The following is a 144,179-nucleotide window of genomic DNA, read 5'->3' on the forward strand; positions in this document are numbered from 1 at the left end:
TACATGGTATCGGAGCCCCTTCAATAAATTTTTTTTCCGGCGGTCTCCTGTCGTCACCGCCCACTCAGAAAGGTCCGCCGGCGTCCGGCGACCACATCTGCAGCGTTTCCCGGTGTTCTGCCCTGCGCGTGGGCCTCACGCGCCACCACCACCACCGCCTCCTCCGTCACGCGCCGGCGCGTGCGGCTGCTCCGGTGACCGGAAACTTCTCCGGTCAGGTCTACCAGGGTCGCCTAAGTCCTGCCGTCTCAGTTCCGGACTTAGTTTGGACCATTGCCACTTCGGTTCTAAGGTTAGGTTGTTTCGTACCCCTTAGGCTCACTTTTTGGCGTAGTTTCTGATCTGTTTGGGCTCAAGTTTTGGTGGGTATGGCTGATAATAAATCTGTTGTTGTCACTGATATTGTTCCTGTGACTTCTAAGATCACGGACTGTAAGCTTAATGACTCTAATTACTTGGAATGGACTCAAGTCATTACTCTTTATCTCACTAGTTTGGATAAGACAGATCACCTAACATCATCTTTGGCTGACCAAGAGCCTACTTGGGTGCGGGATGATGCACGTTTATTTCTGCAGATTCGTAATTCTATTGATGAGAGTATTGTTGGTTTCATTAGTCATTGTGGTTCTGTTAAGGAATTGATGGAGTATTTGGATTATTTGTACTCTGGGAAAGGGAATATTACTCGTATTTATGATGTTTGCAAGTCTTTTTGTCGTGCTGAGAAACGAGATTTATCTCTTATGGCATACTTTATGGAATTTAAGAAAACATATGAGGCGCTTAATAAGCTTATGCCTTTCACTACTGACATTAAAACACAGCAACAACAACGTGAACAATTGGCTGTTATGAGTTTTTTGGCAGGTCTCCCTTCTGAGTTTGATACAGCTAGGTCTGCCATTCTGAGTACCTCAGACGTCCCTACTCTGGCTGCTGTATTCCCACGTTTGATTCGTTCGGAGCAATTGCAACCGAGTCTTTCCGGTGTAACCATCCCACCAAGCAGTGCTCTCGTTGGCCGCCATCCTCGTAGTGGGAACTCCCAGGCGCAATCATCCAATCCGCCTCATAGTGGGAATAGTAGAAATTCTCAGGGGTACAGTTCTGGTGGTATTGTATGTCATTATTGCCATAAGCCTGGGCATATAAAAAGGGATTGTAGGAAGTGGTTGAGGGAGCGGGGAAATTCTGCTGCTAATATTGCATATACACCTGAGGCATCTTCCAAAACGGTCATGGTCTCTGCGGATGAGTTTGCCAAGTTCTCTCAGTACCAAGAATCCTTGAAACATTCATCCTCTTCGGTCACTGCTATTGCTGACTCAGGTAATACAACCACATGCCTTCTCTCATCCTCATCCAAATGGGTTATAGATTCGGGTGCTACAGATCATATGACAGGTAACTCTAGTTTATTTTCCACGCTCTCTTCCCATCCACATAGTTCCCCTGTCACCTTAGCGGATGGATCCTCCTCTCGTGTACTTGGGTCTGGGTCCATTACGCCAATCCCCACGCTTCCTTTGTCATCTGTCTTGCACCTACCTAATTTTTCGTTCAATTTAATTTCAGTCAGCCGTCTTACTCGTGTTTTGAATTGCTCCGTTACGTTTTTCCCTGATCATTGTGTGTTTCAGGATCTTATGACGAAGAGGGTTATTGGTAAGGGGCGCGAGTCTGGAGGTCTCTATGTTCTTGACACAGCGAGGCCGGAGTCTGTTGCGTGTTCTGGTGCTGTCACTCCAGTTGAAGCACATTGTCGTTTGGGGCATCCTTCCCTTCCCTTGTTGAAGAAATTGTGTCCGCAGTTTTCTAGTTTGTCTTTTTTACATTGTGAGTCGTGTGAGTTTTCTAAGCACCATCGTGTGCATTTGAGTCCTAGAGTTCACAAACGAGCGTCTGCTCCTTTTGAGTTAGTACATTCTGATGTTTGGGGTCCATGTTCTGTGACATCTAAACTCGGTTATAAGTATTTTGTTACTTTTGTTGATGATTTTTCCCGCATGACATGGTTATACCTACTGCAGTCTCGTTCTCAATTGTTTGATGTGTTTTGTGGGTTCTGTTCTGAAATTGAAACTCAATTTGGTATTCCTGTCAAAATTTTACGTAGTGACAATGCTAGAGAATATTTTTCACATCCTTTTGCCTCTTATATGCGTGGGAAAGGTATGATACATCAGTCCTCTTGTGTTGACACACCTTCCCAAAACGGGGTGGCTGAGCGGAAAAATCGGCATCTGCTTGAAACTGCGAGGGCCTTGATGTTTCAGAGGGGGGTTCCCAAGCAGTTCTGGGCTGATGCTGTTTCCACAGCCTGTTTCTTGATCAATCGTATGCCCTCTGCGGTTTTGGATGGGAAAATACCTTGTCATACTCTGTATCCTTCGAAACCTTTGTTTCATATTGACCCACGGATATTTGGTTGCGTGTGTTTTGTTCGGGATGTCCGTCCCAATGTCTCCAAGTTAGATCCAAAGTCTTTGAAGTGTGTATTTCTTGGTTATTCTCGTGTGCAAAAGGGTTACAAATGTTACTCTCCTGAGCTTGGTAGGTACCTTGTTTCCATTGATGTCACCTTTCATGAGGATGTTCCTTTCTTTCCTGCATCTCCTGATGTTCTCCGTGAGGGGGAGAGAGATGATATCTTGATGTATACGGTCACGTCCTCTGTTCCTATCTCTGTTCCTACTCCTCCTGTCTTACAGGTGTATTCTCGTAGACCTCGGCCTACTGCACCCGTTCCGGCACCACCTCCTGCTTCCCTTCCGGATCCAGTACCAGCTCAATGCCCTGAAACCACCTCTGTGTCATTTGATCCAGTCTTGGATGATGATCTTCCGATTGCTCAACGGAAAGGTAAACGTAGTTGTACTTATCCTATTTCCTCTTTTGCGAAATATGATCGGCTGTCATCTGCCTCGTGTTCTTTTATTGCTTCCCTTGATTCTATTCTAATCCCTAAAACTGTTACGGAAGCCTTATCCCATCCTGGGTGGCGTAATGCCATGATTGAAGAGATGACTGCTTTGGATCACAATGGTACTTGGGAGTTGGTCACTAAGCCTGCAAATAAGAAGCCTATTGGTTGTAAATGGGTGTTTACCGTCAAAGTTAATTCTGATGGGTCTGTGGCTCGTTTGAAAGCCCGCCTTGTGGCTAAGGGATATGCCCAAACTTATGGGGTTGATTATTCTGACACTTTTTCTCCTGTGGCTAAGCTTACTTCTGTCAGATTACTCATTTCAATGGCTGCCATCAATGATTGGCCTTTACATCAGCTTGATATCAAGAATGCTTTTCTGCATGGGGATCTTCTTGAAGAGGTATATATGGAGCAACCTCCTGGGTTTGTTGCTCAGGGGGAGTCTGGAAAGGTATGCCGACTTCGGCGATCGTTGTATGGGTTGAAACAAAGCCCACGTGCATGGTTTGGAAAATTTAGTCAAGCTGTTGAGAGCTTTGGGATGGTGAAAGGGAAATCGGATCACTCCATGTTTTACAAGTGGTCCAAAACAGGTATCATCTGGTTGGTAGTCTACGTAGATGACATTGTCATTACAGGGAGTGACACCGAAGGGATTTCATCTCTCAAGTCATTTCTTCATAGTCAATTTCAAACTAAAGATTTGGGACCACTGAAGTACTTCCTGGGTATTGAAGTTATGAGAAACAAAACAGGTATATTACTATCTCAACGGAAGTATGTACTTGACTTACTCTCTGAAACAGGAAAATTAGGTACTAAACCATGTAATACTCCCATGACACCGAACTTGCAATTGTCAAAGGAGGGGGAGTTGTTTGAAGATCCTGAGAGGTATAGAAGACTAGTTGGGAAGCTAAACTACTTGACAGTAACTCGTCCAGATATTGCATACCCAGTTAGTGTTTTGAGTCAGTACATGGCATCCCCAACTATTGATCACTGGGCAGCTGTAGAGCACATTTTGAGTTACTTAAAGGGAGCCCCAGGACATGGAATCTTGTATAAGAATCATGGTCACACTAGGATTGAGTGTTTTACTGATGCTGATTGGGCAGGGTCCAAAGAGGATCGTAGATCAACAACTGGATATTGTGTGTTCTTTGGAGGTAATCTGGTTTCCTGGAAGAGCAAGAAGCAGAATGTAGTCTCTCGTTCGAGTGCAGAGTCTGAATATAGAGCGATGGCACAATCAACGAGTGAAGTGATGTGGATACACAACCTTTTGTATGAGTCTGGTTTCAAAGCTCCAATTCCTGCAAAGCTATGGTGTGATAACCAAGCTGCTCTTCATATTGCATCAAACCCGGTGTTCCATGAACGAACTAAGCACATAGAGATTGACTGTCATTTTGTACGTGAAAAGATACAACAAGGGTTAATCTCCACAGGATTTGTGAAGACAGGAGAACAACTCGGGGACTTATTCACGAAGGCCCTTACTGGAACCCGAGTCAGTTATTTGTGTAACAAGTTGGGCATGATCAATATCTTTGCTCCAACTTGAGGGGGAGTGTTATAGAATATTCTGTGATATTGAGAATCCTATATATTAGGAAATCAAGAAATTAGAGTTTGAGGTATATGGAAACTTCCATATCAGTTGTCCTCTAGCCCTGCATTTATAGAGAGCTGAAATCCTCCCTAAAGGTGTGAGAGACAGTGAGAGAGAGCTGCTCAAGAGGTATAGCACTCTAAACCTAATTACACTGTTAATATGAAGATTGAACTATATATAAATTGCTGACGCAGCATTAAAAGAAGTTCTCATCTCACCTGAGTCCTGTTAAATTTGCTGGATGTAGAATTTGGTTTGCCTTTGTTCTTCTGCAGTGCTGGTACCTGTGTCCCTTCCACCAAGACACTTCCTTTCTGGATGACCGCATATGGACCAACTGCACATTTTTTACCAATTCTGATTGCCTGGAAACTCAGGATTCCATGCTTTACTTCATGGCTCTGAACTAATGCTCCTTCTGCTAACACAGCTCCATCTCCAATGGATACAAGAGCTGGGTCAGTAATATCAATGGTATCAAGCAAAACGGAGGATCCTATTCTGGTGCCAAACATCTGAAACCAGTAATTTAAAAATACTGTTCCCCTCAGATGCACTGCCATCACTTTTGATGAGACTTCTTGAGCCTTGTAAAGTGCCCACCATTTGATAAAATCCATTGAGTGGATGGAAACTTCTGGGGTTAAGGCATAGTTTGGTTGGAGGAATGAACTTCCAAAGAAAGCAATGCTTAAGCAGGTGGTAAATATGCAGAGGATCCAGGCAAAAGGAGCAAGTACCAGAGAGATCAGATAACCGGCCCAGGGAATAGTGCCAGTTAATTCATGGCTGGTAGAAATGATATTCTTGGAAACAGAAATAGAGAAATATGCAGGAAGGGCTAACATGAAAGCAACATAAGTGAGTGCAAGGATTTGTGTTAACAAGAAACCAAATTGACCTGAGGTAGAAACTTCAGTCATGAACTCATTGGTAATAGTTTCAGATTCTGGAACAATGGAAGTAGTTGTCATCTGATGAGGTTGAGACTTCTTGACTAGATCCTCTGAGAAGCTAGCTAATTCCTCAATGCAGGTTGCAGTGAAAATGTCGATTGCTCCAACTGGCACACCAAGAAAATCTGAAAGCTTTTGAGCTGCCCTCACCACACCAATAGAGTCAATCCCATAAGAAACCAAGTTCTCAGTTGCAGAGATCTTGTTGACAGCAATTCCTGTTTGCTCTGAAACAAGTTGTTTCAAAAACTCCCCAATTTCTTTGTTAGTCATTCTTGGAGTCGGTGAAGGTATATTCATCTTCAGTTGAGACCTTGGTGTGTTCCCCTCCTTGCATGTGCCTGTGGTGAAAGAACGAAGCAACTTTCGTTTGGACAATATTGGATCCGGAACTAAAGTAAGTGTTCCATCAGTATATTGCTGGAGGCATTCAAATCTTTTGATTTTCCCAGATGTTGTTTTACTGATAGTCCTCGGCTTGATGAGTTTAACAGAAGCCAAAGTTACTCCATGTTCTTGTGCAACACGGGCCTGAATTTCCTCTATAATGTCTTTACTAACCGGTTTACCATCTCTAACTTCTGCAATCACAACTAAGCCAACCTGATCAGAATGGTCAGGCACTGGTATCCCTTTCGTGGATAAGACTTCCTCCGGGACTCCAATGACAGCACAGCAACCAGGGCGTAGTAGTTCAGATGAGCTCTCAATAGTCTTTTCAACATCTGCTGGATAGATATTCCTCCCAGCTACTATGATGAGATCCTTGATTCTACCGGTGATAAACAAATTCCCATCAATAGTCCTTCCTAAGTCTCCTGTTCTTGTGTAAACCTTGCCAGGGTAATTCTGAAGCTTATTGCTGAAAGTTCTTTGACTCAATTCCTCTCTACCCCAATATCCAATTCCAGCACTCGGACTGCTAATCCATATCTCTCCCTCCTTTCCAGGCTCAGTATGCACTTCACCGCTTTCAGGATCAACAATTTTGATGTCAACATCTGCATCGTTTGAGTTCACATACCCACAACACACTCTTCCCTGCCAATCTACCAAGATTGGTTTCCCTTCTCCATATGCACAACTGACAAAGACACAATTTTCTGCCAACCCATATCCAGGAGCCATCACTCTTTGTGAAAGTCCAAAAGGCCTTGTGAGCTCAAGAAATCTTTTAAGAGTTTTCTGCCTTACTGGCTCAGCTGCAATCATCAGAAAAATCAAGGATGAAAGGTCATACTTCCAAGCCTTGTCCTTGCTGGCTTCTAGTTTTCGAACCATAAGTTCAAAGGCAAAATTCGGGCCAGCACTGTGAGTGGCCCTGTACTTGCTCATGACCTCGAGCCATAGGAGGGGATTTCTGATGAATGTCATGGGCGAAAATAGAATTGCAGACCCCCCACTTACAAGAGCTGTGAAAAGCCCACCAATAAGTCCCATGTCATGGTACTGAGGAAGCCAGCTGACTAATACAGTGTTTGATGTGCTTCTGTATGTTTGCCGCATTAGCTTCACATTATGGATCAGCCCACCATGAGTTATCATGACTCCTTTGGCATCACCAGTTGACCCCGAGGTAAACTGCAGAAAGCACAGATCATCAGCCTGTGGTTCAAAATTGTGATTCATGTCCTCTTGAGGCGGCATATCTTTGGATTTCCTTATCCATGTATCTGTATGTATCCATGGAAGATTAGGCCAGCGAGCTGAGCATCTCCCCTTTGTTCGAGATAGTGATAACAAGTTCTTCACAGAACCTGCTCTGACAGCAGTGTGATAACTGACAGTTGATAAAATTGCCACAGCATTGCAGGATTTAGCAATGTTTTCAATCTTCAATAGTGCCTGTCCTCCTCTTTGCATTGGATCCGGTGGAAGTGCTGGGACAGGTAACACTCCTGCCCTTAAACACCCAAAGAAGGCATCTACAAAATCCAGGCCTGGAATATGAACCAGGAGGACCCTATCTCCAGGCTTGATAACTGGCTTCCGGCTGGTCAAGAGCCCTTGAGCAATGCAAGAAGCATTTTTATTCAATTCTTCATAAGTCCTCTGGCTTGCCGTATCTCCCCCTTCATTTATCCAATTGTAAAGCATCTTTTTCTGGATGCTTTTATGAGTACCCCAGTGCTTCAAATAACCATCAAGGCTGGACAAATCAGGAAATACCACTTTCTGGGACTCCTTGAGGTCTTTAGGATTCTTGTCTAAGGAGTCAGAAAGTAGCGGAAATAGTCTCTGCAATGAGAATCTTTAAATGAGTAAACTACTTGCTTCTTTTTTCTCTTCAACTAGTTTTTTTTTTTTTTTTTTTTTCCTCTTTCTGTTGCAATCAGTGAAGTATAGAATATGCATTCACAATTACCTTCACATATGGAAATCTTGGTAATGAGTCATTATTTGCAAAGTGTTTGCAAACTAAAGCCATTGAATAGGATGAGTTCCTCTCTGTCAGCTCAAAAGCCATTAGTCCTCCTACATAGTAAGTGTTCTGCTGACCTTGAAGTTTACTCTCTATTTTCTCATAGAATCCATCCTTCATATCTGCATTCAAATAAAACAATGATAAACTAGTACCAGGATCTTTTAGTATTTTACAGAAAACAAGAGGAAAGTTCAGTCTCTACCTTGGCTTTCAACATGAGGAAAATACTTGAATCGTCGCTGTAGGACCATTTTTTGAACTTCTCCACCCATTCTTTTAACTGCATCAATGGCGAGCTGTGTGACAGCTGGCCCTTGAATATCAGCAGAGTTTCCATAAGACCAGAACAGGAAAATGTCAGTATCAGAATAAAATCTCTGCATGGCTACCGGGTTTCCTATAGTTCCAGGATCTTCCATGAATTCTCTGAAGTAATAAAATCCAACTGGCAGATGTTCTAGTCCTTTAATCTTCAAAACGGTTGTGTAGTAATCAATGGTTTGTACTTTGCCAAACAGCTCCTTTTCCAGTTCACTCAGATCAATTGCTTCATTTTCAGGAACTGCATGGATAGAACATGGATTAGTTTCTGGTGTAGTACACTGAAGAATTTACAAGGAAGATATCAGATTTCACAAACCAGGTGAATTGATAGATGGTGATCTATATGTTCTTCCATTTCTGAAAGGAAAAGCGCCTGATATTATGATCTTATCGAATTCCAGTGCTTCATAGTCTTCATTGCTATTTCTGACATTAACTCTGATGCCTAATTGGTTGCGACTGATTGACAGTACTTCTGTTTTGCACAGGACTTTTGCTGGCAAAGAATCGCTGATGTTCTGCCACAGACTTGTATATCCACCTTTAAAACGTCTAATTTTCCCAGCCATGGAAGTTCTGGTGAATTCATGAATGTAAGCGTAAGGCATGTCTTGAGGGAATCCATAGCCAGAAGCTGTGTAACCATAAGCAACAGACTTAGGAAGGCCTTTGAATCCACGACCTTCAAGAAATGTGGTGGTTGAATCAGCAGCCAAGTCACTCACAGCATGAACTCCAATTCGGCCTGATTCTTTTGCTTTATCCTGCGAAGGAAAGCAATACAGTTCAAGTAAGTAACCGTTAGGATCAAGCGTTTACCACTACGCCAAAAGCTATAGTTAATAGCTATTTCGAGAGGCAGGGTGCACTTGGCCCTTTATTGGCCTCCTCCCAACAATCTCCTTAACCACCAATTGATGAACTTGGCCTTGGCCTCGGCCCAACCATTCCCCTCCCGGCACCTGTCAATCTTAACTGTCTGGTTCTTATACTACTTGTTAGGATCAAACGTTTACCACTACGCTAAAAGCTATAGCTAGTAGTGAAGGTGCAACTTTATTTCCTTATAGAACGCATCACATTTTCGAGATGCACGGTGCTGGGCTTAGCCCTTTACCAGCCTCCGCCCAATAATCACCTAATCGCCAATTGATGGACTTGACCCTTTACAGGCCTCTGTCCAACAGTAACTTAGTTTGAATACTAAATGAATATATATATATATATATATATATATATATATATATATATATATATATATATATATAGGTGTTTGTGTGTATGTATGTAAATAATTCAGAAACTGACCTGGAGTTCTAAGGTCAGAGATATTACAGATACATAATCATCTGCAACTTGATTGTCTTGATATTTTCCTGTAAAGCTATCCATCAATGCAAGTTTATGACCGTCCATTTCCACCATTTCAGAACCCACTTCTCTTGCCAAATGGAAAATCGTGGGAGCACTATTAGCGGCGAGAACTTGCCCTCCTAGATCATAAATCTTCCCTGAAACATTTTCAAATGTTCTTATCATCTGGGACAGAAAGAACTGGTGCAGAAATCAACAATTTTGCGTACCTTCAATATCAACTGACTCGCACATGCCAGCAACCGAATGATGTTTCTCCAGCACGGTCACATTGTTGTACCCAAGCATACAGAGAGCATAAGCTGCAGACAAGCCACTAGGACCAGCCCCTACAATCCCGATTCTTGTATCCACAGGTAAGCATGGATGCAGCTTCAAAAACTGATCTTCTATTGCTTTTCGGGTATCCATTTTTGTTTAGCCCAGCCTGGCCCTGACAGATCAATTATTTCAGCCTTCAATTTCCATCTCCCCTCACAATCCAGAATTCTAAGGAAACACAAAGGAGTAAACAGAGAATGCAACCTTAATACTAATTATTCTATGTACTATAGGACAGAATTATATTCTATGATCTGTTAGTTTATCAGACCAGACAAAAGAACTACACTTTCACCAGATGCTTCTTCAACGATTAAAACTATGCTCCTATATGGGATACATTTTTTTGTCAATAATGTCTTTCCTTCTTCCCCAACAAAGGGAGGGATATTGTTGGGCAGAGGCTAGTAAAGAACTAAGTTCAGCACTTGCCTCTTGAAAATGTGATGGCGGTCTATAAAGAAATAAAGTAAGCGCTTGATCCTAATAGATATTCCCTCCGTACCATTTTATATGCTTGATTCGGTTAATGAGGCTTGACTGAAGTTATTTTTAATTTACTTTTTCGTAATATTAAGTTTAGTATTATTATACAAAATTTATATATTTAGAAACTACACTAAAAGTATTGTTAAACACAAAATTAAATTTAAAAATAATACTAAAGAAAATAAACAAAGAAGAAAAAGTTGTTTGACCAATGAAATAGTAAGTAGGATAGATAAAATGGGACAGGAGTATAATGCATGTGAAAATGGAATGAAATAAACTAACACAATACTAATTAACTAGAAACTAACCTTACTCCATCTGTACCATTTACTTTCTATCTTTGCATGCAGAGAGATTATTTCTTGTTTTTTTTTTTTTTTTTTTCGTGCAATAATACATGTGCTAGCTAGCTTGGAGAAACCATTCAACTTTTAACGATGAAATATCATAGTACTACATATGATACAACAATAATCATGCATCAAGAAAGTGAGGCAGCAGGCCAAGAAAAATATATTCAAGTGACTAACCTGAAAATGAAAGCTGATACAAGCAAAGAAAAAAAGAAACTATATGGTGTTTGAACTTTCAAGAACTGATATTTGCTGCGCCAAATGGCATTGGAAACAAGAATTTCTGTGACGAAAAGCCTCCGACCAAGAGGCAAGAGGGGATGACTGGTATACATGACGAGAATCAGAGATGACAGCAGCATTTAAATACAGGAGATTCTTCCCAAGTCCAAACGTTACCCGACAAGACGTAGTTATGAAGTGTTACAGTGTTACCCACTGCGAATTCCTTGGTAAATCCGAAGGGACTTGAATGTGGTAATATTCTGGTTAGATGCCCTGTGACGTCTGCGCTTGTGCTTGTGAAATCCGTGAATTTCACTTTGTGCATTATAATTACTTTGTTATTTACTTTTTTTTTTTATTATTATAATTATTAAATAAAAATTTAACCTTTTATATATATATATATATATATATATATATATATATATATATATATATATATATATATATATATATATATATATATATATATATAACGGATCATGTGAAAAGCATTCCTCAGGTGAAAAATAGGGTTTAATCCCATCCATTGATTCAGTCTAGATCAAGGGTCCAGAATAGAGATATCTTTTTAAAAAAAAAATGCGGTGACATGGTAGTTTTGTATAAGTTAATTTTTTTTTTTTTTTTTTTTTTTTTTTTTTTTTTTTTTTGGAGTTTACCTAAAATAGTCTTCAACTATAGTGGTTTTTCTCAATTTCATCCTAAACGACTTTGGTAACATAATGTAGTCCCAGACTTTTGTGTTTTTGCCAACTATTTGTCAATTACAAAAGATAGTATTGAAAAGTAAAAAGAAGACAATATTGAAATTACAAAATTACCCTCTATTTTTTGTCAATTAGTGCATTTTTTTTCCTTCTTGCAGAACACAATGTTGTACCCTCCAGAGCAGACTGATGTGCCTTCCAGAGCAGACTGATGTGCCTTCCAAAGCACATTGTTGAGCCTTATAGAGCATATTGTTGAGCCTTCTAGAACACATTGTTGTGCCTTCGAAGTACATATTGTTTTGCCTTGGAGTGCACATTGTTGAGCCTTCTAGAGCAAATTGTTGTCTTCCAGTACATTTTTTAAGATTGTAGGTGGCGAACTTTTTTTTTTTTTAAATCAGTTAATCTTGATCACTAATAATTACTAATTTGAGCTGAATTTTGTTTGCTCGTTCATTATTTATGACCGTTTATGATTTGTGTAGAAGATCGTATATTAAATTTAGTTTTTACAATAATTGCTTCACATCTTTGTGCCTTCCCGTGCGCATTTTTGTCTTCCAGTGCATATTGTTGTGCCTTCCGATGCACATTTTTGAAGATAGTAAGTGGAGAATTTTTTTTAAAGAGCAATTGATCTAAGGCTGAGATTTATCCGCATGTTTTACCTGAAACCTTCTTGGCGATCAGGTGCGGGAATAGCTTCCCGTGGGGTTGTGCGGTTGGACGCACATTAAGCATTAAACTGGCGCACTTTAAGTACACAACACACACACATTAAGCACAAAAACAAAACACCTGAAGAACACAAGTCACGCACCTTAAGACCACCAACCACGCACCTTAAGCACATAACAAAGCACTTTAAGAACACAAATCATGCACCTAAGGTTTTAAAAATGGTTCACTTTAAGTTTCACATAACTGACACACCTTAAGCATACAAATCACGCATCTTAAGATGAAAACAACGCACATTAAGAAGGAAAGTCACACACCTAAGTTTCAGCAACTACTCACATTAAGCACAAACTCACGCACCTTAAGCACAAAACTTACGCACCTTAAGCACAAAACTTACGCACCTTAAGCACAAACCTCACGCACCTTAAGCACAAACCTCACGCACCTTAAGCACAAAACTCACGCACCTTAAGCATAAAACTCATGCACTTAAGTTCCAACAACTACTACCATTAAGTACACAACCCCACGCATCTTAAGCACAAATCTCACGCACCTTAAGCACAAACTCACGCACCTTATATACAAAACTGACGCACCTTACTCACAGAAATCATGCACCTTACATTTGACCTAAATGTACAAAATTATCAAAATGTCACTGCCTTTTTTATTTAATTTTGATAATCTAAACGTTGATTTAAACAAAATCAATAGTTATCCTTTCACCGCACAACCTATATATATATATATATATATATATATATATATATATATATATATATATATATATATATCCATAATCAGGTGAGAACTATGCCTTAGGTGAGAACCTGTGGACAAATCCAAACCTTTGATCTAATATGTGTAATGGTTGAAAATAAATAAAACTTTGTAATATTTATGAAAATGACTCTGCTCATTTTAAAAATTTGTAATATTTATAAAAATGACTGTGCTCATTTTTTACTTGATTTCCCATCTGTCAAATCTTGCAAATGAATGGTTTGGATTTGTCACCTAGTCAGTGGCGGATCCAGAAATTTTGTTCAGTGGGGGTGAAACATTAAAACAAAAGGGATAACCTAAAAAAGATGAAACAGTTAAGAAGTTAGCCATAATATTAAATATGAGCGACTATATATATATATATATATATATATATATATATATATATATATATATATATATATATATATATATTGAAGGCCTAAGTGTGTTGAAACCACTATTATTCAAATAGTCATAAAATATGAATTCAAGCCATAAGAGAAATTCAAACCCCTTACCTTGCAGGAACACTTGCTCTGCCATCTACGCTGACTTAATTTTTGTTAACATTAGTTGTTTTCTTTTAGTTATACTAAACCTTGTACTGTATACACACACACACACACACACACACACACACACACACACATATATATATATATATACATACAAGGGTTATATATGGGGTGGGGGTGGCTGCCCCACTGTTGTCGCAGGATTTATTCGTCGGAATTCTTACCGGAAATGTCGCCGGAATTTTTTTGACCAGGTGCAGGGGCGGAGCAACAGTGGGGCAGCGATTTCTGGTGGTCAACAGCAATAATTTATCCGTAACTTGTTGATTACCGATAATTAGGCTTATTTGACTTAAAATAACAAGTTGAAGGACTTAATTGCACTTTTACCTATAGTCCAGTGGTCTATTTGACCCCTATGCCAAAAAAAAATAAAAAAAAAAATACAAAAGTAGTGTGGTGTTGCATTTGAGAAATGCGTTTGAGATCTAGTAACATTAAAACGCATTTCTCAAAAGCTTTTTTTCTAATATAAATTTATCCAATTTTTTTATTTATTTATTTTTGTCTATCATTTTGATTTTCTTCCCCTACGGTCAATTCCCCACATCATCACAGGGCATCTAACCGGAATATTACCACATTAATATTCTTGTGAAATCCGTAAATAATATTTTGCAACATAACCATTTTTATTTTATTTTGGGTGGTTGCATGGTTTGGGTGGTAACAAATTAAAAACTGGAGCCTGGAGGCCTGCACTTTTTAATTTTGTCGTATATATTTTTGGGATATGAATTGAATAATATCCGGTTTCGGTTTCTTTAGATATGCATGCAACGTAGCGAGCTGAGAGGTCTGCTACGTTGGATTTGGTTGCATTATTTATTATTGTTTAAGGAATAAGAATGAGTGAAACATTTTTTGTCGGAGCAGAATCATCGGTAAGAATAAACCCTTTTGGTACTCCTTGTTTCCGGCAACTTATTTTGGCATCACTCTTTTTTTTATTCAAAACGATAAGATATACACTATATTATTTGGTCTAATCCATTCATTTATTTTGAGCATATATATGTAATAAGCTCAATGCAACCGTGTGTTTTCGTCCTTAGTAAAACTTGGCCGATTGCCCGGGAATATTACCCATGAGAGTACGAGGATACTACTGTACTACTATGTTTAATTTTTGGTCTGATTAATATTAAAAAAGAGTTAATTTTAGTTTTAGTTTCTGGACTATTGCATTTTTTTAGTCTTTCACTTAAAAAAAAAAAAAAATCAATTTAGTACCTGAATTTTGAATCACTTCTTGTCCTCTCAGGACAAGGTTTTATACTAGATATGATACTTGACTAAAATTAAGGATGATAAGTTTTCAAAATCAAGTATTACGGATAAATTTTGAAGTCAATGATCAAAATTATTAAAGTGAAGAAAAATATAATAGTTGGGGTAAGTAAAAGTAAAATTTAACCCTATTAATTAATTGTAACATTAAGGATGCTATCTTTGCAATGGCACCAGATAAATCTCCAGGGCCTGATGGATACAGTCCAGCTTTTTATCAATATTTTTGGAGTGAAATCAGCCATGACGTTGCTCAGTTTATTATTACGTACGCTAATAATGCAGATTTTTCAGCTGGTTTTAATGATGCGTATATCACGCTTATCCAAAAAAAAATGAATCCTACCGCTATGGGAGATTTACGTCCAATTGCACTCTACAATGTGACGTATAAAATTCTGTCTAAAATGCTGGCAACCATATTGAAGAGTGTTCTTGAAGGGGTGATTTCGACATCGCAAAGGGCTTTCCTATTCGGACGCCTAATTACAGATAATGTCCTAGTTGCCTCCGAGGTGCTACATTACTTGAATCGAAAGAGGGTTGGTAGGGATGATTGGTGCGCGCTCAAATTGGACATGGTCAAAGCATACGATAAAATGGAGTGGGCGTTCCTAAAAAAATATTATGTGTCGCATGGGTTTTCATGATAGGTGGGTTGATCTCATCTTGCGGTGCGTTACTACAGGGTGATACAAAGTGGCCGTTAATGGTGCCCTTACAGATTTCATTGAGCCAACATGTGGTTTGAGACAGGGTGATCCATTATCGCCATATCTCTTCATTTTATGTGTTGAAGGTCTCTCATATCTAATTTCTGATTTTCTGGGGCCGTGAATAAGGGCTTAATTTTGCCTTGCGTTGTGGCGAGAGGGGAACCTGGCGTCTCGCATTTATTCTTTGCAGACGACAGCTTATTGTTTTTTAAAGCAACAGTTCGGGAAGCTAAGGCAGTTAAGTAGTGTTTGGTGAGTTACGAGCGCATGTCTGGACAGGGCCGTTGGCTAGGGCCACAAGACCACTCTGGTGCACTAGACAGTGTGTACCAGAAACCTTCTTCTCCAAAACTTCAACACAGAGCTCAAGTAAATGCTTCCAGACCACAATAAATCAATCATATAACATCAACAACACACAAATGACTCAACAACAAGCATCTTCTAACATTTCTAAACATTTAATCTCAAGATTCTAGCATTTAGCAGACTAAAAATCTTAGTTTTGGGAATCTATGATTTATACCTTAAGCTTGGCCTCCTCTAATGTGGATCCCATTTCCTTCCTTCCTAAGAGATTACCACCTTCACCACCTATTTCCCTCAAACAAACATAAACACATACAAAGCTTAAGGCAAACTCAGAGATGGGAGGCAGAGATGGATAGTGTAACTCCCCGTGTTACGACGTTCAATCCCGGATTAATTATTTAATTAATTCCGTTAATAATAATTAAAAAGGATTTAATTTGGTTATGATTCCCTTTAATTAATTAATATGGTCCACCATGGATCGTGGACCATTGCCTAAACTAGAGTCTTAAGCCAGTAAGCCTATTAGGAATAAAGAGAGTAAACATTTTACTAGTCAGACTCTAATTAGGAATCCTAGACCTATATACCTGTTGGGAATAGAAAGAAGGTTTTTACTATTCAGACTCTGATTACGATTCCTAACTCTATAAATAGGGGATTAGAAAGCAATTAGAACCCTTACCACCCATAGTTATATTACACAAAATTATCCCCAGGAGATTTCCCCCCACCAAGCGTAGGGAGATCAATCGGATGGAAATCTTAGAGACGAACCTTAATAGCCAAGGGAGGATTAATTAAGGCTAAGAGGTAACCCATGTCTCAACAAAACCTATTTCCCTTGCTATATCTTATTTATTGGCTCCTTTGATAATCGTATGTGTAATTCTGTGATTGAGTCTTGATAGAGCTTTGATTAGGGTTTATATTGTGTTTATCTGATAATCTTGATATTGTGATTGGTTATATGTATGATCTTGTATTTTAATTATGTCTAGTGCCCTAGGGTTTATATCGTGAATTTCGTATTATGATGTTCTTGGTATATTTAGGTGGGATTATGCATGATCGGGTGTTGAGTCTAGCCTAGGACTTGTGTCTAGGACTTTGCATATAGATTTCTTGATATTCATGTGGCTCCGAATGCTCATGAACCGTTATATGATTAATGATTGGTCTTGACATGTTTAGGAATCGTGTTAGAACGTACTTGGTGTGATTCTTGATTTAATCCCGTTAATTGAATACGTGGTGGTGTTGTTATGTGTTTGAATATGTCTGGACATGATTTCGGGTTCCACGAGAGATCCCGGGACCGAAAGTTGCCTATGAGTCAGTGGGGGGTATGTGAGGGGCAGGGGTGCCCGCCACCTACCCGCTGCCCCATTGTCCCTTTTTCCAGCGGGCAGCCGGCGGGCAGGCGACTGCCCGCTGGGCACCCGCTGGAACTGTAGACCGCCGCCGGCGGGTGGTCCTCCACCCGTCGCCCACCCGCTGGAAAGTTGGTGTGGACCGTGATGTTTTCCCCCGTTTGTTGTTTCCCCGTGTTCTGTTGTACCCCGTTTGTCGTGTATGAGTCTCGTTTGGTGTTTTGGGTATCGTTCTAGGAATTTATGTGTAATACATGTCGTTGTTGTTGTGTCTTGATTGTTATTTGATTATGTGTTGATTGATTGAATGGTGATGAGTATCGTGGTTGTTGCGCAATGACCAGTGTGAATGATGATGATGATGATGATATTGTGATTGGTGGGAATGAATTGTTGGCGGTTGACACCACTTGTGCCTGGTCATTGTACTAAAGGTACAGGCCATAGCGGTTACTGTGCTAAAGGTACAAACCCACCTTCGACTAGCTTGCCGTTAAGCATGAGTCAGGTTATAAGTGTTGTGGTGTCATGTTGGAGCTATATATGCGCTAACCCCTTGATATTGGCACTAGAGGTGCGGATCATGTGAATGGCACTGCGGCACCATCTTGATATGTTGGTGGTTGATAGGCGGTTTGTCGGTGGGGGCATGTAGTTGCTGTGTTTCTTAGCTCTAATCTTGTGTCTTGGGCCTGCAAGAAACAAAGAACTGTGGCTAGATCTTCTACTGAGGCTGAATATAAAGCTCTAGCATATGTTTGTGCTGAAGTAACTTGGATCGTTTCACTACTGCGTGAGATCAAAGTTCCAGGTATCTCTGTCCCTAAACCATGGTGTGTTATCTTGGTGCTACTTATATGTGTGCAAATCCCATCTTCCATTCTCGTACCAAGCACGTTGAGATAGATTATCACTTTGTTCGAGATAAAGTTGTTGTTGGAGATAATCAAGTCAATTTCATCTCAACAAAAGATCAACTTGCAGACATAATCACAAAAGCTTTGTCTAGTCCTAGATTTTCTTTTCTTAGAGACAAGCTACAAGTTATTAGCATACCATGTGTTTGAGGGGGAGTATTAGGACTCAATGTATTTGAGTCACATTATGACTCCCTATCCTAGTCTCCCTATGATTCCTACTTCCTATCATAATCTCTCTATGATTCCTCTTGTATATATTCTCACAGTCTGTACAGTTATTATACAGTTCATTCAATACAGTTTTATACAGTTCTTATTCACATAACTTCATTTATAATGACTATTATTATTACATAGAAACTTCACTTATCTATCTACTCATATCATCTACCCAACCACATATCAATATACATCTACCACCACATACATACTCTATCACCACTTATATCTACTTATTATCTAGTTATTTTAGCATCACCACTATTATTCATATATAGTGCAATCTATATATTTACCACTATGACTACATATAATATTTTATGAGTTAATACCCAAAATCGTCCTCGACTATAGTGGTTTTTCTCAATTTCGTCCTAAACGACTTTGGTGACCTAATATCGTCCCAGACTTTTGTGTTTCGCGCAATTTAGTCCCAGACTTTTGTGCTTTTGCTCAATTTAGTCCATCATTTGTTATTCTGTCCATTTGGTGTTAAATAAATAGACAATTAAGTAATTTTAATATTGACATCTCTTTACTCATAGACATGTGAACTGCGAAATCCTTTTTTTTTTTACGAATTACTCCTAAAATTGTGAATATAAAATTTGATTTGCAGGTCCGGGAGTAATTCTGGGTGTAATTCGTACAAGAAAGAGGAATTTCGCACTTCACAAGTTGAAAGTAAAGAGAAATCATTATTGACATTACTGAATTGTCCCTTTATTTAACCCCAATTTGACGGAATAACAAATGGAGGACGAAATTGAGCGAAACACAAAAGTCTGGGACGATATTAGGTCACCAAAGTCGTTTAGGACGAAATTGAGAAAAACCACTATAGTCGAGGACGATTTTGGGTATTAACTCAATATTTTATATTTTTATTCTACAGATGTTATTAGGAAAAACAATAGGTAAGTATTTTTCAATTTAGTCAAATTTGACTCCGAATATATTTAGAACTATTCAAACATGAATGATTAGTACCTATACACACTCTAAATTTATTTGTCACTACCCATATAGTACTCAAAATCACCCTGAAACCGGCCTATTTAATTTAATGCACGTACATGCTTTTACATATATAATCGAGTATTATCGGACATGATCGAGAATTTCACTATAACCTGAACTCGTTTCAAACTCGACTATCAACTATCTATACCCGCCCTATTAGGGTTCAAGATGCATGTCAGGTACGGTAGCCGATATTATTCTATCTATTGTTATCTATAGATATTATTCTTATCGTCCGAATCAAAAAGTAACAATCAAAATTTTGAATTCGAACCGACCCAATCCAACGCATATACATGATTGAATCACTCGATATTGTTGTCATGTTTTACGAGCATTATTTGTAGGTTAAAATGAAGAAAAATAATTGAGTTTCAAATTAAATAAGTCTGTGTTTTCTCATTTGAAAATTAATATATAAAATAGATATTTACAAATACATTTTCCGCTTTTCTATCACTTTTTTCTGATGAAAAAAGAAGAATGAGAAAAACTGAGAAAAAAATTGAAAAATGGAAAACAAAAAAATGTAGTAATAGGGAAAAAGGTCAAATAGACTCTTGAACTATAGGCAAAAGAGCAATTAAGCCATTCACCTTTAAAAAGGTGCAATTAGGTCATTCAACTTGTTATTTTGAATCAAATAAACCCAATAATAGGTTTTTCACCTGGAATAACTGGTCAAAAAATTCCGGCGATATTCCCGGCGACAACAATATTTTAAAAAGAAAAATTTCACCTACCGAAGAAGGACTGGCCGCCTTCTCCACTGGAGAGGGCGGCCAGATCTGGTCGCCTTCTCCACTGGAGAGGACGACAGGACTGGTCGTCCTCTCCAATGGAGAAGGCGACCTGATCTGGTCGCCTTCTCCTACGGAGAATATGACTGAACGGTCGCCTATTCCAGGTGAAAAACATATTATTGGGCTTATTTGACTCAAAATAACAAGTTGAAGGGCCTAATTGCACATTTTTAAAGTTGAAGTGCCTAATTGCTCTTTTGCCTATAGTTCAAGGGTCTATTTGACCCTTTTCCCAAAATAATGACCAAAATATCCGGAACCCAAGTTGTTTCTTGGTCGGACGCCAAGCTCCGACGACGGCGGCCTTCTTCTTCCTTGGCACCCACCGCTTAGTGAACAGAGCTAGAGAAACACTAAACAGCCGCGTGTCGTTTGCCAGCGGCGCCACGATCCCATTCCAAATGCTCCAAGCCAACGACGTCGCTTGCAGGCCGTCTATTCACGTCTGCGTGTTGGTGAGAATGGCGTTGAGCAACGTTTGCACGTCGTCGGCTTCCAACACCGGGAGATACCGGGAAGTCCCGTTGTCAGTCTTGAAAGAACTGGAGAGATAATCCATGTTTAAACCGGCGAGGAACTCGCAATCCTTGAGAGCTCGAACGGCGGTGGTGGTTAACGACTTGGAATTACGGCGAAGGTACTTCTGGATCAATGATAGAAACTTGCGCGCAGCGGATAAGGATTTGCGAACAGAGAATCGGCCATAGTCGTAGACATTGGAAGAAGAGTTGTTGCCGGGGAGAACAGTCTGGCAATAAGATGGGTAGGGAGTGGACTTGCAAATGGTGGATGCCGAGACATTTCTCGCCGGCGACGATGGCGGAAATAAAAACTGGGTAGAGAAAGGGGAAAAAATTAGCTTATTATATTCAAGGTTATGTGAGATTTCAATTATACCCCTGATTTAAACGGAGTTAAACTGATGGTTTCACAGAATGACAAAATCTACTAATGGTCAAATAATTGAGGGACCAATTGTGTTCAAATTAAGAACTAAGAATGACATTGCAGATTGGACACTAATTGAAGGACCAAAAGTGCGATTTCCCTTAAAAATTATGATCTATTTTCTTTTTAAAAAGCGGATTAGCGGAGCATGTTATAGGGAGCAAAAAGTAAAAAGCACATATACTATTATGTTTTCCATGGAAATCTTTTTTTTTTTTTTTTTTAACTTGTCAATACAGAAAAATTCTGTGCGAATGTATCGAGTAAACTTAGTTTGATAGTTCGATACCTTTTTAGTGGGTACAGTTTCCTTGATAGTGATTTTCTGCTAATCTATCAATTAATATAATGACTAAACCCAATTAACTTCTCTGTATTATAATAGAGCAATAGCATTCATTATATTACGAAGTTACTTTAGTTATGATGATTTCAATGTCCTTTCTCGTCATTGGCGGACATGCACAAGCAATGTTGTAAGAGTTGAAAGAGACTTCAAGCATATGTGTGCAGCAAAGGGTCTGCAATTATCTTCTTTTTAATTATGAGTTAATGTTATATGTGATACTTCGAGTATAATGATTTTGTCACGTTTAATTCTGAACTTTTAAACTTATGACTTTCAAATTGTTACCATCTGTGGTCCAAGTAATAACTCATGGTCCTTCAACTTTCAAAATTTAACTAACTCGGATCCTCTTAGAATGACCACAGTTGGTCAAAATTTGATAGTTGAAAGATCATGGAAAGTTAACTTAGATCACGGACAGTAACAATTTAAAAGTTTAAGGATCACAGATGATCAATTTAAAATTTTAAAATTAAATGTGGCAGAATCACTATACTTAGAGAATCTCAGATGGTGTTTATTTATTCATAGTGTAGATATAATATTTAAGGAGAAGACCTAATAAGTAAAAAACACTTATGTCATGCACTCATGCATGACACATGCTTGGGTTGAGAAACACCAAATAATTGTCCAATAGAATTCTATGAAGACCCATAAAAGAGTGATCGTACCCATGAGCAAAACCAATGGATGTTTTAAAGAAAGCATCTGCATGCTACTTTGTTCTGCTAGCTTAGCTCTTTATAAATATGTGCAGTGTGGATATTTGATTTGAAAGAGCAACCCTAAATCCTAACATCTTGACTAAACTAGGTTGTCCAACCCTTGAATGCCTTAATTGATCAACCATTGCTTCTAAACTCCCTTGGATTAAGTTTGAACTCAATGGACAATCAATACTAAGCTAGCTAGTAACTCAAGTGTTTGTAATTTGATTCAAAAGTGGAAATGGTTTTGGGACCATTTAGCATAATTTGGAAAGAGAAAGTCTCAGTCCAAATTGCCAAAAAGTTGTTACACAAATAATATTTATAAAAAATAACTATCCAATAATATTTATAAAAAATAATAATAATAATAAAAATGCTCCGCATACTGCCTGGGGTGCACGATTGTGCACTTCCGCCCTTGTTTTTGGCTCACACCACTTCCAATTTGTAGGATGATCTCTTAGGTTTTGAACTCAATCTTAAAGTGATTATGACCTTGCATCTCTACATTGATCATATAAAAGAAGACTCATCATCACCACCCATCATTAACAATTTGAATATATCAAATGGACCTTGTATCAGTCCATGCATATCAATATCCAAAGGTTGTCTATGGACCTCTTGGAAGATTTCCCTCCCTAAGTCATTTCACCATCACATTTAACCATAATTCAGTCAAATCCAAGTAAATGTGTAATTAAGGAACTAAATTTACTACTCTTAGACCATCTCCAACCATCTGCACCAAAAGAAATATTCTCAGCATATTCTTACACCAATTTTATTTTTTTATCTACAACCCATTACACTAAATTCCACATCAAATTTTGTTCCTACACCCTCATAAAGTTTATATTTATACTTTTATTCTTTTAACAAAACTAATAGTTGTAATTTAATAAATTAAATTTTAATTATATTTTATGTAATTTTATTTTTAATTAAATTATATTTAATATTAGTTTTGTTTTAATCATTTTGATAAGATCTTTCAAATGATATAATTTTATTTTAATAATATACAATTTGCGTTTAATATTTAACGAAATATATAAATATATAAAAACCAAAAATGATACAATATAATTATAATGCAAATATTATTTTATTCCACAATAATAAATCACAGAACATCCGCTACATTTAATTTTCAAAATTACCATATCGTTCCCACATATGCTCGATCAATGCATCACGAAGCGCATAATGCGCTTCTTTATCTTTGATTTGCCTATGTCGAGCAAGAAACTCTTCAAAGACAATTCTTTCATCTCTACTTATATCAACCTCAGGAGCCTGTGCTTCTCTCCAACTTTGTATATCGACTTGCTCATCACGTTCATCTTCAATTATCATATTATGCATGATGTCATTATATCATGCAATACATGTTTATCCCACAAACGTACTGGTCCCTTGACTATTGCAAATCTTGATTGAAGGACCCCAAATGCACGTTCTACATACATCCTTTTTCTACATGCTTCTTGCATCATTGCAAATAACTTTTTCTTTGGTCCTCGAGGCTGATGAATAGTTTGTACCAGGGTTGACCATTTCGGATATATCCCATCAGCTAAATAATATCCTATATCGTACACTTTCCCTTGAATAACATAATGAGCAGGAGGTGCCTTACCATTTGCAATGTTTGCAAACAAATGTGATGCCTCAACACATTAATATCATTATTCGACCTTGGCAAACCAAAATGTGCATGTCAAATTCACAAATCATAATCAGCTACGGCCTCGAGAACAATAGTTGGTCAATTCTCGACTACTCCCAGCATATTGTCCGATCCAAACTGTTGGACAGTTTTTCCAAGTCCAGTACATGCAGTCTAAACTCCCAAGCATCCTGGAAAGTCACGCCTCTCACCAATTTCAAGCAACATTACAACATCATTAGCATCAGGCGCTCTTAGATAGCGTTGTCCAAATACCTCTACGACCGCTCTGCAAAATATCTTGAAACTTTCAATTGCTGTTGATTCCCCAATTCGAATGTATTCATCTGTTGCATCTGCTGCTAGCTACTCCATAAGCCAAAATTCGAAATGCTGTTGTTACTTTTTGTAAAGTAGACAAGCCTAATCTACTGATTTTATTTCTCCGTTGCACAAAGTAATTGTCGTAATCTGCAACAGCGTTGGCAATTCGTAAGAACAAATTTCGACTTATTCGAAATCGTCTACGAAATATTGCCTCATTATATTTTGGATTTTCTGAAAAAAAATAATTAGCATAAATCTTCGATCACCATCTTCCAAGTCCAGTACATGCAGTCTAAACTCCCAAACTCCCAATCTTCGATCACCATCTTCAAGGTCACGGTGAATCACTCTATGCCCGGAAATTGAACCACCATGACTTGGGTTGATGGCTTGAGTAGACATAATCTCCGAACAGTAAGCCATGACAGCATTGTTGTTAGCATACGTACTTAGTAGTGCTTGTTGTTGTAATTGTATTGTAGCAATGAGATCATCGTCATCCTCTTGCGAGGATGAAGATGGGTGTCAGGGTGAGGATGAAAAGGGGTGTGAGGGATTCATATCTCAGGATTGCTATGGTGACAGATAAGTTTGTATGCCATGTATTTATATATCTGACATGATATCTTTCCCAAATCCCAAAAGCAATTGCTTTCAACCGTAGGATTCTATCACAACCATCTTAGTCATTAATTGGTATTCATATACTTCCAACACACAATCCAAGATCTGACATGATATCTTTCCCAAATCCCAAAAGAAATTGCTTTCAACTGTAGGATTCTATCACAACCATCTTAGCCCTTAATTGGTATTCATATACTTCCAACATACAATCCAAGATCTGATATGATATCTTTCCCAAATCACAAAAGCAATTGCTTTCAACCGTAGGATTTTATCACAACCATCTTAGCCCTTAATTGATATTCATATACTTCCAACACACAATTCAAGATCTGACATGATATCTTTTCCAAATCCCAAAAGCAATTGCTTTCAATCGTGGATTTTATCACAACCATCTTAGCCCTTAATTGGTATTTGCGTTCACTCTATATAATAGTACACCACCAAATTAGAAACCACAACTCTTTGAATTCTCTATTCATATAACTCTTGGCTCTTTGAAGTCTCTATTCTATATTCCTCTCCATTCTCTTTTAAAAAATGTCCAAGGCACGCACAGTCCGAACTACTTCATACTCTATTGAAGAAGATAAACTCCTTTGTCATGTATATGTTGATATTTGCCAAGATCAAATTATGGGTCATCATCAAGTTGGGGACGTATTTTGGACTCGTATTATGAATGCTTATCATGAAGCGCTACCAGCAAATGTTGGAAGCACTCGACCATTGAGGTTAATTATGTCCCGGATGCAAACTATAATGAAAGCTGTCGCCAAATTCAGAGGATGTATTGTACAGGTTGAGAACTTGAATCCGAGTGGAACTTGTACAAGATGCTAAATTTAAAAATGGTTTTAAATTTGATCATGTATGGCCTATTGTTAAAGACTTGAAGAAATTTAAAGGCCCTTCGGGTAGAGAACCAAGTGTTGTATGTCGAAAGCGAAGTTCTGACATTGAAGGTTCAGAGTCACAAGGCGATAAGTCAATGGGTTCATCATCTTTTTGCCTTAACTTAGACGATGATTTCGAAAGTCAGGGCTTGAACAATGAACATCCTACCACATGTAACAAGGAAAAAAAAAAGAAGAAGAAGAAGCAAGCGTTTACAGAATGTCATGATTATTTTGCCAAAGTCACATAACATAATGAAAATATCGCACAAATGTTCGAACAAATTAAAGTCAAACTCAACTCTAAAAAAATTATGAGCTTCAAATGATAAAAGCTCAAAATGAAGCAAAGCAACTACAGTTGGCTGAACTCCAGGAAGATAACAAAATCATGAGCATAGATGTTGATTCCATCACAGATCCAATAAGGCGTGATTGGCTTAGAAATACACAATTACACATTCATGCAAAGAGAGCTCGGCAACCACTTGGAGGAGAAGAATCAAGCAGTCAGTTTACTCAATATTTTAATAATTTGGGAGGAAATGATACTGACCTAGGAGATTATTGAATTTAAGTATGTTTAAAGTAGTTTTAAATAAGCTTTATGTGTTTGATTTAAATTAAGTATGTAATTTGCTTTAATTTTGTTATAATTAAGTTTTATCTGTTTTCATTTTTAATTAATCTATGTTCAATATTAAACTTGTTTTAATCATCTTGATGAGATCTTTCAAATGATATAATTTATTTTTAATAATATAAAATTTATAGTTAACAACAAAAAAAGGAATTAAAAAAAAAATGAGGGGTCAAAAAAAAAAAAAAAAAAAAAAAAGTCAGATTTGGTGCAAGGTGAATAGTGTTGTGCCAAATATGGTGCGGGCCATTTTTATTGGTGAAATGGCGAGAAGGTTGGATGGGGTTTCACGCCAAATATGATGGAGATGGGCCATTTTTTTGGTAAAATGGCGAGAGGGTTGGAGGGAGTTTCACGCCAAATATGATGGAGATTTGGTGAAATGGCAAGAAGGTTGGAGATGGTCTTAAAACTAACCAAAAATGTCACTTACCCTTTATATTACTCTATCTAAACCATGTAATTAATAATTTGTTTTCTAAACTAGAATATGCTCACTGAAAATGTCATTTACCCTTCATATTACCCTATGTATCTTTGAAAACCATGTAACTAATAACTTATTTTCTAAACTAGAATATGCTCAGCAATTGTAATTAACAATGCACAACAAAAGGTGTTTACATTGTAGTTGTAGTTGCTTACATAGGTGCAGGCCTGAATTGAAGAGGGAATCCTAGTACAAGAGAGATATCAACCCTGTTTGGTAAAATAATTAACCTATCGATCAATTTTGACTTATTTGACCACTATTAGTTATTTAACTTGGTTAAACAACCAATATAAGTATTTGGTTAATTAACTTATTGCTCCAAAAGACTAAAATTCAAAAAACTACTCAAAATAACTTTTTCAATTAACTTTTTGTAAAAGTATTTTGCATATAATCAACTATCAACTAATAACTAATCCTCTAACGGCTATTTACCAAACACAAACACCCCTATCAACTACAATCAATCAATCAATATTTAAAAGAAAAGATGAAGCTACACCACCTCTCAGCCGCCTGACCATTCACAGTGTACTATTATGTTACTAGCAATTTGGCACTGAAGCACTACGAGACATAAGTATAATAACAGAATTTGAGATCCACAAAATTAGAATAGAATAACAATCATGATAAACGTCAACTACAAAACTCTGACCATTACAATGGAACCAACAAAATCTGCAAAGCTAAATTGTTTGACTTAAACAACCATGATGACATAGCACAAAGGGGAAAAAAAAAACATCTGATTTCCCAAAACTTGCAATTTAAAAGAGAGATGTTCCCTTCCCCTTCTTGTCTCCACCAATCTCAAAATGCTTGCAACGCTGCAAATCCATCAACAATCATTCATTTGTGACCAAATGCCAATAGTAAGAACGACAATGACAAAAACTAGAAATTATAGTTTTATCAACCAACCTTGATTGCATGTTGTGAAACATGCTTGCATCCCTGGCATTGCAATCTCAAGACAATCTTCTTTGTGGTCTTGGCCTATTTTGGGTTACAGATTGAAAATAATGTCATTAGTATGAAATTCCAGATTGAATTTGTACTACAACTAAGATAATCAACAATTATCTTTGCAAAATCAATCAACAAATATCTTTGTGATAGATTAAAAACCATTTAATATCTATAACAAAAGTAGAACTATTCTCTACAAGCTTCTAACCTTTTTGTGGAAGACAGGCTTGGTCTGTCCACCATAACCAGATTGCTTGCGATCATAACGACGCTTTCCTTGAGCAGCAAGACTATCCTTTCCTTTTTTGTACTGAGTAACCTTATGCAAGGTGTGCTTCTTGCACTCCTTGGACTTGCAGTATGTCTTCTTGGTCTTTGGAACGTTCACCTTCAAGAGCCCGAAAAGAAAACTTTCAGAAACTAAGCTAACAAAACAATTGTGACAAAACTAATCTTATAACTTTAATGGCATATATTAAATTTTGAAATTGTTTGTTTAGTTTTTTGTAAACAAAGAAAATGATTTCGACTTCAGAAAGATAATTGAAATTCTCATGCTTTTATATAGAATACTACACAGATGTGTTCATACAACAAGAAAAACTTGGAGGTATAGTGATGAAATGAAAGAATTCAAAGAAAATTTGCACTAAACAATAACCATCAACAATGCCACTCTATTCTTTTGTCTAATGTCGAATTGTCCAATTCCAGCCCTCACCGCTGGAGAATAAGATTATGCAACAATAAATTAAGCAACCAAATCACTACACTATTTGCAAGACGAATGGCATTCTTGTAATTTGTTCAAGGAATCAGACCTCAACAGCAAAGTGGAATGTTCTAAAATGCATTTTAGGTACAGTACCTTAAATTCTTACTATTATAATCTTCAGATTTGATTGTCTATGTTCTAAAGTTCAGAATCTCAAAAAAAAAAAAAAAAAAAAAAAACTAGTTACAAGTATATGAAGATACCTTACAACTAGAGGTGATGTATGGTAGAACTTAAGAATTAAGTAATTAACATATTTACAATACAAAAATACTGTGTAAATCACAAACCCAGAACAACCAATAACAGTTATTCAATGCCTATAAAACGGAGAAACATTATATCAAATTATACTACATCTTGAATCCAGAAACTTAAAACACTAAAAATATAACTATTGAACTCAGAACAACACCGTCGTTAAAATTAGCTTCATAACGTTATGGTCACAATTTTCAACAATGAAAACTCAAAACCAGCAAAAAATAAAAAGGAGCAATATAAAATCATATTTATTACAAAAAAACTAAAGCCAATAGCAATATGAAGATATGAAGAGAACACTGATAATATAAGTACTACACGCTTATTGCATCATTTTCCTTGTAATTTTTTAGATTTTCATGCATTCAAAATACAAAAAGGGGAAATTTTCGAATTCATTTTCAGAAGTTGGGAGCGGAAAAATTGAAAGCATTAAACCTAAGAAACATGTAAGGAATATTGAAGATCTTTACCATGGTTGACGGCAAGAGGTCAGAGTAGGGAAAGCTTATGCAGTTCAGCTAAATGCCGCAGAAATATATGCATAAGCTTCAATGGAGGCATATCTATGATATGGGAATTAGGGTTTGGGTGGGAAAATGGGCCGGGCTATGAATTGGATAAAGCCCAAACAAATATGAGCCACTTAGAAGTCTGATTGGGTTTAAACTGCTTCAATTATGTTTGGGCTGTCCAATTTGGAGAAGAATATATGACCAATCGTTATGCTATGCAATCGTTATGCGTTGGACCCGTATCCAGCATGCTTGCTGGACACGGGTAACAGTGCCGTTAGGCACTGTTATCTCTTTTCTTTTCTTTTCTTTTCTTTTTTTTTTTTTTAAAAAAAAAAATTTCAGACCGCTTCGTTATATGAATATATGTTCATAATTTTATTACTATATTATTAATAATTGTACATTCATAACTCCATAACTGTACGTTCATAACTCTATAACTGTACATTCATAACTCCATAACTGTACATTCATAACTCCATAACTGTACATTCATAACTCTATAATTGTACATTCATAATTTTCGAAGCTCTATGTTCATAATTTTATCACTATATGTTCATAATTGTAAGTTCATAATATTAGAGCTCTTTGTTCATAATTCGATCAATAACTGTACATTCATAATCTCATAACTGTAGATTCATAATCTCATAACTGTAGATTCATAACTCCATAACTGTAGATTCATAACTCCATAACTGTACATTCATAATCTTCGAAGCTCTATATTCACAATTTTAAAGCTCCATGGTCATAATTTTATCACTATATATGTTCATAATTGTAAGTTCATAATGTTAGAGCTCTGTGTTCATAATTTCATAATTGCATAACTGTACATTCATAACGGCATAACTGTACATTCATAACGGCATAACTGCACATTCATAATCCAAAAAAAAATAACGCCGTTAACGGCAAAACGCGCGCGAATTTTTTTTTTTTTAACTACGTCGTTTTGGGCCCGTGTCCACAATTCACTGTGGACACGGGTCCAGGGCATAATTTGCCTATGCTATGGACCCGTGTCCAGCATGCATGCTGGACACGGTAACGGTGCCGTTAGTGACACCGTTCTCTTCCACATTTTTTTTTATTAATTTCATATCACTTTGTTATAAGAGTATATGTTCATAATTTTATCACTATATGTTCATAATTGTAAGTTCATAATGTCAGAGTTCTGTGTTCATAATTGCATAACTGTACATTCATAATTCCGTAACTGTACATTCATAATTCAATAACTGTAAATTCATAATTTTTGAAACTTTATGTTCACAATTTTAGAGCTCTATGTTCATAATTTTATCACTATATGTTCATAATTGTAAGTTCATAATGTCAGAGCTCTGTGTTCATAATTCCATAATTTACATTCATAATTCTATAAATGTACATTCATAATTGCATAACTGTACATTTATAATTTCATAACTGTACATTCTTAATGCCACAAACGAATAACGCCGTTAACGGCGAGACAAAATTATTTTTTTTTTTAACTGGAAAGCCGTGTTTTCTCTTAAAACGACATCGTTTTGGACTCGTGTCCACAATGCATTGTGGACACGAGTCCACGGCATAATTTGCCATATATGACGCCATGGATCAAGGTCCACCTTGCAAGGTGGATACGGATTATATTCACAATTTTAAAACTTTATATTCACAATTTTAAAACTTTATATTCACAATTTTAGAACTGCATATTCACAATCAATGATTTTTTCATTAAAAAAATTATTAAAAACAACTTAGCGAGTAAATATTCAGTTTTGTAATTATGAATATAGAGTTCAAAATTTGTGAATATAGAGTTATGCAATGGTGAATATAGAGTTCTGTAATTATGTTTATTGAGATCTAAAATTGTGAATATTCAGTTCTAATATTGTGAATACAGAGTTCAAAAATTGTGAATATAACTCGGATCCTCCTTGCAAGGTGGACACAGGTCCACAAACATAATTTGCCATAGGTTTTTGGTAAATTATTGTGTGAACCATGGTCAATATAGTGTTGTGTGAACCATAATAAATACTACTCCGAACATTTTTAATAAACTACAAGTACATTATTCATGTACTGAATGAACATTATACAAAATAATAAACGAAAACTCAAATAATGTACTTTCTCTTAATATAATGTATATTTTTAATTTTAATATGCTAAAAGTACATTATTTCATTCTCAGTTCTCCATTTTTTAAATTGAAAAGATGTATAAGCAAATGCAATTTCTATTTTTATTTTCTTAAAGTTTCATTTCTTTTGAAAAATGAAAATTTTCTCCAGTAACAAACGCATCCTTAATACTGTATAGTGATTTTTGTCGATCAATTATAATAATATAGGAAAAGATAATTTAATAATAATAAAATTCTCTCCCTAATTCTAGGGTTTTTCTCCCAAATATTCTCCCTGGAATCTAGGGTTTGGCTTACCTTGCATGCAATCGGCGACCAGACAGCGTTCTCTTCTGCGATGGATGTTCAGGCTATCGTTGCTTCTACTGTGGACATTCGTTTGGAGGATGAGGAGCAGGGGGTTCGGTTTGAAGAGGAGGTTTTCGGCGGTACGGTGCAGATTGCGGAACGCCGTACGTGGTCTTTAGTTGGCCGTTTTCTCACGGACAGGAATTTGAAGGTGGATGTAATGAAGCGTGTGATGGCTTCAGCTTGGCGTCCGCTAATGGGGATTGAGATTGCAGACGTGCTCCCTAACCTGTATCTCTTTACTTTCTTCGACGAGGCGGACATGCGAAGGGTGGTTGATGAGGGCCCCTGGGCGTTCGAAAATGCTACGTTCCTATGTCACGAACTGAAGGCTGGTGAAGACCCGACGCAGGTGGTGCTAAATACCGTAGAATTCTGGCTGCAGGTTTACGATATTCCACCGGGCTTCCGTACGGTGAAAGTCCTTGAACGAATTGGTGACTTCGCCGGAGTATTCTTAAGGTATGATGAGCGTAATTTTCAGAGGCATTGTACTGCGTTTTACCGGGTACGTATTACTCATGATGTCTCTACTCCGTTAAAACGACGTATGAAGATGATCTTAAGGGATGGGACATGGACTTGGATTAATTTCCGTTACGAGCGGTTGCACATGTTTTGCTTTTTTTGTGGTATTATGGGGCATACGGACAAGTTCTGCTTAGCGGCTCGTCGTTCTTTGTTAACACCGGAGCAGTTTCCCTTTGGACCAAGTCTGAGAGCGGGGGGTAACAGTCCGGCAAAGGTGTTGGGCGAGAAGTGGTTTAAGCTGGGGCAAGAGAGGATGAGGGAGATAGGGTTTGGAGATGGTGGTTTCGGGCAGTGTGGTACGGCAGTGGTCGCGGCTAGGGGTAGGGCGGCGAGGATGGGTGTAGGCGGGCAGAATGATACGGGTGAGGGTGGTGGTGGGCAGCCGGGGTTGGTGAGGGAGGTGGGGGTTGAGGGGGAGGTTGTGGGGGTAAGAGTGGATCCTAAAAGACAGAGGACGGAGGGTGGGGTTGGCGGGGGAATGGAGGGTATGTGTGTTGATTCTGATGCTTCTTGTTTGGCGGAGCCTGGCATTCAGGCCCGCCAATCTCAATGAGTACCCTATTTTGGAACTGCCGTGGCTTGGGCAATCCACGGACAGTTCACGAGGTGGTGGGCCTTGTGTCGAGGAAGAAGCCCGAGTTTGTGTTTTTGATGGAGACGATGGTAGGGGGGATCATGCGGAGAGGCTCCGTGTGAAATTGGGGTTTGAGGGGTGCTTTAAGGTGGATAGTGTGAGACGGAAGGGTGGTCTTTGTTTGCTTTGGCGTCGAAATAACTGTGCTAGGCTGTTGAACTATTCCCAGAATCATATTGACTTGGAGGTGTCTTTGCCGAATGGGCGCCCCTGGAGGCTTACGTGTTTTTATGGCTACCCGAATAGGGATAGAAGGAGAGCTTCTTGGGATTTCTTAAGGTCACTCAAAGGTGCTTCTGATCTTCCTTGGGTGGTTTTAGGGGATTTCAATGACATTCTTATGCAGTCTGAGAAGAGGGGTAGGTTGCCGCATCCTAATGGTTTGTTGGAGGGGTTTGGGGATGCACTGGATGATTGTGGGCTAATGACTTTACCTATGGTGGGTTATCCTTTTACTTGGGAACGCTTTAAGGGGACAGTGGATTGGGTGGAGGAGAGGTCGGATAGGGTGGTGACATGTGCTGACTGGCGTGAGCTCTTTGATCGGGCGAGGGTGTTTAATTTACAGACAGACTTGTCGGATCATTCGGCTCTTTTTTTGGATATCTATGGGGTAGCGCCATCTATCCGGCCGCGTGGTTTTAAATTTGAAAATGCTTGGCTTTTGGATGATGGCTGCAGGGCGGTGGTGGAGGATGAGTGGTCTGTTTCGGCTGGGATGGGCTTACAGGCTAGGCTTGAGTCGTGTGGCCGGGGGTTACGGAGATGGGGGGGAGAGCGCCACCATAGGTTTGGGAAGCGGATCGAGGAGATAAGGAGGGAGATGGGCACTCTACGGGGCAAGTTTGATTCAGGCTCCTTGGCACGTTTTAGGCTCCTGGATGGCACTCTAAGCTCTGTTCTGGCTCAGGAAGAGGCTTTCTGGAAACAACGGGCTAAGCAGCACTGGTTACAGGGGGCTGATTTGGACACTAAGTTTTTTCATAAGTATGCCTCACACAGAAGGAGGAAGAACGGTATTGTGAAGCTGAAAGATGAGGGGGGTGCCTGGCATGAGGGTCAGGCGTTGAGTACTTTGATAGCTGATTATTATAAGAATGTTTTCACTTCAGGAGGAAGTCCTGGTCCTTTTAATGTGGACACATTACATGCCCGCGTTACACCGCAACAGAATGATGATCTATTACGCCCTTTTCAGCCGGACGAGGTGCGGGCTGCATTGTTTGCTATGGGGAAAGACAAATCACCAGGACCGGATGGAATGAATCCGGGTTTCTACCAATCCTTCTGGAATGTTGTTGGTAAGGATTTCACTGACTTTGTTATTGATTGTCTGTCTCGTGCTTCTTTTCCCCTTGCTTTGAATGATGCCAATATTGTATTGATTCCAAAGAAGTGTAATCCGGAGTCAGTGTCTGACCTTAGGCCTATTGCGTTATGTAATATTTTATATAAGATTATGGCCAAGATGTTAGCTAACCGAATGAAACCGCTTCTTGAGGGTTTAATTTCTGACTCACAGAGTGCCTTTCTCCCAAGTAGGCTTATTTCAGACAATATTCTTATTGCTTCCGAGGTTGGTCATTATCTAAGAAGGAAGCAGTTGGGACAGGTCGGATGGGCAACCCTTAAGCTGGACATGGCTAAGGCGTATGACAGGATGGAGTGGCCTTTTGTTAGGCAGATGCTACTCGGGTTGGGATTTGATGAGAGGTGGGTGCAGTTGGTTATGTTATGTGTTCAGACAGTACGGTATAGGGTCCTGGTGAATGGTTCCCCAACTGATGAGATTTTACCTACAAGGGGCCTAAGGCAGGGTGACCCCCTTTCTCTTTATCTTTTTATTATATGTGCGGAGGGTTATCTTTGCTATTACAGGATTCTCATGCTAAAGGCCTTATTCATGGCTGTAGGGTGGCCCGGGGGGCTCCACCAATATCACACTTGTTCTTTGCAGATGATAGCCTTCTGTTCTTTAAAGCTAATCTGTAGGAATCCTTGAAGGTGAAGAGATGTCTTGGTCATTATGAGGCTTACTCTGGGCAGGCGGTTAATTTCAATAAGTCAAGTGTCTCTTTCAGCCGTAACACTAGTGGAGATAATAGGGACCTTGTTGCAGAAACTTTGGGAGTAAGCCATGCTGAGGACTTTGGTAAGTATCTGGGTCTGCCGTCGGTTATTGGAAGAAATAGGAAGGTGGTTTTTGCTTATATTGAACAAAAGCTGAAACAAAGGTTTGGTTCTTGGAACAAGCGTTTGTTATCCAGGGCTGGTAAGGAGGTCTTGTTGAAGAGTGTAGCGCAGGCTATGCCTACTTACACAATGAGTATCTTTTTGTTACCCCTAACTTTATGTTATTCTCTTGAAAGATTAATGAACAGATACTGGTGGGGCCGAAATGACAGGGAGGATGGTATCCATTGGTATGCCTGGGACAGAATGTGTAAGCCTAAGAAGTATGATGGCATGGGGTTTAAACGCTTGCATCAGTTTAACTTGGCACTTCTAGGTAAGCAGGGGTGGCGATTGCTTACATGCCCAGACTCTCTTGTAGCCCGGGTCTTTAAGGCAAGGTATTATCCTACAACTTCTTTCTTTGATGCTGTGATAGGGGGCAACCCAAGTTATGTTTGGCGAAGTATAATGGCTAGTCAGGAGTTGGTGAAATCGGGGTGTAAGCGGCGTATTGGAAATGGCAAATCCACGCACGTCTGGTCCCATCCTTGGCTGCCGGGTACTCAGGGGACTCTTGTACTCGCAAGTCAGACTGGTTTAATCCAGAATATGTTGGTCTCGGATCTTATTGATGTTGATTTATGCTCATGGAATATCCCTTATGTTCAACAATTGTTTGATCCGCATGTTGCGTCTCAGATAGTGCAGTTGCCTGTTAATTTGATGCATGATGATTTGTGGTACTGGGAAGGGGATTTACGGGGCTGCTATTCGGTTAAGGATGGTTATAAGCGGCTTGGGGAAGTCCATGCACAGGGCTCGGTTGTTTGGAATGGAATTTGGAGGCTAAACATACCTCCAAAATGGAAAAATCTAATGTGGAGAGCTCTTTCTAATATATTGCCCACGCTTGATAATTTAATTAAGAGACGAGTGGATTTAATGAATATTTGCCCTGCTTGTGGTTTGTTAGAAGAGAGTATTATGCATATTTTCTGTACCTGTGATTATGCTTCTCGTGTTTGGATTGCTTCACAGCTCCCGAAACCCCAGATTAATGGTTCTGATTTTATGCAATGGGCAGAGTTATGGCTGGATGGTGCGGCTGGTTATTCACGTGAAACACAGGGTATGATTTGCGGCCTCATTCATGAGTTGTGGATGGCAAGGAACTCAGCTGTGTGGGAGGCGAAGTTACCTACCCCGCAGGTGCTGTGCCGGGTATTTGCAGCGAGATGGGCTGCGTGGAGTGACTGTGTGGCGGGAAATGCAGCGCGGCAGCCAAGACAATCGCAGACAGCTTCGTCCCAGGGAATTACATGCTGTGTGGATGCTGGTTTTCACGGTCCTGAACATGCGCCTGCTTTTGGCTTCATTGTGAGGGAGAATGGTGTTTTTGTAGCTACGGTGAATGGCCCGATGGTGTGTCCTTACAACCCCCTTATGGCAGAAACAATGGCGGTGTGCGAAGCCCTTTCATGGCTAAAGGATAACGGTTATTCGATGGTTAAAGTTTACAGCGATTCCTCAGTTTTTGTTTCATGTCTTAGTAGTAATAGATCGTTTCGTTCCTATGTTGGTTTTAGTTTGCTTTCATGTATTCGTTTGCTTTCTTCTATGCCTGGTTCTCAGATTAGTTTTATTTCTAGGGTCGCGAATCAAGCGGCTCATACTTTAGCTAAACATGTGAGTGTTAGTTTGTCACGATCCACTTGGAGGGATGTTTCACCTCCATTTATTTTGCCTGATATGGCTAATGAAATATAGTTGGCCTTGGTTTTCAAAAAAAAAAAATATAGGAAAAGATTTTGTCTCATAGTATACACCACCATGAAAAAAAAAAAAAAAAAAAAAAAAGAGCGCGGAGGTTCAAGTCCCCGTGAAAATTGAATTCAGATTATCCTGAAATTTTCTTCATAAAAAGAGCTAATTTGTCATTTGAGCTATTCTATTGGGTTTGTAAAAGCCTGGTTAATTGTTACGTTGAATTTCTTTATTCCAAAAGGCTGAATCCCAACCCTAAGGGCTCCCCACACCCCGGGCCGGCCCGAAGTTATGTTGAATTTCTTATTCACATAATTGCATACAACTAGATATAATTCTCCTCCAAGAGGACAAATTATACTAACAAATGAATTCGAGCAAGCTGGCAAATGAATTAGAGCATACAGTCCGCCCTTGCCGGCAGCCTTTTGAAGAAGTTAGTAGAAATGGGCGGAATTTTTTGCCGTAACTTGGGGTGCCTCAGCACGTACAATCCGGCGAGAAGCGCCACCACTTGCACCGGCGTCACGTACATAACAACCGCCGCGAACAAGCAGAACGTCAAGAACAACGCCGAAGCTCGGGGATCTCTCCAGCTGAGTAGAGAGTGAAACCTCTCTCCCTGAGTCGCCATGTCTCCGATCACCGTCTGAATCCTCCCTCCCACGCTCCTCAGCCGATCGTACCGCATTCTCACCTTATCCGGCGGTCTCCCCGTCGGAAACGAGTCGAATTCCTCGTCCAAATCGTCCGCCGTCACCGCGTGAGCGTGCGAGAGATGGATGTCCATGTGCGGAGGGTGCCTAGGTTTCCGGCGGTAATGCCAGATTCCGATGAAGAAGAGGTAGAGGAAAAACGTCGGGAGAATGAGTTCCGGATAGAGAACGAGGATGAAAAGCAAGATATGAATCAGAACCGTCGTGACCGGATTCTTCCACTTGCAGATCTCATCGAACCATTTCCAGACCGCCATTATCGGACTCACAACATACATCAATCTGAAGAAATTCGCCTTAGCCCTCCTCAAGCTCCAGATGTGGGACCCAACGTCAAGCATATACTCAACCACCTCCGCTTTCAGCGGCGGCTCCGCCCTCCCCAGCCGCCTCGACACGATCTGGATCGTCCGGAATCGCAGGTAATCCTGTTGCGTAATCGACAATGGATGCAGGTAATGCATCTTCGGAAACAATGGCGTCGTGTATTTCGACAGCATGTTAGTATAAGACGTGCAGGAAAATCTGACGGCTAATTGGACCTCTCCCATTTTCTGAACCCCAGAAGGTTTCAGCACAATCAATGGATACGAATGGGTGTAAACCTTTTCAGTTTCCAGAGTCGACAACCGGATTCTTACTTTTCCGATGCTTGAATCTCTCCCGCCTTGTAAATGGCCGTTGTCGAACACGCCGACGGTGATCACCGTGCAGGGATCGTAGACTTCCCAGGTATACTGCTCGTTCCATTTCGGCGACAGGTTGTCTATGATGGTTCTCGTTCGGACCCATTTCGGGCCGTACTTTGCGACGCAATAGGCGTCTGTTGTTCCCCGGCCATGGCCGTGGCCGTCTTTCATGGGTGAAAGTCCGGTGGCGCTGATGATCCCCAGCTCCAGAATTCCGATGCTGGATTTCCATAACAGCTTAGAAGTCGGCCGGAAATCGCTGCTGTAGTGAATGGATTCGTCCATGACGTGATACCCGCCGTCCAAGCTGAGACGGAGATGGATCTTGCTGGAGAATTTGGGTTCTTTCTCTTTCTTTTCCCCTTCTTGAATTAGGTGTTTTTCAAGATTGTGCCATTTGGAGAGGACAGCTTTGTTGTCTAGCCTTCTTGGGAGTGTGGGGAGAGGGATCAGGCATTTTCCTAAGATGTCTGATCGGTCCTCGACTGTTAGAATCAATGGCTCTTCGAATGGGTCGGCGGAGACAAAGACCAAATCCTCATTCCACATAGGATTTAGTCCTCTGGGTGGGGAAATTCTGGTTTTCAGTGCTTGGTTTCCAAGAACAACTTTCACACAGGCTTCAATTTGCCTGTTTTTATCAAGTGGAACTAAATCCTGGCATTCAATCACATTTACCCTCACATACCATAGCCTTGGGGAGAGGTATACTTTCCCCCGAATCTTCGAAACGCCTTCCCTCCCCACGGCAGCAGCATCGGAATGCCAGGCATCAGAGAATGCCTCATCTGCTTGAGTCCCTTTCCACAATGCAAGCATGATCTCCCCTTTCTTGATCTTCTCACCTTTCTTGTCCTCCAGCCGGTACCACTGGGGGGCTAAGGGGCTGTCGGGGGGCATTCGTCTCGGGACATCAACCATGTCGAACACCGCCCGTCCTATGAAATCATCCACCACAACATCCTTGTCCTTCACAATTACCTCCACAAAGGATGCCTGCAGCCTGTCCTGGGAGAAGGCAAACACATGGTCCCATTCCGGGTTCGATTTCTTCTGGAAATGCTTTGTTACTCCCTTGTAGTTCCCCACCTTCACCTCCACGTATGGATCGCAGCTCCCGCTCACATCCTTTGGGGGCAATTCCTTGGCTTTGACGACCCGAACGTAGAGATATTCCATCTGTTCAACTAGATCATAAGCACAGGTGACCTTGTCACCTGTGATCACCCCTGACCCTGCAATCTTTGGGGCTGTTTGCTTCAGAGCAAACTCTTCTGGTGGTGGTGGAGCCCTCTGCATTGTAGCTCCGGTCCTTCTTTCAAGTAGCTGAGGTTTTTCTTACAGAGAATATGAACACTTGCCTACTACTTGAAACTTTTTCTCATAGATAAAGCAGAGGAAAAGCAAGAAAAAGACTAATATAAATTGCTTCAGCACTGAATGAACAGACCTTTTACACAGTCAAAGAAACACATAATGAAGAAATATAACACTGAACATGCAATTCTGCAACATTATATTGTATGATATGAATTCTTTTCTCATTTTCTTGTCAGAGGAATCAGGGCATACCTCAAAAGTCTGGCGAGTGTTGAAAAAGATCGGAGTGGTTTTGAGTTGGTAGAGGGAAAGTTTGGAAGATATGCATGGCGTCATAAAAGCAATTTAGCAATGAATGTGAGGTCCACTGGTAATAAACAGAAATCTTGTTGAATAGGTCTTGGCATGCACTGCACTGCACTGCACTGCACTCTAATCTAAATGGGATTTGTGAGAGATGCATATCAACCCTAACATGCCTTTTTCTTGAAAGCACACTTTTTTGAACAAAAAAAGGCAATCTGACCAGCACTTTGTTCCTTAATTGGGCCGGCTCGATACGAACGGGGATTAGTCTCAGTAAGTGAGTATGGTACGGGCTTAAAGGTGTCTCCTACAATTAGGGTCTGCTCAGGACACCTCGTGGTTTGACAAAAAAAAAAAGGCAGCTATGAACATAATACGGCCTATTAGCCTTCTTGATTTGAGTCGGTCAACTATGAATAACCTAGGCTTGTATACCTTCTTGTGGTCATTTAATAACTAGAATCATAAGGCATGATTTACTCCGTGTAGACCCTCGAGTAGTGGCTATGGGCTTGTTACCCCCAAAAGAATAGAAGAGGATACCATTATTGGTCCATAATCTCAACCATAATATAAATTTCAATAATAATGGGTGTTTTCATGGGTCCAAAACCAACTACTTGACTCAATCAGTTACGTGTTAGCTGTGGCAAGAAAAAAAATATATGCATAGTTTAGCTCTGGTACTCCCCAAGTCTCTTTCCAATTCAATACAGATGATAAAAATTATTAAGAGGATGGAATTGATGTTAGGTTTGGTTGGTTTGGAAAGTTGGTCATTTTGTTCCAATTTGCTCATCCTCTTATCTACTTTGAGTACAAATTTTGTTTTAACATAATATTAAAAAAACACACACACATTTAGGCATGATGCCATGATTAATGTGTAGTACTAGAAATTTACTTCGCTGCTAGGAAAAATGTATATTTAAATATCATATATAGTACTTTGCTTAGTACATATACTCTCAATTTGTAAGGATTCGAATCATTATGGTACAGCAGTGTTTGTGTTTTATTTTTTATATTGCTTTTACATAAAATAAATAAAAAAATTAAACCAAAAGATGAAATTAAAGATAACTTCTATAGTACCTAAAGAGCAATCGTTATGTTGTGCAACTGTGTGCACTATGCATGGTGCACACGATTGCGAACGCCGCCGTTTCACTATGGTGGAGTAACGGTGTCGTTAGTGGCACTGTTTAACTTCACCAATCAATTTTTTTTTTCACCATTGTCAACTGAGGTCTATTTCTTCTTCAGGTATTATGCATTTTATGGATATATAGTTCACTAATTCTGAATTTATAGTTCATTAATTCTGAATATATAGTTTATTCATTCTGAATACACAGATGCAGCGAATTGCCATAAGCCAAAACAGAGTACCAGTAACCGGTGTGGATATATAATTCACTAATTCTGGATATATAGTTCATTAATTATGGATATATAGTTCACTAATTCTGGATATATAGTTCATTAATTCTGGATATATAGTTCACTAATTCTGGATATATAGTTCATTAATTCTGGATATATAGTTCACTAATTCTGAATTTATAGTTCATTAATTCTAAATATATAGTTCATTCATTCTGAATACACAGACGCAGCGAACTTCTATAAGCCAAAACAGAGTACCAGTAACCGATGTGGATATATAGTTCATTAATTCTGGATAGAGAAAATTTCAATTTTTGTCACACGACTATAGGAGCCTTGTTAATTTCAGCACCTAACTTTCAAAAGTGTCAATTTAGTACCTTGAGTATGTAATTTTTGTCAATTTTGGTCACTTCGGCCAAATTGCCGGTCAAATTTGGCCGGAAAAAAATAATCCAACATTTAGTCACAAATCTGAGGGGCAAAATGGTCTTTTATAGAGCTTCTCCTAATTGGTGTTGCGGACTGAATTCCTTGGCTTCAACCCTCTGCTTATCATTTCTAAGAGTTCTAATATCTTTCCCATTTGAACACCAATTTGAACCGGGTCTTGAAGCCAAAATTGACAAAAATTACATACTCAAGGTACTAAATTGACACTTTTGAAAGTTAGGTGCTAAAATTAACAAGGCCCTTATAGTCGTGTGACCAAAATTGAAATTTTCTCTTCTGGATATATAGTTCATTAATTCTGGATATATAGTTCAAATTCTGGATAGCATAACGCCGTTAACGGCAATCGAAAATAATTTTTTTAAAAGTCGGACGACGTTGTTTTTAATCAAAACGACGTCGTTTTGCAACTGTGCACACCATGGTCGCACGTCATAATTTGCCCCTAAAGAGCTGCCCAACTACTATATAGTATGATGATACCTCTATTACTATTTCAAATGGGTGGTCACATGATCGAAAAAAAAAGACTTGACTTTGAATTATATTATTCATTTGATTAGGTGAATAAAGACCCAAAAAATAAGAGCATATACACCAGGCCAATAGTTTTTTTTTTTTTTTTTTTTTTTTTTTTTTGAAATGTTGATTATTCTTTACAATGTAGTATCTATTCTATACTTTTTAAAACATTAATTTTCAACTCAAAAAATCTAAGCCAATGGTAATTGTGATGCCAGCACACTACATCTATATAGTTAGCATATACATCAATAGTTGACACTATGCCATCTCCAATTACCATTTTCTTTAAAAAATAAATAAATATACTTGATGCGATCTCATATTAATAATCAAAGACATACATACTTCAAATATAATGTTTTTTTTCCCCCTTTTTGAAGAGAAGCACGTACAATGCTTTGAACTATATAGCACATAGGAAAATCATGAATTTGTATAATATTTCTCTAACATTTTACATTTAGTTTAAGAGTTTGGTTTGAGGACTAACTAAGTATATATATTTAGATTACACAATTTTTGGGTACATCTAAATAAAATTATAATTAGACGTACCGAATCTAATTGTGGATGATTGCTCTAGAAAGTCTATGTCCAAGCTAAGGTTGGCTATGGGGGTTGCTATGTATATGATTCAAAAGAATATTACTTAACAATGTTTACATATGATGTTGGGTTTTGCAGGCAGAAGAGGAAGATGCATGCATGGACAATTTTTAAGGGTTTTCAATTTGCTTGAGTGAAAGGGGTTTGATAGATGGTGGTGTATTACAATTTAGCTGGAGTTGAATGATTGGGTATTGTTAGAAAGTCCAATGTTAAATATGTTTGCAGATGTCACGAGAGTGTATGTGATGACTCGTCAATAGGAGATTAGATTGATACATACCTATATAAATAAAATAAAATAAAATAAAAACAAAATGATTTTTATTATATTGCCAAGTCTTGCTATAACATGCAAAGGGCTTCTATAATGTTTAATCTCCATCGCACTCTTGATGGCATGTAGTGACTTCTCTCATATGGAAAGTCATGAGATCGAGCTTTAGTGGAGGCGTTGTTGACTCTATGTCTATATACTATAATGTAATATATAGAGCCAGTAGCATTCAAGAAAAAAATGTAACCAAACTTAACTATATTTAAATTAAAATAATATGCATTTTGTAATTTAAAAAAATGGTTAGGATAATTAGTTTTATCTCAAATGAACAAAAACCAAATTTGATTGGTGCAAACATGAATTTATTACGATTAAGACAAAAGGTATTTCAAGTGCATTATTGCTGATCAAGAACAACCCTTCTTTTAAGGCACACATGTATAATCGAGTTAATTATCTATGCCTATGAACTTCCTTTCCTAATTATTATATATGGTACTCAATTGGAATGCAATTTCACATTTATTCTATAGGCCAAGGTCATGCTTGTTTCCATCATCATATATTCTTATATTTGTTCAAACTTTTGTTTTTTTAAAAATTGATGTTATCAATTCGTTCTAATTTCACTATAAATTAAAGTACTAACCTAAATGACTAAAAAAAACCATATTTGAGACAATTGGAGATCAAAAATGGAGGCATCAATAAAGCATTCCTAATATCTTATTAAAAATCTAAAAATTAATTATAGCCTTATTACTAATTAGAATATAATGTTAGAAAATAGAAAGCAAAGCTTTCATAGCTCAGTTGGTTAGAGCACCCGTTTAGTAAGCGGGAGGTCTTGAGTTCGACTCTCAATGAAAGCATTTTTGGTGCTCCACAGCCATGCAGCCACTTTATTGTGCAGTGGACTTCTTTAACCAATTCTGAATCCTCCTCACTCTTTCCACTTCACTATTAATTCATTTATTAAAGTTTTGCTCTTAAACCTTAATTGGCTTCATTTTCCAGTTCAAATATGGCTGTCCTAGCTTCCACCACCTACTGCTACCCCGGCCCGGGGGCATAAACTAATAAACTATAACATACATACAACAACAATATATATAATTACAACGTAACTAATCTGCATTAACTTTATCTAAATACATTCTTCTAAAGGCTGAACCCCAACCCTAAGGACCCCCACACTCCGACCCGACTTTATCTAAATACATGTAATTATAGTATGTATTTCTTAATTAAATATATAAGAGTAAATATTTTATAAAGGAATAAGGTTCAAATTGGCCACTGAACGTAATCTAAAAAGTGCAATTAGGCTACTGAACACTCCAAATGTATGCAATTTCACCTGATAGCAGATTACCATCAATTTTAACAGGTTACCTGCTTACGTGGAAGTTGAGTCGGCATTTTTAATGATTTTTAATAATAAATTTTAAAAAATAAAATTGGCCGCCGGCCACCCCGTCGTTTTTTTATTTATTTAATTTTTTTTTTCAATTTTTTTATTTATTATTAAAATTTATTAAAAATTATTTAAAAATTTAAAAATTATTAAAAATGTCAACTCAACTGCCACGTAAACAGGTAACCTGCTAGAATTGATGATAACCTGTTATCCGGTGAAATTGCATACATTTGGAGTGTTCAGTGGCCTAATTGCACATTTTTGAAATGTTCAGTAGTTTAATTACGCCTTTTTTTTCATTCAATAACCTAATTACATTTTCAAATTACGTTCAGTGGCCAATTTGAACCTTATTCCTCTTATAAATAATTTAAAGTTTGCACATCACAATCATAGCTTATGATAATACGTACAAAGGTTTTTTTTTTCCCCTCTTTTTTCTCATTATTCAAGAAGGCAAACATATATAACTTACTAACCTATACTGACATTATTGATATTATCTTAACTAGTAACTTAGTCGTGCCGATGTACGATAATAAATTTTAGAATTAATGAACTTATGTTTGTTGTATTATATTGTAAAATAATTATTTTTTATGTGGATATTATAATTTCTGTAGGATTTTAAATTTGGGATTTAAACATACTTAAAAAGTAATAAGTGTTAGTGATATAGAATGAGAAAATATTTTAAATTACAAATTATTAAAGACCTCTTTGTAAACTAAATTAGTGGTTGAATTACAACTATTATCTAACTCATTACAAATCAAAATTTTGAGACATTTAAGATTGCTCATTCTAGATGCGGCTACATATAGGCCCTGTTTGGTAAAATGGCTGTTAGCTGATAGCTGTTAGTTGTTAGCTGATTGTGTTAATTAGAGGGTATAAATAGTTGATAACATTAGCTGATTGTAGAAAAGTGTTTGGTAAATTAGCTATTAGGTGATAGCTGTTTGGTATAATTTCTTTTCTCAAAAAGCTAATTGAAAAAGTTGCTTGGAGTAGCATTTTGAATTTTAGCCTTTTAGAGTTGCAAAAAGCTAATTAACCAAACATCTATATTGATATTTTAACTAAATCAAACAATTAATAGTGGTTAAATAAGCCAAAATTGGCCTATAAGCCAATTTTTTACCAAACAGGGCCATAATCCAACAAATACAAAATCTTCAAGTTGTTCTAATTCAACGCCAACATCATACTATTCAAATAGAGGTTCTTTCTCAATTTTAAAACCCTGCAATTGTCCCACAAATAATTAAAAAGTATTTATGATAGCAGCAACGATATCTTGTACGTCTTGAGCCTTTCGGAACTACATGCAATATTTGCCTAAAATCACCACCCAAAACAACAATTTTCCCACCAAATGTCTGATTTGTACTTGTTGGATTAACAAAACATAATAAGTTTCTCATTGTTATATCTAACGCTTCAAAGTAATGTTTATGCATTATCGGTGCCTCATCCCAAATTATTAACCTATTCTTTTTCCATTAACTAATTTTTTTTGATAGGATTTTCTTAGTAAGGTTTTTAAGCAACCGGTGCAACATATGATTTCACAAATATCATGTACTATTTTCCTTAGCTAGGATTTTTTTCCCACGTGATTTTTCTAATGAGGTTTAACGAGACATTAATATATTTAAATAATTATCTATATATCTTGTACTCTTTTCTTGTCTAGGTTTTCCTATAGAGTTTTTAACGAGGTAAGAGGTCAAATAAAATCAAAGGGGAGTGTTATAAATATTATATTTATTGTGGACATTATAATTCAATTTTGTAACATCTATGTTTTTTTTCTATCCTATTCTCCATCATCCCCCCACACCCCGCCTGAGGAACATCTGGGAGGATGTAAATCATGATAGCTCAACTGAACCACATAGGCGAGACATTTGCTTACTATGCACAAAGAGCCCCTCACTTTGAGAGGTTACTCTCACACTGTCACTGGTGAGACTCAATCTCTGGTCATTCTTTCCAAACTTCACCCTTATGACCAGTTGAGCTATCCATGCGCGCCTTTGCAATCTAAATTTAATACTACTGAATGTGGTCAGAAAGTAGAGTATGTATGTGTAGCAACAATTCTGAATAACCCTTTTGCCCTTAGAAGTCGTCTGAAACTAATGTGTGTATGTGTAGCAACAGTTCTGTATAACCCTCTTGCATTGCATGCCTAATTGTCTGCTTATGATTTGTAACGTATTTGCATGCATGGAAACATTTGGCAGCTGCATGGCCACCTACTTGCCTACTTGTCTCCTTACCAGCAAAACCACCTTATTTTCCAATTCCCATATATATGCATGCGCTGCTTTTCTTCATTCTGATTTCAAAAACAAACACAATAATGTAATATTCTGATTCTCAGCATTTTTCCTTTCTTTTTCTTAAATTTTCCAAAAAAATAAAAATAAAAATTGATATTATTTGTTGTCTTTAATCTCATCTCTTACTCCAAGAGTTTCTCAGATTTTCAGGAATTAATCCGTTTCCTGAGGTTCAGGATCGAATCATACTGCTAATTTAGGTACGTATGTATGTTATTTCTATTGAAGATTACATGATGAGTTTCAGTGTGGATTATTTATGAATTATAATTCTTAGTAATTCGTAAATGAAATAACATTCTCGAGAGTATACACATCCTATATTCATATTGTTTGATAAGTCATTTTTATTTCTAGAATACTATTTAAGGAAAGAGTTGTTTCGTCAATAGCTATTCGGATGGGCATGGTATTAAGTTATTTTTAAATTTTTAAAAATAATTTTTTTTTGTTATGCTTAATTTAATTTGTCATTATATTAACTATTTCAACATGTAATCTCTGACATAAAAATTAATCATATTTTTCTATTGACTAATAAAAATTTGTCAGATTCGATCTTCCGTTATTGAATTTTTCGGCCAGTCATATATTTTAGTTATTGAAGTTAAACTTCTAATTTCTTACCTTAATACTTTGAATATAAATACATTTGGCCATGTGGGTATCAATGTATTATAAACTTTTGATGCATATATTATATATTATAGGAATAAGGATCAAATAGGCCACTGAACTGCACATCAAACTACAATTAGGACATCGAACTCAAAAAAAAAAACAAAAAAAAAAAAAGTCCCTTAACTACACAAATTTATACAATTAGGTCTAAAATGACATGTCCGGCCTTTTTTTTTTTTAATTTTTAATTAAATTTTTGTTTAAAATTATTTTTAAAATTCATAATCTCCACGTCAGCAAAGTATTAGGTAAACAGGTCATTTTAGACCTAATTGCATGAATTTGTGTAGTTCAGAGACTCAATTGTATTTTTTTTTTTTTTAGTTCGATGGCCTAATTGCAACTTGGTGTGCAATTCAGTGGCCTATTTGACCATTTTTCCTATATTGTATATAGTTCTCCAACCAAAAGTAAGGGACTCATCCATCCTTAACCAAAGTTCAAGGGTTCGATCCTTGGCTTTGGGTATGGAGTAGCCTTAAATTTTCAGGCTAGCTGTCCCACCCAAAAGAGATGCCTACAATTCAGTAAGGGGATTAATCAATGTGTCCGATGGTGGAAACCATAGGTACACCAAAAAAAAAAAAAAATCTTATTAAAAATTTTGAACTGATTTTTAGATTTTTTGTGAATCCAATAGGTTATTATGGGTTTAGATAGTTGTAATTATGTTCTATTTAAATGTAAATTTAGCGCCAAACACCTTGTTTTCAAATGGCATGTAGTGACATCTCTTATGTGGGAGGTCATGATATCGGAACCTCAGTAGAGGTGTTGTTGACTCTTTGTGTTTTATTAGGTTGAGAATGTAATAGAGTCAGTAGCATTCAAAAGAAAAATGTAAATTTAGCCCAAATATTATATATTAAAATTTCATATAGCCCAAATAATACCCAAAATGGTCCCTCGACTATAGCTAAATTCACAAATTGGTCATCGACTTTCAATTTCAACCAATTAAGTCCTTAACTTTGTAATTTTGACACGATTTGGTCCTCCATCTATTTGACCGTTTGTTGACCGTGATCGACAATCTCCAGAAGAACCTTCAGCTCTCGTCGAAGCACGTGGTGGCCTCCCGGATAACGTTGCACTGGTTCGGAAACACGTCATCTTCTTCGCTCTGGTACGAACTCAACTACATTGAATCCTAAGGGAGGATGAAGAAAGGCTACCGGATTTGGTAGATTGCTTTCGGCAGTGGATTCAAATGTAACAGTGCGGTCTGGAAATGCAACCAGAACCTTAAAAAATCGACGATGGACCATGAAATTACATATATATCCTCAAAAATCACAGTCAACAAATGGTCAAATAGACAGAGGACCAAATTGTATTAAAATTATAAAGTTAATGACTTTATTGGTTGAAATTGAAAGTCAAAGACCAATTTGTGAATTTAGCTATAGTCGATGGACCATTTTGGGTATTTACTCTATTATATATTAAAATTTCATATAGTAAAATTGAAAGCAAAAATTATATATATTTTTCTCTGTTAAATTCAAAAATATTTTGAATATTTAGTCTAAAAAATATTCGAATTAGATTGGATGCATGGAAGGGAAGTAAAATAAAAAATAGAAAATAAAACCGAACCGAATTGCCCAAACCTAAAGTTAATTACTGAAATGGTTCCTTGACTATAGCAAAATTATCAATTTGGTCCCAAGTTAACAGAAGTCTAACGGCAAAACTAACGGAGGATCAAATTGCTTAAGATTTTTAAAGTTAAGGGACTTAATTGATCAAAAAAAAAATAGTCAAGAATCAAATTGATAATTTCGCTATAGTCAAGGGACCATTTTGATAATTAACTCAAAATTAAAAAAAATAATGAATGACGGACTAAAATTAATAATTAATAAACACATAAAATAACTAAATGTAAATGTATACCATATCTAAGTAACAACTGACAATTGTAAATATAATAACTTAATCTAACGTTAAAGACCAAAGAGAATAGCTATTCCGAGTAAGATATTAGAGTATAATATGTTTTTGTAATATTTAATTTGGCATGCATTTACTATTTCAATTTTGAACAAGTAATCTCTAACGTAAAAATTAGTCATTTTTTTTCTATTGACTAATACAAATTTTTCAGTTCAATTTATATTACGGAGTATTGTTTTATTTTTTATTTTTAGCCAGTCATAAAATTAAATACAAACTTCTAAATTCTAATCATTATGTCAAGCAATCGTTATGCCATGGAACCGTGTTCACCATTCATGGTGAACACGGTCCCAAACGGTAACGGTGCTTATCTTCCACCAATCTTTTTTTTTGTTTTGTTTTTTTTTTTTGTTTTTTTAATTAACAACGCGACTTTTTTTCTTCATATTCACATTTTGCAGTTTTACTTGTTATTCGCGCAAGTTTCTTCAACACTCATAAATTATGAATGTGCAGTTATAAAATTATGAATTTTCTTTTATGAGATTATGAATTTTTTGTTATGAAATTATGAATTTTCTGTTATGAGATTATGAATGTACAGAAAATTCATAATTACATAACTCTAAATTCATAATCTCATAACAGAAAACTTTTATGAGATTATGAATTTTCTGTTATGAGATTATGAATGTACAAAAAATTCATAATTACATAACTGTAAATTCATAATCTCATAATAGAAAATTCATAATTTAATAAATGTAAATTCATAATATGAACATAGAATGCAAAACGCCGTTAACAACATCTTAACTAATTTTTTTTCTGGTAAAAACGATGTCGTTTAGGACCGTGTTCACCAAGCATGGTGAACATGTTTCCACGGCATAATTTGCGTCTGTCAAGCATATTGTACTCAAATAGCATCTCTATGATTCTCCTTGAGAGGATGTCACAGGCCAGATCGAAGCGTGGTGGTGTGGTATTGACTCTTTGAACTACAATCAAGGTTGCAAAAATTGCGCTTGGGCGACAAAATCGCCGTTCTAGGTGGTCGGCCGCCTGGGCGCCGAGTAGGTCGTCGTGGACTAGGCGGCCTAGGTAGTCATCTAGGCGACCTATAGTTAAGGTCTGCTCAGGACACCTCATGGTCTGACAAAAAAAATTAATAAACAACTGATTTTACAAAATATTTGTGTATAAATCACTAATACAATCCATTAGTCAAAATTAATAACACAATTCAGTATTTTTTTTTGAATACTACAGGCTCCATTACATGTAGTATTTGTTCATAGTTATTTTCTTAACTTAATGAAACACAAAAGGTCAATATCCCTCTCATATAAGAGAACAACCTGTGACATCGGACCACATCCTTTGCACACAATTCAGTATATAATATTCGCTAACAGCTCATTACTAATTGTAAATTTATTTCTAATCTTCCGACTTTTGACTTTATCGCATTTGATTTTGTGTTGTGGTCACGTAACCGTTAATCCGGAACAATTTAGCGTTTTGAATATTCCTCCAATTCAATACACTACTGAGGAAATGAGGAATTGAGGATAGCGATTTCCCAATAGTCAACTAGCTAGCTAGCAGCCCAAGTTAGATAGATTAAACAAAATATATTTTTTAATTTCACATACACATCAGATCTTGGACTATATATATAAGTTCAGTAGCTTTAATTTTGCTTAATTAGCTTAGCTTAGCTTTTTGGTTTGCAATTTCAGAACCAAACATTATATTGTAGCTTCAGACGGGGAGTACTAAGCTCATACATCTTCGCAAAATTTGTTAATAACAACTCGCAAATAACGCTACTAAATCCAAGGTGTGTATATCAGTGTATGTGAACAAATATTTCATCTGATCTTTATTACGGATTACTAAAATTCTTAATTTCTGGTAGTAATTACTAATTAGTAGTATTTTATGATCGTTTTCTTGTAATTTTTTTTTTTTTTTAGATTCCATATATACTTTTTTCAAATTTCTCATTTTTTGTTTTTGGTTTCCCTTTATATAACCTATATGGAGACATTTTAAAGGCACCAACTTATAAAATTACAGTACTATTTACCCTCAAAGTTATTATTATTATTATTATTATTATTATTATTATTATTATTATTATTATTATTATTATTTTAAAGATTTCCACAAATTTGGAAGAAATATAGGTATCATATCCTCATATGTAGAGGTCTAATCTAAGTAGTATACATTTTATTCTGTTAAAATTTGTTACTTTTCAATCCACTCAAATGGTTTACATTATATACTACTAATTACGTTAATTTCAACTTTAATTTGGTTCATAACTTATTAATTTTTACTCTTAATCTTCAAATTTAATATCAGCTTAAATTAATTTAATGTTTAATTAATTAAAATATGCACTTTTAATTTTAACATTGGTCACTCTTCTAAAAAAAAATGTAAAAGTAAAACATCTTTTAATAAAAAGATCAAATATTGAAAAAAAAAACAATTAAAATCAAGAAACTAAAACTGAAATAAACTTTGATCTTATGTTATGAAGTTGGCAATCATTATGCAATTATATAGACTACTGAATACATATCTACTAATCTACAAATCAACAATACAAATCTAAAAAAGAACCAATAATGTTAGACCCTTATTAACTGAAATAAAAAAATATTGGTGTAATTATTTCTTAAAATGAATGGTTCATATTATTTTGATTTTAATATTATTTAATAATTTTTTTTATTTATCCTCTATTATATTATTTTCTTTCATTAAATAACCCTAAATTTCGTTAGTATAAACTTTAGTAACAGAATATTCCATTAACTATTTATTATTCTTAATAACTTATTCATCAATTTCTATAAAAAGGTATTAGGTTCGAACCCAATCCCAATTAGAGTTGACATAATTGTTAAACATATACTACGAATATGTTATAACGTAATAAAAATATATATATAATATAAATTTAATAATTTATAATAAACTTTGGTAAAATAATTAGCCCGACTAAATACATAGCATTCAAAGTTGAGCATCAAAGATTATAAATCAGGAACTTTAAAAATCATTTGATTTTCTTGCATTTAAAAAAAAAAAAACAAATTTAGATTAAGTTTGTTTGTTTTTTTTTTTTTTCGTTTAATTAATCTTCTTTTGATTATTTAGAACAAAACTTAATATTTCAATTATGCTTTTGCATTATTGGAATGATTTACACTACTGGAAATTATGAAATTTCCGACCACCTGAAAGTGATCTTAAATTAAGTTGATACCAAAAAAGTGGTCGAAAATAGCAACAAAGGTTTTTCCGGATACCAAAAGTGGTCCGAACAAGGCTTTCAACTTGATTTAAGATCACTTTCAGGTGGTCGGAAATTTCATAATTTCCAGTAGTGTTAGGTCATTATGGTATTAATAATTTTTGTATGTATTTTTAATGATTTAGGTCATAATGGTACAATTGTACATTACTTTACAAATATTATACTATTATTTTTTTATCGGACAAAATTGTTCTTAGATCATTTTCAGACCTGCGCGACCTAACTACAAAGTTGTTGATCATAAATACAACTACACCTGGACTCTAAAACGGTACGACCATTTTTCAAGAATTGACAATGTTGACATCCCACTGACCCCAATTGAATAAGTTTACAAATCAAAATATTATCAATGCATGAAAACTTCTAAAGAAATTTGTAAGTTAATTTAATTTTTACTATATCATTATAACAATGTCTATTGTGACTATATATTTTGAATTATTTATTAGCAATTGTAGCAATTGTCATTGACAAATTCTCAAAGCAATTTGTCTCAACAACGAATGGAAATTAAAAAAAAAATCAATGATTTCATTATTGTTGATGAAAAGTATGTACGACACTTTATTACTCCTATTAAATTAAATAAATTAGTAGCTACAACAAAAAATAATACATATATATTTAATTAATTTAGAATTAGATGTCTATAATGCCTTTATTTTTTTTTTAAATATTCATTATGAAAAAATTTAAAAAGAGATATAATTTCATTAGTTATATTATCTTTATTTTTTACAATTCAAAGATTCCTTACCTTCAAATTTATTAATTTATTATATTCACTACATTGTCCGTTATTTTATTTTATTTTATTTTTACATTATCTTGTAATTGAATATCAAAGTTATAATACAAAATATGTTATATATATTTATTTACCAAGTATTTTATACAAATATAATAAATATTAATATTTTTGTTCAATACTTTCACATGATAACCTACCATACACATCTCACAACACATGAAACATATAGGGGAAAAACTGTCACTACCAATATCAATAGGTGCTTGTAAGATAAAGAGTTCATAGTACAACTAAGATCACAATCATATACACAGCAAGGCAAATCTAAAGCTTCCTACACTATAATCTCATTGCACGATGTATCCCTCTATGCTAGGCAAATTATGTTGTGGAACCGTGTTCACCTTACAAGGTGGACACGGTTTCAAAACTGTTCATAATTATGAATATATAGTTCAAAAATTATGAACATATAGTTCTATAATTATGATCGAACATAAGAGTTGTGAACATAATTATGAATATAGAGATTCAATAATTGTGAATATAGGTTGAGAAAGTATGTTTGAGTAGATACTACAATGTAATAGAGCCAGTAGCATTCAAAAATGTATATTTAAAAAAATAAAAAATTGTAACATATGAATTCATAAGTTTTTCTTGTGCATATGATTAGAATCTCAATTGTTGTTATATGTGAACTATTAATTTTGTAAACTTTCATTGATATTTTGAAATATTATTATTATTTTTCCTATAAGAGTGATTAGATAATAAATTTTTTGCCCCAACTTTTTAAAAAGAATAATTGTGAATATGAAGTTCAAAAATTATGAATATATAACTTTATAATTATGAACATATAATTCAGTAATTATGAACATAGAGTTCTGTAATTGGGAATATAGAGTTCAATAATTATGAATATGAAGTTTAAAAAAATTATGAATATGAAGTTAAAAAAAATTATGAATATATAACTTTGTAATTATGAACATAGAACCGTATTCACCTTGCAAGGTGGATACGGTTCCACAGCATAACGATTGTTTATGCTACCACCAGTAACCCAATTGCACATGACACACTACCAAAAAAAAAAGAAAAAAAAAACAAAACAAAAACAAAAAAGAGGACATGTACTGAAGATAAAGATAATGATAATGCTACCCAGAAGAGAATTAAGAAAAATTAAAGAAATTTAAATCAAAAGTAGTATTTATTTAGATTATCACTTTTAGACTAAGTATTTAGACTAGCGTTATTACAAAGTTGCAAACATTTATTTTAGTGACAATTATAATCAATCTCTCATATATTATCTTGCATTTATATACTTTAAATTACCGATTTAAATAAACAAATTCAACATTTATTTACCTATGCATGAACATCTCATATATAATATTGCATTGATATACTTTAAAATACTTATTTAAAATTAATTATTGACATTATCCCATTCACGCATAAACGCATAAAAAACTAGTAAAATAATAAGAGTCAACGTTAGTAATGTTATAACAAGAATACAAACTATCTTGGCATAATAATGTGAATTTATAACTTGTACATTTTGATTTAATTTATACCTTGTACAATGATAAGATATTTCTAAAGTTGTCATTTTTCACTTTTTACTTTTTCTTTTATTTATGTACAAACTTTAATTTAGTAACTATTAACTATTTATTATTTTTAACTTACTCATTGCAAAATATTTTCTAACCTTTTAATAATAATAATAATAATAATAATATATTATTATTATTATTATATCAATTAAAATAGTGTTCACAAAATGATATTTGTGTCAATTTTTTTGAAAACTTTCTAGGTTTCCAAATGACCAAATTGGTTAAATTTATATTTTTAAAATAGAGGACTTAATTGAACACAAAAAATTGTCGAGGACCAAATTGATAATTTTGTAATAGTTGATGGACCATTTAGGTAATAAACTCGTCATTTTAGTTTATGATAATTGCTAATACCAAAATTAGTTCTTAATATATAATTAAATATGTGCCATTTTACTCCTACGTTTTAATTTTTTATTTGCCTTGCAATACAATACATAGAAGAGAATTAGTAATTTAAAAAAAAAAAAAAAAAAAAAAAAAAGAGAATTAGTGATAGTATAATGTAATATGATATTAAATGCCAAATAAAAAAATAGTAGGTGATGACGAAGTTAACAAGGAATCAAAATTATAGATATTTAAAAGTCTAAGCTGATATCAAAATTACACATATTTAAGTCAGGTAGGGTTACAATGCAGAGGTTTGATTTACCTAATGTATTTTTTTTTTAGATAGTAATTGTAAGTTTCTCTCCTTAAAAAAAGAAAAGAAAAAAAAAATCGTAGTTGGATTGCACATTTATATTAGTCATCGTTGATGAGTGTAGTTTTTGGCAAGGAACATTGAATACCAATTAGCAAGAGCACGGGACCATTTTAACATAATGGATTGAAAGTAGAAAGTAGGGAATATGGCAATATAATGGAATAGAGAAGTAAAAAGTTATTTTTTGACATTTTACAGATAGAGATTCTGTCTCCATTTGCAAGGAAATGGAGATGGAGTCAGGAGTAGATGTAGATGATCTTTTCTTAAAACTGCACCCATGCATGCCAACAACCACCAGGATCGGCATAGTGGGTGCAGGCCCAAGTGGACTTTCTGCTGCTTATGCACTCATTAAGCTTGGTTACTCTAATGTCGCTGTTTTGGAGAAGCATCATTCTGCAGGAGGCATGTGTGAGTCCATTGACATTCAAGGTATGCCATTTCAGTTTCTTGGTTTTTTTTTTTTTTTTTTTTTTTTTTTTTTTTTTTGAATGACGAGGGAAATTCATAGCCATTATTTGAAGGTCTATAGGCCGCTACAATTGAAAATCAAACTTGTAACATTGTGGTTACTGATTCAACAAGTTGAATACACACACACACATACATGGTATTTGTTCAAAAAGTTTGATGTGTTTGGTTGGAAATAGTGTTAGTTGTTAACTTAGAGGTGGGGGTTTGATTCCTAAGTTATATAAAAGTTAAAAAAATGTAACAATATAAATTAAAAAATAAATAAATGGGCTGGCCCGTTTAGCACTTCAGCCCGCCCAACACGGGTTGGGATTTTCCCAACCTGTGTAAAAATGGACCGGGCCAGGTTAGCCCATTTCTAGATGAACCCAAGACAGACCCGTCCGTATGGACTGGGTTGACCCGTTTTGACAGCTCTAACTGATAGTTGAACTTGTAACATTGTGATTACCGATTCCGGCTTACCCTTTTTGACAGCTCTAACTGAGAGTCGAACTTGTAACATTGTGATTACTGATTCAATAGTCTAACCAACTTAACTGGTTACCCCTAGGAGGCCACCCCCATGCCGACTTGGTTGGAAGGCCATTAGAATGTTCCTATTAGAGTTGAATTTGTAACCTTGTAGTTACCGAGTCAATGACCCAACAAACATGGTTGGAATTTCCCCTGCTGTTTATTTCTCAAAGTGACACACTGAACTGATTAAACAAAAAAAGAAACATGAAATCAATTAGAAAGGGTTCAAAGTTAAAGAATGCAAGAGTTGCAAATATATCCACTCCCTCCAGCTTCTTCAAAATTTCAAAAATGTTTTCTACTACAACAAAGTTCTGAAAACATATACTGTCATCTCTCACAGGTAGAACATATGATTTGGGAGGTCAAGTTCTTGCTGCAAACAGTGCTCCCACCATCTTTCACCTGGCAAAAGAAGTTGGGGCTGAAATAGAGGAAATGGACACCCATAAACTTGCTCTTGTTGACTCAGATTGGGCATATACTGATATGAGAGTTGCAGAAGACTATATATCTGTTATTCCAATAACTTTGAAGCTCCAGGTAATTTGTTACTTACTTCTTTTATACTTAGAAACTTGCATATATAATTCCAATTATATTGATGATCTTTTGTGTGCAGGATGAGGTGAAGGCGACGAACAGAATTGGAGTATATTCTGTGAGTGAGATAGCCTCAGATGTTACTCCAGAGTTTCTTAAGGATAAGGGGTTGAAATCTGTTCCAAAATCAGTGGCTTATGGATACACAGCTTCTGGATATGGGTTCATTCAGGATATGCCTTATGCTTACATCCATGAATTCATCAGAACCTCAATGGCAGGAAAGATCCGCCGTTTTAAAGGAGGTTATACGAGTGTTTGGAAGAAGCTAAGCGAAGCCATGCCAATAAAGTTTGAGTGCAATACTGAAGTGCTATCGATCAAGCGCAACTCCTCTGGTGTCTGTGTTGATGTCAGGCATAGGAATGGTGCTTTGCAGGCCATGGAGTTTGATAAAATCATAATCTCGGGTGCTTTTCCCTTTCACAATGGGAGAACTTATAGATCACCTTCCCAAAAAACAGCAGGTTTTTTTTCTTAAATTTTTTCTTCATTTGACATTTAATGATGGAAATGGAGGGAAAGGAGAAAATTTGGGACTACCATGGTGTTGGGCAGAGGCCGGTAAAGGCCAAGTCTAACTAACATCCGGTGGCTGGGAGATTGTTGGGCGGAGGCCAGTAAAGGGCTTAAAAGGCCAAGTCCAGAACCCAGTGTCACGAAAATGTGATGGCAGTCTGTAAGGAAATAAAGTTGCGCCTTTGTTACTACCATGGTGTTGGGCAGAGGCCGGTAAAGGCCAAGTCTAACATCCAGTGGCTAGGGGATTGTTGGGCGAAGGCCAATAAAGAGCTTAAAAGGTCAAGACCAGAACCCAGTGTCACGAAAATGTGATGGCAGTTGTTAGAGAAATAGGGTGTTAGTTGAGAGGATCTCTCTTAGCCTAAGTTTTAGGTATTTGAAACCTATGGCTAGGATTAGTTCTTGTCTAATATAAATAGCTCTATACCTCCTTGTACATTGACACACAGAACATATAGAAATATACACTTGAGTTTATTGTTTAACATGGTATCAGAGCCTTGAGGTGACTGGGTAGTGGGTGTTGGTCAGAAAGAGGAGGCGACGCCGGCGGGAGAGGCGGAGCAGCCACCGGAGTCCTCACGCGCCGGCGCAGTCCTAGGGTTCCGACGCCACACGCCGGTGCGTGGGCAGTTCTCCGGCGTCTTCTCCGGTCGCGGCCGGTACCGTTGGGCTCGTCTCTGAACACCCAACGCGTCTGCAGTGGTGGTGTACTCCGGTGTTGCGAAGGGCTACTGCGTTTTGGACTGCTACGTGTTGGACTGCTGCATTTTTTGGACTGCTGCGTTGTGGACTGCTGCATTTTTGGACTGCTGCGTTTTCGGGTTGGTCTGTTTTGTTTATTATGGCTGAGGAGAGTGAGCAGAGGATGGAGGGCTGCGTCGAGTGGTTCAGTGAGGGGTTTGGGTTCATAACCTCCGACGACAGCAGCGAGGATCTGTTTGTTCACCAGTTTGGTGTCAGCCGAGAAAGAGAGACAGTCAAGAGAGGTGATAGGGGAGGTCCATGAAGCTGGGTGGTCTGAGGTCCACGAAGCTGAGGAATAATTAGGCAGTAGTTTTCTTTTGTTTATCGTATTCATATTAATAAGTCTTGAGCTTTGTATTTTGTTTATCATAGTTTGTCGCTTTAAGTTAACTTGGTATGGGAGCAATTCTAGGGTCTGAGTTGAGTCAAGTGCAGCTTGTTCAGTGTGCGTAAACAGGGGTGTTGCAGGAGTGGGGCGGACCTGGCATATGCCGCGGGGGAGGCCGACGGCTGAAGAGTGATTCAGAGTGAATCAGTTTACGTACATGCACCAGGGAAACGCTGTAGTGTTAGGCAGCGTTGATAAGGGTGCATGGTGAGAGGGACAGGTGCACTGTGGTCTAGCAGCGCTAAGGATTTGTGGAGTGTGAGGCAGGTACGCTGTGGTGTTAGGCAGCGGTGATAAGGGTGTGGGGAGTGAGAGGCAGGTGCGGCGCTGTGGTGATTGGCCTAGTTTTTGTTGGCTCCGTAGGAGCATTGTTGATGCGACAAGGTGCGTTGTGGACTGGTTTGGCACAGCGTGGTTCGAAGGTTGTTTGAGTGGTTCAAGACTTGGGCTTATGAGTCTAGGTGTGGAGTCCTATGGTTCATGTGATACATATGTAACAAGTTGGATGCTCCAACTTGAGGGGGAGTGTTAGAGAAATAGGGTGTTAGTTGAGAGGATCTCTCTTAGCCTAAGTTTTAGGTATTTGAAACCTATGGCTAGGATTAGTTCTTGTCTAATATAAATAGCTCTATACCTCCTTGTACATTGACACACAGAACATATAGAAATATACACTTGAGTTTATTGTTTAACAGCAGTCTATAAAGAAATAAAGTTGCGCCTTTGTTACTAGCTATAGCTTTTGGCGTAGTGGTAAACGTTTGATCCAAACACATGGAACTAAGAATTTTAACTATCTTTTCTTCATTTTTGTATATGTGCAGGATTGTTTTGTGACAAAATGGATATGAGCACACTGGAAAAGGATCTGTTCAGCAAAGTACAAACAATTGAATACTATACATCTGTGTTGGAGATAGATGGATTGGAGCACTTACCAATGGGCTTCTACTACTTTGAGAACTTCATGGAAGATCCAGCAGCAATTGGGAATCCTGTTGCAATGCAGAAATTTTACACAGACACCAATGTTTTCTTGTTCTGGTCTTATGGAAATTCTATCGACATTTTAGGATCAGAGGTAATGGAGCTTGCGAAAAAGGCTGTCATAAAAATGGGTGGTCAAGTCAAGAAGGTTATTTTACAGAGACACTTCAAATACTTCCCTCATGTCAACTGTCAAGGTACACTAAAGCTCGGCCTGCAAATAATGTTTCGTTTTTTACTCTTTGGCTTCTGATATAGTATTCTGAAGCAGATATGAAAGATGGATTTTACGAAAAGCTGGAGACTCAACTGCAAGGCCAGCTTAACACATACTATGTTGGCGGGCTTATGGCGTTTGAGTTGACAGAGAGAAATGCATCGTATTCCATGGCTCTAATTCGCAAGCATTTTGCAAATGACTTGGTTGTTCCAACTTTCCCATATGTTAAGGTACAAAACTTCAGATGAGATGATTTTAAGTTTAGCAGAAAGTCATTTGGTTGATTTTTATACATACTTTGGATTTGCAGAGACTATTTCCATTGAAGTCGAGTTCTGAAGGCTTAGCTTTCAAGCAACTAGACGAAATCCCTGGGGTGAAATTTCCCGAGCTTTCTTCACTTGACAGCTATTTGAGGCACTGGGGAACGCTCGGTGTTACAGAAAACAAGACCCTTTATACTTGGCTCAATGAGAAAGGAGATGTGTTGGATAGAAGGACTTACAAGGAGGTTCATACAAATGCGTTTACTATTGCTCAGAAGCTCTTAACTTCTCAGAAACCAGCCATTAAGCCTGGCGATAAGGTCCTCCTGATCTATGTCCCTGGACTTGACTTCGTAGATGCCTTTTTCGGGTGCCTGAGAGCAAGAGTCATCCCGATACCCACCATTCCTCCCGATCCAACACAACGAGGCGGTGGACAAGCACTTCTCCACATTGCTAACATCGCTAAAGTATGCAATCCGGTTGCTATACTATCCACCTTCAGCTACCATGTAACTGTTCGTATCATGTCAGCGAAAAATATGTTATTTGGTAAAAGCAAAGATAAGTCCTCAAATTCCTGGCCGGATCTTCCATGGCTACATACTGACTCCTGGGTGAAGAAACCCAAACTTTTCAAGAAACCCAAAGATGAACAAGGTCAGCCACTCTCAGAGGACTTATGTTTTCTTCAGTTCACATCAGGCTCAACGACTGATCCTAAAGGAGTAATGATCACGCATGGAGGTGTTATCCACAATGTAAAGTTGATGAGGAAAAGATACAAGAGCACATCGAGGACTATTCTAGTCAGCTGGCTCCCTCAATACCACGATATGGGACTGATCGGGGGACTTCTTACTATTCTAGTGAGTGGTGGCTCTGGAATACTATTCTCTCCGGTAACTTTCATGAAGAACCCTTTGTTATGGCTGCAGACAATGAGTAAATGGCGTGCTACTCATAGTGCTGCCCCCAATTTCGCCTTTGAGCTTCTCGTGCGAAGATTAGAGTCTAGCAAGGAGGAGAATTTCGATTTATCCTCGATGCATTTCCTCATGAGTGCTGCTGAACCAATAAGGCAAACTACTCTTAAAAGGTTTGTTGAGTTGACTCAAAGTTTTGGACTCTCCCGAGAAGTAATGGCACCGGGTTATGGCTTGGCGGAGAATTGTGTGTTTGTAAGCTGTGCCTATGGAGAAGGGTTACCGGTTTTTGTTGATTGGCAAGGGAGGGTTTGTTGTGGGTATATAAAACAACCAAATACTGATGGTGTTGACATCAAAATTATTTCTCCTGAAACCGGTAAGGAGAATGATGATCCTGGAAAAGAAGGAGAAATCTGGATCAGTAGCTTGAGTGCAGGAATTGGATATTGGGGCTTGGAAGAATTGAGCCAAAAGACATTTGAAAATGATATTCTTAGCACTCCGGGCAAAAGGTACATCAGAACTGGAGATTTGGGTAGAATCATTGATAGCAAATTATTCATAACCGGGAGGACAAAAGATCTAATAATAGTTGCAGGGAAAAATATATACACCTCTGATATCGAGAAAACAGTCGAGAGTTCATCTGAACTTGTGCGCCCTGGCTGCTGTGCTGTGGTTGGAATTCCCGAGGATGTTTTGGTTTCGAAAGGGATATTGACTCAACGAGCTTCGGATGAACTTGGATTGGTTGTGATTGCTGAAGTTCGAGATGGAAAGCCTCTCCCGTATGATGTTATGGATCATATTTGTACTCGTGTTGCAGAAGAGCACGGTGTTCCTATTGCTTCCATTGTGGCTATCAAACCAAGATCCATCAGTAAAACTACATCGGGGAAAATCAAACGATACGAGTGTGCCAAAAGGTTCATCAGTGGGACGTTAGACGTAATAGAAGAGCAAATGAATGGAGAAAGATCATTGCCTAGAAACGATGGAATCATAGTTCCAGCAAATGGCAAAATCAGCAAGACAGACATTGTAAATTTTTTGAAAGATCTGCTCTCTCAACAGACTGGAATTCCCGTTTCCAAGATCTCCACTGGTGAAACTCTGGTGTCTTATGGTGTCAACTCAATTGGCGTGGTCCGGGCAGCTCAAAAGATTTCATCTTTTTTCGGAATCAACATTGGGGCAATCGATATCTTTTCTGCAACCTGCATCGACGACCTGGCTGATTTCGTAGAAAGTCTCTTGGAGAAGAATCATCCTATGCTCACCAATTCAAGTGAAACAAAGATAAGTTCATCTGGAATCCCTTCTGTCGTTTCAACATTCGATAAGATCACCATTTGGTTAATTCACCTCGTGGCCCTCGCTTATGTTTCTCTCTTGCTGATAATTCCTGCTTATATATCAGTCTCTATGTTTAAACCACTGATCTTGGCAAACCAATCACCTTGGTTTTTCTACTTCATTTCCCTTGCATGTGCGCCTTTTTCTTGGATGCTATGCATCTTCTTAACGTGTATTTGCACAAGGCTTCTAGGCAATGCACTTCTTCAGCCAAACTATGTGCTCAACCCCGAGATCTCTGTGTGGTCAGTTGAGTTCGTAAAGTGGTGGGCACTTTATAAGGCTCAAGAGATATCCTCGAAAGTTCTTGCAGTGCATCTGAGAGGAACGGTTTTCCTCAATTACTGGTTTAAGATTCTGGGAGCCAAAATCGCTTCTTCTGCTCTTATTGACACAGTCGACATAACTGACCCGTTGTTAGTTTCAATCGATGAAGAAAGTGTGATCAGTGAAGGAGCATTGATTCAAAGCCACGAGGTTAAAAACGGGGTCTTGAGCTTTAGTGTTGTAAGGATTGGCAAAAGATCATCGATTGGTCCTTATGCTGTACTTCAGAAAGGGAGCATAGTTGGAGATGGAGCTGAAGTTCTTGCCCAGAATAAAAAAGCTGCAGCTAAAATTTCGAAGCCACTAAATGGCCACAAGGTTAGAGATAATAAATTCTAAATTTCATTTTCTTTTGCTCCAAAATCGCCCTAATTCCTACCATGTTGACAGGGAAAAGTAACTCGACGGATCAGGAAGAGAAATCATGGAAACCATAACTCCGTATTTCAACTCTTTGGGATCTACATGATTGGTTACCTTAACAGTTTATCAGCAGCTATTGCTTATCTCGTCTGGATTTGGTTACTGCAAAAACCTCCTTCCCTTCATCATTTTTTGTTCATTTGCATTGCCGGAGCTTTTCATTGGTTTCCATACATTATCATCACTTTCACAGCCATGTTCACCAGTTTGCCAGTAAGCACACTAAGCTTTGCTGGGATGGTGGCTGCAGGTTACACTGCTCATGGTCTCATCTTGAGCGTCTTCACGTTTATGTTAAACCATTTTGTTTCTCGAAAAGGAGACACAGACAAAATGACTCGAGAAAAATGGATTCTCCATCGAATGAATGTTGCATGTCACATAAGGTTTGCTAAACTTCTTTCAGGAACAGAACTGTTCTGTGTTTATTTACATTGGATGGGTGCGAAAATTGGGCAGCATTGTTCGATAAGAGCCATTAACCCTGTCGTGGAACCAGGTCTGGTTTCAGTTGCAGATGGGGTGCATCTTGGAGATTTTAGCAGAATTGTGCCCGGGTATCACACCACAGGTGGGTATATCTCTGGGAGAATTGACATTCGAGAAAACTCGGTTATAGGAAGTCAGGGCTTGATCCTCCCCGGTTCTTTCATCGAGAAAGATGTTATTCTCGGGGCACTCTCTGTTGCTCCACTGAATTCTGTTCTCGAGTGTTGTGGAACTTTTGTTGGCTCTGAAAATCTGGTTATGGTGAGAAACCAGACGCTCCCCTTGGATGACAGGATCGAAGAGATGGACCCCAAGTACAAGAAGGTTCTTGGTAGCCTTGCAGCGAACTTGGCAGCCTCGACCCTTAAGCTGAAATCGAGGTACTTCCATCGAATTGGTGCTGCAGGCAAGGGATCCTTAAGGCTCTACAACGTCTTGCCCGGTTTGCCAGATCACAAGATTTTCGGTCCGGGTGCTACCTATCCTGTCATTATCCGGCACAGCAATTGCTTGAGTTCTGATGACGATGCAAGGCTCGATCCCCGTGGTGCAGCAATAAGGATCCTACCACACGAGAGAACTACTACTACTACTACTACTCCACTACTTGATCTGACACTGAAGACGGGGAAGGCTTTTCATGCCCGTACTATAGGCGACTTTGCTACATGGCTCGTTTGTGGAGCGGCTGCTCGAGAAGAGCACGTGAAGCATGCTCCACACATTCGTGATGCGATGTGGGGATCACTGAGAAGACCGAATTCCTACACCGAGCTGCATTATTACTCGAATATTTGCAGGCTTTTCAGGTTTAAAGATGGGCAGGAAATGTATGTTAGGTTCAAGTTAAGGCCTTTTGATGAGAAGATTGGTGAGGAATATGGGGAGGTAGAGCCTAGAGGTATACTTCCTCCAGAAACCGGTGCTATTCCAAGAGACGAGAATGACAAACGCCCACTGCTTTTCCTAGCTGAAGATTTCAAATTTCGCGTGAGTTCTCCAGACAAGGTCCGTTATGTTCTTCAGCTGCAAATCCAACCAATTCCAGACGATGAAAGGGTACGCGAGACTCTACTAGATTGTACAAAGCCATGGGATGAGAAAGAAGTTCCATACATTGAGGTTGGGGAGATAACTATAGATCAAGTCCTCACAGAAAAAGAATCAGAAGAGCTCGAGTTTAATCCATTCTTCAGGTGTAATGAAATAGATGTCATCAGAGCTACTTCGTGCAACCAGAGTGCATCAATCGATCATGGGCGTTCACTGGTTTACGAAATATGCCAATATCTGAGGAACAGAAAGCCTCTCCCAGAGGCATGGAGGATCTTCTTAGATCAATCGGACGTAAAACTTGACCTCTCAGGCTGCCCTTTGGCAGCAAAACTCGAGAATAAGGATATGCCTAAGGCAACACTGGCAAGACAATGGTACGTGACGTTATGGCTAATGTCAGGGCAACCGTTTCTCCAAATCGTTCTTCCATACTTCCTCCTTGGGTTAGTGATCTACGCCCCGCTTAACTGCCTATTCTACACTCATGAGATGACACAGATACAGAAACAGTGGCTACTCCCTCTATGGTGGGGCGGGTCGGGAATCTTAGCAGGGCTTGTATGTGCTCTGAGCAAATGGGTACTGGTCGGAAAGAAGTACAAAGGGAAGACTGAGCCAATCTGGAGCAGAGGAATCTTCATGGACACCATATGGCAAGCCATAAGGACAGTGACGGGAGAATACTTCATGGAAACAGCGACCGGGACTTTTCTGATGGGGATTTGGATGAGATTGATGGGCTCAGAAGTGGCTCGGGATGGAGTATATATTGACAGCATGGGAGCTACTTTGAATCCCGACATGGTGAGAATTGAAGAGTATGGAAGTGTGGGAAGGGAAGCTTTGCTTTTTGGCCACATATATGAAGGTGGAGGGGAAGTGAAGTATGGGAGGATTAGTGTTAAGAATGGAGGATTTGTGGGCAGTAGAGCTGTGGCAATGCCTGGAGCAACCATAGATAGTGGAGGTAGCCTTGGAGCACTGTCACTAGCCATGAAGGAAGAGATTATCAAATAAATAATAAGAGAAGAATTTTACGATGTCCCGTGCTTAGGAGGAGAGTACAACTTTGTTAAACACAAAGTGCACTTCAAAAGAGTCTCCATTGCATTATGGACAGCCTTGTAGTCTTGGCAGAAAGTTGAAACTTCTGACATCAGTGTTAATATTGCATGTATGGAAGCTATGTACTATGAAATAAAGTTCTAATCTTATGAATCACAGCATTAGTGAGAATAATAAGCAAAAAATATGTGCTGTAATGCAAAGTCATGAGGTATAGGTTCCTAATAAATTGTGTCCATTTGAATTGAACTAGATATTAATCAAAATAAACTATATGTTCATTATATACATTATCATTATAAACCTGCATGCATTATACCAAAGGAAATGGAATATGTATATGATAGAAGGGAATGCTATTTAAGATATTCAACTGAACGTGTATTACTTGACATAAAATTATTCATGACTATTTCATAAACAAGATACAGTAATTTGTAAGAACAGATCCTTTATAGACTTATAGTACCAACGTTTATGGCCACTAATTTAATTCTCTCAAATTTCTACTGTATATTCGGTACAAGCAAATTGTAACTCCCAAATGAAGTTGGTATAATCATAATTCAGTGATGGACTGGGAAAGTAAGGCGTGTATAAATCTTAATGAAAGAGTCTAAAGATAAATATGGGGCTATTGAAGTCGGTGAACCTTTTATCATCGCTTAGCGCTTGCAAGTAAATGTCTTCTCGGGGTTCTTCCTTTACCCCGGTCTGTGTGGCATATTCCAGGGCCATCTCATAGTCAACCTGCAAAATATTTTCAACAAGCATCAGATAACTCCCAAAGAAGTATGACACTTTCTTTGTTTACAATGTGGGTAAATCCATGAAAATAAGAAAACAGACAATAGTGGTTGCAAGTTGTAGGGTAGATTTTAAATTTCTGTTGAAATATAGCTGCAAGCAGTTCCATCCATGTGTGTGCTTGTTCCATTGTTCTGTTTAAGAATGGGTTTGGCTGGAACATGCATACTATACTACATACGACATGGTGTGCACATCCAAACTCACCTTTTCAACATGCTGGGCAAGCTTTTCTTTCAGAGTTTCTCTTGTTACTGAATTAACTGAAACTTGTTTCAGTAAATCTGCATCCTCACCCTCAAAGCGCTTCTTTTTGGATGCATGTTGGTTTGCCATATCTTTGAGTACGTCAAATATAGCATTTGAAGCATTAGGGATGTACCTGTAAAGTATACAATTAGTTTTGGGTTTGTTTAAAGACTCTCATATTATTACTTCTTCCCGACTCCCGAGTGGATCAATCATACCTGCTCAAATTACGCTTTCTCTCCTGCTGCTCTCGAGCTTGTATTCTTTTTACAATTTTGGATTTCAGCTGACTGCAACACTGCCGAATGGCTGTCTGGAAAAAAAAAAGTAACATGGTTAAGACTGGAAAACTCTTATATGAGTTATGCATCGTAACCATGAAAAAGCTACCTTCACAGCAGAAGCTATCTCGCTTATGTCATCTCCAATGTATTCCTTGCCAGTCCCTTTAAAAGGAATTTTGGTACTTACAATGCTGACAAAGATGCCAATTTTGTCTTGTGCCTGGTTGATCTTGTAACTGTTCCAACTGAAAAGAGGCTATTTAGTTTGGCCCTCTGCAGTTCCAACCAAATTTAAGAGGCAAACAAAAAGAACTGCCCCATATTTCAGAGAACAAACAGTGAACTAGCAACATCTTTTGAGAAACTAGAATTAAGCAGCATAATAGTAGACTGTAAATTTTACTTGATCCTTTTCATAGCAGTTCGGGTAACAACATCAGCTCCTTGCTCGAATAGAAGGGGAATCCGGTTAGCAAATCGAAAGACATTTAGACCCTAGAATGTAATTAAACACAGTATGTAAATATAATTTAAGAAAAGACGAGATCATCAAGATATGGAAAGAAGCAAAACACCTAAAAGATTAAGACACTGAACTCAAAGAAAGTCTTAAATCAGGTGAATGGAATGTTAAACTCAAGTGAATAATCTTGAAATTTTCCTTCTCAGCAAATTGATCAACACGAAAAGACATTCACTTCTTTAGCCAGTTATTGTGTGAAAATTGATAAAGAAAAGATGGCTCAAAAGCCTGAAGGTGCATTAGCTGGAATCAAGGCTGTCTATTTACTGTAGAATTATGTGCCAGCAAGAATTAATGACCATTGGATATCCTCACCCTACAGATGTAATTAGCCAACAGTCAGAGAATTAGGTACAGCAATTAAAAGCATGCAAGTAAGATACAGTATGCCACATCTTGCAACTTGGTCATTATGAGATTTTTCCCACTACTCCCTTTTTATGTTTCTTTAAATAATCTAGAAAATTGCATTGTCATAAACTGTTATCTCAGTCATTTTGCCAGCAACAGCATACGGCATTAAATCATATGTGTTAAAAGCTAGAAAGGGTTCTTGTATTGTATCTAACTTCAAGTTACAAGTCTATATATAGGTCTACAAAAGTAAACAATAATAAATAAAGAAACTACTCATCTCCCCAAGGCTTTAATTACTGAGGCTTGTGAGCTGCCCATTTAATTACTAAGGCTAGTGAGCTGCCCAAGACTTTTAATATTCCAACACTCCCCCTCAAGCTGGAGCGTATAAATCAAAAGCTCCCAGCTTGCTACAAATGTATTCAATCCTAGGTCCACGGAGAGATTTGGTGAGAACATCAGCAAGTTGATCATTTGACCCAACAAATGTGGTAACAATGTCTCCGGATGCGACCTTCTCTCGTATAAAGTGGCAATCAACCTCAATATGTTTAGTCCTTTCATGGTAGACAGGATTAGACGCAATGTGGAGCGCTGCTTGATTATCACAAATTAATTTCATAGGACCATGCTTATAGAAATTGAGTTCTGTAAGAAGTTGTTTAACCCAAATTAGCTCACATATTCCAAGTGCCATTGCTTGGTATTCAGCTTCTGCGCTTGAGCGTGCAACCACATCTTGTTTCTTACTTTTCCAAGAGACAAGATTACCTCCAAATAGAATACAATATCCTGATGTTGATCTCCTATCCCAAGGACATCCAGCCCAATCTGCATCTGTATAGCCAACAATTTCTGTATGTCCATGATCTTTATAGAGCAACCCTGTACCTGGAGACCTTTTCACATATCTCAATATTCTGACGGCTGCATCCCAATGACTTTGACATGGCTCTTGCAAAAATTGGCTAACTACACTTACAGCAAAGGAGATGTCCGGTCGAGTGATAGTCAAGTACAATAGCTTGCCAACTAATCTCCGATACTTACTTGAATTGGATAGGAGCTCCCCCTGTCTTGGAAGAAGTTTGACATTTGGATCCATGGGTGTGTCAACTGGTTTGCAATTTGTCATTCCTGTTTCTTCAAGAATATCCAAAACATATTTTCGTTGAGACACATAGATACCTTGTTTGGATTGAGCAACTTCAATACCAAGAAAATATTTCAATTTTCCAAGATCCTTTGTCTCGAAATGTTGAAACAAATGTTTCTTAAGCTGATTTATTCCTTCACTATCATTCCCTGTAATGACAATATCATCAACATAAACCACAAGATATATACTTTTTCCAAGTAGATGTTTATAGAAAACAGAATGGTCAGCCTTGCTTTGAATCATGCCAAATTGTTGGATCACATCTCTAAATCTCCCAAACCAGGCACGTGGAGATTGCTTCAACCCATAGAGAGAGCGCTTAAGACGACAAACAAGATTAGCTCCTGTCTTAGCCACAAATCCAGGTGGCTGCTCCATATACACTTCCTCATTCAGATCCCCATGTAAGAAGGCATTCTTTATATCCAACTGATACAGTGGCCAGTGATGGTTGGCTGCCATTGAGAGTAAGAGGCGAATAGAAGTGATCTTGGCCACCGGTGAGAAGGTATCCGTGTAGTCAATGCCAAAAACCTGTGTGTATCCTTTAGCCACAAGTCGAGCTTTGAGTCTATCAACTTGTCCATCTGGACCAACCTTCACATTATACACCCATCTACAACCAACCACAGTTTTACCAGGAGGTAAAGGTACTAACTCCCAAGTCCCGGAAGAATGTAGTGCATTCATTTCATCAACCATTGCTTGAGTCCACCCTGGATTAGTTAATGCCTCCTTGACATTGTTTGGAACAAAAGCAGTTGACAAACTAGCAATGAAGGCACAATATGATGGAGACAGACGTTTTTGTGAAAGGAAATTATAGATAGGGTAAGGATTTCGAGTGGATCTTTTACCTACCCGACTGGCAATGGGAGAGTCTGTCGTGGTGTTTTGGGCAGCATCATTGGGTAACAATGATGTAGAACATGACTCAACTGGATGTCTATCCTCTTGGGAATCTTGACGATTGCGTCGTTGGTAGGTGTACAACAACGGTGGAATATGTCCTTCCTCTTGAATGGTTGGAGTTGGAATAGTTCTTTCAAGAATAGGTATGGTCCTTTCAGGAACAGTGGGAGATATAGGTTCTGAGAAAGTAGGAACAGGGAGAATTTCTGTGATTTCAATGGGTTCCCCTAGGAAATTAGACTCAACGGAGGTGGAAGAGAAAAAAGGTGTTGTTTCAAAAAAGGTAACATCGGAAGAGGTATAAAACCGGTGTGTTCTAGGACAGTAACACTTAAAGCCTTTTTGGAGGCGAGAATACCCAAGGAAAACACATTTTATTGCCTTGGCATCAAGTTTATCACGCCCTGGAGAAGTATTATGAACAAAGCAAGTACACCCAAAGATTCGCAATGGAAGCTTATGGAGAGGTTCCTGTGGACGTAAGATATGAAGAGGAATTTTTCCTTGCAAAACAGAGGAAGGCATACGATTTATGAGATAGCAAGAGTGAAGTATAGCATGCCCCCAAAAATTCTTAGGTACCTTGTTATGAATAAGCAAAGTACGAGCTGTTTCAACAAGATGACGAATTTTTCGTTCAGCCACTCCATTCTGTTGAGGAGTTCTAGCACATGATGATTCATGAAGTATTCCATTTGAGGAAAAGAAAGAAGTGAAAGGGTCAGAAAAATATTCTCTTGCATTATCACTGCGTAAGATTTTGAGAGATGCCCCAAATTGATTCACAATTTCATTGTAGAATTTTTGAAACACATCAAATAATTCAAAACGGTTCTTCATTAGAAAAACCCAAGTGCATCGAGAGAAATCATCAATGAAGACAACAAAATATGAGAAACCCAAAGTGGATGAAACTCGACACGGTCCCCAAACATCAGAGTGAACTAAAGAAAATGGGGTATTGGCCCTCTTATTCACTCTACTAGGATATGAAGCCCTTGAGTGCTTCCCAAGCTGACATGATTCACACTCTATGGTTTTTAAATTCGACAATCCAGGAACCAGTTGTTTTAATTTATTGAGGTCAGGATGTCCTAAACGACAATGGTTAAGAAGGGGTGAAATAGAAGCCGAGCAAGCTGTTTTGGTATTGGCAGAACATGAAAGATGGTATAGACCTCGTGATTCATATCCTACACCAATCGTCCCTTTTGTTTGACGGTTCTGAATAACCACCGAATCAGAAGAAAAGGTGACAAGGCAATTAAGTGAGTGAGTAAGTTGATTAACTGAAATCAAATTGAAATGGCAACCAGGAATGTAAAGGACATTGGATAAAGACAAAGAATGAATGGTGACTTTTCCAATTCCTATAGCTTTTCCTTTTGATCCATCACCAAATGTGACATCGGGAAGAGAATCTGAGAACTCAATATTAGAGAAAAATGAGAGATTACCAGAAATGTGATCAGTGGCTCCAGAATCAAGAATCCAAGATGAATCAGATTTTAATGCAAGAGCAGTATGAGACAAGTTGGTCCTTGCAACTTTCAGCATGCTGTTTAAACTCTCATGTTTTGCCATAGCTTTCAGAAAAATATGAAAAAATCACCATATAATCGCAGAAAAGGGACAAACTGAGTTGGAAAATTTTGTCGGAAAAGGGATGATGAACAGTCACCACTGTTCATCGGCTGTAGGTGTTTGAGAGAAATTTCAGGCCCCAAAAAAGAGGCTCTGATACCATGTTAAAAGCTAGAAAGGGTTCTTGTATTGTATCTAACTTCAAGTTACAAGTCTATATATAGGTCTACAAAAGTAAACAATAATAAATAAAGAAACTACTCATCTCCCCAAGGCTTTAATTACTGAGGCTTGTGAGCTGCCCATTTAATTACTAAGGCTAGTGAGCTGCCCAAGACTTTTAATATTCCAACAATATGAATACGAAATTAGCAAATGAAAATCAAATAAGAATATATTGCATTGGATTTTTCTTATTACTACACCCTAGTAATTAGCCTGTCACTTTTGCTACAGGATATGTGCTGTAGAACAGCAGCTGCCCAGAAGGGGACGTCTTACTTGTTTCACATCTTTTCCACCCAGACTAACTCCAGCTTCTACAATAAAAGGGTGCCCTTCAAATACTTGAGCACTGCGAATGGGAGAAAGAAAATATAAAGCAATCATATAAACCTCAATAGACAGCATACTAATCCCTATAAACAGATAAAAATTTTGATAAAACACCTTCCCGAATAAGTAGCAAGCATATCTGGATGCAGCTCCTTTATAATTCCAAGCCGCAAATTGTATTCACCTGCAGGACTAAGAATCTGCAAATGGCTTAGTCACCTAACACCAGCAAGACAGAGATTTGTAAAGCAGGACTTACATCACCGGTAGGATCATCAAATTTTGCTTGACGGAACAACTGATGGACTCGAACTATCTGTTGTGAAGTTAATGATTTGACCAGCATTTTGGGGCTAAAATCTGGACCCAACTCCCCTAAAACAAAATATCAAAAGTTATTTTGCAAAGTATTTCATTAGGAATAAAAATATTGTATTAAACATGTAGCCAGGTAATTTTCAGAAGCCCTCATATGCTTAACTTTGTTTTTTTGGTGTGTGTAGAGTGAATTTAGAAATATAAAAGCTATCAGGTTAAATGTAAAAGTGTTTACCAATTAAACGCTCTGCATGGGATTTCCCAATGCTCACAAATTCGTGCTGAAGAAATTGTAGGAGGGTCTGCTTTGATGTCTCAGCAATTAGCCGCTTGATAAGAAGTATATCAACAGCAGATGGATGGTACTTTGTCTCAAGAGGAACAGGAGGCATTATATCTGTCCTCCTCGTAAATTTTATGGTCACATTTTTGCTTCATAAAATTAAAGGACCAATGTGAAACCACAAGATATGCTGAAATAGTAATACATATTATATCATAAAGATAAATGGAAAAGAAAAAGAAGGTAGCCACAGAGAGAGAGAGAGAGAGAGAGAGAATACTCTGGGGTCTCTGATATAAATTTGAAAAGAAATTGTGCATAGGGTGTAATGACAGCCATTTGACGCATATAGTGGAGTATTTTTGACTGTAAATGCAATGAGAGAGAAATAAGTAACATGAATAAGAAGCATGATAGCAACCTAGGACTACAACAAGAGAGCTGCATTTTGCACTAAATTATTTGTTAACTTGAAACACTCAAAAATCAAAATTAAGCATCACATACACGGTAACTTGTCCAGTTCCCTTCAATTACTATTTGGATATCAGCTCCATGCCACTTTTCTTTGTTCTGTCGTTTTTCATGCACATGAATGTGGGGGATGTTCCTGAATATATGAATGACAAAAGCATTAAATCAAGACAAACACTTACAGATCATACTAAATAAAAATAAACAAATAATGCACATTTTGTTCTTTGGAGCAAATTTACTTTGTTTTCATTTATTGAATCTTTAGTAAAGGAATGCTTCTTCTGTCTGTTTTATTAGTTGATGTTAGAAGGCTTTAACATATGGGGAGAAGGAGTTCTCAGCATGACAATACTTGTTGCTTTGAACAACTGAGCACAGTTTCCATGTCAATACAAGTCGTACCGATGAATATCTATATCCAGCCTACAGAATGAAGTATAACTTTGTCCTTTCATAGAAGACATGATCTCAATTGGAAGTCCTGTACTCATCTTAGACCAAATTAATGCCTGCATGATGAAGGGAAGAGAGAAAATCAATGCACTAGATTACCATCAAGCAAAGAGTGTGAGATTACTTGACAATGAATATCATATAAGGGCATTCATATGCTCAATTTATGAGGTAAAAGTAACATATCATATAAGAGTATGAGAAAGGTTATTGGGACATATTGTATATGAATGTAAGGAAGATTATTGGAAATAATCTATCACTACCAGCAGAACACAAAGAAAACACAAGGAAAATGCAAGTGCAGGCATCAAATTATCTGGAGCCAATAAGTTATTCAATATAAAACCTACCATCTTTGCACCAAGTCCAAATTTTCCACGTGTTTGTTTTAAGCCATACTTTGTCCCAGACAACACTGAAGAAGAGAATGTTATTAGAAGTTAGAACACAAACAAATACAGTGACCATACAGTTATTAAAGTATTAAACACCTTTGAGCTCCTTAATTAGGATTAGATGCTTAAATGTGCTTCTAAGTACTTCTAATTGCTCCCCATTGACCCTCTTTTATTTTTTTTTTTAATTTATATATTTTTGCAAAAAAGGTTGGGGAGAAAGCAATAGTTGCAATATAATAATAATAATAATAGTTGTTGTTGTTATTATTATTATTATAAAGAAATAATGCCAATATTACATTAATAAAAGCAAAATAAGCAACTAATCATTAAAAATCACAACTATACCTCGTCCAAGCATGTTAGGGATATCATCATGTGGCATTCCTCTTCCATTATCCTATATCAAAGACCAAATTAATAAGACAATTTTCCTTCAAAAACCAGTGCAATGCAGTTGAGAATCATGCCAAATGGAAATCGGATTCCTAAAACTAGTTTCTTCATTAATAAGCCACCTTCAAAACATAGCTTGTGTAATGAGAGTAAAGTCATACATTGCATGTTACACGGTAATATGAAGCCTCACGACTTTTATTGGCCTTCGCAGCTGTTTGTTCTTTTACTTTCTTCCCAGAAGCAGCATTCTTTGCCTGAATCTCTTGAAGTCGAGCTTCCTTGGCAAGTCTTTTCTAAAGCCAAGATAACATACACAATATCATAAAACTAATTTTCCGTATATATGTATTAATGCCTAACTGTCAGCATAGTTTGTTGTCCTAAACTTTTGTATGAATTCAGTATTAGCAGATATCAACTTAAGCTTGCAAAATAACTGTCCCGCTTGTTGGAACTAATATTGAAAAGCACAGAACCTCTCGAGCCTTTGCTGTCTCAAAATCATCATACAACGCTTCATCAACACGATCACGTTCAGCCAGGCCAATCAAGGAATTAAACTTCGTTCTCCCAATCTCCTCGCTACAATAGCAAAGAGCATGATCAAATCAAAAATTTAAGTTATCCATATCTATGCAAGATGTACTCATCACTTAACCAAAAATGCATAGTTTCAAATAACTTACATTGTTATCTCTATAACAGGAAGTTCTGAGATCGATTCAGCAGAATCAAGAGCATTTTCAACAAGTTCCCTCACTGTAGTATACAGACATTTTCCTGGCTGTAAAACCAAGGAGTACTGAAAGTTAGAAGCAAAATCCTAATAGTATGGAGGGACCATTGCAAATATCTGTTTTGATAGGTCAATCGTTACAAAGATCTTAATCACTCTACTTCACTAAATTCCCTCCCTTTAATTTTTATTTATAAGAAGAATCTTATTGTTCGCACTACTCCAAAAAACTCAGCACAACAGCATATACAGAACCAAATTGACAAATCAAAACTTAAAGGCACTACACACACAGAAAATTACTTCAATAAAATCAACCAGCCAAGAAAATTTCCCATTAATTTCCAGAACAACAGGCCAATACCCCCAATCCCTGCAAGATGAAGATCCCAACTGATCAAAAATCACATAACTAATCTAGCACATCTCAATTTCCATATAACTCCGCCATTCACATTCAGTCTCGAAAGCATTTCTGACCACTCCCCAGCACTCAATCCCGATCACCTCTTTACAATGTAGTGAAAGCATGCACAGAATTATTAGAGCTTAATAATAAATGTGACTAGAACAAACACTCAAATATAGAATACAAATGGCAACCGGTAACTCACATTGTCAAAACCAGCGATGTTCTTGTTGTCCGCAAAGAACTCAGCAGGAGATTCTGCAAAATAAGAATAAAGAAACAAATTCTAAATTCCAGAGAGTGAAAATCAATAGAAAGAAGCTGAAATTGGAAACAATTAAGCAGAAGATACTTTGTTTTAGCGCGCTTTCTTTGGATTTTAGCGCGCTTTCTTTGGGTTTTCGAGCGGTTTTGGCCTTGCTTTTCGTCTTCGTTTCCACCGGACTCTCACTGCTCTCTCCAACCTCCATTTTCGTTCTCCTCCAAGTCCAAAAACAATTTTCACCACGATTTCAGTGAGCTTTTGGTTTGTTTTATGCTCTGTTTTTCTTATTTTCTGTTTAATTCAACGGTCCTTTTTTTTACCACAGACTGCGAACTAGGGTTCGGGTTTTGACTGATCCGAGACCGAAATTGGGAGCTTTATTACGGTATGGTCGGCTCTACCGAAAGGTTGATGGTTTGTTTGACTTTCAGTAGTCAATGAATGATTTTACGTGGGCCCCAGTAGATGATTGGATCTTGCGGTTTATAACGTGGAAGTGTTGGGGCTCCCGTATATGTGAAAACTGGAAAGCTCGAGATGTTGATTCCTAAGGCGGGAAGGAAAAAATCAGTTTAAGTACTCAACATCATATCATAATAATTCATAATTCATTATTAATAATAATAATAATAATAATAATAATAATAATAATAATAATAATAATAATAATAATAATAATAATAATAATAATAATCCTCTATCCTCTATCCTCTATATCATAATAAAACACAACCTTTTTGATAAATAAAAAAAGGAAAAAGTTTCCGCCCAAATAATATCGTTTTGTCTGTTACAATATTTGGCTTAATTAAATAAAGTAATAAAAGTCAAATAAGCCACTCAACTGCACACCAAAGTGCAATTAGGGACAAATTATTATGTGGACCATGGTTCACACAGTGTTATGTGAACCATAACAAAAGATACATTTTTAATATACTAAATGTACATTATTTTTGTGCTGAATGTACATTATTTTTGTACTGAATATACATTATTTTACAATATACAAAATATGGTCCACACAACTTGTATGGACCATGGTCCACACAATAATGATTGGCAATTAGGCCATCGAACTAAAAAAAAATGCAATTGGGTCCCTGAACAACATAAATTAATGCAATTAGGTCCAAAATGACATGTTTACCTTAAACTTTGCTGACGTGGCAGTTGTGGATTTAAAAAATAGTTTTTAAAATAATTTTAAATAAAATAATCAATTAAAAAAAAAAAACTCGTCTCCGGCCGTTGAGACGAAGGTCTCCATGGCCAGGAGACCTTCGTCTCCTCCATGGCCTGAGACGTCTCCGGCCGTGGAGACGAATCGTCTCCCTGGGCTAGAGACGTCTCCGGCCATCGAGGAAACGAAGTTCGTCTCTGTCTCCATGGCCGGAGACATCTCCGGCCATGCCAGGGAGACGAAGTTCGCAGGGTTAGTCTCCAGACGTGTTTTTTTTTTTTTTTAATTAATTATTTTATTTAAAATTATTTTAAAATTCAAAACCTCCACAGCAGGTAAACATGTCATTTTAGACCTAATTGCATGAATTTGTGTTGTTCAATGACTCAATTGCATTTTTTTTTTTTTACTTCGATGGCCTAATTGCACTTTGGTGTACAGTTGAGTGGCCTATTTGAGCCTTATTCCTTAAATAAATGTTTTTCGAACTTTTCGTTATCCAACATTAGTGCAGTCAAAATGGATTTTACCCGCCGAGTCGACCCGTCCTGTCCCGCCGTAGGTAAGGGACGGGTTCTTGATTATTTCACCCGCTAGGAAGCGGGCTTTTTAGCCCACCCCGCCTGGGTCACGGACCCAAGCGAGGCGGGTCAGGCGATAAACCCGCAGCCTGCTAATCTATATTAAAAAATATATATTGCAGTAGGCTTCGCAAATCAATTCGCAATTCCCAATTTCCAAATCAATGATGATAGAGATCAAGGAGAAGAAGAACATGATTTGAATGATATAATGGTTGATGAATTATGAGTTTTAGAAGTTTAGTATTTACAAAACTATTTTATTTTAATTCCTAATGTAGAATAGAAACTTGAAAGTTTGGATAATTTCTTTTAGTTAGTTATTTGAATTTGTATTGATATTTAGTATTTAATACATATTGTTAGTTTGCATGTCATTTTTTAAAATTAAAACAGTTACACATTAGTGTAACTACAAGCCTACAATACAGCAAATCTTTTCTAATTACAAAAAAAATATTGGCTGGCGGGCTGGCCCGCCCCGCCAACGGGCTTTGGCATGGCGGGGCGGGGCGGCCACATTCTAAACCCACTAAGAGGCGGGCTTTTTAGCCCGCCCCGCTACAAAGGCGGGCTTTGGTGTGTTTTGGTCCGTCCAGCCCCGGGAGACCGTTTCAACGGCTCTATCCAACATTGGATGCATCAGCCGACGACCGTTGATATGTATATTTGCAGGCTGCTTTGTATTAATGCATGTATTATTTCCGAGATGCATTGGAAATTAAATCGTTGGTTTAGCATTAATATCCTATAATGATAGTTGTCCATGTACCTATATAAATACATCTTAGTTCATCAATTTGAGTTGTTGCGATATTTCGCCGTCGAAAATAATTAATTAATTCATTAACAAGAGGAAACAATTAGCAGGAAATAAAGAACTAATGTAGATGCATTGAATGCATAACCATTTGAGTACAAGCTGTTGAAACTTAAAATGAAAAAAAAATCCATAATTTTTAAAAGAAGTGGACTGCTATTGACTGCAAGCCTTTCTATTAGTAATCATTCCCTATACATTACTTGTATATAATTATGTATGCAGTGTGGGGTGAGTAAGGAAACTTACAGAGGTATGTTGAGATGGTTGAGTAGTTTTTCAGGATTATCATCGAAGAGAACTACGAATTCAGCTACAACAGTGGTTTGAATGTTTTCGTCTTAAAGTTGCTGGATCTGACTGTATAGTTCATCCAAGGACACCTTCATCCACAAAATTCCCAAGAATATATCAAACAACAACATCTTGACAACAAAAAATTGCAAAAGAAATAACAAACAAGTACAAATGCCATATGTATTCTTGCTTTTTAGAGTTTAGTTTCATGTTTGAGTAAATTGTGCAAGCAAATTGTATTGAATTTGTAGTTACCTGTGTAATCACTTGGTTTTTGTGTATTTTGTGGTTTAGCTCTTCTAATCAAGTATAAAACACCAAAATTGTTGAAAATTATGCACATTAATAGCCCAGGAATAGTTTTTGTGTATTTATTTATTTTCCTAGTAGTTATTCTTTAATTTTAGCTTCATTCCTGCACAAATTCATAGCCCCATCTATGCCTTTTCTCGAGTACTACCTGACTTAGTGAGATTAAACATTTACATTGTGAAGCTTTTGTTCAGGAAAAAAAAAAAAAAGTAAAGGTCGATGGATGTTTTCAAAGTCTAATTTTACCTTGCAAGAAGTAAAGGTCGATAGATGTTGTCGTCCACCGGTCGGTAATATGAACTTCGATGTACAACAAATAAAGAACTAATGTAGATTCTTGTGAACAAGTACTATGATAGAAGGCTCTCGTAATGCTCCGCACTCTCCGCCATCTCCGATCGTGATCGGCGATCTCCACCTTCAAACGTGGCCCTCTCTCTCATACGTGCTCTGAGAGAGTGTTCTCCCTAGGCGTCTAGGGTTGTTGTTTATTGCTTTTTTTAATCGTCCCCGATGGATGTCCTGATCATGCTGTGTGTTATTTTTCCGCTAATTCTTTATCCGTTTCCCTGGTATCCAATCGCCATGGATCTCTCCCAAATTGAGAAACAATGCGCCGGTTTGTCTTTGGCTGCGGAAGAGGCTGGGGGTTTGGAGGCGCCAGAGATACCGCTGACTCCGGATGCCACGATCCAGAATAATCTGGTCGTTCGACTCCTCACGGATCGACAGATCAGATTCGAACATTTGCAGCAGGTGCTCGCCTCCGTGTGGCGCCCAGTCATGGGCATGTTCGCGATGGCTCTGACAGACGAGCTCTTCCTATTTCAGTTTCCTCACCCGAGGGATCTTCAGCGGGTGATTGATGACGGGTCATGGTCCTTTGAAAACAACTTTCTGATCTGCGAGCAGGTTCCGGTGGGGGCTCGACCGGAAGACGTGCTACTGGATTCCGTCCCTTTTTGGATCCAGGTCCATGGATTACCGGCGATGTACGCCTCAACCGATTTCATCACCAAAATCGGGAATGATATCGACACTTTCATTGCCACAGATCCGTTCAATTTTGGAGGGTCTTAGAAAAGCTATTATCGCATTCGCGTACGACTGAACGTTGCATCTCCCCTCAAACGGCGAATGAAATTGAAACGCCGTGATGGGACTGAACACTGGCTGACCTTCAAATACGAACGGCTAAGCACCTTCTGTTATTGCTGTGGAATGCTCGGTCATTCAGACAAATTTTGCCGGGTAGTGTACGATGAAGGAATTCTTCCCGAGGATTTCCCTTTCGGCTCATGGATGCGGGCTGGTCCTCGGCGTCAAGTCAAACCAGTGGGGGCACGCTGGCTGCTCTCTAATACTCTCCCATCGGTGGGTAATTCGGCTGTTCCACCGGCGGGTCTTACACCATCTGCCCTGGCAGAGATGGAAGCGCTAGGGGAAATTCAAGGTGATCTCAAACGACGCAGGGAGGATGTGGATCTTACAGGTACTGATATCACAATGGGGGAGACCTCAAAAAATGTTGGAATTGCTGGTCTGGCAGACCAGGCTCGCCAAGACGGATGAGTTTCCTCAGTTGGAACTGTCGGGGTCTGGGCGGTACCCGAACAGTTCGAGAACTTCTGGACATGACGTCCAAACACCGGCCCATGTTTGTCTTCTTGATGGAGACAAAGGCAACCACTAATAAAGTAGAAGAACTGCGTGTAAGTTTGGGTTTTGACGGCAAGATTTGCGTGGAACGGACGGGCATGAGCGGGGGTCTCGCTTTTCTATGGCGAGATGCGGCTGCGGCATCTTTAATTAGATTCTCACAGAATCATATTGACATGAAAATCACACTGCCCGGTAGACCGGCCTGGAGGCTCACCGGCTTTTACGGCGAACCTGATCGGGCGAACAGACACGTCATGTGGGATCTTCTTCGGCAACTCAAGGACGACTCACCTCTACCGTGGGCGGTCGTTGGCGATTTCAACGACATTGCTTGTCATTCGGAGAAACGAGGCATACATCCCCATCCGGCTTCACTGATCGAGGGCTTCAATGATGCGTTCGGCGATTGTCAATTAATTGATTTGGGAATGAGTGGCGGCAGATTTACTTGGGAGAAGGGTCGCGGCACCGAAGAATGGGTGGAGGAACGATTGGACAGGGCGGTGGCCACTACAGAATGGATGGATATGCACGAGGATGTGGTCGTTCATAATCTTTTTGCCAGGTCTTCTGATCACTGTGCCATTATGGTGAAATTAGATGCAGAACCTGTTCGCGCAGCACCCCGGGCTTTCAAATTTGAGTCAGCCTGGCTATTGGAGGAGGGTTGTGCTAAGGTTGTTGGCGATGCTTGGCGATTATCCCGGGGAATGGACTTTCAGTCCCGCATTACCACATGTGGCGAACACCTGAGAAGATGGGGCGGTGACCACCATCGGAGATTTGGCGTCCGTATTCAACATCTGCGCCGAATTCTGGTCAACTTGAAAGAGGATCGTAACCCCCAAGGAATTATGAATTTTCGGGAGGCAGAGGATGAGCTGGAGGGTTTACTCAAATCTGAAGAAGTTTTTTGGCGTCAAAGATCCAAACAGCTTTGGCTCAAGCATGGCGACGCAAACACAAAATACTTCCATAAAACCGCTACGGCACGCCGCAAACAGAACCAGCTACTGCGTTTACAAGATCACAACGACATATGGCAAGAAGGCGAAGCAATGCATGCAGAAGTCCTGAGGTACTATACTTCTATTTTTAGCTCTAGTACTTGTAGCGTTGACCTCTTTCATCGGGTTCGTGAACAGGTGACAGACGAGATGCATTCATCTCTGAGACAACCATTCACGATCGCGGAAGTAAGAGCAGCTCTTTTTGACATGGCACCTGAAAAAACCCCTGGCCCTGACGGTATGTCACCGGCTTTTTTTCAGCATTTCTGGCCGGTGGTCGGACATGATTTGGCTGTCTTTCTCATCAAATGTGTGGAAACTAAGAGTTTTCCCTTAGGTCTTAACGATTCTAATATCGTATTAATCCCCAAGAAATCTAATCCGATTAAGGTGTCAGATTTGAGGCCGATTGCCCTCTGTAATGTCATCTACAAAGTACTAGCTAAAATGTTGGCAAATAGATTAAAAGGACATCTGGAACACATAGTGTCTCACTCTCAGAGTGCTTTTGTCCCGGACAGACTCCTAACAGACAATATTTTAGTGGCTGGCGAAATTGGGCACTATTTACGTAGAAAGACGGGGGGAAGTATAGGGTGGGCTGCGCTAAAGCTTGATATGGCTAAGGCGTACGACAGGATGGAATGGTCCTTCTTAGAGGGAATGATGAGGGCGTTGGGGTTTGAAAAAGATTGGACGGATTTATTAATGCTATGTGTCACTTCAGTGAACTACTCTATTCTTGTGAATGGAACGACCGTGGGTCAGGTCTGTCCCACTCGGGGTATTAGACAAGGTGATCCCTTGTCGCCCTATTTATTTATACTTTGCGCGGAGGGCCTGTCTATTCTTCTGCAACAGGCAGAAGAGCGGGGAGACATTCATGGGGTGAGGGTGGCTAGGGGTGTTCCGGCCATCACTCATCTGTTCTTTGCTGACGACAGCTTGCTCTTTTTCAGGGCCAATCCACAGGAAGCCTCACGTGTTAAAAATTGTCTTGATCTATATTGCACGGCTTCGGGTCAGCTCATAAACTTCGATAAGTCCAGCGCAGTTTTTAGCCGTAATACTCCGGTTCAGGCGCGAGAATTGGTTTCTGATCTCTTTGGTGTTCACGAGAATGAGGACCTGGGTCGCTATCTGGGTCTACCTTCTGTACTCGGGCGACACAAGGTAGCTGTGTTCAAATATATTGAAAATAATATCCGGTCGAGAATTGGGGCGTGGCAGCACAGATTTTTATCCCGGGCAGGTAAAGAAGTCCTTCTGAAAAGCATTGCACAATCTCTTCCAATTTTTACTATGTCGGTTTATTTACTTCCCCTACGTGTTTGCGATACTCTAGAAAAAATGTTCAACCGATTTTGGTGGGGGGTGGTGGTAATCATACTCGAGGCATTCACTGGCTTAGTTGGGACAGGATGTGTACACCAAAATCTAAGGGGAAACTGGGCTTTAAGAAGTTGCATCAGTTTAACATTGCACTATTGGCAAAGCAAGGTTGGCACCTATTAACCCAACCTGAGTCCCTGGTAAGCAGAATAATGAAGGCAAAGTACTATCCTAAAACGGACTTTATGGAGGCACAAATCGGGGGAAATCCCAGCTTTTTGTGGCGCAGTATTTTAGCCGGGAAACAGGTGCTGCAGTTGGGAATAGCGAGACGAGTTGGTAATAGCTTGCACACGCTGATATGGGGCTGGCCTTGGTTATCAAGTTCGTCCACCACATCCTTATCTACACCTTGCATTGAAGAACTCCGCCATGCGACTGTTAATGGTCTCCTTGACGCACACGGCCGATGGGACGAGGAAGTAGTCCGGGACCTTTTCAACGAGGAGGATGTCGCTAGAATTTTTTCCACCCCAATTAATATCAATATTCCGGATTGCTGGAGATGGGTAGGCGATATTCGTGGCCGATACACGGTCCAACACGGCTATCAACTTCTTATGAACGAGACGACACTCTATGAAACTGGGGGCACTTTTCAGGCATGGGATGCTCTTTGGACTCTACCAATACCGCCCAAGGTAAAGAATCTACTTTGGAGGTGCGCTAGAGGTATTCTACCAGTACGCGACGCTCTAAGACAAAAGAGGGTGTGGATCGGTGGAGGCTGCCCAATTTGTGGTTTTCTGGTTGAGACGGTGAGTCATCTGTTCTGTGAGTGTAGTTTCGCACTGGAGGTATGGGAGCAGGTTGATGTTCTAAGAGGGCTTGATTTCCTCAACTATTTGCAGCTTGTGATCAGTAATCCATCGAGAACAGAGGCGACAAAGCAAGCAGCAGTAATTTGGACAATATGGCAAGTTCGAAACGATGTGGTCTGGCATGATAAATCCCCTCCCTCTTTGGCGTCACGGAATCGGGTTGTTGAACTTCAGTCTACCTGGAGCTCGACATTTGGCAAGCGACGCAATACCGCAGCGAGTTCAGTTGCACGACATCTATGGGCACCACCGCCATCAAACGTCCTCAAGTGTAATGTGGATGCGGCCATTTTCGAACACGGCGCAGGTTATGGTGCAATCATCCAAGATCACGAAGGATGGTTTGTAGCTGCGTGTGGCGGTAGGTTGGGCAACGACCGCGATCCTTTTGTGGCCGAATCTTTGGCAGTCATGACAACGTTGAACTGGTTGAGGGAGCAACATTTTAATAACATTATTCTCGAGTCGGATTGTTTAAATTTATGTACTGCTTTTAATTCCAACTGTAATGATTTTTCGTACATAGGATTGATTGTAAAGCAATGTCGTTCGATTGCTAAGGACATTGGGGTTTCTACTTTATCCCATGTTAGGAGAACAGCGAATTGTGTAGCTCATGCGTTAGCTCGGGCGACCGATTCTATGACTGGCTCCGGGATGTGGCTTCATGTGCCACCTGATTGTATTTCTGATTTATTATGCAATTAATAGAATGGTTTCGTTTGTTTCAAAAAAAAATGTAGATTCTTGTGGAAGGTGAAATGGAGGATACAAAGTGAAATGCTAAGATTTGGGTTGAAACGGGTTGGAGGTTCTAATATATGGGCTGTATGTATTTGGGCTGAGTCGTTCTCATTGTCGTTGTTGTTGTTGTTGTTGTTGTTATTATTATTATTACACAAGGACATTTTAGTCTTTATACCACTTATTTCCTTTTCATTCTTGAATATAGGCCCTTGAACTTTACTTTACTAGGACGTATATAAGATGACGTGAATCTTTTTCACATTGACCTCTCCCCTTATGTCCAACTTGACACACACAAGAAACTTGCAGTCAAATTAAAAAAAAAAAAAAAAGAGTAAATTCCACTAAAAGTCCTCTAAATTTGAGGCACTAACAGCTTTGGCCTTCAACTTACAAGCCTACCACAATAAGTCATTCAATTTCTATCACAAATTATGGTGTGAGCACGTGCTCACCATGCACATGCAATGGTGCACACGAATCTATATCCATAATTTCTATACTGTAAATCCATAATTTTTTAGACTCTCGATGAGCTAAAATTATGAATCTAAAGTATAAATTTTGGCTCACTGAGAGTATATAAATTATGGATCTACAGTATAGAAATTATGGATATAGATTTGTGTGCACCATGCGAGATGAGCACGTGCTCACGGCATAACAATTGAATTTCTATTATCGTTATGCCATGGAACCGTGTTCACCATCCATGATGAACACGGTCCTAAACGGTAACGGTGCTCGTAAGTGACACCGTTATTATTATTTTTTTCTTAATTAACAGCGCGACTTTTCTTCTTCATTTTCACATTTCGCAGTTTCACTTCCTCTTCGCGCAAGCTTCTTCAACACTCATAAATTATGAATGTGCAGGTATGGATTTATGAATGTGCAGTTATGAAATTATGAATTTTCTTTTATGAGATTATGAATTTTCTGTTATGAGATTATGAATTTACAGAAAATTCATAATTACATAACTGTAAATTCATAATCTCATAACAGGAAATTCATAATTTAATAAATGTAAATTCATAATCTAAACATAGAATGCAAAACGCCGTTAACAGCACATTAACTAATTTTTTTTCGGTAAAAACGACGCCGTTTTGGAACGTGTTCACAAAGCATGGTGAACACGTTTCCACGGCATAATTTGTGAATTTCTATAGAGCAGGCCTGATCTTATCATTTTATAGGCTCGGAAAAAAATAGGGCCTACCTAAAGTTAACATATAGTTTTATACCTACAATTTAAATTACATAAAAAAATACTAATATCAAATAACTTGAAATAAGATTCACAAAGTTTTAAAAATTTTACATACACAACAATAATCATAAAAAAAATTATAGATACTTTTCTTAAGTGTAAAATAATCAATAATTGCATCAGTGTCTTCATAAATAAATAATTATAATTTATAAAAAAGAATAAAAAATTTAAAATTAAATAAATAAACTTACAAACAATAAAAATTGTTATCATAATAAATAATAAATTAATTTCTAATATAAATTTATAAAACAAAACTTACAAACATTGACAGAGTTTAAAACTTTTTGACGGGAGGTGAGAAATCAAAATATTTTAAAACGCGATAAAAATATTCATAACAAAATATGAAACATAATTAATTGAATAAAATGGTTTGAATAGAAAACACATTATAAATCATACATTTTTTATATTGAAATGACATTGACTAGATGATTCATTTAAAAAAAAAAAAAAAAAAACTCTATCTTTTAATTTGTTTTTTCCATAACTGAATCAAAAAATATAATCTTTACAATTCATAACTCATTATAACGCTCACGAAAAAATACATGTTATAAATATAAGTATAAAATTTATCAAAAGTGTGGTTATAAATTACTCTTATAAAGTATATAGGGCAAAAATATTTTTAGAGTGTCAATAACAAATTTTGAACATGTAACCTTTATAACAAAAATAACATTACTTACCAACTAAGTCACATTGTCTTTGTATAAAATTTGTGTATATTGTTTACTTATATTTATAAATATACTATATAAACATACGTAGGGGGTGGGTGGGTTCCCTCCCAAAATGGGTCCAGCTTGCCCTTGCACAGAGTCGGGCCGGCTATAGAGTTACAACTAATAGTCATCCATTAGTTTTTATGTAAAAGTATCGTGAATTAGAGGTCAAGCAATTTTTTTTCACTCAAAATAAGGATAACTTTAAAATTAAATGTCAAGGTGATTGAGAGAGCTATGATGTGAAAGGGAGTTTCGATAAGTCTTCTTTTTATGGTACAAAAATACGATTAATATTTAGCAATGGGAAATTCTATTCACACCACCTCGTTTAGTATTTGCATCACCTATTTAATAGATCAAACCACTTTATAGGTGGTGCTCATTAAAAATTGCTATTTGCACCACCATCATTTAATGTGGTCAAAGACTAATATTTATTTTATATTTTTTTTATAATCAAATTATTAATTAAAAAAAAAAACTAAACGTCACCTTCTCCGGTGAGAAGGCAGTCAATCATTATGCTATGGACCCATGTCCAGCATGCAATGTGGACACGGTAACGGTGCCGTTAGTGGCACTGTTATCTTTCACTTTTTTAAAAAATAAAAATAAAAAATTTCAGACCGCTTCGTTATAGGAGTATATGTTCATAATTTTATCACTATATGTTCATAATTGTAAGTTCATAATGTCAGAGCTCTGTGTTCATAATTTCATAAATGTACATTCATACTTCCATAAATGTACCTTCATAATTCCATAACTGTACATTCATAATTCCGTAACTGTACATTCATAATTCAATAACTCTAAATTCATAATTTTCGAAGCTCTATGTTCACAATTTTAGAGCTCTATGTTCATAATTTTATCACTGTATGTTCATATTGTAAGTTCATAATGTCAGAGCTCTGTGTTCATAATTCCATAACTGTACATTCATAATTCCATAACGATACATTCATAATTCTATAACTGTACATTCATAATTCCCTAACTGTACATTCATAATTCCATAACTGTACATTCATAATTTTCGAAACTCTATGTTCACAATTTTAGAGCTCTATGTTCACAATTTTATCACTATATGTTCATAATATTGTAAGTCCATAATGTCAAAGCTCTGTGTTCATAATTTCATAACTTACATTCATAATTCCATAACTGTACATTCATAATACCATAATTGTACATTCATAATGCCACAAACGAATAACGCCGTTAACGGCGAGACAAAATCAAATTTTTTTTGTTAAACTGGAATGCCGCGTTTTTTCGAAAAACGACGTCGTTTTGGACTCGTGTCCACAATGCATTGTGGACACGAGTCCACAGCATAATTTGCGAAAGGCAGCCAAGTGGGTCGCCTTCTCCGGTGAGAAGGCGACCCACTAGGCTGTGAGAAGGCAATCCCTTGCCTTCTCACCGGAGAAGGTGACCGTTTTGTTTTTTTTTTTTTTTTTTTTAGTTTTTAAAGAATTAAATTTTGAATTAATTAATTATTACTTAAATCTAATAAATGCAATTTGACTAGGTGGTGCAAATAGCATTTTGACCACCCATTAGGCTATATGCACCACCTATGTATGTATTATAAATTACTACTTTTTTATATTTTCAATGTACTTTATACCCTATTTTGGTCAAAAGGGGTGCAAATAGCAACACCCTTTAGCAATGTCAAATTCTTTCAAGAAAATTAGTGATGCGTCTTCTTCTAATACCAAGGTCCCTATGAATGGTTATTCTCCATGCAAAGGAAATAGCTCATTCCCAAGAATGCTACTTCCATAATGGCATGTTTGGTTCATGGAATAAGTCAGGAATGGAATAACATTCCTTGGAATAGACATATTCCATCATTTGGTTGGATCATTTTGTCATGGGAGTAACATGCCTAGGAATGAGCTATTACCTTCGCAAGGGGAATAACCATTCCTAGGGGGGGCCTTGGTATTAGCTATTCCCATGCCCTTGGGAATAGCTTTTATATTACAAATACCAAAATACCCTTTACACATTATATAATATTTATATTTATTTAATAAATATAATATATTATATATATATATATATATATATATATATATATATATATATATATATATATATATATATATATATATATATATATATATATATATACACACACACACACACACAAACACACACACACACATTTTGCAGCGTTTGCAATTGGCATCCCTTGACAGTTTATATATATATATATATATATATATATATATATATATATATATATATATATATATATGTATGTATGTATGTATGTATGTAAATAAAAGAAATTAACTGACTCCTTAATTATGGAGCCTGGCTCCTAAATTAAGTAGTCTGCCCATCTGCATGCCTAGCGGATGGGCATTGCAAGCTTGCCTAGCAGATGAGCATTGCAATTGAAATTATGGAGCCTTGAGGCTCCTTTCCTTACTTCTCTAACCGATGTGGGATAAGTGAGAAAATAAATATAAATATAAATATGTATTTGTATAATAATAATAATATTATTATTATTATTATTATTATTATTATTATCATTATTCTCTCTCTTACACACACGCATATACATGTATATAAATATAAATATAAATAAATAATTAAATATATAAATAAATAATTAATTAAATAAATAAATAAATAAATAAATATATATATATATATATATATATATATATATATATATATATATATATAAAATATTCAGTATATCATAATCATATTATTATTATTATTATTATTATTATTATTATTATTATTTTGTATAAGGGTATTTGTGTCTTTAAAACCTATTCCATTTCTATTCTTTTAACCAACCAAACACTGGAATACAATTAATAAAGTCTATTCCTTCAGCCAACCAAACAACAGAATACAATTCTTATTCTATTCCTTACCTATTCCGTTCCATGTGAAATAGCATTCCTATTCCCTCCAAATTCATTCCGTGAACCAAACGTGCTGTGAGAGTTTATAACACATGCTTCATAAAACCATGCCACTCTGATTGTCTATTCTCTTCTTTAGGCATTTCACTTGCTGCTTAATTGTAGTAATTTCCCATAGATTGCATAAAAATGTATCAATTGCTCACACAATACTACTTTTCTTTCCTATATGTAAAATGTTTAAAGTTTATTCCCAGCGTTGTCTCAATTACAGTTTGAAAAATTAATATATGTGGTTCTTTAAGAATCCTAATGCTATGTCCCAATTACTCATACAATAAATTTCAAATTGTATGAATTTGTCAAATCCAAATGCTCACACAATACTATTCTTTGTTGTGAAATCAAACTGTAGAGAGAAGAAAAGTACAGAGAATGGGGAGGGATATTCTCATTCATCCTCATACATAATCCAAGGGTACACAATATAAAGGAATGATAAATAGTCTACATAATGGTCACTAAATGTGTCCGTTACAAATATTGTCCACCATCAATATTATTTATAACATTCTTTTCTTTTTTATAATTTTCTACATGCTTTCTTGGTATTTCATTATGCAAAAAAGACTACCAAAGGTGATCCAAAGAAGAAAAGTTGGGGGAGGCAGGGCCGGATGTTGGGCTGTGTTGTTTGCATAGGACCTCAAATTTTAAAGGGTCCAATATTTAATTTTTACCTAGTTAGTTAAGATATTAAATTGAAATAAAATGGTAAAAAATACATTTTTATAGTGTGTGTGGGGAGGGGGGAGGGTACCTCCAAATTCATCCATGAACCTGGAAAAAAAAAAGAAGAAGAACAATTAGCATTTTTAGCAGGTTAACGACATGTTTGCACCGATCAGGATGCCAAGTGTATACTTTATTATTATTATTATTATTATTATTATTATTATTATTATTATTATTATTATTATTATTATTATTATTATTTTGACCTTCTTTTTGGAGCCATATTTTCCTGATTTAATTCTCTGACGTGTCGGTTACTGTATTTGAAAATAATTTTTAAAATTTTATTTAATAATTTCAAATAAAATAATTATTTTGAAAATTTAAAAAAAAAAAAAAAAAAAAAAAAAAAAAAACCTCCATGGCTGCCCGGAGACGAAGGGGATCCTTCGTCTCCAGCTAGCCAGTCATGGAGACTCCGGCCGCTATGGAGAGGAAGGGTCCCCTTCATATCCGGGCACCATGGAGACAAATGGTACTGTCTCCATTGCTAGCCGGAGACGAAGAGGTCCGACCGCTTCATCTCCATGGCTGGCCGGAGACGAAGCGGTAACCGCTACGTCTCCGGCCAGGCTATTTTATTTCTTTTTTCTTTTTTCTTTTTTTTTAATTTTAAAATAATTATTTTATTTGAAATTATTAAAATAAAGTATAAAAAATTAGTTTTAAATACAGTAACCGACACCTTAGCCGTCCAAACCTGTTGTTAATCTTTTAAAAATGCTAATTGTTCTTTTTTTTCAAGTTCATGGATGAATTTGGAGCTTATTCTAGTTCAGTGGCTTAATTGCTATTCACCAAATAGTTCAATGGTCTATTTGTACCTTTTTTTTTTTTTAAATCATTTTGCTTTTTTTTTTTAAATTCTTTGCGCACACCAGCATTTTACCACCTTATTATTATTATTATTATTATTATTATTATTACTAGTATTTCACCCGTGTGATGCACGGAATGGAATTGTTGTAATATATTAAGAATATTTAAATCGATTTATAATTATTTAAGAGTTAATTTCACCAGAGGTCGCTTATCTTTCCTGACAATTCTAAATTTAATCCTAGACTATAGTTATTAATTATTACAATTTATTCTATGTTATAATTCTTACGTTAATAAAGCATTTTTTTTTAAGAAATTGGTGGGCCAAACCGCCTACGGCGGTTTGCGATGGATAAGTCTCGAAAAAATACGCGATTTCAAAAAACATTTGTCCAAAACGGACAACCGAGTCAAAAGTTATGCCTTGCCGAACTTTTGTCACATTACAACTTAAAAAATAAAAAAATAAAAAAAATTAATCGCCGGTTCAGCCGGCGAGGCGGCAGCGGAGGAGGCCGATTTCGGCCTTCCTCGCCGCGGCCAGCGACACGATTTTTTGCAACACTAATATATAGTATAGAATTTTACACTATTTTATAATATTAAAATAAAATTTTTACCCAGAATTATTGTACGAATGGGAAAGTAGAAATCAAAATATTTTATTAGGAAGAGAGATTTTTTAGGAATTGAGCAGGAAGTTAAAAGTTCAAAGATTTTGTTTTTATATATAGTATAGATTACAATAGGAATTGTATTATACTATTTTATAATATTAGAATAGAATTTTTACCCAGAATTATTGTACGAATGGGAAGTAGAAATCAAAATATTTTATTAGGAAGAGAGATTTTTTAAGAATTGGACGGGAAGTTAAAAGTTCAGGATTTTGTTTTTATATATAGTATAGATAGATTACAATAGGAATTGTATTACACTATTTCATAATATTAGAATAGAATTTTTACCCAGAATTATTGTACGAATGAGAAAGTAGAAATCAAAATATTTTATTAGGAAGAGAGATTTTTTAGGAATTGGGCGGGAAGTTAAAAGTTCAGCATTTTGTTTTTATATATAGTATATATAGATATAGATTACAATAGGAATTATTATTATTATTATTATTATTATTATTATTATTTGAAAAAAAATTACGATATTGATTTTAAAGATTGCGTTTTTTGTAGGTTTTCATTTATTTACAAGAACTGGGCCACAAAAATCTAAAAATCAGCCTTTGGGGAGGGGAAATATTTGTCGTATTGGAGAAATATTTGTGATATTGTATTATGCTTACCAATCTAATAGTTAAATACAGAATACGTACCATGTTTGGTAAATGGCTATTAGCTGATAGCTGTTTGGTATAATTTATTTTCTCAAAAAATTAATTGAAAAAGTTGCTTTGAGTAGCTTTTTGAATTTTAGCATTTTGGAGTACAAAAAGCTAATTAACCAAACACTTATATTAATTTTTAAACCAAGTCAAACAACTAATAGTGATCAAATAAGCTAAAATTGACCTATAGGCTAACTATTTTACCAAACAGGAATGTTAAGTTTACTCACAACGTTGTCCCATTTACTCTTTAAAAATCAATATACGTGGTTGTAAGACATGTAAAATAGGATAGAAGGAGTACAATTTTACTCATAAGAAACTCTTCAACCTCTAATATATATTACATTTTGATTTAAAAGGATTACATTTTTCATCAAAAGTATCACATTTTTCCTCATAATAGAAAAAGAATTACATTGAGGCTTGCACCCACAACCTCCCCTATGAGGGAACAACTTGATACCATTGGACCACAAGGTCTTTGGTAAATGACTTCCCCCAAGAAAGAGACGAAGTCATTTTCCAATTTTCACACCAACACCACACCACCACCAAACCACCAACAACATCACCACCATACCACCACCACCACCATCCACGACCACACTACCATCAACACCAACACCACCATTAGCAGTCCACGACCACACTACCACAACCACCGCCACCACCACTACAACCACCGCCATCACAATACCACTGTCGTCGCCACCTCCACCACACCACCACCACCATTATCATCACCAACACCATCACCAGAACACTACCACCACTATACCACTACCGTCGCTACCACCGCCATCATACCACACTACTATACAACTTATTATTATTATTATTATTATTATTATTATTATTATTATTATTATTATTATATAACAAATAATACCACCACCGCTATTACCACCAACACCAACACTTTGATTAGTAATCTTTGTTTGTAATTGTAGATTGTAAAACTTTGATTGTTTTGATTTGTTATTGTGAATTACAAGACTTTGGTTAGTTATTTTGATATCTTATTCTTATTATTATTATTATTATTATTATTATTATTATTATTATTATATTTAAAATTATTATTATTATTATTATTATTATTATTATTATTATTATTATTATATTCTTAACAAAACAATTAAAATGTTTAATTATACAATTCTATTCATTTTTTGGAAAATGAACAAAACACATCAAGACATATTTCTGGAATGCAACCAAACACTGGAAATGAAAATGTTTTCTGAAAAATGACTCATTTTTCAGTAGTCATTTTCTTGATTTTTAAACACACCCTAAAAGTACATTTTACTTTTTTTCTCAAAAGTATTACACTTCCTTATAAGGGCATATCTAATGAGAGGAGAATAAGGGAGAAAAAAGGGGTGAAAGAATGGAGGGAAGGGGATTAACAACCTGAGGAGAGAACCTCCGGAGGGACTATTCTCATGCATGCATGCTAGCCATGTGTTAGTCCACGCGTATTTTTTATTTAATTTTTTTTTTTTGGGTGGGGGACAACAGTCCGAGATTTTAGAATTAGGGTAGAGATTGAATTTAAACTCAAAAAAAAAAAAAAAAAAAAAAACTAATTAACCTTAACTAAAAGATACATGATTTAAGTTAAGCCAAAACTTTGTTGGGACTTGAACTCTAAACCTACAAGATAAGCAAAATTGGCTACATGAGTGGCAATCAAGCGACTAGCTATCCCACCTCATAAATGAAAACAATGAACAATACTTATTAGTTAGAAGTTCTGAATAAGTCAATAAATCAAAATTTATAGAGTTAATAACCAAAACGGTCCCTTGACTATGCCATAATTATCAATTTGATCCTTGACTATTATTCTTACATGGTTAGTCCCCAACTATGTAATTTTTACCCACTTTAGTCCTCCGTTAAATTTTCTGTTTGTTGAATGTTAATATTAAGGGCGAAATTGTCATTCTACAAGCTTTCTTCCTATTCCCTAGTTTCAGCCGCACAGTATTCTCCAACCAGTGAAGAGGGGAGAGGGCAAAGGCCAGATAGATTAATCTCTTCATAACTTCTTTCTTCCAGTCGGCCATTCTCCATTGAATTAATAATAAATTTAAAACAATGGAAGTGAAACAAAAAAGATGGAGAATGAAAGCCAAACCAAATGAAAATTTAAGGAGAAAACCACGAACAAAAGCTGCTATAAAATGATGACAGAGACCTATGAGGCTATGATCACCATTCACCAACTTTCTGGGCAGGAGAACTCAAGAGTGAAGGAAAGCAAAAAAATAACAAAACAACTACAATACTCACACTCGGTCAGTTTCCCAGAGCATTAACAACAGGAAACACTACTACATAACAGAACAAAGATCAGAGGATCTAGCTTATCACAATGGAGATTAAGGTAGAGAGAAAGAAAGAAAAAAACTAGTTTGGGAAGAAATTGAAATTTAAAGACCTGTTGAATATGGTCAGTGGTGACGGTGATGGGATAGTAAGATGCCATCATTGGCTTTGAAGAAGTGCCTGGAGCTAGCTAGCTAACCAAGTTATACATGCCGGAGCCGAGGCCCCAGCCACCAACAACGACAATATTAGCAATCATTGTCTTCTCTCAATTAACCACCACCATCGCCAAACAGAAGGACTTCCCGGATTGGGTGAGCTCAAGAAGGCGCAGGCTTCTTAAGGCTAGTCTAAAAGTGATCAACCCAGATCTCGTTGTCGCAAAAGAAGGATTCGGGAATACACCAGCATTAATGCTGCTTTACAAAAGAATGCTCTTATGATCCACGTTGAACAACCCAAACATGTTAGATGTCATTGCCTGGACGAGCAGAGGTGCCTTTCTTGGACGCCATATGTTTCAATAATTTGAGAATCGATCCGTACGTTGTAGAATCTAGCGGCAAGTGACGCGTTGCAAACTCGTTTCCATTGATCGGCCACCCAATCCTTTTCAAATATCAGTGTATATATGTTGTTTTCTGTCACCACCATGGCGCTAATTCTAATTCATTCTCTTACCACTCTCTTTCTCTATAATATAATTAAAAGGACAAACCAGGAAAAGGGCGGCGTAACACTGCAAGAAAATGGATTTATTGATTGTCTGAACGCGGAGCACATGTTCGGCTTTTCGGTACTCCCTACAATCAAAATAAGACTTAGCAAGCAGGTAAAAGTCGTTGTCCACGGCCTCATATTCATCATCCAGTGTGGCCACATAGAACACGGTAGCGGAAGGGGTGCTAGAATAGGAAGCTTCTGTGGTGGAGAGTGCTGTAACTGCGGCTGAAACAATGGAATAGGCAGAAAGCTAATGACAATTTTGCCCTCAATATAGACATTTAACAAACAGAAAATTTATAAGAGGACTAAAATACGGTACGGTCAAGAAAGGAAATCAAAATCTTTAAAATTGATTTGTTACGTCCTAGTGTTAGGAGTATTGTTGCGTCAATTTTTCAGGATAAAATGAATTATACAACACTATTATTTTTTTTTTGAAAACTACAACACTATATTTGATCATTCAACTATAATGTTTTTAACGAACTTAAATAAAGAGAGCACTTTGTAAATTTATCAAAAGTGTTAGCATAAGTTTACAAGGAATCCACCCACTTATCGTCACCACATGTCACCATGTGCCATTGTCCAACCCCCTTTACTAATGTTGAAAATTTTGCTTAACCAAACATTTATTAACCAAGAAGACCGAATGCAGTGTCACATAAAAGATACAACACAATATAATTAGAAGAGTTATACTAATGAAGAAACAGAACTAACTAGTGACCACCAGACACAGATCCTCATATCTAATAAGTCACTGAGTCACCATAATTTACAACCTCTAAAAATCTTGTCGGGCTAGGATGTGGGGGCCAGGGCAAGGGATTTCGGGGAAGAAACAGTAAAAGGATTTGGATTTGGGGGAACAGGAACCTGAACAACACCTTCCAGCATTTGACTAACCTTTCTCATGGTTGGTCTCAGAGAAGAGTCTTCTTGAATGCACCAAATAGAGATCATTACAAACTTTTCTACGTTCTCCCTATCATTCAAGGCTTCCTCATCATTTTCAACTAATAAATCCAATCTCTTCTCCAGAAAGCAATCTGTGACCCAATCAGTAAGAATGGCTTTATCTCCTCCCCATCTTTCTACATCCTCCACATTTCTCCTGCATGTTATGATTTCCATAAGCAACACACCAAAACTGTACACATCTACTTTTGCAGTAACCTTATTGTTTCTGAACCATTCGGGAGCAACATAACCTTTTGTCCCCCGAATGTTAGTTTGGGTTCGACTCTCATTCATTTTCAGAAGTTTTGCCAACCCGAAATCTGAGATTCGGGCATTGTAGTAATCATCAAGAAGTATATTCTGAGGTTTGATATCGCAATGAATGATTTGAGTGCTACATTCTTTGTGTAGGTAAGTGAGGCCACGAGCTATGCCTAGGGCGATCTTGATTCTCTGGCTCCAACTAGGCGTCAGATCGCCGAAAAGGAAGCTTGCTAGAGTGCCATTGCTCATGTACTCATAAACCAGGATTTGATGTTGTTCCTCATTGCAGTAGCCAAGTAGCCGAACCAAATGTTTATGGTGCGTTTGGCCAATCGCAGTTACCTCGGACATGAACTCTTTTCCGGAATCATGAGCTACTCGATCTAACTTCTTCACTGCAACAATGTTTTTGGAACCCACTGACGTTATTATTATTTCCCCTTTATATACAATTGCAGAAGCACCTCTGCCTAGTTCTTCCTTGAACCCATTTGTAGCTTCAACAAGCTCCTTATAGGAGAAGTGACATAGATTTGATTGCACTGAGGTTTTTGTAGGTGTAATTTTCTTGATTTTGGCCTTGTAAATGAAGAAGAACCCCAAACAGGCTGCAGTGATGAGAAGAAAATTGATGAACACAGAGGTACCCAAAAGGACTGAACCTGCAAGGATCAAGGCTCCTTGATCCTTCTTCTCTGCTGGAAACTCTTTGAAAGGAGAAACAAAATCTGCTTTCCTTACTTTGATGAAACCTATTAGATCTTTATTGGTGTCTCTGACGCCATTAGACATTGGCAACCTCTTCTTCCAGCACCCATTCTGTGCAAAAACAGCAGCATCGCATAAACAATCATTCAAACAAGCCATTTTGCACTCTTCTTTAGAAGTACAAGGACTAATGCCCTCCCTGTCATTAGCCGGCCAATCCGTATCAGGTACCTCAATAAGATCATAGAGATCTTCATATGAACCCTTCCCCTTCCCTGCAGCTGGGGGTTCATCACAGGTAGGCGGAACGAAATCCGGCTTGCAACTCCCATATTTATCACTTGGATCAATGAGTGAATAATGTGGAGGGCACTCACAGGATGGTCTGTTGTTAGCATCAACCGAGCACACACTGTTATAACCACAAGCTCCACCGCCTAAATGAGCTGAATTCTCATCTCCAAAAAACATTGCATAACAAAAATTGTCCGGTTGGGGCAACGGTCGGGACCATATAGAGGTCCAGGTTTGGTTACCCCCGGAAGAATTATTATTATTCTTAGGAATACGATACAGGCTGAGCACTCCATCAAAGTCTAGAGTGAGTCTGAGATAAATCTCAGGGGAGCTGGAGCGGGGCGGGGAGAGTTCTGTCGTGGCGTTGCTTCGTTTGAGTATAAGCAATGAACCATCTGAACTAAATATGAGTTTCAACCCAGAATTTGTCTTGTTTGCAGGATCAGAAGTCTGGCTGCTATAGTATTGTCTGTCAATAAGTGAATTTTTAGGAAGGGTTTTGGTTAAAAGCACCAAATCCCCATCATCTTGCATATGAAGGTAGAATCTACCTTGAGAGAAATTGGCTTCAGAGCGTCGAGAGGCGAGCATGGTGCCAATGGGCATCTCCTGGGTGGGCGACAAAGTATCAGTTGGATGGGAAAAGGTATCCCACACCACTGTAGAATCCCTTCCCACAAGGACAAGATTTCCGGTATCATTCAGAAACCCATGATCAACTTGACTAAATTCACTTAAACCATCAGGCTTCCATAGCTTGTTGCCTTGAGGGTCACGGAGAATCAGCCCAGAATCAGCTTCAAGCCCCACAGTTGATCCTGCCGGAACAGCAGTAGAAGTATTAGCATGCCAAACAATGGTACGCTCATGTAGCTTGGCATACCATATGCATAGCAAGAACTCATCTGTGGCTTGAATCTGCTGGAATCCAAATGCAAAATCGCCAGAAGGTGATGAGACCCATGGTTTGGTGGTGGCTGTAGTAGTTGCTGTAAGGGTGCTGCCAACACCAATAGTATTGTTGTTTTGAGCAAAAGTGTGGAATGGAAGGAGGAGAAGCACAGAGAAGAGAAGATGAAGAAGATTAAGGGGGTACCCCATTATTATATTGCAAGAGCGAGCTGAGCAAATAAGGAAAGCAAAAAGCTAGCTAGCTCGCTAGGGCAATAATGGAGAAGCTAGGTAGCTAGGAAATGAGCATCATTTATATAATTATTATGTTATGCATGTAATAATAACGTTTCCCATTCCTGACTTCTTGTTATTGAGAGACGTCCCATAATAAACTATTGACTTTGTCAAATTGAATAAATTTTCATTATTAATTAATAATAGAGACTTCACTGGAATTTGCATGTTGAAACTCTCACATCAAATTGGAGAATAGTCAGAATACTTACATTATTTGAAATCTTCAAATATAAAAACGCGGTATAATAATTATTAAGTGGGACAAATTTCAGTACATTGTGAATTTCACCTGTATTTCAAATGACAACATCTCAACAGTCTCTTTAATCGTGATCGATGACGTAAGTTAGATTTTAGATTTTTCATAAGTATTAGAGTTTACTCATAACAAAATTTTCAACCTTTAATATTATATATTGATTTAAAAGTATTTTTATTTTTATCAAAAGTATCACATTTTTTCTCATAAATAACTGTTTAACTCTAAATATTAAATTTTAATGTAAAAGTATTACATTTTTCCTCAAAAGTATTATACTTCTTCTTATAAGGTATCTCTAATGTAAGGAGAAAAGAAAGAAAGAAAGATATAAGGAAAAATGTAATACAGTTATTTATAAGAAAAAAAAAGTATGAATTACATTCACATGCAAACACCCTTAAAATAAAAACATGAGGACAAAAATCAGCCATGGGATTAGGGAATACGAACGACATAGATTTGCACAGATAATAGGAACCAAATAAGGTAAGGCAATTAAAAAAAGGGTAATAATGGTAATACATGTAACATCTAAATATGGATTAAATTTGATTATGATATACAGCACGATCCAAGGAATATTTTCACCCGTGCGATGCACGGAATGGAATTGTTGTAATATATTAAGAATATTTAAATTGATATATAATAATTTAAGAGTTAATTTCACCAGAGGTCACTTATCTTTCGTGACAATTCCAAATTTAATTCTAGACTATAGTTATTAATTATTACGATTTATTCTATGTTATAATTGTTACGTTAATATTCTTACTATTACTATTAACACTTAATTACTTTTAGATATTATTATTAACCGAGTCAAAAGTTATGCTTTGCCGAACTTTTGACACTTTACAACTAAAAAAAAAATAAAAATTAATCAAGAATAGAGAGATTATTGTACGAAATCAATATATTTTATTAGGAAGAGGGATTTTTTAGGAATTGGGCGGGAAGTTAAAAGTTCAGGATTTTGTTTTTATATATAGTATAGATAGATTACAATAGGAATTGTATTACATTATTTTATAATATTAGAATAGAATTTTAACCCAGAATTATTGTACGAATGAGAAAGTAGAAATCAATATTTTTTATTAAGAAGAGAAATTTTTTAGGAATTGGGCGAAAAGTTAAAAGTTCAAGATTTTGTTTTTATATATAATATAGATTACACACTACATTAGTTATTGGACACCATCATCATCCAAACTCCAGAATCCGACGAAGCGTTTAGGCGTGAACATGTCCAAGCACGTACTGTCGACATGGAGGCTGCAGAATCAGGTAAGGAATTCGGACTGAGAAGCATCATTATAGAATGTGTTTGATATTGCGGATTAGTGTTTTATTGGGCGTTGCAAAACCACGAGGGAAGGTACTGGTTGCATTGCGGAAAAAAAAGAGCTTGAATAACTTAATATTTGCACCAACTAAATATGAGACATTAGGACTGCAGTCAGATAGTGCCGTAGCACATATAATATTCGTGCACACACTTATGTGCCGTCGTGCATGTACCTGGGGCTCTTTATGACCGTGTTCACTGGAAAAGGGAACTCTGTGTGTGGATTTTTTATGCGTTGGGAAGAAAATTATGAGTTGCAGAATAGTGAGAAACAAAGACTGAACTGAATTATAGGAACACACGAACCCCAGCATGATATGGTGTGCAACGCCTAATAATAGTGTGTGCACCGGCGTCACACAGTACACGACTGAACTGTGGTAAATGGAGAGACAAAGTCTAGCATGATGTGGTGTGCATTGAGTGAAAACTGGTTGTGCACCGGAGACACATATTACATAGTGATAGCATTGCGGTTGATGTATAGATAATTTTTAGTATTTTCTGGTGTCCAATGATCCCGAAAATTGTGTGCGCCTGGGACATATTTGGTCGTTGCACGTTTCAGGACTAAATGCTTAGCCCTAAGTAATAAGGCTAGCTGCCACATTTGTGGCAGAGTGGCAGCGGGCCAAAATTACTTTTTACTTTGTTTATTTATTTATTTATTTTTAATTTTAGGCATTTAGCTATGGAAGCAAAGCTAGTTTATTTCACAAGTGTCCTTACAATTGTTATATCGTGGACTAGGGTCCACAGTGCGCTGTGGACCTTGGTCCAATACACAGAATTCATGTTCATAATGCATATAATTCATATTATAATACACATACATATAAACACGATATAATGAACATGAATTATGTGTATTATGAACATAATTTTTTTGTATTATATAGCTGAGGACACATAAATACTAAACATAATACAAAGAATTCATGTTCATTATATCGTGTTTATTTGTATGTGTATTATGAACATGAATTACGTTCATTACGAACATAAATTCTGTACCTTATGAAGTGAAATTCTGTGTATTGAATCAGGGTCCACAGTGCACTGTGGACCTTGGTCCAATACACAGAATTCATGTTCATAATGCATAGAATTCATGTTATAATACACATAAACACGATATAATCAGGGACGGAGCTAGAAAACTTGAGTTTGGGGGGGGGGGGGGGGGGATGTAGTAGAGAAAATTTACAATGTTAGTCGACATTATAATTAATCGTACCATATTATTATATATACCATACATTATTGTGATTATTATTGATAATAATTTCTAATTATACTATGTGTAATAAAGTATGAAATACATAATTATATGAGTACGATCGACACATGTGTCGATCATTACTTTATAAATTTTTCACATAATACAAAATATAATAACAATAGCAACAACATTTATTAAATATATATTGTCTCTTAACATCAAATAAAAAATTTTGTCAATTATTTTGTCACCAAATTTTTTCATAATTAACTGATATTCATTTTACTGATTAACTGAATATTTCAAATATTGAGAGATAAAGACAAGACGAATTAAACATTCAATATTAATTTTTGTCAATTTCAAAACTAATCATTTAAATTTTTAAACTAGCAAATGTACATCTTAAAAATGTAAATAAATAATTAAAACACACAATAAATCACTAATTAATTAATCAACATAACTAATAAAATCAAAGCATATATCTTTGATTTGGAGATTTTTTAAAATTAAAATGTATACTTGATGCTCTTCGTTATTAAAAATTAAAATTTTGATAAAAGAAATAAGATAATAAAGAAAAATTGTGACTTTAATTATTTGATTTATTTTTTTTATTTAATGAAAAATAGTGAACTTTAATATATATTTTGAGTTCATTTAATATAAACATAATAGATTGTTTTATTTTAAAAAAATTAGAGAGGGGTCAAAAGTATATTTTATCTCTACTATATCAAAATATATATATATATATATATATATATATATATATATATATATATATATATATTTGCTAAAAAATTTAAGGTGGGGGTGGGGTGGGGTAGGGGGGCCAGTGCCCCCTCCTACTCCATAACGTAGCTCCGCTACTGGATATAATGAACATGAATTATGTGTATTATGAATATGAATTTTGTGTATTATATAACTGAGAAAACATAAATATTAAACATAATACAAAGAATTCATGTTCATTATATCGTGTTTATGTGTATGTGTGTTATGGACATGAATTCTTTGCATTACGAACATAAATTCTGTACCTTATGAAGTGAAATTCTGTGTATTGAATCAAGATCCACAGTGCACTATAGACCTTGGTCCGTGATATAAATTGGCGTGTCCTTAAAGCTTGGCCAAGTGGACTTTCGTTTTATGTATTTAACATGAAAGAAAAAAATCACAAAAATAACGTACAAACTCCAATAGGAGTTGCATTTTTTTAACCATAAATACAAGCCCCAATAGAGTTTTTCATAGGGATGTCCAAAATTGAAAAAATATCATATTTTTGTCTACTACTTTAACATATGTCATATTTCAATCAAAACCCCCATCTCTTCTCTTCTAATATTCTCATTTTGTGTGTCCAACTCCTTCAGGACTATATAATTTATTCCCTTATTTTCTCTCAAATTATTCTCTCTTTTCTTTGTGGTTCTACACTTCTACCCATCATCTATTATTTTATTCACTTTACTATTATTATAATTTTAAATTTTAAGTTTAAATCAAAATTTTTTTTTTTTTGAGAATAATCAAAATAAATTTAAACAAAAAATAAAATAAATTTTAAATTATAAAATATAATTTCATAAATTAATCAAACAATAGACTGAAATATATGATAATTTGGAACAGGAGAGGACGATAGTTAGAAGACACAGGGATGTAAAAACTGAAGCTTTTCTGGAGTGCTTCTTCTCCCAATGTTTCATTAAACTGAAAGCCAAATTATCATATATTTCCAAGATGTCTTCTTCACATGCATGGCTGAACTTAAATACACAAACGAAAGGCTAAACAGAACCTATCCTAGAAAATAGGAAAGAAAAACTAAAAGGAACGTTATAGTAACGTTAACAATCAGAAAAAGTAGGAAATGTATATTGAAAATATCCCTAAGCTGCCACCTATTTCTTCCGTCTTTGATAAGTCCTACCAATGAAAGTATCATACTAACATACACACAAGTGCACCAGGTCTCAGATTCAGGGGTAAGAAATGTGGTTCTGTAATTTATATGACAGTTAAGATGGATAATTTCACAGGAACTTGAGGCTTCCCAAAATGATCTCTATTGAAAGGATTGATCGAATTGTCTTTTTAGCAGCAACTTCCGGTGATTCTAATTGGGAACAAGAAAATGGAGAAATATTATCAGCAGTGTGTAGTTATCATAATCTCATCCCGTTAATTCCGAATGCCCTCAAGGTGTTTGATGTACCGCCTCAGAGACCTGGAAATCAGGCATTATTCAACTCTGTGCTGGAGTTCAAGATCAATGAGTTTTTCAGTTTATCTGCTTGCTTCTTTCATTAATTTTATTTTCTACTTTTTGACAGCTAACTAACATTGATTGAAGAAGTAATCATGATTCATGAGCAATTGGATTGAAATGTAGGCTGGCATACAAGTGACCTGTCATGATTGCGTTTACCATGTTGGAAACCACAATCTTACCCAAAGAGCATTTGAAGCTGGCCTCTACCTGTCTGGATTAATGTTTACTTAGATGCCTTACAGGTACATATTTTATACATTACACTAGTTTGCTGTTTTCCATTTCCCACCAGCATATTTTTACTTCACCATGGTGTTAATACCTTTGATAAGATATACTATTCTTTTCCCGGAGTTGAAAATGACAATGCCTGAATAGGAAAATTGACACAATGCTAATCTGCCTTTAAAAGTTAAGAGAATGAGATGTTCCAAAGCAGCTGGCAGTTGGACTCCAGTGTTATTTGAAGATTTCAAATGTTTTACGGTTCCACCCTTCGTGAACTATTCCCAGAATTTCTAACTGCTAAAGTTCTCTGGTCTCTCTGGTAGTCTTTCAATATTTTAGGACTTCTCCTTTCCATTTTGAAAAGAATGAGTTTTGGCCTTCTGTCCCTTCTAATTTTGGATCAAAAGTTCAACATGTTGCCAGTGTCATATATTGAATTTCTTGAAATACTTAATAACTTTATCCTCCATCAAGAAAGAATGGCCCTTCAAGTAAACAAATATTAGGCATTTTGGTTCTTTAATGTTCATGGCAACAGAGAAGCATCATATGAAGTATAATAGTAATTACAAATAAATTGATTGATGTTACTTATGGGAGAAAATGTAATTCTTCTTATGGAGAGTGTAATTTTTCTTATGAGAAAAAATGCGATACTTTTGATCAAATAAAAAAAGTAATACTTTTAAATCAATATGTAATATTAAAGGTCGAAAAATTTCTTATGAGTAAATTCTAATACTTTGAAAATTCTAACTTACGTCATCGATGAGACTCTTACATAGGAAATTTTGTCATTTGAAATACAGGTGGAATTCACAATATACTGAAATTTGTCCCCCTTAATGATTATTATACCGCGTTTTTGTATTTGAAGATTTCAAATGTTTAATTATTCCGACTTTTCAAAAAGTAAAAAAAGTATTCTGACTATTCTCAAATTTGCTGTCAGAGTTTCAGACTTCCAAATTCCACTGAAGTCTCTATTATTAGTTTATTATGGGACGTTTCTCAATAACAAGAAGTCAGGAAACGTTATTATTACATGCACAATTATATAGATGATGCTTATTTCCTAGCTTCTTCATTGTCCTAGCTAGCTAGCTTTTTGCTTTCCTTATTTGCTCCCTCTTGCAATGGGGTACCCCCTCAATCTTCTTCATCTTCTCTTCTCTGGGCTTCTCCTCCTTCCATTCCACACTTGTGCTAAAAACAATAATAATAATGCTACTATAGGTGTTGGCAGCACCCTTACAGCAACTACTACAGCCACCACCAAACCATGGGTCTCATCACCTTCTGGCGATTTTGCATTTGGATTCCGGCAGCTTCAAGCCACTGCAGATGAGTTCTTGCTATGCATATGGTATGCCAATCTACATGAGCGTACCATTGTTTGGCTGGCTAATACTTCTACTGCTGCTCCGGCAGGATCAACTGTGGGGCTTGAAGCTGATTCTGGGCTGATTCTCCGTGACCCTCAAGGCAACAAGCTATGGATGCCTGATGGCTTAAGTGAATTTAGTCAAGTTGATCATGGGTTTCTGAATGATACCGGAAACCTTGTCCTTGTGGGAAGGGATTCTAGAGTGGTGTGGGATACCTTTGCCCATCCAACTGATACTTTGTTGCCCACACAGGAGATGGCCATTGGCACCATGCTCGCCTCTCGACGCTCCGAAGCCAATTTCTCTCAAGGAAGATTCTACCTTCAGATGCAAGATGATGGGAATTTGGTGCTTTTAACCAAAACCCTTCCCCAAAATTCGTTTACTGATAGAAAGTACTACAGCAGCCAGACTTCTGATCCTGCAAACAAGACAAATTCTGGGTTGAAACTGATATTTAGTTCAGATGGTTCATTACTTATACTCAAAAGAAGCAACGCCACGAAAGAACTCTCCCCGCCCCGCTCCAGCTCCCCTGATCTTTATCTCAGACTCACTCTAGACTTTGATGGAGTGCTCAGCCTGTATCGCATTCCAAAGAATAATAATAATTCTGCCGGGGGTAACCAAACCTGGACCTCTATATGGTCCCAACCGGACAATATTTGTTATGCAATGTATTTTGGAAATGATAATTTAGGCGGTGGAGCTTGTGGCTATAACAGCGTGTGCTCGGTTGATGCTAACAAGAGACCATCCTGTGAGTGCCCTCCACATTATTCACTCCTTGATCCAAGTGATAAATATGGAAGTTGCAAGCCGGATTTCGTTCCGCCTACCTGTGATGAACCCCCAGCTGCAGGGAAGGAGAAGGTTTCATATGATCTTATTGAGGTACCTGATACGGATTGGCTGGCTAATGACATGGAAGGCATTAATCCTACTACTAAAGAAGAGTGCAAAATGGCTTGTCTGAATGATTGTTTATGCGAGGCTGCTGTGTTTGCAAAGAATGGGTGCTGGAAGAAGAGGCTGCCAATGTCTAATGGCGTCAGAGACACCAGTAGAGATCTAACAGGTTTCATCAAAGTAAGGAAAGCAGATTTTGTTCCTCCTTTGAAAGAGTTTCCAGCAGAGAAGAAGGATCAAAGAGCTTTGATCCTTGCAGGTTCAGTCCTCTTGGGTACCTCTGTGTTCATCAATTTTCTTCTCATCACTGCAGCCTGTTTGGGGTTCTTCTTCATTTACAAGCCCAAAATCAAGAAACTTACACCTACAAACACCTCATCAGTGCAATCAAATCTGTGTCACTTCTCCTATAAGGAGCTTGTTGAAGCTACAAATGGGTTCAAGGAAGAACTAGGCAGAGGTGCTTCTGCAATTGTATATAAAGGGGAAATAATAATGTTAGTGGATTCCAGAAACATTGTTGCAGTGAAGAAGTTAGATCGAGTAGCTCATGATTCAGGAACGGAGTTCATGTCCGAGGTAACTGCGATTGGCCAAACGCACCACAAACATTTGGTTCGGCTACTTGGCTACTGCAATGAGGAACAACATCAAATCCTGGTTTATGAGTACATGAGCAATGGCACTCTAGCAAGCTTCCTTTTTGGCGATCTGACACCCAGTTGGAGCCAGAGAATCAAGATCGCCCTAGGCATAGCTCGCGGCCTCACTTACCTACACGAAGAGTGTAGCACTCAAATCATTCATTGTGATATCAAACCTCAGAATATACTTCTTGATGATTACTACAATGCCCGAATCTCAGATTTCGGGTTGGCAAAACTTCTGAGAATGAATGAGAGTCGAACCCAAACTAACATTCGGGGGACAAAAGGTTATGTTGCTCCCGAATGGTTCAGAAACAATAAGGTTACTGCAAAAGTAGATGTGTACAGTTTTGGTGTGTTGCTTATGGAAATCATAACATGCAGGAGAAATGTGGAGGATGTAGAAAGATGGGGAGGAGATAAAGCCATTCTTACTGATTGGGTCACAGATTGCTTTCTGGAGAAGAGATTGGGTTTATTAGTTGAAAATGATGAGGAAGCCTTGAATGATAGGGAGAACCTGGAAAAATTTGTAATGATCTCTATTTGGTGCATTCAAGAAGACTCTTCTCTGAGACCAACCATGAGAAAGGTTAGTCAAATGCTGGAAGGTGTTGTTCAAGTTCCTGTTCCCCCAAATCCAAATCCTTTTACTGTTTCTTGCCCGAAATCCCTTGCCCTGGCCCCCACATCCTAGCCCGACAAGATTTGTGGAGGTTGTAAATTATGGTGACTCAGTGATTTATTAGATATGAGGATCGTGTCTGGTGATCACTAGTTAGTTCTGTTTCTTCATTAGTATAACTCTTCTAATTATATTGTGTTGTATCTTTTATGTGACACTGCATTTGGTCTTCTTGGTTAATAAATGTTCTTTCAACAAAAATTTGGTTAATAAATGTTTGATTCTTAGCCAACAAAAATTTACCCTTAGATACAATGCATGTATTGATTGGGTATGAAATTGTATGGTTATGCTATAATAATATTCTTAGAAGGAAATTGTTGGATGCCAAATGGTAAAACTATATTCTTTTTTATATCAATTGCTTGAACTTCTTTGATGTTTTTTTTTTTTTGTTGACAAAATCCACACTTTAAAAGAGTGTGACTCTTCCCATCACATTACAGTCAAAATCCACACTAGAACGCGAATCTACTCTAACTATACTCAAATGGAAGTGTACCCTAGTGAAAATTATACCACAAAATGATCACTTTAAATGTTATTTTAAGCAAAATTTTCAACATTAGTAAAGGGGGTTGGACAGTGGCACATGGTGACATGTGGTGACCACAAGTGGGTGGATTCCTTGTAAAAATTATGCTAACATTTTTGACAAATTTAGGAAGTGCTCTCTTTGTTCAAGTTCACTAAAAACATTATAGTTGAATGATCAAATATAGTAGTGTTGTAGTTTTCAAAAAATTATATATATATATATATATATATATTTCGGATTAGGTGAGGACCTATCCTTAGGTGAGGACGTGAGGACTAATCTGATCCTTTCATTTAATTAAGCCAACGGCTGTGATTTAATTATATGCAATGAATTTAATTTTCGTACTCAGTTTGTTGTGCATTCTTTCTCAGTTTGTTGTGCATTCTGTGTTTGTTTGTTGTGCATTCTGTCCCAGTTTGTTGTGCATTCATAGTGTGATTGTTGTGCATGCATCCCATTTTTTGGGCAGCACGTTTTTGTTGTCGTAGCCTTTAGATCACTCAAAATGGATGATCTGGATTAGTCCTCACGTCCTCACCTACGGATAGGTCCTCACCTGATCCGGAACCTCTATATATATATATATATATATATATATATATATATATATATATATATATATATATATATATATATATATATATATATATATATTAAAGCAAAATGATTGGCACAAAAATTTCCCCCCAAAAAATTTAGTGGCGTTTTTGTAAAACCAAACTAATAATAATAATAATAATAATAATAATAATAATAATAATAATAATAATAATCTCTATAATTAGCATGTGTATATATATAATATAAATAAATGTGTGTAACGTGGGAAGAATAATATATATGTAATATGTATTCCTTTATTATTTTGGAATCAAAATTTATTATGATTGGAAGTTGCCAATCTCTTCCTATGCCCTATTAATGACTATTAAATTATTTCATAAAGATTAGTTTACTACCTATATAATTATGTAGATGAGAATTAAAAAAATTTGTCTTCCCCCTCTTTCCTCCATTGCCATGAACTTTTATACAATATAAAAGTATGGGTAGAATACAAGTAGGGACCTTAACATTTTACGGGTGCTTATGTGTATCTTGTGTTGTTTTATTGATGATGATGATGATGGTTGATAGAAGAGGAGGATTTGAACAATTGAGACTTAGAGAAATTTGGGAAAATAAGATTTCATGGTAAGTGGTTGTTTTCTTTTTACTTTACGCAAAGTATTTTTCTAAGTGGTGGATATGTTGGTTAATAATTATTTGATTGAATGTTTTGGCATATGAAATGACTCAATTGATTACTTAAAAACATTTTTATACTTAAAAAAAAAGAAGTATTTATGAATTATATGGTTAATATGTTTTGCTTAAAAAAAATTATTATTGATTTCATTTAGATTCAAGAAATAAGTGTACAACTATATATAAATTGTATATATTTGTTTATATATATATATATATATATATATATATATATATTGTAATAAGGAAATGCTGGAAGACTAGGGAGGTCTGGGAGCGCCTGATTCCTATCTATAAACGCGTGCAATCGGAATGTGGCGACTTCATGGGGTGGATCCTAGGCAACATTGCAATGAAGTCGGACTGAAGTGCGTTCTTTGCTACAATAACATATCTCGAGAAATTTGTTTCAATTGGGCAAATGGCATGCAATGATTCAATTCTGTGTATTTTTTTACATTAAAGATTTACATTACTTTTTCATATTGTATTTTTATTTGTAAATATGAAATTAATTACTATATATAAAAATAGTCTATTAAAAGGCAGAATATTTATTTATATATAATAATTATTTCCATATGAACGTATGTAACTGTCAATTCCAGAATTACATATAGGTATAATAGGATAATATTATATTTGTATATTATATATATATATATATATATATATATATATATATATATATATATATATATATATATATATATATATATATATATATATATATATATATCGTACATCATATATAGTTATATGGATAAGATTTATAAATGATATATATATAATTGGGTAGAATAATTTAATTATATATATTAATTTAAAAATAACTTATTAAAAGGTTTGAAATGATATAATAAATTATTTTAAAATTATTTGGCAGATTGTAATGTCGCAAAAGTCTCCTTACATTTAGTAATTTGTATTTGTAATTATGAAATTAATTACCATATATAAAAATAGTCTATTAAAGGGCATGATATTTATTTATTTATTTATATAATAATAGTAATAATAATAATAATAATAATAATAATAATAATAATAATAATAATAATAATAATAATATAATGCTACTATAACGAATTAGCCTTACAAAACGAATTATTCACATACAGAAACGCGGAATCATGCATCCTATTAGCCTTAACGGATTATTATTACTATAATTAGTATGCATGTGTAATTCATGGTATTTAGTATGCAGGAATTATTATTCATTTGTTACTATGCACGAAAATCATGCAATAGCTATTAGTATTAATATTTAGTATTTCATAATTAAATTAAATCATCCTTAATTTGCACCCTTGATTACATAATTTGGAACGCAAATTATTCATTTATAATTCATTTGCACAAATTCATAGTTATAAATACCTCATTGGTCATGCTTCTCATTCATTTGCAATCCTCTTTCTATACTTTTCAATTTTCATACATTAAACTTTTCAACTTTTCAATATGGCTCCCACCTTCAATCTACTTAACCAAATCATTGCTACCTCCACGAATTGTGCGATACAAGTTCGCCTAATCCGAATGTACGAGTCAACATTCAACAATAACACCTACAATTCTCATACTTTGGAGTGTGTGTTTCATGTTTCTAAGGTATATTCGTCACTTTTAGTATAGATATATATAGATTATCTTTTAGTCTATATATATCTCTAATTTCATTGCAAAATTAAACAAAATATATAATAATTATTAGGTACAGTAGCTTGCATATTATATATATATATATAGACGCACTCAGGTGCGAATAAGTGCACCGGAAGGAAATGCGAACGAATCAGCGCGTGACACGTGTCTAGATCTAATAACTTAAAAAAAATGCGGTGGCATTTTCGTAAATAATTGAACATCGAAGTGCAAGTAAAATCTCTTATAAGTGCACCTATTTTCACCTATAAGTGCATGTAATTTTGCCTTGTTAGCATTCACTTTCCGCAACCATTCATGCACCTGGGTGTGCTTATAACTATATGTGCAACTATTTATAACTATAGGTGCAACTACTTATAACTATATGTGCACCTACTTTCACCTATATGTGCATGTAATTTTGTCTTGTTAACATTCATTGATCTGAGTTCAGCGGGTAGTAATACTCCTGAAAACCACTCGCAAACATTCATACACCTAGATGCAACTACTTATACCTACATGTGCAACTACTTAGAACTATAGGTGCAACTACTTAGAACTATAAGTGCAACTAAGTATTGATGCTCAGTGTAAATTTTTACTTGCACCTATAATACATTTTACATGCACTTGTAATACATTTTACTTGCACTTCGATGTTCAATTATTTACGAAAATGCCACCGCATTTTTTTAAAAAATCAGTGTTTCTCATCCATTAGATCTGGACACGTGGACGAACAGAATCCATTCCTATTTCGCGCCTGGGCGAGCCGTTCGCACCTGAGTGCAACTCTATATATATATATATATATATATATATATATATATATATATATATATATATATATATATATATATATTCAACATAATTTTAGTATATAGAATATTAATACTTTCCATATTTTATTTCCATTAATCATTTACCATTGATAATTACTAGGCTAAAAAATACACAATATTCGTGAGGATTTATTTGGTTTCTATCTATTTTTAGTGCAACATTTATTTTTTAGCCAATCAAAATTAATTACTCCAGTAGGCATATTTGTTTTCCCATAAAATATTTATGTTTATGGGAATAATTATGGTTAGCCATTAATGACTCCTTTCTCAATGAGCCTTAACTTAAGATTAAAGTTACAAATAAAAGGGTGGCAGAAGACACTAAGAACATTCCATCAAAAAACATAAAGGGTAAGCATTACGATTACAGACCATGAGGAAGATTACATCTTCATGCACCATGCGGTCAAAGAGGAAACATTATAATCAAAACAAAGGTATTTCATTCTCATTTCAAAAACATAAATATAGTAGAACATATTTTGTAGTTATCATGTAGTCAATGATCTGTCTTTTTATTAAACTGTTAGCACTAAAAACCACTAATCTTTTGGTGAAAATGGTGGTTCGCCTATGTTTTCTCTTTTGTATTAACCCAATAGTCGCGTGAAATGTTAGGAAACTGTAATAAGATTTAGAAAAATTACATCAACACCAACATGCACAACCATAAACAATATGTTCCGGGATAACCAGGCTGCTACGTCTACGTACATTCAACTAAAAAGTACTCAGAAAATTATAATAGATCTATACATCAACAACCAACATGGTATATACCACGAAATTTTCAATAATTTGTAATTTTGTCACTCTTATTTTTCTATATTGTATGTTAAAGTAATTTCTTTATTGTTTCTATTTTCCATTTTATATTTCCGTTCCAACTTTTTATATATTATATCATCTCTTAAATTTTTCACACAATTACACAATAAGATGTACAATATTCATCCCATGCATCGCATGGGTATCATACTAGTATATATATATATATATATATATATATATATATATATATATATATATATATATATATATATATATATATATATATATATATATATATATAGTGTTGTAAAATCCATTTTATCTTGAAAAACCGACGCAACAACGCTCCTAGAATCATCGGGAGGTAACAAATCGATTTTAAAGATTTTGATTTCCTTTCTTATCCCAATGTTGAATCCCCAATCTTAAGGGCCCCCATACTCCGACCCACTTTTGATTTCCTTTCTTGACCGTACCATTTGGAATTAGTTTTCTAAAATTCAAATCCCGTTATTATATATTTAAACTAGTATTTGACCCGTGCGCTGCACGGTATGTAAATTAAAAAGTATTAATTGTGTGTATATTATGTTACAAATTGTGTGAACTAATGCGGTTAAAATTTATAACGTATAAATGAAATATGATTGGGATAGATGGAGATTAAGTCCTAGAAAAGAGAATAGTACGAAAAGAGATCAAATAATTGCAAGGTCATGGAACTAAGAAAAGAGAACTTTACAAAATTACAAATTATACGCTTCCCCATTGACAGTGTTGTCTGTTAAAAAAAAACAATGTTATCATCAGTACACATTTATTATTTGGTGTACCATTTTTGTTAATCATACATAGATCAAGTTTAATTATTCAATCATAGTATGTCAACAACCACGTTATTATATTGTATAATGTTTATTATAATGTTAAAGTACTAAAACTAATTTATTATATAATCATAGCTTAATCTAATTTACATTCGTAATTGCCTAAATATTGACATAACATTTATCAGTATAATGATAGTAATAATAATGATTTGTATTATTATAATAAAATAATAACAATAGTAAACTGATAATATAACGCTCTTCCCTAACACTATAATAGTAATTAAAATAACTATTAATTACCAACCATTATAGTAAACAATTGAGTACAGGAATTTGTAATACATAAACAATTAAACTTATAATAATAAACAATTAAACAATTGAGTGCCTTGTTGAGTACCTTGCTAATAATAATAATAATAATAATAATAATAATAATAATAATAATAATAATAATAATAATAATAACAATAATAATAATAATAAAAATTAATATATCTGACATAAACATCACAGATGGCCTGAGACGGTGATGTTAACAGCTGTCCTTCCCTTTCCTACACACATAGCCTTCATCCTCATCTAAGCTCATCTCACCCATCCCAGTCTCGGTCCTCTCACTACAAATGGAGTTCTTAACTCCCGTTTAGGGTTCGATGAGGAACTGTTAACCGAACTATACTATGGATTCGCGATGATGATGATCTTACTGTGAAGTATGTTCAATACTCCCAATCTGAGTGTTAACCCCATAGTCAAAAGCCCGATTCAGAGATATCACGGTCTATCGATCGCCATATGAACACTATACTTCGCCGGCTTTCATGGATAGAGGGAGATCGAAGGTTGGTGGTTAGTAATGTGTGATGCTCAACGATGGACCAAGGCAGAAATGGGTGTTCTCCTACACGATTTCTAGATTTTATACCAAGTTGGGTAACAATTTCTAACCCTATCTCTTCTAATTTTTCAGATCTAAGTATGGTGACTATATATCTATCTAAAACGGCAGTTTATAGAACTAATTTTTAGAAATCATCTTCGTGTATACTGAAATTTGTTTATCAACACATCTATTCACTGTAATTTAATTGATGCCATTAATTTTGGGGGTCAAGAACACATGCACATAGTTTATATGGTTTGAGCTAGTATTTAGGGCTATACTCGAACACAAAAATGCTCTACTACTTTAACAGTTTCTAGTATTACCTTGATTGTTGTTGTTCTGCTTCCGCTTTGCTCCAATTGTGGTTGAAGTTGTAATTTTCTTCATGTGTTCGTCTGGCACTGAATTGGCTAAATTCCAGTTTTGTTTAGGTAGTGGTTAAGAGAGAATAAGAATACCTGTGTGTTGATTATATAGTAGTAGAGCATTCCCATTCAAGATTGGTAGACAACATTGAAAAATGGTGAATATAAATCAAGTTGGAATACTAAAAGTTTTATTTGTGCTACTTAATGCAGTGATATTATTACACTTTCCTTCTCATAATTACATTGATTAATCAAATTAGTCTGAAATATAATAAGGTACTGATTAAGCTATTTTTCAGGTATCTTGAATATGAAAAGACCTGTGGTTGTGAAAATGTTGTGACACGTTTTGACTAAGTAAGTACCAATGGTATCCAGTTTGGTACTTACAGTTGCTTAGCAAGGCTCAAAGGTAAGTGTTAAGTCTACCCAATGGTGTATAATCTAATTTGATATAGATTGTTAGTTACCGAGTTTGTCATTATTGCATTGTTTGTAACTTATATTTTTTTTATACTACCTTGATCTAGACATCACGTGTGGAATCTGTATGACAACCTGTACTTTAATCTTAAGGCATTTGAGGAGGCTTCAGATATACAAAGTTGGTGTCAATACATGGTAAGTGCCTAATCAGCCATTAGTCCCTGACAATGTACATTCTAATTACCTGCTTATCTCTATATATACATTTGTATGTCACATGCTGGAAATTTAATAATTGTTGACTAAAATGCAGGCAAGATGCCACAGAATCTCTGGTGGTTCCAAGGATTTTGAAGAGAGTTTATATTGCAAATTGTTTTCAACATATCTGTGGCCCTAATGACTTCTTATAATGCACGATGTCAATTCGAGTTGAACTTGCATACAAAAAGATAAGTGTTAATTCAATAATTAGCATTCACTATAATTCAATAGTAAGAATTGTGATGTATATTTTGATATCCATTATACTATGCTTGCTGAACTCAACTTAAATCAATTTGTCTATTTACTTAATAGAGTATTAGTGTTCTCATGTTCATAATTTCATGTTTACTGAAAATATTAGCCAGATAACCATGTGATCTGTTTTTTTTTTTTTTTTTTTTTTTTGTTATGTTAGGATTATTGAAATACATATATGCTTAAATCAATTTGTCTATTTACTTAATAGAGTATTAGTGTTCTCATGTTCCTAATTTCAGGTTTACTGAAAATATTACGCAGATGTTCATGCGATTTGTTTTTCGTTATGTTAGGATTATTGTAATAACTATATGATTAAGTTATATTACATTTTTAATCAAAATGGTGTTTTTGATTCCATTCTAACATGAATTGTGTCTTAATTGATCAAACTTAAAACAGTTTTAGTAGTAACAAAGACGTTAAGCCATTAATATTGATGGAAGTGATGGAAGTGCTTTTAGGATTAAATAAAAAAAAATAGTAGTTCATATTTACAGTGTTTAAATTTTTAGGAATAGAACATGTAAAATTATATGTAATCACTAAGATTTAGATTACATTTATCTTAATAAACTGTATACCTTAACTTAAAATAACAACGTATAACCAAAATTTAATCCGCATGCTAAAAACAAAAAAAAAAAATTAGATTAATTTTGGAAGTAATGTTTTACATTAACAAATTACAGATGAAACTATATCCGTATGCTATACTATCTGCATTGTCTTTTTCCATCATGTGATGTTCATCTTCTTTTGCTTTATGTGAAATCAAATCGGCATTGTCTTTTCCCATCATGTAATGATCATCTTCTTTTGCTTTATGTGTCATCAAATCTGCATTGTCTTTTTCCATCACGTTATGTTCAACTTCTTTTGTTTCATGTTGAATCACTTCTGCATTGTCTTTTTCCATCATGTGATTGAAGAAAATCTGCTCCTGGTTTATGTGGAATAACAGTCCTCTTTAGTACCTACAAAAAATAAAACAAAAACATTTTCCAGAAGGGATAAAACAATTGCCTTAGAAATAACATGATTTAAAAACCATCTTAAATCAGGAGCATTCATAAAACCATCTTTAACAGTGTCCAATGTTTGAATCCACCACAACTGTGTCCTCATAAAAGCATTCATAAAGTCAAAAAAAAAAAAAAAAAGTTCAATAGAGCACATCTCACTCATTCTACTCATAACAAATCTGCTTATTTCTCAATTTTGACCACATCTTCCTTGCTTTTTTTAGAACTTTGTGTGCTTGAAAATTCATCAATGAGGGATCTCTTGATTGTTCCATTCTCTAAGGTGTTCTCTGCATTCAGCCTCTGTGCAACAACTTGTAGAGGACTTTCAGCTTCATTTGCTTGGTCATTTTCCTTAAAAATCGAGAGTTGAAACTGTAAGTACTTAAAATTTGCATTTATAAAGTAATTAGTATAAATTGTAAACCCAATTATACCTCTAGATCCCATAGATCCTCATCTGTAAGCTCCAACTCCAACTTTGAACTTAGATCCCTGTCCCTAACTCCAATTAGGTCTGATGCATGCTTTTCTACGATCTTTTCATCAGTGATGATCCTCATAACAGGGAAAGCATTGAGGTAGTTTTGGAATTGTTCTTTGCGAACATCAATTTGAAAGAGCAGATTCAATCCAATCAGAGTCTCAAACTCCTTAGGTATCCCCTTTCGGCCCTGCAAATAATTAATTTATTGTTTAAAGATTGTGTACATAGGAAATTTATACAATTTGTATATTAGTTAACACTTGGTATAGTAAACAACATTTAGTACCTTAGTATGGGTAGAATTCAAATCATCTGCGCTAACACCAAGTAGATCAAAGCACTCCCTGTCTCATAGGAGGAAAGGAGCATTCCCATCCAAGTCCACCACCCTAACTTTAACCCTGTACCTCAAGGTTCCATCGCCCCAATTCCTGTCACAGGTACTACACCACAGCCACTTTCCTTTCATTTTCAGCTTTTTGTTGCAACCCTTTGTTCTACACGAAGCATAGTACCACTCAGGATCATCAATGAACACAATCCTTGCTGCCACCCAAAAATCACCAAACTGCACACACACATTTAGAAAGGTAAACATTTACAGAATTAGAAAGGTACATTAGGCTAAGTTTACTTTATGGTTTAGTGTTTGTGAATGTTTGAGATGCATAATATCTATCAGTTGATCTATTTTTGCTAACACAAAATAAAACATATTGTGTTTATATAACTAAGAGAGATTATTTTGTGTGTGCAAGTTTGGGTGAAACACAGAGTATGGGTTGGATAATAATAACAACAAAACTGTCATGGGATGTGTTCATGCTATTTACTAACTGAGATAAGTAACCCCAAATAGACTCTGTAATTTGTTAAAATAATACTCCGTAACTGTGAATGACTTATATTGAGACTCTTGTGTTCTGTGCTGTTATATTTGTAACTCTTGTGTTCTGTGCTATTATATTTGTAACTAATGCCAAATATTAAATGTGCAGGTTAAATGGCACTCACTGTGCATATTTGAGATGAATACAGAGCATGGATGAGAAAAACATATAACAATGGTCATCTATATAGAGTGAGTACATATATATTTAATCAAATAGGTAATGATCCAATGGTAATGATTAAAATTAATAATCTCTTGTTTGTGCAGGTTTGGGTCACAAACAAAATATGAGTTGCATAACCATACTCACAGCTATTTCAAAGCTATTAGTCCAGCATTTTGTTTACTGAATGAGCTAAGCACCCAAAAACTAATTATCTAATTTGTTACTGTATTAACTTTTAATGAGTATTAATGGGATGCTAAGTTCTTTTTTTAACTGTCATTGTGCAGGTTAATGATGCCTACAGAGCATGGTCTGCACAATATTAGTCTACATGAGTAAAGACTATCTATTTACTCAATCAGGTAAGAAACCAAATAACATTTCAGAGTATTAGTCTATTAACTTTTAATTTTTAAAATATTTTTTTTTCCAAATCTCATGCATATTATTAAATGCATATTACAAATGAAGCAGTTGGCATTGATATCTCCACAGATTATAGTTGTAGAGATCACACTGTATCTACTAAGGTAATAACTAAAATGTTTTAAATAAATATTACCTCATTGTCTCTGTATATTTCAGAGATAGTACGGACCTCAATATCACCAGATAGGGAAACTGAATAGGAGCTACATTCCTTAAAACTTGATTGCGAAATAATACTTCGCATTGGAGTCTGTTCATGGCTGATACTGTGAAAAAAAAAAAAAACACTAAGACTTAGGTACCAATCTAATAGGTAGTGCAATAAATTTAATTGACTAACCTTTTTCTGAACTCCTCAAATGGTGGAGATTCCTGGTTGAACAGCAGTTGTGTTACATCATAGGAGCTACAAAGCTTAACATCCCCACCTTTAGAAATTATGGTAGTAAACATTAGACAATCCATTATTGGTAAATGTGGACAAATATATATATAACTTAGCCAGAAACTAAAACTTTTAATTTACTTACTTTTTAAACACACCCTAGCCCTACAAAATTGGATCAACACCAATAATGCCTCTTGTGTGATAGAATTGTAGAATGCCTCGATCTTACTTACGTGTTCGTCTCACAAAGTACACATCAATTGTATACCACTGCAAAATGTTAGATAAGAGATTAGAAGAACAGAAAATCTAAAAATAGAGTAGAAATAGAAGGAAACAAATAAAAAAAAAAAATACTCAGTGTCTTCAATGGTGAAGTCAATCAGCCTGGAGTTCTTCCCATTAATCAGTTTCTCCTGTGGGCAGTGAATCTCAAGCACTCGACCAATCACATCTACAGAATAGTGCATTATTAGAGTACAAATTAATAGTAACAATATCAATTAATTAGAAAATTAGAAAATAAGAGAGCAATTGATTACCAAAGAGTTGTTTCTCATCAAGGCCTTCATTAGATTTGATCTCTCTAAATGACTTCAGACGATACATTTTCATCGGAAATTTTGCATTCTTTAAATCCTTGACCATAGTCTGATAATTGAATTTTATCATGTACTTCTGTGGATTGGTCTTGTATGAATAAAAATTGGTGATAACACAAAAATTCTTTATAGCGTAAACTGAACCCTCAGAAAAATAGCTTAGGTACTTTTCCACATATTCTTTGGGTACATGAGCATGAAGGAAGGAACCCTATAAAATCAATAGGAACTGTCTAAATATATATCATAAATAGGAACTGTAAAAACTGAAACCTGTGACTTAAACCTGTTGATGTATTTGAATATATATTTGTAAATAGCATTTACCTCTTCATCATGAAAAACTATTTCTTTTGATCTAATCTTCGTGTGATCATTTCTCTCAGGAATCTGATATGCTCTCACCACCCGTAGCCTAAGAGCCTGCCTGGTGTTCATTGGGGATATTTGGCTAGCAAGGATAAACATCTTCTTGTAGGTCTGAAGAAGAATGAGAGTGACCGGTGCAGCTTTTGTGTGAAATAACGAAAGGTCTGAAGAAGAATGAGAATGACAGTAGAATATTTTGTGTTGTATATGTGCTGTATATATAAGGTCTGATGACCTTTCGTACTATTTCCTTAGAAATCAATACCTAGAGAATATGTATGGGTTAGTGGGCTCAATGTTCCATATGGGGAAGTGATGGAATTAAATACATTCTCTAATCTCATTGGATTAGAGAGTGATCTACCGTAGATATTTTTAAAAATGTAGGTTTTCTATAAAGTTTACCTATTACACTGCACAAACCTTTCGTGTTCCGACGCAAATACCATAAATATTTCGGCTATGTCAAAACGACGCCGTTGCTGTTGGGCGGGAGTTTTTTGCTCCTATTATTTTGCTTTAATATATATAGAGATTTTGATTTATTGACTTATTCAGAACTTCTAACTTATAAGTATTGTTTATTGTTTTCATTTATGAGGTGGGATAGCTGCTCATGTAGCCAATTTCCCTAATCTTGTAGGTTTAGAGTTCAAGTCCCAACAAAGTTTTGGCTTAACTTAAACCATGTAATTAATGACTTCTGAAAAATATTTTTTGGAAAATGAGTCATTTTTCAGAAAACATTTTCATTTCCCGTGTTGGGTTGTATTCCAGAAATATGTCTTGATGTGTTTGGTTCATTTTTTGAAAAATGAGTAGAATTGTATAATTAAACATTTTAATTGTTTTGTTAAGAATATAACATGTATAATAATAATAATAATAATAATAATAATAATAATAATAATTTTAAATATAATAATAATAATAAAAATAACTAATAAGATATCAAAATAACTAATGAAAATCTTGTAATTCAAAATAACAAATCAAAATCATAGTCAACAAATGGTCAAATAGACAGAGGAACAAATTGTGTCAAAATTACAAAGTTAAGGACTTAATTGGTTGAAATTAAAAGTTGAGGACTAATTTGTGAATTTAGCCATAGTCGAGGGACCATTTTTGGTATTTACTCTTTTTCTAATTTTCTTTACTAGTATGGATTTTATTGTATAAATCTTGTTTATTTTTTTTCTTTTTTTATCCTTCTGATATCATGTTGTTTGTGTAGAAGAAATCTGGGGTTTCTTGTGTAAACATAAAGTTTTTAATGTTATTTTATGAAATATATGCTTGGGATTATGAATCTTCATTAGTAGATTTTGAACAGTGCGATGAAGTTAACCCATTTCTTGCTTTTTTAACTGATACTGAACCTTTTGAATTGTCAAATTGCCTTTGTTAAAAGATAATTGCAGTCAATGAAGTTAACCCCTCCCCTCTTTAGAGATGCTGGTCGGACAAGAGAGGAAGAAGAAAGCAATAAGGAAAAGACTATTTTAACCCCTACACTAACACCTAACTAACTGATCTCTAACGGAAGGACCAATGTTGGAACAAATCTGATAGTCAAGGGTCTATTTTGTCTAAATTAAAAGACAATGACTACTTTTAAAAAATCACAATAGTTAAAGGACCATTGCTGGAATTAACTCTTTATATTGTCTTTACTAGTCTGTCCTTATTTATTGGGTACTTATTGATTTGTACATACCAGGATCAATTTATTTCATCATTGGTGCTTTCATTGAGATCGAGCTCGAAGTGAAACCTGGAGCATATATACTTCCCACTTCTTGTCTACAACCATCACGATCAATAATGGTGAGGTCTATCTCAAAAAAATAATAATAATAATAATAATAATAATAATAATGGTGAGGTCTACCTCTTGCAATTCCTGCAACTCCTACAACACCAACATCACCCTGAGGGGAAACAACAACTTGAATGGAGCTGCGAGTCGGCAAACTGTACGGATGGGCCTGGGGGAGACTTAAGGGATCGCTTGAACAACAATCGGGATAGGAAAACGATCCCGGGCTCGCACGCCGCCCCACCACTTGCTAAGGCCCCACGCATCCAAGTCGGGGTGGCAACCGCCCAACAGGCCGCGGCTGTGCTCAATGAGTTAGTGGTGGATGCTGCCCAATCAAAGCTAAGCGCCTAAGCCCGCCGTTGGAGCCCGGGGAAGGGGGTGTCCACGCACAACTAACGAGGGAGTATGGGGACGTTATGCCATGGAACCGTGTTCACCATTCATGGTGAACACGGTTCCAACGGTGTTAGTACACCGTTATCTTTTTTTTTTTTCTTAATTAATTGCGTGACTTTTCTTCTTTATTTTCACATTTTGCGGTTTCACTTTAATTTGAGGTGAACAAAGATTTCGGACATTCATAAATTATGAATTCATGCCTGCACATTCACTTTGGAACCATGCCTACACATTCCCGTCCGAAATCACGGACATTCATAAATTATGAATCCATGCCTGCACATTCACTTTGGAACCATGCCTACACATTCACTTTGGAACTATGAGATTATGAATTTTCTGTTATAAGATTATGAATTTTCTGTTATGAGATTATGGATTTTCAGTTATGAGATTATGAATTTTCTGTTATGCGATTATGAATTTTCTGTTATGAGATTATGAATTTTCATTACATTCATAATTTCGGACATTCATAAATTATGAATTCATGTCTGCACATTCACTTTGGAACCATGCCTACATATTCTCGTCCGAAATCACGGACATTCATAAATTATGAATCCATGCCTGCACATTCACTTTGGAACCATGCCTACACATTTTGGAACCATGAGATTATGAATTTTCTGTTATAAGATTATGAATTTTCTGTTATGAGATTATGAATTTTCAGTTGTGAGATTATGAATTTTCTGTTATGCGATTATGAATTTTCTGTTATGAGATTATGAATTTTCATAAAATTCATAATCTCATAACAGAAAATTCATAATTTGATCAAACGCGCGCCGTTAACTCCACATCCGCGAAATAAAAACGACGTTGTTTTGCCTTGTGTTCACCATTCTCGGTGAACACGATTCCATGACATAATTTGCGCAACTAACGATGACCCCACTTCTGTTATGGCCCGCACAATGTATGCGAATTGGGCAGAGAGTTGGTCCCAAACTCCCATGCTCCACCACTCTCCGAAGCCTGGCCGACCCCGGACACCGAAGTCGCCGGGTTAGCCGTCATCCAATGGGGGTGTGTTCTCAAATGTAAGGCTGATTTAATCCATTCATTTTTTGGTTGAGAATGATTCTTAAGTTTTTTCGTGGGGGTGTGTTCTCAATTGTCAATTTATTCTAATTTTCCCAAGATGATATGGTACTTCAAATTGCTTGTTATTTCATTGTTTTAGTTTTGATGCTATTTGTTCTTCAGTTAGATACTATCTTCATTTTGGTATTATATCAGAATCATAATATATATGATCCTAAAACAAAGTATCAAAAAGTACAAATTAAAAGTATGTAATTTTGTGGAAGATAATTTTAGGCTATAGGAAGAGGGTAACGCTGAATATTGATGCAGCACTGGATCGGCTTTGGATGTATTTTGAGAAACTCTGAAAAGGTAATTTTGTGGCTGCTAAGGTGATTCCTTGGAATGGCATTCATCAGCCTAGGCACTTAAATGACTTAAGAGCATGAATACTGGTAAGGTTCAAATAGAAATGGATGTTTTACCGGTGCTACAAGAGATAAAAGAACAGTTAAATGACCTCATCTTTTGATCTCATTGTTAGAATTGTGGCTCAAATTCTTTGGCAAGACTACACACTAGGCGCCATTCTCCATGTTTCACGTTCTGCATGCGCATGTCCTCCATTTTCCACACGTCCTCAATGTTAATGCCACTTATTTATCCTTTTTTGAATGTATAAATAGGCTAAACTCTTGTCTTGTAATATCATCAATTCATTGAATTCATTCATTACTTTTTCTTCTTTCTATTACGTAGAGTATATATATATATATATATATATATATATATATATATATTTTCTTGTATTCTCTTTTGGAGAGATTAATATATATATTTTTTATATTTTCTCAATTCATCAATTTTCTAATTTTATCATTTTATATTTTCCCTATTATTTAACTTCTATAATTCTCAATTTTCGATTCTTCGCTTTCGCATTATTCCGCTATATTCCTAACAAGTGGTATCAGAGCGGTTTAATTGAGAGTTATTTTCAAAGATGTCGACTGTTACTAAGTTCGATATCGAGAAGTTCGACGGAAAAATTAGCTTTTCTATCTGGAAGGTTCAGATGGAAGCCGTTCTAACCCAGAACGGTTTGAAGAAAGCGCTAGCTAGAAAGAAGAAGAAACTGGCTGCAATGACAGATGAAACTTGGAAAGATTTGGATGACAAGGCACGTTCAACCATTCTTTTGTGCCTGTCTAAAGAGGTTCTACGTGAGGTAGTAAGTGAGACGACTGCGTCAGATTTATGGTCCAAGCTGGATACGCTTTACATGGCCAAAACTCTGGCGAACATGCTGCGCCTGATGGAGCGTCTGTACACAATTCGTATGACGGAAGGTACTTCTATTAAATCTCACTTGGATGAATTCAATTCTATTTTATTGGATTTGGAAAATATTGATGTCATAATTGACGATGAGGATCGTACTGTTTTATTGCTTGTCTCTCTCCCTAAATCATACAAGCATTTCAAAGAAATTATGCTGTATGGTAATAGTAGTGACACCCTTACTTTTGACAATGTTAAGTCAAACCTATTGTCTAAAGAAAAGTTTGACTTTGAAATTAAGTCTGAGGACAAAGGTGAAAGCTTGACCGTAAGGGGTCGTTCACTTGAAATCGAGAGTAGCAATAAAAATTCTAGATCCAAGTCTAAAGGACATAAGTCCAACAAATCCTGTAAGTACTGCAAGAAGCATGGTCATGATGTGACTGAATGCTTCAAGTTGAAAAACAAGCAAGAGAGAGAAAAGAAGTCCGTTGAAGCTAGTGTTGTTGAAAGTGATTCGGAAGGCGATGTTTTGTTATCTGTTAGCTCCGGTTGCAAACGGAGCGAAACCGAGTGGATTATGGACTCTGGTTGTACATTCCACATGTGTCCTCACAAAGACTGGTTCGTCTCTCTGGAACCGGTTGATGGTGATGTTGTCTTGCTGGGTAATGATACCCAATGCAAGGTTAGTGGAATTGGAAGTGTTCAGATTAAAACTCATGATAACGTTATCAGGACTCTTACCAATGTTCGGTATATTCCTGATTTGAAACGCAACCTGATATCCTTGGGCACCTTGGAATCTCTGGGGTGCAAGTACATAGCTGAAGGTGGAGTTCTGAAAGTCATAAAAGGCTCTCTTGTTCTCATGAAAGCTTCTCGATCTGGAAGCTTGTACGTGTTGCATGACAGTACTGTGACAGGTTCAGTAGCGGTATCCTCATCGATGACTGATGTAGATCTCACTCAACTATGGCATATGCGTCTGGGGCATATGAGTGAGAAAGGCATGTATCTCCTGAGCAAGAAAGGTCTCCTTGGTGATTCAGGTACGGGTAAATTATAATTTTGTGAGCATTGTGTTTTTGGGAAACAAAAGAGAGTTAGTTTCTCTACTGCTACACACCGTACCAAAGATGTATTGGAATATATACATTCCGATTTATGGGGACCAACTAAATTCCAGTCTATGGGAGGCTGTAGATATTTTATGTCTATTATTGATGACTTTTCTCGTAAGGTCTGGGTCTACTTCCTGAAACATAAAAATCAGGCATTTTCTATTTTCAAAAAGTGGAAAATACTTGTTGAGACTCAGACAGGGAAAAAGGTCAAGAAGCTCAGGACAGACAATGGCTTGGAATTCTGTGAGTCAGATTTCAATGACTTCTGTGCGACAAATGGAATCGCCAGGCACAAGACCTTGCCTGGTAAACCCCAACAAAATGGTGTTGCCGAACGTCTAAACAAGACATTATTGGAAAGAGCTCGTTGTATGCTCTCTAATGCTGGGTTATGGAAACGGCGTGATTTTTGAGCCGAGGCCGTTTCTACTGCTTGCTATTTGGTAAATAGATCTCCACATTCATCCCATGACTTCAAAATTCCAGAGGAAGTTTGGTCAGGTAATCCTGTTGACTACTTTATCTTAAGAGTTTTTGGATGTCCTGCTTTATGCTCATTCCAGTACGGGTAAATTAAACCCGAGAGCTGTCAAATGCATTTTCCTTGGTTATCCCTCTGAGTCAAAAGGGTATCGTCTATGGTCTCCTGATTCTCAGAAAATCATTCTGAGTCGAGATATCACTTTTGACGAAAATGCACTACATTCTTCTGGAAAAGATTCCAGTACAGGTGAGACGCAGAGTACTGGTGATAAGGTGGAGTTTGAGTTCAGGCCTAATGATAGTATTACTACCACTAATGGTAAAACTAAAGATGATGCATCTACAAGTACCGCACCTCTCGTCGAGCCACAACGAGAGTATTCCATTGCTATGGATCGTCCTAGGAGGACAATTAAAAAACATACTAGGTATGCTAGTGATGATGAAACAAACATGGTTGCTTATGCTCTTTCAGTCGCATAAGAAGTTGATGGTGATCCATCATGTTATTCTGAGGTTCTTCCTATTGCTAAGTTCAAGCAGTGCTTGAGTTTAATTGGTTGTTCCAATTGTTAATTTCCACAATACATTTGATCCAAGGTGTAGATTGTTAGAATTGTGGCTCAAATTCTTTAGCAAGACTACACACTTGGCGCCATTCTCCATGTTTCACGTTCTGCATGCGCACATCCTCCATTCTCCACACGTCCTCAATGTTAATGCCACTTATTTTTCCTTTTTTGAATGTATAAATAGGCTAAACTCTTGTCTTGTAATATCATCAATTCATTGAATTCATTCATTACTTTTTCTTCTTTTTATTACGTAGAGTATGTATATATATATATATATATATATATATATATATATATATATATATATATATATATATTTTCTTGTATTCTCTTTTGGAGAGATTAATATATATATTTTTTTATATTTTTCCAATTCATCAATTTCCTAATTTTGTCATTTTATATTTTCCCTATTATTTAACTTCTATAATTCTCAATTTTCAATTTTTCGTTTCCGCATTATTCCGCTATATTCCTAACACTCATCATTGATATTAAAAAATTAGCATTAGACTTTACTAGTATTTGCTAAGCGACGTGCTAATACAATTCTCCATTTATTAGCTAAGGAAGTTGTTTCTAAAGCAGGCTGTATTCAATGGTTTTTCATTCCGGCTGTTTAATTATATATCTCCTTGATGTGTTGAAATTTGATATGAATTATAAATTTCCTTGTTTTTAGAAAAGAAAAAAAGAAAAAGAAAGAGTATGTAGTACTGAACTAAAGAGTATATTGTACTAATGAAACTGAAATAATGTTGTAGGAACAAAAATTTGAGATACAATACCTCAAATTAGGGGTGGGCAATTCAGTTTGGGATTTCCGAACCGTTAGGTTTTCTGAACCAGTTTTAGAATCGTTGCATTTTTCGAACTGAACCAAATTGTAGTTCGGTTCAGTAATATACCAAACAATCGAACGGTAATGGATTCTTGTATACCGAACGGTTCAGTAAAAAACTATATCGAACCGAATATCCTTTGTTTTTTTTTTTTTAAAAAATAAATGAATAATAATAATAATAATAATAATAATAATAATAATAATAATAATAATAATAATAATAATAATAATAATAATAAAAGAAGTAAATCCAAGTCTCTTGCTACCTCCTCCGTCGTTCTACTCATATCCTCACTGGTATCTCTCTTAAATTTTTTATTTGATTTCGCTTGTTCTCTACTTTGCAGTTTTACTGTTTGCTGCAATTGGTCTTTTACCTCACAATTATTTCTAACTTGTGTTATTCTTACAATAGTCAATATTTCCTTAGTTTCATGTTTCTATGAAATTAATGTGCTTCAACATTATTCTAGTTTTGATTTCCTGTGCTTGAAAATATATTTTCCAGTGGGCTGGAATATTATTTTCTAATTATTTTCTAGTACTGGAATATATTTTCAGTGCACCGGAAATATATTTTGCCAAGCAATGACGGATTGTGTTTAAAAATTAACTATACAGTATTTGACACTTGTTCTCCAAATATTAACTATAGATATAGATGATTTTGTATCTTGTCAACAAAACATTCTAAGTGATCCAACTGAAGAGTCGGTTGAGCAATAAAATCAACTGATATTTGGTAATTAGTACTTAATTAGTAGTGTGTTTGAACTTTGGGTTGCTATTTTGTTATATAATGTTTAGACATAGATTTGGATTATGTGAATATGTAGTATTATTTGAAAAATTAGAAAATGTTGAAAATTAGAGTTCTTAAAATGAACCGAACTAATTCCGAATCGAAATCAAACTTTTTAAAACTGAACTATAATGTTAAATCGAATGGTATCTTAATACTGAAATACCAAAATCAAAACCGGAAAAAAACCTGAACCGAATCCCGAAGCACCCCTACCTCAAATATATGACATAATTTCATCTCATTTGAACCGTTTGAGCTGTGGAAATTGACATAGTCAATAATGTAGAATTGTTTTAAGCAAATAACTTATCAATTCGTGTTTGTTGTTTTGGGATTTCCAAGAAGAAAATCCAAACAAATAAACGTCTAATCTACTTGCCGTATACTCCCAACTCTTTGAAATCTCTGGATATGTTCCATTCTCAATCCTAATAATGTTGGCCTACGTATTTGGAGTTATTTCTGTTTCTTGTTATAGCTTTTTTGAAACCTATGTTGTCAATCTTAAATATTGTTTAATTGTATCATTCTGATTGCTGTTTTTATTGCTCTTGAAAGCTATCATGCATGGGTCCAAATTGTATCTAAATTATGCCCGTCGTTATATCATAGACCGCGGTGCACCGCGGTCAAAAACGACGTCGTTTCTTTAAGTAAAGAAACGGCCCGCCATTATAGTTAACGGAGTCCGCTTGTTTGGTGTATTAAACACCAACTGACACTACAGTATATCTAAATCGATACTGCAGTTATATCAAAATGATACTATACTTATAGTGAAATGAAACTGCAGTGTATATAAAATGAAACTGAATAACATTTCACATATTTGAGTGTATATTGTACAATGAAGCTGTAATTATATTAAAATGATCATGTAGTTGTGTTTTAATGAAACTATAGTGTATATAAAATAAAATTAAATAACATTTTCACATATTTGAATCTATAAATATCGAATGAAACTATAGTTATATCAAAATGAAACTGTAGTTGTGTTGAACTGACACTGCAGTGTATACAAAATGACACTGAAGAACAGAGTTACTTTTTGCAAAAGGGTATGAAACAGCGAAAAACAAATACTGTTTATTTTCATTTAAAAAAAAAGATGCGCGGTGCATAATTGATCATGCACCGTGGTGCATGATATAATTTGCCAAATTATGCTTTTGTATAAAAGAAAATCAATGTTGAATCAAATCGATACTAACAATGACATTAACACCATGCCCAGAAAACAATGTCGTTGTAGTAATGTGTTCACAGGCTTGGTTGTACCTCATTGGAGTTATCATTATGGAAGGTTTGTATTCTTTCACCCAATTGGTTGAATCTCCAACTCTGACAAGGCGTTTAGTTTAAGGGAATTTAAATTCCCTTTCCACTTAAATCCCACCTAATTTCAAAGGTCACAAAATTCTCTTGTTTGGTTGAAAGGAATTGCAATTTTCCTATTTTCATGGAATTAAAATCCCATGTCTCCCGACATGAAATTTTAGGAAGAAAAAAAGATAGTGATGAGTCAAAATTACCCCTCCCTTTTTAACCTAAAATTTAATACCTGACAACAACAATAGATATTTTGGACTTTATATTACTTATTCCCTTTCAATTCCCATATATACAAAACATTGTAATTGAAATTCCCAGTAATTATATTCCTGTTAACCAAACACTAGAATTTAAATTTCCACTTTATTTTCAGTAATTCATCTCCCATGGAATTGCGCTTTATTTCCAGTAATTTATCTCCCATGGAATTGCGCTAACGCCCTGTAAGAGTCCCCATACCCACAACAAAACATTTGGGATAATATAAATCATAGTAATTAATTCTGTGGCTAGCAGACAGCTAAATATTAGTGTGCACAAAGGGATCTGCCTACTTTAATTTGAGCATAATCCCACACTCCGACTGTCGAGTTCCAAACATTGGTCTCTTTAGGCATAATAATCCCACACTCCTGCTGCCGAGTTCCAAACAATGGTCTCTAAGCCTGTGCGGGCCAATGATTGGCAAAATTCTCTTGCTCCAGGACCTCACAAGATAGTAAATGGACAAGTCAGGATAAACCAACAGCCATTAGATGGGAAGACCAGTGTCTAGTGTTCGCAATTTATATCCTACACCACGGTGCGCGTTGCACTATGCGCCCAGATGCAAAACGACGTTGTTTTAATTTTTTTTTTTTTTTTAAATTTCCCGCCCCAATGAATGGCAGTAGTTTTTTCTATAAAAAAAACCCGCTGTTCAAGAATGTACATAATGTTATACTAGAATACACATAATTGTATAGATGAATGTACATAATTATATAACAAAATATACATACTCTTTTTAAAAAATAATACACATAATCTAACATAATACATAATAAACATAAACTTTTAACATAATACACATCAACTATTAACATAATACACACAAATTTTCTGATTCGGATGTACATAATTGTATAAAAAGAATGTATATAATTGTATAAAAAATGTACATAACTGTATGAATCAATACACATAACTGTATGAACCAATACACATAACTTTGTGAACAAATACACATAATCCCAGCAACTTTCTACCGCGCCTCCCAAAACGACGTCGTTTTGGGAGGCGCGCGACGCACAATGCTATGTGCGTTGTGGTGTAGGGTATAACGATTGGTCTAGTGTTCACAAAGAGTCCAACACATTATATGTAACTTTTACACTACGATTATCATGACTCATTCATGTATTCTTGCCCATAATTTACTACTCAAGAATCAACTGAGTTGCTAGTCCCTTTCAAAAAAAAAAAAAAAAAAAAAAAAAAAAAACCTGAGCTGCTAGTGCAGGCATGTAATCACGGTGACTCAATGGGTTAGTAGCAGGGCCAAATGCCGGTGCGCACAAGGAATCTGTCGGTGGTTCGAACCTTGGTCTCTTACCGTAAATATTGCCCACTAAACCATTGAGTTAAGCCCGTGCGAGTATGGAGAGGATGTTGGCGTTTTCTTAGAAATAGAGGGTATTATTACATGGCATAGAATAGAGATGGCTTTATAAATGAGGCTAATTTCATTCCCCTCCATAGTACTTGCTCTAAGAATGGCATTGTATGCATTTTGTCTTCTGCTCTTTGCACTTCACCTTCCATTCCACAGTTACGCTCAAGGCAGAGGGACTATTCCTCTTGGCAGCACTCTTACTGCAACTAATGGTACCTACCCATGGCACTCACTTTCTGGCGATTTTGCATTTGGATTCCAACAACTTCAACCCACAAATCATTTCTTGCTTTGCATTTGGTACGCCAAGATCATTGAGCCCACCATTGTTTGGCATGCAAACACCACTTCTCCGGTGCCACCCGGATCAACATTGCAGCTAAGCGCTCAACTCGGGCTGGATCTCCGCAGCCCTCAAGGCGAAAGGCTATGGATCACTAATGGCATTGTGGATAAAGTTCTCTATGCTTACCTGAGCGATGAAGGAAACTTTGTCCTTGCCAGCAGCAATTCAACCATGTTGTGGGATAGCTTTGGGGATCCAACAGACACTTTATTGCCTACCCAGATCTTGGAGATTGGTAGCATGCTTATCTCTAGAGCCTCTGGTGGGAATTTCTCTCAAGGGAGGTTCTATCTTCGGATGCTTGACGATGGGAATTTGGTACTTTCAACCAAAAGTGTTCCTGCAAATACAGACTATGATGATGACTACTTTACCAGTCTCACCTCTGATCCTGCAAATGAATCAAATTCCGGGTTTCGAGTGATATTTGATGATAAGGGGTCACTGTATGTTCTGAAGAGAAACAACGAAACAGCACAGCTTTCGCCACCCTCGATCCCCTCGGCTTCAGAGAATTATCTTAGAGTGACTCTTGACTTTGATGGAGTGCTCACTCTTTATAGGTATCCCAGGAATTCTTCTGGGAGCCAAACCTGGACATCTCTTTGGTCTGTGCCGGATAATATTTGTATCGAAATTGATGGGTTTTTAGGCACTGGAGCTTGTGGGCTGAACAGTGTCTGCTCACTTGATGCTTACAAGAGACCATCTTGTCAATGCCCACAAGGATATTCGCTGCTCGATCCAAGTGATAAGTATGGTAGCTGCAAGCCAAATTTTGTCCAGACTTGTGAGGGTTCACCCGAAAATCTCTATAGCTTTGTTGAGCTACCTGATGTGGATTGGCCAAAATCTGATTTCGAAGCGATTAGTCCTTCCACTAAAGAAGACTGTCAAAAGGCTTGTTTGAATGATTGTTTCTGTGGTTGTGCTATTTACAGAAACATTACTTGCTGGAAAAAGAAGCTACCGCTCTCGAATGGGCGAGTGGACACCAGTCTGGGTACAACAGTTTACCTCAAAGTAAGCAAGGGTGATAATAATATTCCTCCTCCTAATCCAAATGCCTCAAACAATGAAATCCCAGAAAGGCAAAAACATCAGATATCTTTGATTGCCCTCTTGGCTAGTTCCTTGTCTGCCAATTTTCTATTCATTATTGTAGGCTTCTTGGGATTCTTCTTTGTTTACAGGAAGAAAATGAAGACGTTTCTCTCGAATAATCATTCCGGAGAATCAAATTTGCTTAGTTTCTCATACAAAGAGCTGGAAGAAGCCACAGAAGGGTTCAATCAAGAACTTGGTAGGGGTTCTTTTGGCATTGTGTACAAAGGGTCAGTTCAAATGGATTCTAAGGCCATTATTGTTGCTGTGAAGAAATTGGATAGTGTAGTTCATGATGCAGATAAAGAGTTCCAGACTGAGGTAGCTGCGATTGGCCTAACGCATCACAAAAATTTAGTCCGTCTTCTCGGGTTTTGTAACGAGGGGAAACATAGGCTCTTAGTTTATGAGTTCATGTGCAATGGCAATCTTGCAGAATTCCTTTTCAATGATCTAAAGCCTAGTTGGAGCCAGAGGATCAAAATCGCCCTAGGGGTCGCTAGGGGCCTCGCTTACCTGCACGAAGAATGTCCCACTCAGATCATTCATTGCGATATAAAGCCTCAGAACATACTTCTTGACGATTGCTACAGTGCCCGGATTTCAGATTTCGGGTTGGCAAAACTTCTGAAGATGAACCAGAGCCGAACGAACACCAACATTAGGGGGACGAAAGGCTACGTTGCTCCCGAATGGTTCAGGAACAGTCAAGTCACGGTGAAAGTAGATGTTTACAGCTTCGGGGTGTTGTTAATGGAACTTGTATCGTGCCGGAGGAGCCTGGAGGAACCTGAAAAATGTGGAGCAGAAAAAGCTGTTCTTACTGAGTGGGTTACAGATTGCTTTGAAGATAGAAGATTGGATTTATTAGTGGGGAATGATGCAGAGGCCTTGAATGATATGAAGGTGGTGGAAAGGTTTGTAATGGTAGCAATTTGGTGCATTCAAGAAGAGACAGGCTTGAGGCCAACAATGAGGAGTGTCACACAAATGCTTGAAGGAGTTGCTCAAGTTCATAAACCCCCATACCCATACAAATGAATCGATCTTTATGTAGTCAGCGTATTTATTGCGTCTCTATCAGGGCAATAGTTGAGACAAAAGATGGAGGTTTGGATGTGTACTATGGTGGTTTATGTAATAGGATAGACTCCATAAGAATAGATATGCAGATTGAAAAATGTTTGATTTAAAATCACGTATTAAAAGAATCACATATGCTAATTTTTCAAATTTGAGTACTATTTTAAAAGAATCACAAATGCTAATTTTTCAAATTTGAGTATTATTTTTTGGTACCCTCATCGGGTTCAAACCTGTAACCTCGTATTGGAGAAAGTCACAGTTATTCTGCTCAATCACAAAGTCTTTGGCAATACAATATCACAAATACTTCTCCAATACGACAATTATTCCATTTCCGCAACTCTTCTATTTCTGGGTCATCTTTGTTAATCTTATTTGCGGAATGCAGGTACCAAAAAAGCATGTAGAAAATTATTTAAAAAAAAAAAAAAGTAGTATTGTTTGAGCATTTGGATTTGACAATGATTTTATGAAATTATATTCTATGAATACATTTTTATGCAATCTATGGGAAATTACTACAATTTAGCAGCAAGTGAAATGCCTAAAGAAGAGAATAGACAATCAGAGTGGCATTGGTTTATGAAGAGTTAATACCCATAATAGTTCTTGATTCTAGTGGCTTTAACTTAATTTAGTTCTAAATGGCTTTTTGTGTTTGTCTTCAACTTTGATGATTTTACACAATTTAGTCCTTTGTTAAAAATTCTGTTAGTTGACGGTTAGAAATGAAGTTCTAATAGTAATTTCTCATCCTTCATCCCATTTGGGATAATTCATTCTTCTTCTCATTATTAAGATCGACGCAGAAATGCAAATCTTCGTATCCAAATCAACTTCAACCCCTTAAAGGAAGGAAGGTTAGGCAAATATTTATTTTTGCGTGGGTTGAAATTGATTTGGGTACGAAGATTTGCATTTCTGTGTGGATCTTAATAAGGGCACGAAGAAGGAATCATCCCAAATGAGATGAAACATGAGAAATTACTATTAGGACCCTATTTCTAGGGTCAACTAACAGAAGTTTTAACAAAAGACTAAATTGTGTAAAATCATCAAAGTCGATGACTAAATTGAGCACAAAAGTTATTTATGACTAAACTGAGTAAAAACACTATAGTCGAGGACTATATTGAGTATTAACTCATTTATGAATATAGGAAGGCAATAAAAGACTCTAGGTAGTGATACTGGTTTGATAAGGAACTGGAGGCACAAGAACTTCAACTGCACCTTCAAGCATTTGGCTGACCCTCTTCATTGTTGGCCTCAGAGAAGCATCTTCTTGAATGCACCAGATCGTAGTCATTACAAATCGTTTCAGCGTCTCCATATCACACAAGGCCTCTGCGTCATCTTCAACTAATAACTCCAATCTATTCTCATGAAAACAGTCCGTGAACCAATCAGCAAGAACAGCTTTATCTGCTCCACATATTTCTTCGTCCTCCAGGCTTCTCCGGCATGCTATGATTTCCATCAGCAACACTCCAAAGCTGTAAACATCAACCTTCACCGTGACTTGGTGGTTTCTGAACCACTCGGGAGCAACATAGCCTTTTGTTCCCCTAATATTAGTATATGTCCGGCTCTGGTTCATCATTAAAAGTTTTGCCAATCCAAAATCTGAGATCCGAGCAGCATAGTAATCATCAAGAAGTATATTCTGAGGCTTTATATCACAGTGAATGATCTGAGTGCTGCATTCTTCATGTAAGTAGGTGAGGCCATGAGCAATCCCCAAGGCAATTTTGGTCCTCTGGCTCCAACTGGGCTTCAGGTCATTGAAAAGGAAAGTCGCTAGAGTGCCATTTGGCATGTACTCATAAACCAGCATCCGATGTTGCCCCTCATCACAGTACCCGAGCAGCCTGACCAAATTTTTGTGATGTGTTTGGCCAATCACATTTACTTCCGTCTTGAACTCCTTGTCTGTATCATGAGCTACCCGATCTAACTTCTTCACAGCAACAATGTTTCCGGAACCCACTGGCATTTCCCCTTTATACACAATTCCAAAACCACCTCTGCCTATTTCTTCCTTAAACTGGTTTGTAGCTTCTGCAAGACATTGATATGAAAAGTATTGCAGATTTGATGGCACAGAAAGATTAGTAGGGGCAAATGCCTTGATTTTCTTCTTGTAAATGAAGAAGAATCCAAAAAGAAGTGCAGTAAGGAGTAGAACATTTACAAATACAGAGCTTCCCAAGAGCACTGAACCCGCAAGGATCAAATTTCCTTGATCTTTCTTCCTCTCTGGAAATTCTCTCCACGGATCAGGACTCAAAGGAGGAGCATCACCTTTCCCAACTTTTAGGAAAGCCGTTGCATCTAGACTATTGTCAATGTGCCCATTTCACAGTGGCAACTTCTTCTTCCAACAGCTATTGCTTCTGAAAATTGCAACAGCACACAAACAATCATTCAAACAAGCTGTTCTGCAGTCATCTTTGTTGGAAGGATTGATCTGCTCAAAGTCCGACAGCGGCCAATATGTGTCTATTATCTCAATTAAACTAAACAGCTCTTCAGATGAACCATTCGCAGGTTTCCCACAAGTCTGAACATAATTTGGTTGGCAGCTTCCATATTGGTCACTTGAATCAAGCAGTGAATAACCCCGAGGGCATTTACAAGAGGGTCTCTGGTTCTCATCAATTGAGCACACACTGTTGTACCCACAAGCTCCACTGCCTATATCGCCAGTAATGCTGGTACAAATATTATCCGGCTGAGACCATAGAGGAATCCAAGATTGGTTACCAGCAGAACCCTTGGGATACCGATACAGAGTGAGCACTCCATCAAAGTTTAGAGTCAGTCTCAGATAATTTTCCGTAACTGATGAGACAGACTTTGGAGTAAGCTCTTGTGTTGCGTTGTTCCCTCTTAGTATAGAAACTGAACCCTTCTCACTAAATATCACTTTATAGCCAGAATTTGTCGGATTTGAAGGATCAGAAGTCTGACTATTGTAGTAATCAGCATCATAGTCTGAATTGGTTGGAACCATTTTTGATGACAGCACCAAATTCCCATCATCAGGCATCCGAAGATAGAACCTACCAAGTGAAAAGTTGGCTTCAGAGCGTCGAGAGATGAGCATGGTGCCAATCTCCATCTCCTGGGTTGGCAACAAAGTATCAGTGGGATGTGCAAATGTATCCCACAGCACTGTAGAATCACTTCCCACAAGGACAAAGTTTCCTGTATCATTCAGAAAACCATGATCAACTACTTCACTTAAGACATCAGGTGTCCACAATTTGTTGCCCTGAGGATCACTGAGAATTAGCCCAGAATCAACATCCAGCCGCAGAGTTGATCCTTGTCGCACCGGAGAAGCTGTATTTGCATGCCAAACTATGGTACGCTCATTTATGTTGGCGTACCATATGCAAAGCAAGAACTGGTTTTTGCCTTGAATTTGTGAGAATCCAAATGCGAAATCACCAGAGGGTGAGAGCCATGGTTTTGTGCTATCTGTGGCAGTAAGAGTGCTGCCAACAGTTATAGGACTATTGTTTTGAGCAAAACTTTGAAATGGAAAGAGAAGCACAAAGAGAAGAAAGTAAAACGGAGTGTACACCATTGCAATAGAAAGTAAGGTTCACTGCACACAATAAAACTTGAGATAGAGAAGGAAAGTTGCTAGATAAGATTCATTTATATGGAGCATATACTGTAATACTTTTCCTGACTTCCTGTTTCAAGTCCATTGAGAAAATTTCAGAAATCAACCTTCTCCAGTTATGTAAATGCACGTGTCCCTTCTTCTTTTCTTCTTTTAAACATTAGTAACAGTTTCCATTGTGATGTATGACAATACACTGTAAAATGAACATTGAATAAAGACTAATAGAAAGAAAAGTTCATGTTTAATTGTTTAGTAGAAGTATTAGATGGGAAAATGAGCAGAAAAGACAACACGAAAGCAAATAAGTCTTGCGGTCCAGGATAATAGACAGCAGGAAATGCAGGAAGGTGCAATTCTAGAGTACCAAAGACAACTTAGATTTTAGACCATCCATTTGTTCTCTTTATATTTCCACAGTTTAATTTGACAATTATGCCCTTATCAAAGATATTGACACATCTAAGTAAAAATTAATCCAAACAGGTAGAGGCCAGCTTCTAATGCTCTTTGGGTAAGATTGTGGTTTCCAACATGGTAAACGCAATCATGACAGGTCACTTGTATGCAAAGCCTACATTTCAATCAAACTGCTCATGAATCATGATCACTTCTTCAATCAATTTTAGTTAGCTGCCAAAAAGTATAAAATAAAAGTAATGAAAGAAGCAAGCAGATAAACTGAAAAACTCATTGAACATGAACTCCAGCACAGTGTTGAATAATGCCTGATTTCCAGGTCTCTGAGGCGGTACATCAAACACCTTGACGGCATTCGGAATTAACGGGATGAGATGATGATAACTACACACTGCTAGTAATATTTCCCAATTAAAATCACTGGAAGTTGCCTGCAAAAAAGGTAATTCGATCAATCCTTTCAGATAGAGATCATCTTGGGAAACCTCAAGTTTCAGTGAAAATATCCATCTAAATGTCATGCAAATTACAGAATAACTTTCTTACCCCTGAATCCCTGATCAATTCAAGTTCCACAATGAGACCTGCTGCACTTGTGTGTATGTTATAGTATATATATCACCTCTGAATTAATTTGTTAAACCCGCAATCGCCGCCTTGACTAAGGGGTGCATCGGGTATTCAATCCAGACTTGTATAAATTTTCAAAGAGTTTTAAACTTATGAATTTTAAATGATTATCATTTTCATATAATCTTTGAAAAATTGTAAAAAATGTCCATCTATAATATGCCAATTATCAATGTCACCCCTGAATTATGAGTGGTGTAAATGTTGCCCCTCAATTATCAAAATAGTGCACATATAGCCCTTCCCACAACGGACCTGTGGTTCCCCACCGCTGTCCATCGCTGGTACTTCGAATCGAGGGAGGGAAAAAACAATTAAATTACATATTTACTCCGACTTAACGGTGCCGTACACTAACGGGGAACCACATGTCTGTTACGGGAGGGGCTATATGTGCACCGTTTTGATAATTGAGGGGCAACATTTACACCACTCATAATTCAGGGGTGACATTGGTAATTGACATATTATAGAGGGACATTTTTTACAATTTTCCCTATAATCTTTATATACTTCCTTAGATTTTTATTAATTTTGTATGAGTCTATACAAGTTTGTAAGACATACTTTTATAAATTTTTAAAAAACTTTTTAATTTTAAAAAATATGAATCGAATACATGTAAATTATTAAAGAGTGTTTAAAAGTTTAGATCAAATACCACCAAACTTTTAAAGTTATTAAAAATCTTTAAAAGTTTATAAAAATATTTATAGGTATTAAGAGGGAGCACATGTCAAGCGTTAGACATGCCCGTCACGTGCCCCACATGCACCGGTGCGATCGGTAGCTCTTCCAATAGGTACATGTGGGTGTCGACTCCTGACAAGCCCATTTACGGTGGGATCGGGCAAGGTGATAGGCAAAGGGAATTTGTCCTCTAGCGTAATGGTGTTCGGTTTAGGAGATCCAGTCCGAGCGCTGAGGCCAGGGTCGAGCTTAGGTCACGCTATAAATGATAAACGACCCTGATCGAAAGGATACCCGTCCTAAACTTGGGATGGGTTCGACCCATACAGGGTCGGTTCCAGTCGAGAAATGCTCCTCGAAGAACACACAGTACATACCGAGCAGATATACAATTGTATATACAAGGGGATATTTCCTATCACCAAATAATATAGGGAGAGAGAAAATGAATTCTAATGTATCTAGAATACAGAGTCCTAATAATTATGACATAACATTAGAATTGTTAAACAACCATGTATATTGATTTTTAAAGAATAAATGGAACAATGTTGCGAGTAAACTAAACATTTTACTTGGGGAAAATGGTTAAATATGCCCTTAAACTTTAGCTGAAAAGTCAATTAACTCCTTCAACTTTTTAAAGGTGCAATTACACCCATTAACAATTAATTTTGATGCAATGAAACTCAAAAATTGGTAAATGACCTGCTATCACAGGTCATTCGGGATCCGGCCACCCTCCTGCGAATTTTCAGACAAAAAAGTGAGAGAAGGAGAAGGCGACCACTGGTCTTCTCCGGTAAATGATTCGCTAGGGAATGTCTTCAATGTGAGAGTGTTGCGGACAGAAATCTCTTAGCCGACACCTTGGAAATTATCGAGAAGAACAAAATCTGCAAACGTAAAGACGATCTTCGAAAAATCGTCGCCGACGGCCTCTTGACTCTAGGCTACAACGCGTCCATCTGCAATCCAAATGGGAGAAAACTTCATCCATGCCTGCTGGTACCTAACTACCTATAACTACTTGCATATAGCTAAGCGACTGTTCCAATTCCTTTTGATTGTTAGGTTTTAAATATTGAAAAATGTCTGTGCTTTATGTAAGAGAATACGAATACATTGATGTGATTGTGGAAGGAGAAAGAGTGTTGATCGATGTAGATTTTTGATCGAAATTCGAGATTGCGAGGTCAACAAGAAGTTACAACGCCGTTCTACAGTTGTTGCCGTTGATTTTCGTCGAAAACGGCAATTGGCTTCTGCAAATCGTATCGATCATGCCGGAGGCGGCGAGGCAGAGCTTGAAGAAGAAAGGTATGCACATCCCTCCTTGGCGCAAAGCCGAGTACATGAAAGCTAAGTGGCTCAGCCCCTACAGTTGCACCTATTCCCCTCAGCCGGAGAATCTCGCCCCTGAACCCAGATCGGTAAATGTCGCCAGTCACTTTTTTTGTCTGAAAATTCGTCGGAGGGTGGCCGAATCCCTAATAACTTGTGATAGCAGGTCATTTACTGATTTTTGGGCTTCATTGCATCAAAATGAATTGTTGATGGATGTAATTGCACCTTTAAAAAGTTGAGGGGCTAATTGAATTTTCAGTTAAAGTTCGATGGTCTATTTGGCCCTTTTCCCTTTTAATTATTTTTCATTTAACTATTAGATTGGTAAGCATAGTACAATATCACAAATATTTCTCAATCCATATACCCTGCACCTCGACGCACATTGCACTGTGCGCCCTGCGCCTCCCAAAACGACGTCGTTTTGGGAGGCGCGGTAGGAAGTTGATGTGATTATGTGTATTTGTTTATACAATTATGTGTATTTTTTTATACAGTTATGTGTGTTTGTTTATACAATTATGTGTATTTATTTATACAACTATGTGTATTTTTTTTAAATAGTTATGTGTAACGACGTCGTTTTGCATCAGGGCGCACAATGCAATGCGCGCCCTGGTGCACGATATAAATTGACAATATTTCCCTTCCCCCAGAGCCGGTTTTTAGATTTTTGTGGCTCAATTCTTGTAGATAAATGAGGCCCTACCAAAAGCGCAATCTTTAAAATCAATACCGTAATTTTTTTCTAATAATAATAATAACAATAATAATAAGGTGGTAAAATGCTAGTGTATGCAAAGAATTAAAAAAAAAAAAAAGGCAAAAGGATTTTTAAAAAAGGGAAAAGGTACAAATAAGTCATTTAACTATTTGGGGAATAGCAATTAAGCCACCGAACTAGAATAAGCTCCAAATATACCCATGAACCTGAAAAAAAAGAGCAATTAGCATTTTTAGTAGGTTAACAACATGTTTGAACAGCTGACGTGTCGGTTACTGTATTTAAAAATATTTTTTTAAATTTTATTTTAAATAAAATAATTATTAATTTTTTTTTTTTTACAAATAGCCTAGCTGGAGAAGAAGCGGTGGGGACTGCCTCGTCTTCGGCCAGCCATGGAGACAAAGTGGTCGGACCGCTTTGTCTCTGGCCAACAATGGAGACGGTCCCCTTCGTCTCCATGGCGACCGAGACCCTTCGTCTCCATAGAGGCTTCTTTTATTTTTATTTTTATTTTTATTTTTATTTTTATTTTTAAAATAATTATTTCGTATTTTATTTGAAATTATTAAAATAAAATTTTAAAAATTATTTTTAGGAAATTAAATAAGGAAAATATGGCATCCAATCGTATTTTATTTAGTAGGATAATAATAATAATAATAATAATAATAATAATAATAATAATAATAATAATTTTAAAAAAATACACCTGATGTCCCAATCAGCGCAAACATGTTGTTAACTTGCTAAAAATGCTAATTGTTTTTTTTTTCTAGGTTCATTGATGAATTTTGTATCTTTTCCCAAAAAAAAAAAAAAAAAAAAAAAAAGGAAGGTGGAGTAGCGGACAAGATTTGAACCTCCAATCTCCTGAATGAAACAATATAAAAATGTGTTTTTACTATTTCTCCATGGAATCTTTTAAGATTAATTGCAATTTTATTTCTTTTTAATGTCTTAACTAACAAAGTAAAAATTAAAGATTGAACCCTTAAAATTTGAGGTCCTGTGCTATTGCACAACCCAAAATCTGCTATTCCGGTAAATTATTGTGTGGACCATGATCCACACAGTGTTGTGTGGACCATAACAAAAAGTACATTTTTAATATACTAAATGTACATTATTTATGTACTGAATGTACATTATATAAAATAATGTACTGTCAGTACTCAAATAATGTACATTCTCTGAATATAATGTACATTTTTAATATGCTAAATGTACATTATTTTTATACTGAATGTACATTATTTTACAATATACAAAATATGGTTCACACAACTTGTATGGACCATGGTCCACATAATAATGATTGGCAAATTATGCCGTGGAAACGAACCCAC

The 144,179-nt window shown here is 36.4% G+C and overlaps 9 protein-coding genes, 1 long non-coding RNA gene, 1 other non-coding gene and 1 pseudogene across 14 annotated transcripts; 6 read left to right on the plus strand and 6 right to left on the minus strand.

Moving 5' to 3' along the window:
• Nucleotides 1-27,644: 27,644 nt before the first annotated feature.
• LOC109159709 (60S ribosomal protein L44-like) lies at nucleotides 27,645-29,665 on the minus strand. The gene is made up of 4 exons (XM_019307806.1): nucleotides 29,572-29,665; nucleotides 28,268-28,447; nucleotides 28,012-28,086; nucleotides 27,645-27,917 (listed from the first exon to the last, which is right to left on the minus strand). Exons 1-4 carry the CDS (start codon nucleotides 29,572-29,574, stop codon nucleotides 27,858-27,860), a joined length of 318 nt encoding a protein of 105 aa, XP_019163351.1. The 5' UTR covers nucleotides 29,575-29,665; the 3' UTR covers nucleotides 27,645-27,857.
• Nucleotides 29,666-32,108: 2,443 nt separating this feature from the next.
• On the plus strand, nucleotides 32,109-37,226 carry LOC109159838. The gene is made up of 3 exons (XM_019307949.1): nucleotides 32,109-33,037; nucleotides 33,186-35,193; nucleotides 35,277-37,226. Exons 1-3 carry the CDS (start codon nucleotides 32,109-32,111, stop codon nucleotides 37,224-37,226), a joined length of 4,887 nt encoding a protein of 1,628 aa, XP_019163494.1.
• Nucleotides 37,227-37,511: 285 nt separating this feature from the next.
• LOC109159733 (FT-interacting protein 1-like) lies at nucleotides 37,512-44,822 on the minus strand. Of its 2 annotated transcripts, XM_019307843.1 has the most exons (3): nucleotides 44,813-44,822; nucleotides 40,047-40,385; nucleotides 37,512-39,992 (listed from the first exon to the last, which is right to left on the minus strand). In XM_019307843.1, the coding sequence occupies exon 3, from the start codon at nucleotides 39,925-39,927 to the stop codon at nucleotides 37,618-37,620; it is 2,310 nt and encodes a 769-aa protein (XP_019163388.1). In that variant the 5' UTR covers nucleotides 39,928-39,992; nucleotides 40,047-40,385; nucleotides 44,813-44,822; the 3' UTR covers nucleotides 37,512-37,617. The 2 variants fall into 2 exon arrangements, with proteins under 2 accessions (XP_019163388.1, XP_019163387.1); XM_019307842.1 differs by lacking the exon at nucleotides 44,813-44,822 and having other exon boundaries at nucleotides 40,047-40,457.
• Nucleotides 44,306-44,379, plus strand: TRNAT-AGU. Its single transcript has one exon. It is a non-coding gene; the product is annotated as a tRNA-Thr (tRNA).
• Nucleotides 44,823-47,374: 2,552 nt separating the features above from the next.
• LOC109160273 lies at nucleotides 47,375-66,834 on the plus strand. 2 transcript variants are annotated; one of them, XM_019308566.1, is made up of 9 exons: nucleotides 47,375-47,478; nucleotides 51,607-51,707; nucleotides 56,503-56,739; nucleotides 57,644-57,843; nucleotides 57,923-58,370; nucleotides 60,385-60,744; nucleotides 60,819-60,997; nucleotides 61,078-63,963; nucleotides 64,036-66,834. In XM_019308566.1, exons 3-9 carry the CDS (start codon nucleotides 56,532-56,534, stop codon nucleotides 66,628-66,630), a joined length of 6,876 nt encoding a protein of 2,291 aa, XP_019164111.1. In that variant the 5' UTR covers nucleotides 47,375-47,478; nucleotides 51,607-51,707; nucleotides 56,503-56,531; the 3' UTR covers nucleotides 66,631-66,834. The 2 variants fall into 2 exon arrangements, with proteins under 2 accessions (XP_019164111.1, XP_019164112.1); XM_019308567.1 differs by lacking the exon at nucleotides 51,607-51,707 and having other exon boundaries at nucleotides 47,393-47,478.
• A 203-nt stretch (nucleotides 66,835-67,037) lies between these two features.
• LOC109160274 (DNA topoisomerase 6 subunit B) lies at nucleotides 67,038-77,216 on the minus strand. 2 transcript variants are annotated; one of them, XM_019308568.1, is made up of 19 exons: nucleotides 76,937-77,216; nucleotides 76,790-76,842; nucleotides 76,126-76,223; nucleotides 75,916-76,021; nucleotides 75,598-75,732; nucleotides 75,389-75,440; nucleotides 74,993-75,057; nucleotides 74,589-74,695; nucleotides 74,217-74,319; nucleotides 73,990-74,075; nucleotides 73,662-73,858; nucleotides 73,368-73,483; nucleotides 73,223-73,308; nucleotides 73,055-73,127; nucleotides 68,422-68,513; nucleotides 68,125-68,263; nucleotides 67,953-68,047; nucleotides 67,693-67,867; nucleotides 67,038-67,428 (listed from the first exon to the last, which is right to left on the minus strand). In XM_019308568.1, the coding sequence occupies exons 1-19, from the start codon at nucleotides 77,052-77,054 to the stop codon at nucleotides 67,282-67,284; spliced, it is 2,043 nt and encodes a 680-aa protein (XP_019164113.1). In that variant the 5' UTR covers nucleotides 77,055-77,216; the 3' UTR covers nucleotides 67,038-67,281. The 2 variants fall into 2 exon arrangements, with proteins under 2 accessions (XP_019164113.1, XP_019164114.1); XM_019308569.1 differs by lacking the exons at nucleotides 76,790-76,842; nucleotides 76,937-77,216 and having other exon boundaries at nucleotides 75,598-75,727.
• Nucleotides 77,217-81,676: 4,460 nt separating this feature from the next.
• On the plus strand, nucleotides 81,677-85,635 carry LOC109159839. The gene is made up of 2 exons (XM_019307951.1): nucleotides 81,677-83,887; nucleotides 84,157-85,635. The coding sequence occupies exons 1-2, from the start codon at nucleotides 81,677-81,679 to the stop codon at nucleotides 85,633-85,635; spliced, it is 3,690 nt and encodes a 1,229-aa protein (XP_019163496.1).
• Nucleotides 85,636-88,646: 3,011 nt separating this feature from the next.
• Nucleotides 88,647-90,791, minus strand: LOC109160041. Its single transcript, XR_002050677.1, has 3 exons — nucleotides 90,703-90,791; nucleotides 89,587-89,590; nucleotides 88,647-88,659 (listed from the first exon to the last, which is right to left on the minus strand). It is a non-coding gene; the product is annotated as an uncharacterized LOC109160041 (long non-coding RNA).
• Nucleotides 90,792-97,425: 6,634 nt separating this feature from the next.
• Nucleotides 97,426-100,010, minus strand: LOC109159840 (G-type lectin S-receptor-like serine/threonine-protein kinase RLK1). Its single transcript, XM_019307952.1, has one exon. It carries the CDS (start codon nucleotides 99,952-99,954, stop codon nucleotides 97,426-97,428), a length of 2,529 nt encoding a protein of 842 aa, XP_019163497.1. The 5' UTR covers nucleotides 99,955-100,010.
• Nucleotides 100,011-106,393: 6,383 nt separating this feature from the next.
• LOC109159741 (G-type lectin S-receptor-like serine/threonine-protein kinase LECRK3) lies at nucleotides 106,394-109,209 on the plus strand. Its single transcript, XM_019307852.1, has one exon. The coding sequence runs from the start codon at nucleotides 106,534-106,536 to the stop codon at nucleotides 109,036-109,038; it is 2,505 nt and encodes an 834-aa protein (XP_019163397.1). The 5' UTR covers nucleotides 106,394-106,533; the 3' UTR covers nucleotides 109,039-109,209.
• Nucleotides 109,210-132,946: 23,737 nt separating this feature from the next.
• Nucleotides 132,947-135,337, plus strand: LOC109159841 (G-type lectin S-receptor-like serine/threonine-protein kinase LECRK3). Its single transcript, XM_019307953.1, has one exon. It carries the CDS (start codon nucleotides 132,947-132,949, stop codon nucleotides 135,335-135,337), a length of 2,391 nt encoding a protein of 796 aa, XP_019163498.1.
• Nucleotides 135,338-135,830: 493 nt separating this feature from the next.
• On the minus strand, nucleotides 135,831-140,109 carry LOC109160366 (annotated as a pseudogene).
• Between the last annotated feature and the right edge of the window lie 4,070 nt (nucleotides 140,110-144,179).

The sequence above is a fragment of the Ipomoea nil genome, unplaced genomic scaffold (genome assembly GCF_001879475.1).
Source record: "Ipomoea nil cultivar Tokyo-kokei standard unplaced genomic scaffold, Asagao_1.1 scaffold2845, whole genome shotgun sequence".
NCBI lineage: Eukaryota > Viridiplantae > Streptophyta > Magnoliopsida > Solanales > Convolvulaceae > Ipomoea > Ipomoea nil.

Bases quoted from the DNA above. Each gene is read 5' to 3' on its own strand.
- LOC109159709 (XM_019307806.1), bottom strand. The intron at 28,087-28,267 runs GTTAGAAGCTTG...AACCCAAAATAG, and splicing joins AGCCTGTCTTCCACAAAAAG to GCCAAGACCACAAAGAAGAT. The intron at 27,918-28,011 runs GTTGGTTGATAA...ATGGATTTGCAG, and splicing joins TTTCACAACATGCAATCAAG to CGTTGCAAGCATTTTGAGAT.
- LOC109159838 (XM_019307949.1), top strand. From the start codon at position 32,109: ATGGATGTTCAGGCTATCGTTGCTTCTACTGTGGACATTCGTTTGGAG. The intron at 33,038-33,185 runs GTTGGTGAGGGA...CCTGGCATTCAG, and splicing joins GGTGGTGGTGGGCAGCCGGG to GCCCGCCAATCTCAATGAGT. The intron at 35,194-35,276 runs GTAGGGTGGCCC...GCTAATCTGTAG, and splicing joins TAAAGGCCTTATTCATGGCT to GAATCCTTGAAGGTGAAGAG.
- LOC109159741 (XM_019307852.1), top strand. From the start codon at position 106,534: ATGGGGTACCCCCTCAATCTTCTTCATCTTCTCTTCTCTGGGCTTCTC.
- LOC109159839 (XM_019307951.1), top strand. From the start codon at position 81,677: ATGACGTCCAAACACCGGCCCATGTTTGTCTTCTTGATGGAGACAAAG. The intron at 83,888-84,156 runs GTAGCTGTGTTC...CCAAAATCTAAG, and splicing joins CTGTACTCGGGCGACACAAG to GGGAAACTGGGCTTTAAGAA.
- LOC109159733 (XM_019307843.1), bottom strand. From the start codon at position 39,927: ATGCAGAGGGCTCCACCACCACCAGAAGAGTTTGCTCTGAAGCAAACA.
- LOC109159841 (XM_019307953.1), top strand. From the start codon at position 132,947: ATGGCATTGTATGCATTTTGTCTTCTGCTCTTTGCACTTCACCTTCCA.
- LOC109160273 (XM_019308566.1), top strand. From the start codon at position 56,532: ATGGAGATGGAGTCAGGAGTAGATGTAGATGATCTTTTCTTAAAACTG. The intron at 56,740-57,643 runs GTATGCCATTTC...CATCTCTCACAG, and splicing joins TGAGTCCATTGACATTCAAG to GTAGAACATATGATTTGGGA. The intron at 60,745-60,818 runs GTACACTAAAGC...ATTCTGAAGCAG, and splicing joins CCCTCATGTCAACTGTCAAG to ATATGAAAGATGGATTTTAC.
- LOC109159840 (XM_019307952.1), bottom strand. From the start codon at position 99,954: ATGGGGTACCCCCTTAATCTTCTTCATCTTCTCTTCTCTGTGCTTCTC.
- LOC109160274 (XM_019308568.1), bottom strand. From the start codon at position 77,054: ATGGAGGTTGGAGAGAGCAGTGAGAGTCCGGTGGAAACGAAGACGAAA. The intron at 76,022-76,125 runs GTAAGTTATTTG...TTGCTATTGTAG, and splicing joins CCTGTTATAGAGATAACAAT to CGAGGAGATTGGGAGAACGA. The intron at 67,429-67,692 runs GTGAGTTTGGAT...AATATTTTGCAG, and splicing joins TTGCCCAGCATGTTGAAAAG to GTTGACTATGAGATGGCCCT.